The 129,998-nt window shown below is 41.9% G+C and overlaps 3 protein-coding genes and 1 long non-coding RNA gene across 5 annotated transcripts; 3 read left to right on the forward strand and 1 right to left on the reverse strand.

Moving 5' to 3' along the window:
* Nucleotides 1–31,953: 31,953 nt before the first annotated feature.
* On the reverse strand, nucleotides 31,954–41,960 carry LOC128853518 (uncharacterized). 2 transcript variants are annotated; one of them, XR_008452097.1, is made up of 6 exons: nucleotides 41,815–41,960; nucleotides 37,926–38,003; nucleotides 36,680–36,791; nucleotides 34,402–34,497; nucleotides 33,800–33,925; nucleotides 31,954–33,050 (listed from the first exon to the last, which is right to left on the reverse strand). It is a non-coding gene; the product is annotated as an uncharacterized LOC128853518 (long non-coding RNA). The 2 variants fall into 2 exon arrangements; XR_008452096.1 differs by lacking the exon at nucleotides 34,402–34,497.
* Nucleotides 41,961–42,078: 118 nt separating this feature from the next.
* On the forward strand, nucleotides 42,079–48,953 carry CNEP1R1 (CTD nuclear envelope phosphatase 1 regulatory subunit 1). Its single transcript, XM_054079146.1, has 6 exons — nucleotides 42,079–42,164; nucleotides 44,454–44,525; nucleotides 46,698–46,771; nucleotides 47,128–47,237; nucleotides 47,372–47,426; nucleotides 47,678–48,953. Exons 1-6 carry the CDS (start codon nucleotides 42,140–42,142, stop codon nucleotides 47,717–47,719), a joined length of 378 nt encoding a protein of 125 aa, XP_053935121.1. The 5' UTR covers nucleotides 42,079–42,139; the 3' UTR covers nucleotides 47,720–48,953.
* Nucleotides 48,954–50,028: 1,075 nt separating this feature from the next.
* On the forward strand, nucleotides 50,029–72,815 carry HEATR3 (HEAT repeat containing 3). Its single transcript, XM_054078688.1, has 16 exons — nucleotides 50,029–50,189; nucleotides 51,531–51,703; nucleotides 52,511–52,598; nucleotides 53,546–53,658; nucleotides 55,453–55,562; nucleotides 56,347–56,487; nucleotides 57,232–57,515; nucleotides 58,133–58,223; nucleotides 61,221–61,378; nucleotides 62,424–62,506; nucleotides 62,769–62,905; nucleotides 65,303–65,391; nucleotides 66,225–66,368; nucleotides 66,474–66,650; nucleotides 67,390–67,533; nucleotides 72,655–72,815. The coding sequence occupies exons 1-15, from the start codon at nucleotides 50,061–50,063 to the stop codon at nucleotides 67,507–67,509; spliced, it is 2,037 nt and encodes a 678-aa protein (XP_053934663.1). The 5' UTR covers nucleotides 50,029–50,060; the 3' UTR covers nucleotides 67,510–67,533; nucleotides 72,655–72,815.
* A 2,467-nt stretch (nucleotides 72,816–75,282) lies between these two features.
* Nucleotides 75,283–115,978, forward strand: TENT4B (terminal nucleotidyltransferase 4B). The gene is made up of 12 exons (XM_054079079.1): nucleotides 75,283–75,896; nucleotides 96,837–96,960; nucleotides 102,649–102,695; nucleotides 105,550–105,670; nucleotides 107,230–107,337; nucleotides 109,025–109,153; nucleotides 110,344–110,557; nucleotides 111,266–111,392; nucleotides 111,493–111,596; nucleotides 113,398–113,585; nucleotides 114,124–114,288; nucleotides 115,637–115,978. The coding sequence occupies exons 1-12, from the start codon at nucleotides 75,367–75,369 to the stop codon at nucleotides 115,814–115,816; spliced, it is 2,037 nt and encodes a 678-aa protein (XP_053935054.1). The 5' UTR covers nucleotides 75,283–75,366; the 3' UTR covers nucleotides 115,817–115,978.
* Nucleotides 115,979–129,998: the final 14,020 nt, after the last annotated feature.

The raw sequence follows: 129,998 nt of genomic DNA on the forward strand, positions 1-129,998 counted from the left end.
AAAATAGTCCCCAACAACCCACAGCAGTTTGTTTCTCCTCCAGCAATTTGGAGAGGGGCATCTGCCTGCTGCAAGGTGAGACAAGGCGTGTGGGGCAGCGCTCCTCCCAGGCCACTTGTCTCGCTTCTCTGGGTGGGCACACTCACAGGGGGACAGGAGCACCATGCCTTAGAGGACCTGAAGCCAAGACACTGAGTTTTCCTGCAGACCACATCCTTCCAGCTGCTCCAGGCTCTCCACAGCCACAGCTGACCCTAGGCTTTCAGTAGGGTCAGCTGTGTCTGCTGGTTGCTGCCTCAGGTGCTGGCATGCAGGAGGAAAAAGATGGATTATCCCTCTGCATCCCCGCCGGGATGGGCACACAGGTCTGCCTGCAAGTTGCACCGCCCTGCTCTCTTTTCGGGGAGCCATGCACCCCATCCAGAACCATCACCCTGCCATGGTGCTCCTGGCCCAGTCAGGGTGCTGTCAGGGCAGGGAGTTGTTCCCAGGCGCTCTTTGGAGCTCCTCCAGCTCCTGGGAGCTACTAACATCTGGGTGAACAAGAGAGCTCGCCTTTTCAGGGTGTTTTTAGCAGTCACCTGCCCAATGACCACAGGAAAAAGGCAGCCTAGCTGGATGGGAACAGGTCACTGAGACTCGGTGACACTCCACAGCTTGCCAAAGCAGCTGGCAGCAGAGCTAGCTCTGGCATTGACCGCTTCTAAACTCCAGGCCATTGCCCTGCTACGAGCCCACCCTTCTGCTCTGACTGCATGTGTGCAGGCCTGCAGCGTAACCGTACTCACACTCAGGTGCACGTCCCACTGCAGCCCCTCCCGGCTGCGGCTCTGTGCTTGCACAGATGGCCATTCCCATCGTCAAGCGCCAGGGCCACGCTGGGGCAGCTGAACTAAAGAGCTGCAGGAGGAAGAACACAAGAGCTTTGTAGAAATATGTATTTTTACATCAGAGTTCTTTGTATATACAAAAAATCCCACCCTGCTGTGCTAAGAGAAAAAAAAATCTGTGGGCACTTCAGACCAACCTATCCTATTAATGCAAACTGCCAGATTCAACATGTGAGCCAGCCCGAAAAACAAGAGGGTGGGAAGGAGGAACGTATCCATGGTAAGTACTCGGCAGGCCCGTGAGTCACATCGCCCCTAGCTGGGGATCAGAAATAGAAGGGGGTAAGTGACAGAGATGCAAAACAAAGATGTCTGTAGTTTGGAGTGGGTTTTATGAGCAGTTCAAACAGCAGGATGGGTCAAAGTGAAAAAGAAAGCAAAATCTCAAGGTATCAGCAGTCAGTAAAGGGAATTAGTTGTCCAACAATAGGAAAAAAAAGTTAGGATAAAAGGCTGAGATAAATACAACCAACTCATTCTGACAGCTCACTCTGGAGGCGGTCTCCCAGCCAGAGCGCTGGGTGCTCTCCTCAGGGATACGCAGCAGGACATCCACTCCCCACCTGAAGAAGCTGGATGTCTCTCTAACACGGTCAGAATTCGGCACAGACATTTCTGCATAGGAGAAGGCTGCAGAGTCCTGTTTCGCTATGAAACCGTGCTGCAAAATCCTCTCATTATTTTTATTTAGTAGAAACTATGCCCGTGCAGGCCAGAGGACCAGAGCAATACCGGCAGAGATGGGCGCGGGAGCAGAGGTACCAGTCAGGCTCTGGAGTCGAGAGAAGCGTGACCGGGTTTTTGGTGCATATTGTACGGCCCCAGGGCAGTGCTGTGGCACTTGGGCTCCATGTCCACATGATGTACAATTATATCTAAAAACTGTGCATTCGAGCATACCGTTCAGCAGGAGTAAAACAGGGCTCTTGAATCACTCTGACTCAGTTTCACCACTAAGCAAATGGAGCCGATAACTGCTGCGTTTCTCTGGGGAATGCTCCATGACTCAGGCTGTATTTGGGTCATAAGAGACTTCAAAGGTCCTTGGAGCAAAAGCACTGAAGTGCTGCAAAATACGACAGGCACTGGCAGACAGCGACCCAACAGTAAGGCATGCCAGAACTATTAAATTCTTCTAATCTTTCCTCCCCAGCCAATTCTGTCAGCCCTGCAATCACTTTTGCAGCTCTTCCTTGAACTCTTCCCTACTTTCAGTATTTTTTCTGTACACAATAGGATGCCCAGAGTCATCATGCTGTGATTCTGATGAGATCCCAACACCCCCAGGTGGTCTCAGAGGGGTGTGAGCCCCAGCCCCACCGGCACCCTCTGCTCCCAGCACCTGTGGCTGCGCTGATGAGCCGTGTGGCCTTTAGGAGCACAAAACCTCACATCAGAAGAAAAAAAAATCTGAAAATGATGGAAGAGGCACTATTAGAAACCAAGCCATGGAAGGAGCTGGAAAAGAGTTACTTACTACATTTTTTAAGATCAAAGAAACCTGACGTTTCAGAGGACTCTGGTCCATTATTTCTCTTCAAATTACACATGCATCCTCTGAAATATACCCTCACAGCCACAAACGCAAACCATAAGAGGGACAGAGAAAGAAAAATCTTGCTGAACAAGGGAGTTACATACTGTAGGAATGCAGGAGCCTGTGATCTGCGTTATTCCTTTGCTTAAGGCCACCTAGCAACAGCGCATAGGTTAATCCTCCACAGACTGAACAGACAGCATCAGCCAACAGGAAAACAAAACATCTCTGCTAGAAAAAAAATCAGAACAAGAATTACCCATTTGCAAGAGGGTTGTAGGAACAGGCAGCAACAAATAAGAAAGAGGTATACATGATACTTCTGCTAAAGGAATATTTCCCTGTAAATACAGTTATTGTCCACCTCGTTATTAAAAATACAAAAAGAGCTTCACAATGTTTACAGAAAGCCTTTGTGGGAGCTGCAGGAGCCCTGCTCCGCAGGGAGCTGGGGGGATGAGCTGGACTGTGGTCAAGGCTGGTTGCCATCTTAGAGAGCTCCTTTAAATGATAAATAGAGCATCCTCTAAAATGATACATAAACCTCTGGTGCTGTAACCCTTCTTAAAGGGGTTAGCAACACCTGCAAGGACAGGTTCAAACCTCTACGAGCATCTCTTGGACAGTAAGACATACCGTCACTTTCTTAAAGTCATTTTTTGCAGTGGCTCAGCCCCCTCCTTTGCAGCTCTGCTCCTCTGCACCAGGGAATTCTGCTAAAAGGGCCGGGAAATACAGAATTAACTTACTGGGAGATTCTCACTGTGCTGGGGCTGTGCTGCATGCCAGCCCCAACACCCACTGTGTTTGCAGGACCCAGGCTTCGGCAGCACATGGGGTGGCCCTGGCAAAGCTGCCGCCCGGGAGCTGTGCTGTCCCTCCAGCTGTCCCTCCAGCTGTCCCTCCAGCATTGCCCCTGCCTGCGCCACCCCTCCCGCTACCCCAAGGGGTAGCCATCAGGGATGGGATTTTGGAGGAAAAGGTGGTGGGACACCACCACTCCTTGCTGTAGCGCACCGCCTGCCTTCCCTGCAGCCCCAAGCTCAGCGTCACCTGCTGCTCACTGGTGCTGTCTCCGGGGAAGCTTCTGACCCAGCTTTTCCAAGGGGTCTTTGCAGCACTGCACTCCTTGCCGTGCTCGCTGAGGGATGGCAGCCAACGTAGCGACACACATACCTGCACGTCTGGGATGCGATTTATATTAAGGGGTTTATTGTTGCTCCTTTTCTGCTATTTGCCAACAGATGGTAGCAGCACTACTGCTGTCGCACCAGGCCAGGAGCTGCTCGCGGGAGGAGATGACTTCTCCTCTGAAAGATTTCCTACCTGATGAAGTCATGCTTGCCTGGCCCCTTGCGCCTCACTAGCTGTGCTTGCAGAGCCAGCTCGGAGACCAAAGCAAGTGTCTCCCAGCACAGATATTCTCAGTTCAAGGCTGTATGAAGGGATGTGGGCAGCGGATGGGGTGGTGCCTCTGTTCACCAAGGCTGGTAAATCAAAAAGCGTTCAAGCACGCTGGTGACTCCAGGGCTGCGCGGCTTTGACCACAGCAAGCCGCTCCCAAATGGAGAGCAACACTCTGCTTGAAGACAGGCACCAGCAAGGCCCAAATTAATTACTTCATTTATTATTTACAAATTTAATTATTGAGCAAAATCCAAGCATTTTCTGCCACTGGCTGCACTGGCCGCTCGCACCGGATGGGGCCCCGAGCCGCTTGCTGCCTTTGCTGGGCGAGCACCCAAGCCAGCTGGAGCTTTGCCTGAGCGAGGTCTGGCTAAGACGGAGCTAAAGTACAGACCTCAGGATCTGGTCTGCGGAGAAGCTGCTCTGCGGAGGAAAAACAAACAAACAACAACTCTGCTCTAGAGGCTTCCCCTAATTCTGTAAACTGCTTTGAGGCTTGCAAGCAGCTCTGTATAATCAATAACACCATTAACAAAAAGGTGGCTGAATGGCAGCTACCTCTGATTAAAATAGAGCCCTTGGTGTATTGCAGCAAACAGCCATGTAGCCATTTTGCTGATCAGACACAGGTCTTTCCTAGTGTCATATAATTCATGTTAAAATCGCAGCAACAGGGCAGACTTCCTTGCTGTTCAGAAGTCTTTGGAGGCTGCCATTATACTTCACCTTTCTAATGCTTTATGTATTACAGCTTTATTTTCACCTAAGGCTGTGATCCTAAGCTTCCCTCACAGCGTTATCTACAACTCATATTTCAAAGCCTAATTTTCCTGCCCCCAAACGTAGAATAAAACAGCTTGCAAAAAGGGCTGCAAGGAAGCTGCAAGTTCTGCGGTTTTACAGCCCTTCTCCATCGAATCTATATAGGTACTATTCCTCATGGAGCCAAAAACTTCCTGGAGAAGTACTGTAGCTAGAAGATATTTTATGACCTGGCGTAACACTCTGTCCACTCCGGCTGGTGGAGAGATTATGAAATTTTAATTGGTCTGAGAGCAAGATATCACTATAATTGGAGCCCAAGTGCCTGTACGAGCCCGAGAGCTAGGACTTGCTGGAAATCCTCAACAGCTGCCAGCGGCCCCAGTGCCTGAACATGCCTGTGCCCCTGCATGGAAGGAATACACATCCTCCTCTCCGCTTGTGCTGCAGCCACTGGCTCCTTTCCAGAAATAAAACATTTTGCAAAGGAAGGATGCTCAGGCCCATCCACGTTTCCACCTCCACTGCACTGCCGTGAGCAGCAGCACGAGGGACAAGGAGAATATCCCAGCTCATCCCAGCGTGAGCTGCTGTCTGCCCTTGGGAACACACACTCCTCATCACAAAATGACTCTGCTGCAGCGCTGGCAGCAGTCTCCCACTCCGCTGAGCTGCAGTCCCCTTCTCTAGAACCTGTCCAGGCAGACAAGCCTCCTGCCACAGCTGTGTGTGTGCTGCAGCCCCGTGGTGCGCACAGCTCGCCCTGCAGCGCGGCATTTCGAGTCTGTGCACCGGCTGGGGTTGTACCACTGTCTGGTAGGAAATAAACCAAGCCCCAACTTCTACTACATCCAAAAGGCAGGCAGGGGCCGTTGGTTGGAAAAGATGGGCATGCTGGGGGTATGCAAATGGTAGGATTATTTATTATTCACATAGATGCTGAGCCCATAGCGTGTCGCCTGCCTCCATGTAATTGTACAAATCACTCAGCTGAGTCAGTGATCTGACTATAGACCCCACAGCTCAGGGACTCAAATGATCCCAGAAGGACCGTGTTCAAACATTCATGCCCAGATGACACTTGCTCCCATGCATACTTTTTAAATCTTTGCCAGACGTGATGAGAGATCATCTGCGTATGTCACATATAAAATAAGATCTCGGTTTTACCAGGAAGCTCATGTTGAAGAATCTTCAGGAAAATAAGGTACCACTACAAAATAACAGCCTGAATGCTTAGCAGAGATTCTCTTCACCTATGGGTCAAAGCAAAGCTCCCTTGCATAACAGACTTTTTTCCCTAGATAAGTACAAATCCAAGCCAAGTGCTCCCCCTTCCTAATAGCCATTGGCTAACAGAGTGGCATGCAGCTCTCCCTGCTCCAGCCAACCCCACTGTGAAGGGCTTATCGCATCACTGCTGCTCTGGGAAATCTTGATTCCTCACGTTGGTGTTACGAAGGCAGCTGTGGATGAAGTGCTGCCACTTTACAGTGCAGCTTCATTTCTACCTGTAACACTGTAAAACCTCAATGGGTGAATGGCCTCATGTCCAGGCAAGTAACCAACTTCGCCAAGCGATTTCATTTGCAATAGCTTTCATTTACACCCGTCTAAGGGAGAGGAGAGCAGGAAACCCCCAACCCTCTGCGGTTGCTGCACCAAGGACCTGCCTGCATTGCTGTCCGAGCTATTCCTGGGACAGGCGCTGCCATGGGAAGGCTCTGACACTACTGATGGGCTGCACGAATCATTCATTGCCCTAAGAAAAAGAGAGCTTTTAAAAATATGACAATTAACCGAGGAAGCACAAGGACAATTTAAAGCAGTTGTGTTGGGCAGAGGTGTCTTAGGGGATACGTGAGCATGTTTCCTCCTGCAAGCTGCTGTTTTGAAACCTCTGGGCAAGTTTCTGAACCCGACTAAAGGGAATGGCACAACTGGAATTTGCTTCAGCCAGGTTTCCAGCACCAGCATCACAGCACGCTTGGAGACTAAGGATGAATTTTCATTTGACTTGTGGGCCTGATTTCCTTCAGCATCAGAATTGCTGAACAGAAAAAAATAATTTAGAAAAACAGATATTTGAAGAACTATTTGAGATACAGCATTTATTGAGGCAGAGCTGGGAACAGTGTGTGACTCAAAGGACACTCTGTCCTGTTTAGCTCCCCTCCACGCTCTCTCACCTCCTCTTGGTCCAGATCTCCCATCACATCCCAGAAGAGCTTAAACCCGCACCCTCCCCCCCAGACAGGGCCAGGATGCACTCTGCCCAATGCTCCCAGACAGCCTTTAGCCCACCTGTGCGGCAACCACAGAGGGAAAGCAAACAAAATAACCAGTAAGAAAAAGCTTCATATTTTTTGTTGCAGTTTTCATCTGAACAAAGCATTTTACAAGCCATGCTGAATTCAATTAACAAAGCCTTCATTTCTTAATTCATTAAGAAACAGAGTCTGCTTTATGATCTCATAATTGAAATCAAGTTGTAAGATATTGACTATAATCATTTTTTTCTCTTTTGTGAGAAAAATTAATAAAAAGGAATATTAAAAGTCTCAGTCTTTATTGACTGAGAAGGGAAGGAAATCCACTTCTTTGTTATAATAAGCCATCTATATTTCAGCTTAAGCATTTTCCAGTTGTGCCATCCAGCAAGTGTATTTCTGATGCCAGAATGAGGTCCCTGCCCCAGGAGTGCAGTACATCATTTTGGGAAGAAAGAGGCCTGGAAGCTCTGACTGCAGCCAGGGCTCATCCCGCAGCGATGAGGTGGCCCAGGAATGGATCTGCCCAAGCAACCAGGGACTGAATTCAAACAGTACCAAGCCCCCAGTTAGCATAAATAATTGGTTTTCCAACATAAAGGCCCCCACGGTGACTTTCCCATCGAGGAACCATGTTCTACTAAGAAAATTAAAGGTTGAAGGTTCATTACTGGGACAAGTAGAGCACGAACTTTTGCAAAATGCCTCATCGATTAGCATCATCTCTTGACCTAAAAGAGAAACTCTAAGGAGAGCTGATAGAAACTTGATTCCTGCTGGGGTTTATTGCTATTAAGTGTTATTATTATTCATTTTGGCTCATTATTTTCCTTTATTTATGAAAAAAAAAAAAGAGGAGAAAAGAAAAAGAAGTTCAATGGGCTTTCCATCAGCCTGGCTCCAGGAAAGGTTATTCACATTGCAAGGCAAAATAGAGTTGCACACGCAGATGCTATTAATACTTCCTTTCTAATTAAATTCCACAAGAAATTGTGCAGGATATTTCTGTCCCCATACTCATTCTAGTCCCATCATCTTTTGATTAACTATCCTCATGCACTAGCAATTCAGGTGTGACCTCTAACTTTTTTTGAGAGAGATGTGCTGTTTTTAATATTAACAGCTCCACCTTTTCATTGTTCCTTGAACAGGGTTGGGAGGAGAAATATAATTACACACAATGGGGGTATAATTCATACATTAAAAGTGACATTAAAATGATAGGTAGCAAAATATAACAATATAACAGCTTGTCTGTCACACTTTTATGGATTGCTGGCACCCTCCAACCCCATTACAAACACGTCCCATGAGGGAGCACAGCAGGAAGACGTGAGCGAGATTAACGCCAGCAGAGACCTCATGGCGCTTGGTGCCGCAGGGCTCCCTCGGCAGGGATATCCGATTTAGACTCCTGTCGGATCTCTCTTCCCGCAGGCACCCGGTCCACGAGCTGGCTGCCGCAGCCCATGCCACTGATCCCCGTGGGTCCTGTTCTCCCGGTGAGGAACTGCCCTAACATTGCAGATTCCTGAAGCACAGTCCCAGCACTCCCATTAGGAGATAATGTTATGCGGTTTGATGTATCTGGGGCATGGGAGGCCCTCCTACGTAGCACAGAGGAGAGCAGCTCTGCTGCCCGCAAGTCGCCTCCTTCCCAGAAAGATGGGCTGGCCCTGGCAGCGAGGAAGCCAAGCACCCATCCGAGGTGAGGCACGCCAAAAGGGCTGTTTGCGTAGAGCCAGGCTGTGGGTACCGGCTGCCCACGGGGCAGGGGATGCCACTGGCAACACACCTGGCCTGGCAAGTCATTGCCTTCCTGTGGAAGCTGCAGCCCAGTTTCATTTACACTGCCTGTACATGGCTGCAGAGAAACTGGTGCAAACCCCCGTGCATGCAATTTGGGGACTTTTTCCTTCTTAGCTGCAGGGTGCTTAGCTGTCAGCATAACCTAAGCGCACAATTCTGTTTGGAAACTGAGTTAGGGCATCATCTGCTGAATGCACCTACATCCTTCTCCATGTGGCTGCCTGGCAGCCCCAACCAGCCAGACCACTGACCTGCCCAACGCAACCCATTTGGGCTGAAGTGAATTAGAAAGCATCCACACTGGCAAGAGCTGTAACCCCCCCCCGGCAGGGAGGTGCAGCCTCCCCACAAGCACGGTGGGCAGGCAAATTCCAGCTCAAACGGTTTCAATATACACTTTCCTCAGACTGCACAGAGCTTTCAGCTGAGCACAGGCTCTTTGGTCAACGATCACCGTGCTTATCTAGTATGAAAATCAAATTAACATAAGGATATGCTTATATCTTCGCAAAGTCCTTGTCTTCACATTCCTCCAACACAAACAGTAAACATCACTTCTCAGAGCAATTAGCTAATATTTGATTAAAATATTTGTCAGGTCCAGTTTTAAGACGCAAATGGATTAAATACAAGTGTAAAAACATCAGTGCAAAATGCATCTAGCGCCTTTACTGGGGAAGTCTGAAAAGATGTGGCTCCATGTGGGAAGAAAGGGGAAAATCCAGAAAGATACAGACTGAAACGTAAACACAAAAGCCAGTGAATGCCCAGTAGCAAGAGCTTCATTGGACTCACAATATTCTAGTTAAAATAGGCATATCACTCATTTTTGCCTGGATAGTTAGATGGGTATTTTAAGACAGGTCTGTTTTGGAGAGCACCAGCCCTTCCTCCTCCCCGCTTCTTACACCCACAAATCTTGTTTAGACATCAGTTAATGAACAGGAAGGTGAGACCATCAGGGGTCCTGCTGCAGCGAGCAGAATTTCCTCGCCCTGAGTCACCGTGCAAGTTTTACTGCAGGATTTTTGCCATCATTGTATTTGTTTTCAGGAAAAGGACGACGGGAAGCCTCCATGCCCGGGGTGCACAGCTTGCTCTCCGCAAGCCCTTCCCAGCCACTGCCCTGCACCTCAGGCCCACCAATCCAGCCTGTTTCTCAATACACAAGAGCTGGTTTCACCCCACCTCGGGTTTTCTTTCCGTTTTTTCCCCTTTTTCTTTCTTTTTCCTTTTTTTTTTTTTTGTCTTCTTTTTAAACATAGAATATTTTAGCCCATCCTTTATCACTCCTCACTGTATAAACATAAGGAATTAACTGACACCAGAAGCAAGGTTTTGCTACGTTAATTACAGCAGCCCCAGTTCTTTTTGGAGCTTCGTGGAGCAGCACACATCGCGGCAGCCCCTGTGGAAAACAGATCACCGACACCGCACTGCGCTTTCTCAGGCTTCGGCACCAAAAGCAACCCAAAGGAATTAGGTTTTCTTGATGCCTAAAATTAACTTGAAAAAAAACCAGCACTTGCCATGGTGGCTAACCCAGGTAAAAGCATTGGATGCTTTTTGTGGCAGGAATTTAAACTAGTTTGATCTCCAATATCCATATCAAGAAAAGCCATTATTGCCGTGACGCAACAGCCCACCCAAAGGGCAGGATAGAGGGGAGCGCTCCAGCACCCATCCCATGGGAGGTCCTGCTTTCACGCTTGGCTCAGCCTGCGGACCAGGGCCAAGCACCCACCTCAAAATGGGGAACAAATGTCAGTCCTCAAGCGTACTTAGTATTAAATAAAATTGCTTTAGATGTCACCATAACTTTCGGGTCAGCTAGGAAATTGTGGATTAGAGCAGGCACAGATGAGCCGTTTCAGGCAGCACAAACATAGAAACTGAAGAGAATTTTTACTGCCCCACATTGTGATAAATGGACATCATGTTAATTTCTGGGAACCTTCAGAATGGTAAGTGCAAGCCTGAAAAATAAAGCGCTCTTGGAAAATGTAGGACAGCTGGGATGTGAGGTTAAATTTTGTGATTTATAACCAGCTGTAGTTTTATGCAATCTTTGAGATATTATTCATTCTATTTTCTGTGGGCTGGTGGTTACTGCGGCCTGCTTCCTTGTTGGCCAAAAAGGTAAAAGGATGGTAACTCTCATTCTGAACCTTTCTGGAAGTAAGCCGGTTTTTAAACAACAAAAATTTTAAATATTGGGGTATGCATTTATCCCAAAACATTTGTTCTTCTTTTTCCTCACGCAGTCATAGAATCATAGAATCACCACATTGGAAGGGACCCACTGGATCATCGAGTCCAACCATTCCTAACAATCCTTTAAACCATGTCCCCAAGCACTTCATCCACCCGTTCCTTAAACACCTCCAGGGAAGGCGACTCCCCCACCTCCCTGGGCAGCTGTTCCAGTGCCCGATGACTCTTTCCATGAAGAATTTTTTTCTGATATCCAGCTTGACCCTCCCCTGGTGGAGCTTCAGGCCATTCCCCCTTGTCCTGTCCCCTGTCACTTGGGAGAAGAGCCCAGCTCCCTCTTCTCCACAACCTCCTTTCAGGTAGTTTTAGAGAGCGATAAGGTCTCCCCTCAGCCTCCTCTTCTCCAGTCACACCTACAACTACCATTTCAGTTTCAAAGTGCTCCTGTGGTTGGTTATCTGGTCCTAAAGTTTCACCGATATTTCATATGAAAGTTTGTCAACACAACTGAGTTTTAAGTCGGTAACCCACTAAGTCTTGTCAAGGCAAGTAACACATTTAAGATATTCAAAGCTTCTTGTTTGGGTGTTTTTAAAACTGGTAGGTTTGTGCGTTTTCTGGACGAGGGAGGTGGCAGAGACAGGGAGCCCTGTGATATGAGGGCATCGCCAGCAATGAGCTCTGGAGCTCACCTCACAAAATTCACATTTCCCCCTAAAGCTCGGGTGCAGTCCCATGTTGCCGGAGCACCCCACTGCCTGCCAGGAGCCAAGGCTTCACGAGAGGAAGGGGTCCCAAGGTACAGCTGGGAGGTCGCACATGCTCACAGGTGACAGGCAAATGTGACAGATCTCGAAAAGAGTTGATGCATCCTCCTCTGTGTAGACAGCAGAGTTTTCTGTTTTGCCTTTGCAAGCTCTGGTACACCACCTCTCACACAGAGCATAAATGAGTTTGCATTTTGGGGAGGATCACTGCAAATGAGCTGAGCGTCTGGATCTCCCAGGAGCCAATGGCAATCACAGGCACTTGGCTCCTCTGGAAACTGATAGTGGTTTATTTTTCCTCTCCTAAGGGCAAGAAGTTAACAGGGAAAATGAAAGTATAGTCCTCACACCATCCGAAGTGCATATTGAACCTGCTGGACAGGGAGTGGGCACAGAGGACTCCCAGCCCCTACGTCTCTCCAGCCGCCAGGAACCCGCAGAGGAGAAGCTGCAGCCATCACTGCCAGCAGTCCCACCAGAGGACAGGAAGGCATACTGCCCACCCACCCCAGCATCCCTTGGGAACATTGCTGCTGTTAGCAACCCAGCCCAGCCACAGACCCATTGGGCACACCCTGCAGCTTTTCTACCTGTGATAGATCTGCTCTAAAAACACATTTCCTCTTTACAGAACTGTTTAGTGGTTAGGCGTAATTATTCCCTGTGATACTGTTTTCCATAGTTTTAAGAGCCAGTAATTTCACTGCTGTCCATCTATTAGATTTTCATTTCCTTAGAACTCAAGCACTGAGAAAGAAGAGGGTACAGACTCTCTGTGACTGTATATGAAGCATTGGCAATAAAAAATTGCAGCAAGTTTTCATTTTCTGCTTTCCTGAGCTAAGTTTCTGGAGAACTGACATCCATTCATCAAAAGGCATTATTATGAAGTGATACCTATAAGCGTCAATATTGACTTACTGTCTCTCTGAAATTTCTTCTCCTCTATTTCCAACAGAGCTGAACACAAAGCTGGCACCATCTCCGGGGAGCAATTGAAATAAACTTTTAAGCTAGCACCAATGCGCAACGCACGTCCTTCCAGGACTAGCAGGACTTCAAGAAACTCACAGAGAAGTGCTGTGCAAGTGCCACTGTGGAGAGCTGCAAGGCACAGCCCCCTCCAATCCAAAAAGGATGCTGCTGTAGGGGTCATCGGATGACGTGTGGACAGTGGTCACCCAGGGGGTGAGCTATTGCTTTCCCCTACACGTAGATCTCCCAGGAAACAGTAAAACACCCTCTGTAGCACAAAAGCACCCTCTAAATTAAGAAACTGAGGTGAAAAGGGACATAGCATTTCTAGGACCTCCAGCCAAAGGAGGCAACCACACCCCAGAGAGCAAGGCTGGCTCACACACACAGGGATGTGGTTCTCCCCCTTTTTCTATTCAGCAGAGCAACCCCATGCTTCAGCAGAGGAACATAAAGTTGGGAGAGCGGCACACCTAAGCTTGCCACCTGCTTCAGGCCGGCCAGGCTAATTCAGGTGTGTAATACCCTGTGCCTCCTGCCACATCTTTTGCTCGGGCAGCGCAGGCGGGCTGCCATCCCCAGTGGGTAGTGGGCAGGAGCCAGCGCACCCAGGCACTGAGAGCCGGTATTATGGGAATGGCAGTCTGTGAGCGTTGGCAGTCTCCTGCCACAGGAGCAGGAAAAGTTTTGGCCGTCTTTTTCCCTTGTCATTTCTGCCTACCGTTATCCCTCCTTGTGCTGGAATAAGGAGGTCGGCCAGACCCACCCAATTAGAGGAAATTGTAGAAGGTTGACCTTGTACCCTGCCAGATCCTTTCAAGCATGGGCAGTCTTTATCAGTAGCAGCATAGAAAACACAGAAGAGATGTGCTTATAGGTGGGAGAATGAGATTGTTAAGACATTTTTTCCCCTCACTCTCCACAAACTAAGATAGTACCTCTGCCACTTGGGTGAACTTAGGTTATTACCACTCATATCTGGCGGCCCGTGGTTTCTTCCTTCATCTTGACTTCTGCTATTTTCATTCTGTGATGTCTGTACTTTTGCACTATTGGGAGTGGATTGTGTGTGGATCACTAACTTTTGGACAGGTCAGCTATCTCAGCCTGAGCACCACTAGATGGATACTAATAAGAGGAAACGAATACATCAAAGAAAATTCTCTCTTTTTCTCTTCATATCCCTCTCCCAGGCACGCTGCTTTCTTCTTCTCTTGTTGTTGCTGCCCTTTCTCCCTCTGCATTTATGCTCTGATTTCTGCAGATTGTGTTGTATCAAGACAAGGCGAAGATCGACTTTTTAGGTCTGCTGGAACTACTCAAATGAGCCTGCGTGGAGCCACTCTTTCAAAAGGGATGATGTAAAAGAGAAAACGGACGCTACAAATCGTGTGCACAACTTAACAAAACAATTAAGAGCGATGGCTGTTAGGAGATGAGTGATGGCGCTGTGGGGAATGCATCGGTGGTATGTGGAAGCACTTGTTTGAAGAAGATATCTAAACTCTGGAGCGCATGGGAGCCGCCAGTCCAATTAAGTCATTTTATAGCTGGACATGGTTGTAACTAATATTTGGCCTGGCTAAACCTAGATAAGCATACCACAAGTGCTTGTCGCTTCCTTGGCAAAAGATGAGTTGCAGGAGCCCTGTAAGAGCTGAGCAAACACCCCTTTATTTTGCACAGCTTTAGTAGACCTGAGAGTAGAAAGCTGGGGAGTCACTGTAGTTGCTAGGGTAGTTTTTCTAAGGACATTTTCCAAACACAAAAATCAATTCCTCTTTATTTGTAAGTGATGGGAGCTGGTACAGGACATGTCTGACCATTAGATCTGTAACAACTGCATAGTTGCCCTACCTGCCAATAGACCGTATGTAACAACCCAGTGACACTAGTGAGTTGGTCATCAGAAGTGCGGGGGACCAGAGTCTCTCTGGCTGCACTGATCACAGCTGGAGATGTGCATGTGTCTCAGCTGCATTGGCAAAGCTGTCCCTGAGGGCCTAATTTGGCTGGCAAAATCTTTGCTACCAATTGCAATCCCTGAAAAGAAATCGCTCCAGCCTGACTGCCAGGTTGGCTCACAACAGCTGCAGTTCGGAAAAAAAACCCATCCCTTTACCAGTAAAAGGAGCAAATACAATTTGGAGTCAGCAGGATACAATAATCCTGGATTCCCAAAACACTGTTCCTACAGCACCAAGACTTCGAGGACTTTCAGGACAAAAAGCAAGTATCTCACGTGGCAAGAGGACCATGCTGGATGAAAGGTTCTGTTTCTGCTGCACTGGCAGATTACAGGAGACCAGGCACTAAAGTGGAGAAATTTGGTGTTTTGGACCTGTTAATTCAAAGTGGTTGAACCTTGGGAGTTTTGTGGAAGCCTACAGGTATCAGGACTCAGAATGCTTTGCCAAAGCAGTTTGGGTTACCTTCTTTGGAACGAAATATTCCCCACATGGCAAAGGTCTTTTCTTCCTCCTCAGTTAAAGCATCAGCCTTAGCAACAGCAGTGTGGTACAAGGAACAAGGATACATAAACTCCACCCAGTTCAACCCAACGTGCTCACCCTTTCTCAGCCACATTATTAACAGGCCTGGGCACAGCAAGCAGTTGCTGGAGGTGCCATAATCTGCAACGGAGCCCCGAGACACAGCCTGCACCAGTGAGACGTTCCCAAGCTTGTGATTAGACACAGTGGAGAGAAACAAACCAGAAGTGCATGACAAATTAACGGCTTTGCAATTTGTCACTACAGCAATGGTACAAGGTGGGCTATGCGGACCAGGCTGCCTGACACCAGCCTCAAGGCACTCTGGGCAGATAATGTGTGCAACATGTGCTCAAAAGACAAGACTTTCACAAACAGCTTTCAAATCTGTTTTCAAAAACTGTAAGCCCTTACTAAACTAATTATTTAAATTTGTTAAGCATCATTTGTACTATCCTAGCGAACAAGTGAGTGCAGAAACACTGAGGTTTGGTGGCCAGTTGCTTCCTAGACTCCTTTATCCATAGGGTATAGTTTAAAGCTATTTAATCACCATACCAGCCTGTGCTAAGTAAAATGGACTGATCTTTCCATTAGTGCAGCTTGGAGATGGCATCTCACTTGTGGTTTCTGTTTTTCAGATGTGTTAATAACTACAGCCCATATTAAATCCCAGCATTCAGAGCTTCCTCCAGGTTTGGTTATTAACAAGTCAGTGGGAATCTCTGCCATCTCCTGTGAAGACAGCCTGACCCCTGTGCACGGAGGCAGCGGGAGATGCACCCCGGGCTGGTGTGTGCAGCCCTGTGCCCCTGGGGTACTGCAGGTGATGAGAACGGGCTGCCTGGTGGGGCGAGCTTGGGAGCTGCACATCACATTTCAGACACAGCCTTCAACAGGCAGCATGTATATAATTCTATACGCGTGGGTCAAACATACGCATGACCTGCAGCAGCACAGGCCAGTGGAGGCACAGCCGCAGATGGAGGGCACCAGCTGCACTCCCAGGGGCAGCGCTGCCAGCGTGTCCTGTGGCTGTACACCAGTACGTCCCAAAACCTCGTGCCCATGCCGAGGCTGGCCAAGCAGCCACTCTTCAGCTTGTGTGCCCCTTTCAGCAGAATGGCCTGGCAGCCCCAGCCTTTGCTCCATGCTCTTGGCTCACATTTGTGTTTCTAAACACAGGTTTCATGAAGTATTTCAAAGACTAAACACCGGTTACATCTGACACTGCTTGTTTTTAAAACCTCATTCAATACTTGTATGTGGAGCTGTTTTTTCCCTGGTGGTTGTACTGAGAAATTATGTTAGATTTAAAATTTTTCCAATACAAATATTTTCCTGAATGTTTTCTGCTAGCTGTGAAGTACTACATGGGGAAAAAAAGCAACAACAGAAAAATCAAAATCCTCAGGACACCGGGTCAGGAAACATCTTCCCGCATGGCAGGGCGCTCCCATACTTCTGTCAAAGAACTCCCAACCACCTACAACAGATGTCTCAGCCCAGTCATCTTCCTTCAGTCACGATCAAATGTGAAATCATGCTACCATGGGTTGCTGAAGAAGCTTATGCCCAACTTCATCAATGGCACCAGTGGAAATGTTTCTATCTCCAAAATTCTTCTGTGCACATCGACCCCTCCTGCCAACGCAGGGAGGTCAATGCCATTTTCCAAACATCTCTGGTGAGAGAGAGGGAAGGTAGAGATGTGCAACCTGAAATTATTTTTGTGCAGGTGCCAGAGAGACTGGACTTTGGATGAAGAAGCACCGCCGATCTCAGCAGTACCTGCAGGGAGAACAACCAGCCTTGGCTGTCACCATGCTGCCAGGTCAGGCTGCCGGCCACCACAGTCCCTCATTGCCCAGGCAGAGGTGAGCCAAAACTGAGGAAAACTAACCCAGACCACTTTGCCCCAAAGCAGCATAGGAACACCTATACATTCCCACATGCTGCTGGGGCCCCTCTGGGGGAGGGAAGGGACATTAGAAAGTTGGAACATAGTCCCCGCTGCAAGGAGATGTCACTTGGGATTTGCTCACATTCTACGGAGCCTCAGCTCACCATTTCCCCAGCAGTCATTTTTGGAGGAATTGGCTGTCTCAGGCCTGCCCATAACAAGCCCCCCACATCCTGTTGAGACCCCACAGCAGCACAGCCCTCCCGCTAGCCTGTGCTTGGCCACCCCCGCATCTCTGAGCTCACCCCGTTTACTAACATCTCCATTAGCTGGTAATGACTAACATTTAGAAAACATATTTCCTCCCACATGGTTCCAGAGGGGTTTGCAAACTGAGCGACAAGAGCTCGGCAGAGGGACTACTCTGCTCTCTGGGGCGAAGCGCCATGGTAGCTCCAGGGTGCACAGCAGCCCAGGAGAAGCTCCACGCACCAGCACTGCTGTGGGATGGCAGCAATGCCAGCTGGGGCTCAGCACTGGGGACAGGCACAGGGCCAGGACTGCATGCAGAGTTGCCCCCTCTGGCAGGCAAGGTAGCCCCCAAACCAGCCCACCATCTCCTGGGTATCAACAGTCGCTGGTGTCCCCAGGCAGCATCGCATCCTCACGTGGTCGGTGCCTGGTGGGCAAAGGCTGCCCAAGGACCACCAGTGCCGTAGGGAGCTTTGCACCACCAGCACCCACTGCCCCACAACTCCCTTGGGGGCCAGTAAAGCCAGGAGACAACTGTGGAAAACTTCTGCTACTTTCCTAATCTTCTAAATGTCCAGCCATTAAGCATTTATTTCAAATTCCTTGCCATGGAGTCATTACGCATTCAGGTGGAGAGGAAAGTGAGCTCGGCAGGAGGCTGACAGTAATTCTGCATTAGTTAAGCATTAGCTGACAGATGTACAAAGCAAAGCCATTACTCCCTTCAGCCGCTCTGCCCCGACTCCTGTCCCTATTGTGGGGGCTCCTCCAACCAACAGCTCCAGAGCTCGAGGTGGACAAAGGCCTGGTAAGAAGTGGGGAGGGGGGGTAACTAAAGGTGAATGAAAGGGAGGAGAAGGATTTTGTCTGGAACGCAGTCTGGCAAAGTGTTATTGTTACACAGTACTTCAGTGCTTTTCTGCTGAAGCGACGTCAGGGATACCAATCTTTCCAAACACACACCAACCATTTAGAGTGAGCATGCCAGAAGTAATGCTGGCATAGACTTCAGGTTTCTACACATTAACCAAATTTGAATTTATTTGAAATCCAGTCCATTAGTAATGATACTGTGAAACCGCAAGAACTCCCTAGAAAATTTGGCTTCCAAATAGCATTTCCTAAATCACTTACTACATACTAATCACTAAGTACTATAAATAGGAAAAGAAATACATGAAGAGATCACTGGGTAGCCCGCACTGAAACAGCCAGGATCTAGAACTGTATAAGAGATCTTTTCTGCAGAGTAAACTTTAAAAAATATTAAATATATAGAAAATCACTGCAAATTACATTTCCCTACTATTACTGTTGTTGAGTACAAAATTAAAGATAAATGGAGCAAATAAATTATCAGCGGTGTTTCTGTATACCTCCATCATCAGCCTGAGTGACAGAGGCAGAGACCCTCACAGTTAAGAAACATGCTCAGGGCTATTTTGAAGAAATTTCCAGTGTAGTAGGAAAAAAATTAATCAAACTGGTATCTTAGATAAGTCCTTGTCTGACAGGCAGACCAGGTCCTTACTATCACATATTACTTAACATAAATCTATGTCAAGGTACCCAAATAGCATGTTATAAAACACTTAAAGATATCTTAAGACAAAAAAACCCCACAGACCCTCTATTCTTGCTCTTTACCAGATGATGTGTATGCTAAAGGCTTTTGCACAAGCAAGTGCAAAGATGTGGTGCGAATTGGTCCTGCACTCGCTGTAAGTCAGTCTGTGTGTGGTTCCCAGCAAGTACAAAAAATAAGGTTCAGGAAGAATTAAAATTTACCACTTCTTATGATCCTGCACTTGGGGCACAACAACCCTATGCAGTGCTACAGACTAGGAGAAGTCTGGTTAGAAAGCTGCCTGGAGAAGAAGGACCTGGGGGTGTTGGTTGACAGTGACTGAACATGAGCCAGCAGTGTGCCCAGGTGGCCAAGAAGGCATCTTGGCTTGGATCAGAAACGGTGTGACCAGCAGGTCCAAGGAGGTTATTCTCCCTCTGTACTGGGCACTGGTGAGACCGCACCTCGAATACTGTGTTCAGTTCTGGGCCCCTCACCACAAGAAGGATGTTGAGGCTCTGGAGTGTGTCCAGAGAAGAGCAACGAAGCTGGTGAGGGGGCTGGAGAACAAGTCTTATGAGGAGCGGCTGAGAGAGCTGGGGTTGTTTAGCCTGGAGAAGAGGAGGCTGAGGGGAGACCTTATTGGTCTCTGCAACTACCTGAAAGAAGGTTGTGGAGAGGAGGGAGCTGGGCTCTTCTCCCAAGTGACAGGGGACAGGACAAAGGGGAATGGCTTGAAGCTCTGCCAGGGGAGGTTCAGGCTGGACATCAGGAAAAAATTTTTCATGGAAAGGGTCATTTGGCACTGGAACAGGCTGTCCAGGGAGATGGTTGAGCCACCTTCCCTGGAGGTGTTTAAAGGATGGGTGGATGAGGTGCAGAGGGGCACGGTTTAGGGATTGTTAGGAATGGTTGGACTCGATCATCCAGTGGGTCTTTTCCAACCTAGTGATTCTATGATTTTATGATCCTGATGAGACTCAGTTGAATACTCATTTTCAAACATCTGAAAAAGATCTGCTGAAATTTCAGCGCAATGAATTCCACCTGGTACCAGTTCTTGCTATTTCTGCCTCCAATACTGTTGCTGCTGTGCAGCTTCAGTCCTTTCCCTCTCTGTGGATGGTGTCTACAGCGAAGATGCTTCCCTTTCATGCACCTCAGAACTGCTTTTGTCTGCATTTAGTTTCTTCCACAAACGGGCCATACAACAAGAAGGAAGCGAGGATGGCCAGCACAGCACTGCGAACAACTGGCACCCTGACAGCCACATGTGCCTGAGCCCCCGACAGTGCCAGGGCTGCTTTGGGTTGTTTTGCTCAAAGTCCATCAGCTCAAGCCAAACAACACACTTTCTGTGAACTATGCTAACAGCAGAAGAAAAAAGAATGATTAATTTTGAGAACTTAAAGTGTCCTTTTGTATCTCTTCAGTTTTAAGTTCAAAATTTAATTCACTGATGAAAGACTCTGTAAGCCCATTGTTCCCTTTAGGATCTGCACGGAACGCCGCAGAACAACAGATCTCACACCCAGTGGACTTTCTAATGGTCCTGCAGTGTTTCTTGCCCAGCACATACAGCCTGCCTCTCACCTTCTCTCTCCTGTCTTTAACTGTTTGGACATCACCCACCTTGTAATGACTGGATTCAATATTTTATTGCCCTGTACTGTTTTCTGTTAAACCATCCTTTATCGTTTCCCTCCTGCCTGTTAGATACTCTCCCTTAATAAATTATTAAAGCAAGTATTTAGATCACAGAAGCAAAGAAATTAGATTACATTGATCCACGGCAATTTGCTCCCACACCGTTTCTTCATGAAACAACACCCCTGGCATCCTTCATTCATGTCAGACCTCAACAGCGCACTGTCTCCTCCAACATTCTCATCAGTTCAGTGTGTGGCGAAGCCAGGGCAGGCACAGGGCAGGGGATACCCTGCATGGCAGGGATGCCCAGGGGCCAGCACGGGCCACATCCCCACTAGGCACGTCCTTTGCAGGATGAAAGGAGGCCCCCACAGGGAGGGGTTATCAAACTCAAAAAGGGGAATTTCCTCTTTCTTGCATTCCTTTTCTCTTTGGCAGCATTTTTCTTAAAGAAGAGAACAAAGACATTTTTAATCATTTTCAAGACACTTCTGAAATACCCACATGTCCATACAGCCCCGCGTGCTGGCATGGGCGGCTACGGTACCCTTCCAGTGTACCCTTCCAAAACCAGCCAGTGCCTCCAGGGGGCTTGCAGTTCTGCCATCAGGAGGGGCTGAGGTACCACATCCCATAGACAAAGGCTGTGACTGGTGTCCACGGGGGCCCTTCAGCTCCTTCTGCGCAGGACAAGCGCCTGCATGGGCGCAAAGGAGCACGGCTGAGTCCACTGCCATGCTGGCTAATTGCAGATGACACACTACATGGGCAAACCTGCTTAGTTTAAACAACTCGCCTCTGTAAGGAAATTTCGTCTAGATCCAGCTTGGTGTATTCAAAGCAGAATAACTACTTCTGACCAATCAAATCCATTACCATCTTTATTTCAAAGTCTAAGATTAATTCAGCCTGAAAGTACAGACACTAACAGTAACGAGGTAACTCATTTAACGCCTAAGTACAGGTGGTGACTTTGCACACCAGTGGGATGGGGGATTGTTTTCCACAGTGAAAAACTATTTCTCCTCTGAGGGGATGCATTTCCCAGGTCAGACAGACCAGGATGTCGACATGAGGCGCTCTGCCCAGGCCTGCGCATGGTACATGGTATTCATAGGAAGGACCTGCTTTTGCAGGACTGTGGTAACAGGTCTCAGTGCTTTGCAAGGGGAATGCTGGATGCACCAACCTCCCTGTCAGTCCAGGTGCAACCTTCGGCCAGGTCACCTCATAGCCACACCCTGTGGAGAAAGGAGCAGGTATTTTTCTCCCAAGACTTCTCAGTTCCACAGTGAGACATTAAAAAGAATAAGTTGCATTATCAAAACCAGCAAGAATAATCGCATAGCTGTACAAAGTAGCAGCAGCCCATGCACCTCACTCACGCAGAGACCAGCACTATGTGGCTGGCTGTCCTGCACAGCACTCATGCTGCAGAGCCTGCTAATGCTACTTCTGTTAACTTCCCACATCTAAAAATGAAATTAAACCCTTTCCTTCAGAGCCTCATTTGAGGCTTGCAAGCAAAGAGTTTTCAAGCCTGCTTTTTTCACTCCTGGAAGTCAGGAAAGAGACCAATGTGCAAACGGGGTTTTTCCAACTCAGGGAAGTTTGCAAAAAAAAACCTAAAACGGTGCTGCTGCATTTATCAGATCTTTCTGTAGTATATTTGAGGGATTCTCCAAAGGCAAGCCAGCTTGTGTTTCTTATGTGTTATGACCTCACCAATGGTGAGTACAGGGGCACAGTCATTTCCCTGGTTCCACCAGGGAGATGGAGCACAGATGCAGAGAGGAAAACATCTTTGATTTTCCCCTAGAAAAACAACTATAAATCAAAACTCTAGATTTAATCAAGAAAGCGAGGGCTGCTGTTCTTCCTAGCCCTGTGGTATTGTTGAGCCTTCCTGTGCCTCTTGCTGCCAAAGTCCCGTGCAGGCTGTCCAGGGGTGCAGTTCTCACTCTGTGCCCTGCCTGGGGGCTGCGTCTCCATCGTCTGTCCTGGCTCTCACCCCTCGGACCCCCCCCACAGCCCAGCTTGCTGCTTTCAAACATAGAGGATGGGGATTGTGCGACATACCCCTCAGCCTGGGGAAGGCAGTCCTCTGCCACGCAGCACTACTTTTCCTTTCTGTTCTTTCCTCAATCCTCCTCTCCTACCTGGAGGAGGCTCCGAAGAGGCCTTATAGCGACTTCCCAGTACCTGAAAGGGGCAACAGGAAAGCTGGAGAGGGACTGTTCACAAAGGCTTGTGGGGATAGGATGAGGGGCAATGGGGATAAACTGGAGAGAGGCAGATTTAGCCGAGACATAATTTCTGCACGATGAGGGTGGTGAGGCCCTGGCACAGGGGGAAAGCTGTGGCTGCCCCATCCCTGGAGGAGTTCCAGGCCAGGTTGGATGGGGCTTGGAGCCCCTGATCCAGTGGGAGGTGTCCCTGCCCGTGGCAGGGGGTGGAACTGGATGGGCTTTAAGGTTCCTGCCAACTCAAACTATTCCATGATTCTCTTCCAGAACAGCCTTCACAATCCATGGACAAAACCACTGCAGAATACAGCACTCAGACAGTTCACCATCACTGAAATAATCACGAACAACCAGCATATTTTTCTGACAACCATCGTGTCCTCGCCGAGAAAGATTCAGACGCATTATCTAATGTCTCTTCCTGCTCTTCCACCCCTCTTTTCCTCTTCCCGAAGCAAACTCCGACCTACAACGCCACGGCCTTTGTCCCCTTCCCGCCCCGGACACGCTCCCAGCATTCCTGCCGGGCAGGACCGGTCCCAGCCCCGGGACGCGCCCCCGCCGCGCGCTGCCCGGTGCACTGCTGCCCCCTGGCGGCCGCGGGGGGGACCGGCTCTGCCGCCCGCGAAGGAGCCCCAGGCGGGTGCTCCGCTCTGCGATTAAATCGTTCGCCACACTGGAAGGACGGGGTGTCATCCAGAGGGGTCTGGACAGGCTGGAGAAGGGGAGCCGTGCGAACTGCGTTAGGTTCAACAAGGGCAAGGTCCTGCACCTGGGTCGGGGCAATCCCGGTTTCAGTACACGGTGGTGGATGATGTGATGGAGAGCAGCCCTGCAGAGAAGGACTTGGGGTGCTGGGGGGGAGAAGCTCGACATGAGCTGGCAATGTGTGCTCACAGCCCAGAAACCAACCTTGTCCTGGGCCGCATCAAAAGAAGCGTAGCCAGCAGGGCGAAGGAGGGGATTCTGCCCCTCTATTCCTCTCCTGTGAGACCTCATCTGGAGTATCGTTTCCAGTTCTGGAATCCTCAACATAAGAAGGATATGGAGCTGTTGGAAAGGGTTTAGAGGAGGCTACAAAGATGATCCGAGGGCTGGAGTAGCTCCCATACAGGGACAGGCTGAGAGTTGGGGTTGTTCAGCCTGGAGAAGAGAAGGCTCTGACCAGACCTTATAGTGACCTTCCAGTACCTGAAGGGGCTCCAGGAAAGCTGGAGAGGGGCTGTTCATAAAGGTTTGTAGTGATAGGACGAGGGGCAATGGGCATAAACTGGAGAGAGGCAGATTTAGACTGGACATATGGAGGAATTTCTTCACCATGAGGGTGCTGAGGCACTGGCACAGGTTGCCCAGGGAAACTGTGGCTGTCCCAACCCTGGAGGAGTTCAAGGCCAGGTTGGATGGGGCTTGGAGCCCCTGATCCAGTGGGAGGTGTCCCTGCCCATGGCGGGGGGTGGAACTGGATGGGCTTTAAGGTTCCTTCCAACCCAAACTATTCTGTGATTTTATGATTCTAAATCATAGAATGCCCGAAGTTGAAAGGGACCCACAGGCATCATGGAGTCCAACTCCCGTCCCTGCATTGGACAACCCCAACATTCACACCATGGGGCTGACAGAGTTGTCCAAATGCTTCAGGTATTGTGAGGCTTGGTGCCATGACTGCTTCCCTGGGGAGCTGTTCCAATGTTCCACTACCCTCTGGGTGTCAAGCCTTTTCCTAATATCCTTCCCTAAACCTCCCCTGCCACATCTTCCTGCCATTCCCTTGGGTCCAGAGAGGAGATCACTGCCTGCTCCTTCTCCTCTCCTTGTAAGGAAGCTGTAGACCATGATGATATCTTCCCTGAGTCTCCTGTTCTCCAGGCTGAATAGACCAAGTGACTTCAGCCACTCCTCATATGGCTTCTCCTCTAAACCCTTCACCAACCTCATAGCCCTCCTCTGGCCACTCTCCAGTAGCTTTATATCCTTTTTTCTGATAGCACCCAAACTGAACACAGAGGACTTTCCCCTGCCCCCAGGGCTGCATCCATGGGCTCTGGAGAGCCAGCACACCCACACACGTCTCTGGGGCATGCATGGTCTCTGGATTTCATACAGGTTATCTGTCTCCACCAGCAACAGCTGAGGCAACCCAGCATCTCTGGGCTTTCTCAAAGCCCTGAAGTAGAGCCAAGCCCACATGGGTGCTGCTCCAGCCTGGTAGCACCTATAAGAACTTTTAAAATAACCCTCAAGCTTCCCATTTGTCCTAACAAGCCACTCACTTTGAAGTCACAGCTTTCCTAGCCCTCACAGCTTCTTCCCACACAGCTGAAAAACTGGTACTGGAACCCCTGTGAGCAGCTCAGTCAGGAAAGCAGAGTTCAGAGACATATGTTTGTAGGTGAACAACTTTAAAAGTCAAGGAGCAGAGTTTGGTGTAGAAAGGGCTATTTTTCCCTTCCCTCACCTCTGACATCACTGTTTTAGGACTTCAGGTGTGTGGCCTCACTTTGAAGGAAAGGCTCAGGGCTGGAGAGAACAAAGGCCCTGGAGGAACAGTTAAGCAAGGTTGTGAGAAGCAACCCTGACAGGAAAGGCAAGAGCTACAGGTGAAGGCACTAGCTGTGATTGCTAACAATTGGCAGGATTAATTGATACACCACCTTGGCTATTGCCAGGGATGGAAGCCCAGAATCGTTAGATTATCTACTCTGCCCATTCATCCAGATGACTTCTCTAAAGCAATTAACTCCTTGGAGCTCTAAACTGTAGGAAAAGCATCAGAGAAACCAATTTATCAATAATGTTTCAGCGAATCCCTGCGAGTATGGAAGAGAGGGAGGAAAAGAAAGGCTGTCGATTCAGTGGGTAAACCCTTGAAACTTGGGGCATACTACATTCTTGTCACCAAGGGTAAAAAGCTTCCCAGTTACTAGTTTTCTTTCCTCTGCCAATGTACCTGGACACTCACATGACTTCCAAAAATCAGTCTCTCAAAACTTAAGAGCATGAGGCTTGTTTTCACAGCTCTTTTCTGTGGTCTCCAAGAGGCTCTCAATGCATCTCCAAATCCTCCCTAAAATGTGGGCTCAAAACAGGCAATACTAGTATTTTTTTTTCTCTGAAAACAGCACTAGTAACAGTGCTCTCCCTTCCGCTAGTGGAACTGAAAGAAAAATAAGCCATGCAAGGTTCATATTTATTTCTTTCATTGTAGCACAGCACTAAGTCTTCCAGCTGCAGCTCCAAACCTCCATCTCCCATCTGCAACACAACTTGCTTTCTTTGTACCCAGATGTGCAGCAAGAGCCAGCTCTTGCCTTTGGCTGTGCTTGCTGATTGAGTCCACTTAGCCAACTGAGTCAGACAGAAAAAGTCTTTGTTATTTACTGCCTTGCTGCTTCGCTGTTTGAAAGTTTTGCCAGAAAACATGTTGCTATCACTTAGAAGTGCTCAATCTTTAGCACATAGGCAGCGCTTGGCTTGACAAACCAACTCATTCTGCCCACAGCCTGTCTTCTGCATCTCACCTTTCCACGCAGTTAGCAGCAGGAATTTCAGTAAGATTTAACCAAAGAGCCTAAAAGCTTACAGGGATGGATGAAAAGGATTGAAATCTCTCAGCTTCCACAAGAAACAAGTTATCTGCTGTTGCAATTTCAGTGTAGCTTCACAAGAGGCAGCAGATACATTTCCAAGAAGATTCTTCTTCCATTCATCCCATTTGCCTTGTTCGGCACATCTAATTACTTTACAGAAATTACACAATCTAGCACTCTGTCCTCCAAAAGTCATAGAGTAAATGTTACTGAACTGTTCCACAGCTGCTTTGCACTGCACTGTATAGGAAATTACTACTAAGTAAAGCAATGCTGCTGTTAAATAAAGGAAAGCAATACGATTATGCTTCAGTTTGCTCTTCATACTCTAGGAAGCCTCACAAAGTTTTGTGTATGCAGAACAGTGTTCAGGTGTTAGGACATGTCTGAGTTGGAGGTGTACGGTCTACCACAAGATCTATTCAACACTCATGTTTTCTATAGCACCTTCTCCAGTTACAAGATTACATATTTACGTAAAGACACACAGCTACCCTAATTAAGTGTAATAAGAAGCAACACATTATTTTGTTTACAGTCAGGGATTTTTTTTGCTATAGGGACTATAACTAAGGGAGTGCCTTTGGTTGCCACCCAGCATTTAGCACACACTGCATACAGACTCTTGTTTCCCCTGACTTTTCTGATGTTTGTTCCCTTGTACTGAAATCAAAAGAGTCAGAGGATTTGGGGTATCCATTGCCAGCATACCCAATTGGGTACTCAAAATAAAGAAAACAGCACTCAGGTATAGACACTTTCACATGGTTTGCCTAAAGTTACATGGAAAAGCTTTGACAGGCAAGAAACTCCAGCAAAAACATAGTACATTGTGATGTCTCAGATCTCAGGCTTAACACAGCCTTAGAGGATCAGGCTCTGGTGGTGACTTTTATCTATGAGGATCCTTCTAACTTCTGCAACACCCTCTGCCTCTATTAAATAAGGTGGCTTTGAATTTAAACCACTACAGATATAAAGACAAACATCCTGTGCAAATAAGCGAACAATAATCAAAGACAAAAGAAGACAACCATAACAAAGGAATACAGCATAATCATCATACACATTAGGGATGGGATTGAACAGGAGACTCAGATCAGTATCTTCTAAAGGGTTGTTGTAGTGTAGTTTTAGCATTGTCAATGCAGCCTTGATACAAGAACTCAGCACTGCACACAAGTTACATACCTTGAATCAGAACTCAACAGTTCTCAGTTACTGACCCTTGAGTCTAAGACTTATCCAGGAAATAAGGAATTATGATTACAGAGAATGCCAGAATTTGGCAGCAAGCATTTCTGAATGATTAGTTCTCTCTGAAGGAGTATTAAGAAGCTGCTAAGACATCAAAATAGTTTAAGCACTCTCCAGTCAACAGCATACATAATTTCATTTATAACATACCTGAGAATGGAAATTTCCTTCCCTCTACACATTCTACTTACATTCCCCAACGGTGTTACACCCCATTAAACACTATAAAAGGATGATGACGATGAAGCACCAAAGAGGAAAATACCAAATAAAATATGTACTTTTACAAACATCATCAGAAATTTTACAGCACACAAATGAGCACAAAAGAAAGGATAAGGGCTTTAGGCTCACACCATTTATTCAGCCCACAGACCAAGGAAAACCAAGCACCGCATAAATAACATTACCACAAAAGCAAACATCATCTTGCCTGGTAGCCATGCAGCACTCATCTTTAGCAACACTCATTGAAATGCAAAAAGCAAACCAAAACCATCTCAGAGCAGTTGTGTATGCCCAGCCTTAAGTATCCGAGGTAACCGCAGTTTGCAAAAGAATACAGAACAATGAAATGCCTAAAAGCACTGTATCTAAAAACATTAAAGTAGTTAACTATCAAGCTTTCATCATCACCTAGTCAGACACTAAAGCGACAGCACTCCTCACTCAGCGATTAACAAGCCAAACAATATTTGTATTTTTCAGGACATCTGTCACAAACACCTAAGTTTACTGCCACTGTACTATGGTCAGGCACATAACCCCCAGCCTCCCTACTTACACCCTGCATTTGGAGAGATCTAGAAATCACCCTCATAAACCAATCTTTTCTTTCTCAATCTCTCATGTGAGTACCTGAAGGGGAGACAGGCTTCCCTACAGCCCACCCAGGAGTCATTCCATGCCTGGGCACTGCAAGGGATGGGAACAGCTAAGCCCACTGCACCCAGCTTTTACACACAGCCTTTTATCAACGTGCACAAGCAAAATTGCATTAATTGAAGTCTGCTTTTTGCATAAAGAAGCTCTTACCTGCAGCGGGACCCTCCAACTGGGGCACTGCCAGGTGGAGCAGGTGAGCTGCCCACCCCTGGCACAAGGCTCACCTGCCCTTTACAAGCTGTCAGCTGGTGAAGCAACAGGATAAAAGAGAACACAGGCAGAGGGACCAGCGTGCTTTCCTCCCCGGTCTGCAGTGGGTAGAGAACACACCAGGCTCATTTTGCCCATGGAAACAAAAGACAAAGCAAGGGTACTGTTTCCTCCCCTCCGTTGGGCTGCAGCATCTACCAGGCTATTGCTGCCCCTGCAGCACTTTGATGCTCTTGGGCAGGAGGAGAGCAGCTTCAGATGCCCCTTTGCCCTTCATGATTGGTATTCAGCTCTTGGTGAAGGGATGGTAGGGCCATTTCCCCTCAGCAGCCCTGCCCAGTAAGGCACAGTGCAGCTGGGCAGCCCCCCACTCCCCTCAGCACCCCTCCTCTTCTCGCCTCCGCTGCCTCAGGTGCGTGGAACAAGGGAGAGTATCTGAAACACAGCCACCACATTAGTGCACTGCAAAAAAAGTTATACCACCCCCAAATGCACATTTTGAATGAGAAAGTGGCTTTCTCTTGCGTGGTTACTTAAGCTTTGCCAGACCTCTGCAGAATAACTACTGCACAACAATGTTTTTGCTTACTTCAGATACATTTAAGTTCAAAACCAGGTCAGGGCAGCACCGGTGTTTGCCTGAAAAATACTTTAAGCCCAAGTTTTCTGTCAGAAAAATAAATCCAACTAAAGATGTCGGAGCCAAAGATATAAAATACAGTGCCTTTAAAACATATCTCTGCGAGCCCTGAGGATATCTAAATGGACCGCAGTACCGGCAATATGAAAAGCATTCAATAATTCAAGCACTCTGGGCCATATGTCAGCCTTAACTACAGATGAAAGTTATCTTTTTCTGCTTGATCACCAGAGCAGGATTCTGGTCAAAAATCTCATCTGATACATAGTCTTCTTTGTAAAACACAACACAGGCCTCGAGTGACTACTGCTCAATAGAGCAGTTGGGAAAATAACCAGCAGCCTGATCAAAGGCTGTGTTGAGGGTGACTTGGGCCACGCTTCTTTTTTATTCCCATCCTTAGGCGTAATGTGGAGACCAGGAGAGAGACAGCTGGTGAACTACCCCTGGAGCAGAGACCACCAGAAACTCACTGCAAAGCAGACAAGTAGGAACGTTCTGTCTCTCCCCCTTCAGTTTTCACCACCATCAGTCTAACTCTGCACCGGAGTGTTCGCGCTCCCACACCTGAGCAGACACCTTTCCCCCTGGCTGCCCAGCAGCACTGCGCTCACCAAGGGACCCTTACACCACCTGTGCTGGGACACTGCTGCAGTAACAGACAGACCGGCCGCCTCCTCTATGCCGTGCTTCACCTACCAGGCCACTTCTTCTGCATAGGAAGTAGTATCCGCTGTTTTAAAATGCTGTAGGATTTAAATATTTACCTGGTCAATGTTCAGTTTGCCTTTTTTTTTTCCCCCTTTACCTACCTGTATGGTGCTGGACATCATAACTCTATTCTTGCACACTCCCCAGTACTGTGAACATTCATAACCAATTTAAAATAGGGCATAACCCACCCAAACACCTCACTGAAGGTGAGCAAGCATTTTTATTTGTCTGTAATATGTTTTAAAACCACTCCTGGGAGTCTGCAAATAGCAGGTCAATGAAAGAAGTTTCTAAATTACTTTAGGCTGCTCAGAAGTTTCCTCAGGAATATAAATTCAAAATTCACAATTCATTTCGTTGACAATGTTCTACAAGGCTTGGGCTTCCGTGTTTCAGGGGGTGAGGTGTGTTTCAGTTGGTTGGGTTGGGGTTTTTTTTTCTGTATTTAAATAAGTAGAGTGAGTGATTATTTCCTTTGTGCACAGGCATGCTGAGTTTAGAACTTTGGGGTTTTATTTTTCTCCAATTTCACATCAGTGAGGCTATTAACTTAAGCCTAATTCTCCTGAGAAACAGACCCACAGAAATGCCCAGCTCATACTTGCAGGTGTAAATTGGTTTTGCTTTGTTTATCTCCCTTAATTTTCTTTTCACTTGTGAAGTCAGAGGCTCCACCTGACTCCTAAAATGGCAATGTAACACCCCCTTTTTGCTTTCTTCGGCACACCTAATTTCTTCAGAGTACAGGTACGTGCCTCTGTCATTCTTTATTCCCCTAGTATATTTAGTTTTAGCACCTTCCCCACAACGTGGAGGGATTAGATTTATGTGCAGGAGGTGCCACTCCATCTGCAGCTGGAGCTCACTGTGGGCCAGCAGGACCTGAGCAATCCCCGTGCATGCCAGAGCAGCACCCCAACTTCCCATTCCCTGCTTTGGAAAAGATAGATTTTACACTATGACAGATAACTCTTCAGCAAAGTTCACCTCAAAACCTCAACCTCAAGTGTTAAAAAAGAAAAACCCTTAAATGATACCAGTTATTACATTTAATCCCTTTGGGGGAAGTGGGGAATGATTTTGTGATTAAGGACCTACTGTGGGGCTCAAGGGAATTAGTTCAATTCCAGGCTCTGAAACAAGCTTCCATGTTCCACCGGGGAAAGCCTATACAATCTCCTACCTCACACGGACATCAGCAGGATAATTTGTAAGTGCGTGCAGCCCTCAGACATCGTAGCATAAACAGCCAAATGAATGCACAGGTAGAGGTTAGGTGGGCTGCAATAATTTCCAGGGCTAGTTAGCTATCCAAACAGGGCACTACCATTAGCCTATCATTTACCATAGAACTCATACTTGCATTTTTGAAAATAGATATTAGAAGGAGTCTTGAAAAATAATGTTATTTTATTACTTACTCTTGGACTGACAGCTGGTTCCTAATGGTTTTAGCTAATGCATTAAGTGAATGAAAAAAGCTGCAAGATAAAAATAAGTTGGCAGGCCTTGCAGAAAGGCACCACTTAGCTCTGAAGCATAGGACTATTTTCCATGGTTTGCACTGCAGGGAAATTTTGCTCAATTAAGATCTACAGTTGGTATTGTTTCTTGGCAAAATTAAATTTATCAATTGATTTAATTCATAAAATGAACAAATTCAATAATGAAAATTCATTGAACAACAGGAGTTACAAGAAAGCAAATCAAGGAAGCACTGTCAGAAAAAAATAGCACTGCAGTCACTGTGTAACCTTCTAGATGGCAAAATGCTTCACAATACAATCTACAGTGAAAGCATTAGACAACCTGCCTTGCAAAAAGGAAGAACAAAAAGATTTAATTACTCTGGTATACCGATACGTACATGTAGCAGCCAGTTCTTTGCTATTCACTATCAGCAGAAATTTCCCCTACAATTACAAAAAGCAGCTGTCATACACCAATACCAGAAATACATAAAGTAAAAACTACTTCCAGCTTTTAAAGACATTGTAATCATTTAAAAGTTTCACTCTTTTCTGAAAAAGTACTGTGCCTATTATGATTGCAAGTAATACCCACAGTGTATTTAATGTATTACAGAAGTTCCTTTCAGTAGCTTAATGTGTGCTTCATATACTTCTAAACTATTTTTTCTATGAAAGTAATTGCCTCTTTCAGAAGGCATAAAAATATACAAAGTTTCAAGATCAGTGTATCTGGCATTGTCTCTTTATGTTCAGTCTATAAGCAATAATTTAACCTTGACAGTAAGTGTTTTTGCAGAGTGGCTACCATTCATTTTGCATGTATTAAATCCAGGAGAATGGCTGTTAAAACTATTTTCTAAATCCGTTATTTGATCGGCTTGTATGTAACTACAGATTAAGGCGTTTCCTCATATGAATTTGACTGCTTTTCTAACTACAATGCTTTCAATATTTTCCTTAAATTCTTCCACTCTTATAATTTCAAGTTGTAATGGAAGTGAAAAGAGTTGAAAATACAAAAAAACCCAATCCAAATCAAAATCAATATAAACCTGCTTCAAAGTTGTCAGTTATTAGGTAAGCAGGCAACACCAATAATTCCAGTTGAGGCTAAAGTCCGTCTTTTCACCTTCATTGATAAAGTAAAACACAAAACCAACTGACTGACGTCCGATGACTTCAGAGAAGTTCCATCCATCCCATTCAACTTGCACTGAAATCCAAGTCTGACCGGCCTGGCCCATTCAAACTTGCATAGTCAGATTAAGTTCAACCACAGTGAAACTGGTGACAAGGGTCTAAAATAAATAACCTTACTTAGTGACTGTTTAGCAACTTCTAGTTTAAAGTTATGAAGGCACAACACTGACATTCGTGAACATTTGTTTTAATAGAAAAGCCTCCTTAAATTTTTCAGAAGTTGTCACAGGCTGGAGCGTGACAGAAGGTGTGATGCACGTGTGGTTACAGGACTTCCACTACAGCATATGTTGTCAGCAACATCTTCTTAGGCCATTGGTGCTGTACTGGTTTGACATGAATGGCTGTGACAAAATAAAATAAATACTGTAAGACAGTTGTAGTTTCTGTATGTGTCACCCTCTCCACACCTACTTATATGTAAAAAACGCCTCCCCTCTTCTACCAGTGGAAGGCTAATTGCCATCCCAACTTTTCATTTGACAGTGTTATTGAACCTAATGATTTACTATGAAGTTTTAATTGCTCCATATACTGTGACAGGTAATCTAACACCTAACTTCTCACTCCAACACAAAACATAGTCCAATATATCCTATTCCCTTTAGGTATCCTGCACACACAAATCAGGTTTTAGTTGAAATCCCACTACAAAGCTAACAATCCTCCAGCTGAGAGCACCGTTAAAATGTTCCTGTCCTAATCCCTGATGCAGAACCACAATATCCATATTACCACTGATGGGTGTGCGCCTCACCAATTCTTGATCCTGTCCAAAGAATGTTTCATTATGAATTGGCCGCACACTTCTTCCTCACATCTAACCTAAATCATCTTTATTACAAATGAAGTCAACTACTTTTTAGTCTATTTACAATGAACATAGGGAGAAGTTCTCCTTATACCTCCATAGCACTGCATGCCTGATAAGCAGCAAACCCCATCCACATCCATTCCACAACCAGAGAAACACCAGTATAGCAGTATCTAATTATCCCAATATACAAGGTCTGACAAAAAAAAAAAAACCCAAACAAAACAACTGTGCCTATAACTTTTTATTTAACAAACTAAGAAAATAAACTATGATCACCTTCAAAATAGTTCCCTTCTGAGCTGACACACAGCTGCATACAATGCTGCCAGCATTCAAAGCAATTCCACAGATCATTTCCTGAAAGTCTGTTGAGGTTCTCCATTTTTGCTTTCACATCTCCAGCTGACAAAAAAAAACCAGGTTCCTTTGAGCACCAACTTGATCTTCGGGAATCTCTTCACCACAAGCCTCAGTAAATAACTGAAAAGTTTGTCATGGACTTCTTCAGTTTCACAAGAAACTTGATATTAACTTGCTGTTCAGCCTTGCACACCAACACTTTCCAACAGAAGGTAAGAAAACATCTCTATTTGAACATGCATCCACTTGTACTGAGTAAAGTGATTGAGTTAAGTCTTGTTCTCACAGTGACAGGTTGGAACATGTTCTATAACCACACCTCTTTGTCTCTCCCCCTCCTCTTGGTTCCTGAGCTAGAGGCTTAGTCTATTTTTTGTGTCAGACATCATAGAAGAAGTATCCTCCAGGACAAGGCTGGCTGGAATTATTGCCATCATTGTATGGTTGTCATCACTGGGAAGGTTTTAACTTGAAGCGATCCATTAAACCAAACAGCTACAGAGCTTTGTCTCCCTCACCTGGTGCTGGGAAAAGGCCAGGTGTCCCTCCAAGCAGTGGCCATTTTGCAGGCTGATGTCAAGAATGTCCTAGAAGTCCAAATCTTTTAGCAGGTGCTAAATGAAGAGGTGGAAGATTATCCTTTGTATCTGACAGTTCTGTTTGGAAATGTCTGGGTTTGTTTTTTTGTTTTGTTTTGGTTTTTTGTTAGTTTTGGTTTTTATTTGTTAACTGTTTTAAAACAAACACTAAATCCTCCTTTTGTTTGCACAGGACACTCTTAGCTGTGAGGGTCTAAAACCATCAGGCTTAAGAAATGCCAGTCACCTATGTGAAAATAGGTATAGAAACGAGCACTGTAGACAAAGCAGTGACACCACACACCAACTGCAACAAATGTCTTAGCCTTTATCATTCATAGTGCCCTACTTTAAAAGAGGTACAACCACTGAGCTACAAGTACAACCTTGCCGTATGTTTTTAATATAGCATGCGGTACTAATCTTAGCACACGTACACTATAAAGTAAAACTCTCCCTGATATTAATGTTAGCCTGCACACCCAAGTTACAACTCAAACAGACAATTAGTAAAGTTAAAGGCAGATTTTATTTCTGAGTGATTTTGTCATGATAAATGTGTTAGAAGTCATCTGAGGCTGGTTCTAAGCAAGGATTTAATTCATGACTATTATGTAGGTCACTAGTGTTGATACAGCTTGCGCTTAGTACTCAGTTCAAGGAATCAGGTTCAACACTAAGATCAATAGCTGTTGAGTGTGTACATTTGGTTTCTTTTTACACCATCATTTAATAGAAGAAAATAAAGTAATTAAGCAGATGTCACAATATTTTTTGCCAACTTCCACATTTATTTCAATCATTAAAGCAGTATTTAATTTACAAAGCACCATACTCTAACCCTGCACATCCAAAAATATTCATGTTTAAAACCTGAACCGCCCTCGCTGTTTCTGCTGCCCTTCTGGATTTCAATAAGCTTCAGTAACTGAAAAGAATTGCAACCACCTTGGTAACTAAAAAAGAAAGCTTTGTAGAATGGGGAAAGTTCACAACAGGGGAGGAAAAAAAGCCTTTCTACAATAGCCAGGTGTTCACCTCAACCCATACCAACTTCAAACACATGCAAGGACAGAAGTTGAATCTGATTTTAGAATAAGGACATGAAAGATGAGCTTTATATTCTTATGCTTTTATAACGTTAGAATGAATTCACTTTTAGAGAAAGAATAGTATACTCCCCACTCTCCTGTTCTTTCACAAAAAGTTTGCTCTGAAAATAGCATGGCTGAATTCTAGTCTTCCAACTATAGTTTGATCACTGCCAAATATTTGCAAGTTCAGATTTTTCCATATCCCACCCATCTACTTGATTGCATTTCATGTAGTACCCACTACATTTTGTTCTACTTTTACAAGTAAATGTACAGCAGCAAGTCAAGTCAGCCATGAAAACAGAATTAACTACTTTGAAACACAAAACAAATAGTACTGGAAGAGTCCCTGACAGTCTACCATCCAAGTGAGGTTTAACCTGAGGAAGGGGTGATTGGCCCAAGACAACAATTCTGTGTATTTGAGTGGTTAAGACTTCCATATTCAAATTGATCCAGTTCATCTCCAGAAGATGAACAGTGACGTAATGAAAACTAAATCTTTTCCAGGACATAATTGTAATAGAAGTTTGTCTTCTGTTTAAGAGAATGTTACTCTAAGAACTTATTTTTCCAAAGTATTCTGGTTTTGCTTCAAATATTTAGAGGTAAAGACCAGGCAAAAGGTTTTGTGCACTTGCAAGTCCTTTTTATGTAGCCAAATTTCATCTTTTCTTCTGCTGGCAACTGCGAAAGGCATCTTTAAAATTAGAAAGGTACCTGACATGCATTAAAAACTACAAAGATTACTCAGGCAAAAACAGTACCCAAAAGTACTTTTAACATGTCTAGATTAACAGTCCACAAAAACCAACCAAGAGCTGCAGGGTGGCCTTTAAAACAAAATAAAAACACATAAGAGAAATTATGACTGGATTAAGGTCAGGCTTAATTCTCAAGGTTATTTTTTTTCTTAATAACATAGACAGGTCTCTCATGGCTGTCATAGTCCAAAACTTGAATGTGTAAGAAATTTTAGGACTAAGTGTTAAGGGGCCCCAGACACATTAAGCAGGCATGAGCTTCAAACATCATCTATATGTTTGTAGGGTCACATTTCTGAAATGGGTTACAGTAACACCTCTGTAGCAGAATTAGCTGACAAAATTTTGATAGAAACCTACTGTTAATCCTTGCTGATGGCAACAATGATAGTCAAGGCACTTCATTCTTTCTGCATCTGTTGGTGAAACTGCAGGTATAGCTTCTCTCTATGATCATTCCTGGTGCAGTCATCTGCAACCAAGTGAAAAATCACTTAAACCACAGCACAGACTGCAAAACTATACTAGAACACCACTAAGTCATCACTACTTTACCATTTAACAATACTGTCAAAAGTGATAAAAAAAATACTTCTTTGAAGCAAGGGGGTTTTTTTTAATCTTTTTATTCTTCCCTGAGGAAATTTGTTATGGACATGCAAGAAGGCATAAGAAACATGGTTAAACTTGTCTGCAGGCTTCTCAGAATTAATCTACTGAAAACAGCCCATTCACCTACTCCAACCCACAGAGGATTACTTTTGTCCCATTGTCTCCTGCACTTTCTCCATTTTGATACTGGGACACAAATCTCACTTTAAGGGAAAGCAATGAGAGACTGGGAATAGACTGCTTTTTTTTTTAGCTATAGCCAGCCAGTTGGAGTTAACTAGAACATTTTTCAGCTGTGTTACAGAACATCTTCTCTAAATACTTTGTCATCTTGAAAAAAATACCCTTAGTGGACACACACCAATGCAGGCAAGCAAGCTCCTTTCTGGTGACTCCTATCTCCAACATACAGGCACCTTAGAAGTTTTTTTTGATCTGCAAAATACACACACAGTTCTTCCTCACAGGATGCTTCGCATTCCCCAAGTAACTCAAGAGATTTTTGTGGGTAAGCATTCATTCTCTTCAGCTGTGCACAGTATGTTCACACCACTAATTTTAAAACACAAACCACTTCTAGCTCCTAGTTCCCAGTCATATATCACACTCCACAGCCCACACCAAACAAAACACACTCATGAGCTGGAGTCCCGGCAAGCCAGCCCTTCTGTCACAGCCTGCTCTACAGCTTCAGTGCCAGAGGAACCCCCTGACTGCCAGCAAAGACGACACTGTAAACAAATTTTTCAGAATTTTGCTTCAAAGCAAGGTGGTAGCGATGCAGATCATCTACTGTCTGTCATAATCTACACTCGAATTTGATAGGCTTCAAGGCATGTGATTCTTCTATCTATTCTTTTATCTATTTATACAAGCAGATGACTATTAACATTAATATATATTCCTGCTGTAGGATTACAAGTATTTTTCTGTTAAACACAGGATATCCAAAGCCTTAGAATAATTTCTATTTATGCTCCTGAAAGCTTCTTACCTACTCAGATCTCCAAAATCCTTTGAATAATCACCTTGGGAAGAAGGACTCTTCTGACATGATTTGCAAGGATTCATACTAAAAGAGGTAAGAATATGAGGTTAGGTATACATTGCCAGAAGTCTTTTAAATGCTAGAATAATCCGAAGTGTTAAACAATTATAAAATAAGCACATTGAATACATTTTCATTCTACATAATTTTTTTAAAAAACATCATTATATCAAAGTGATACATTATTTCTTTTCCCACTCTCTCATTAATGAACTCTAAGGAGACATGAAAAGGTCACATTTCCTTGTTTGGGTTTGCCTAACCTACAGAATGCTTTATGATACATCATACAGCACCTAAGTCAGTTCCTCCTGACAGTCTTTAATGAAAGCCTACAAAAGTACACTGGCATCGCAACAGTCATTGTAAAAATCTGCAAACACAGTGGAATATTTTAAGCCAAGATTTCTGTTTATACAAGATCCTCCCAAAGCTTTTCCTTCACTCATTTTCCCTTGAGTAAAGAGGTACTGAACAGTTTACAGTAGGAAGTGCCTTTGTTAAGCATCAGCAATCTGCAGGATCTAAAGTAGCTTACATTAACATTTCATTTTTTTTGCTTCCCATAAGATGTGGAACTTGAGTATCACTTACACATTCTAAGTCAAGCATGTTTTTCAACTACAGTAGCTAAGATAAACCCTACTGAAGAGCTATATCCTGAACTCACCATATGAACTTGCCATAACACAAACTTATATACTTGCTTACTTCAGCCTGTACCAGGAGAGGGCTTTCATCAGTACAGCTTTGTTAGGTCAGAAGTCAGTCTGTTTATTATGGCTCCCCCCTCCTCCTCTCCAAAACAGAGCTGAGATATGTTGCATTCTATTTGTACTAATTGCCAGACTTCCCAGAGATCCTATGTTCTAAGACAAGAGACATATTGAAGATGATGCAGAGAAAAAACTATCTACTGCATGTATTAATGCAAAGAAAACCTAAATGTGGCAAACTAAAAAAAGGAATAAAGTTATTTTGTGTATAAGAAGCCTGTCTACTGAAGTGCCATAAGGAATAAGAGGGTGAGTTTTACTACTCCTGTCCTAAGTACTTAAAAAGACATAAAACCCTCACTCAATTCAGTTGCAAAAAGAGAACATAAGACAAATTAGTTTTATAGACTTCTGAAATTCAAATAATTTTTAGCATCTCATAACATCATATTCAATGTATCAGAACAAATTTCAAACTATGATTCTAGGAACTGAAAATGAATCTTCTATTAAATCAGGACACACAAACTGTGTATTTTTGCACTATGCATACATTACACAGAGATGATCCTGTGGATTTTGCTCAGATGTCCAATGCAAGGCTTTCTCTTTTCTACTGAAAATGCTGCTATTTCAGAAAGCTCATCTTCCAGGATAAAGTTTGAAATGTTTGCTACAGGCTTGTTAGAAGAAACCATTAGTGAGGAGAGAAAAAAAGATTACTGATCAGAATTTTGTTGTCTAAACCAAGAAGTCCTGATACGGATCTTCCTGTAAAAAAAAACCCACAGTACTGCTGAAGATAAACCACATTTCTCAAGAGAAAATGAGATGGAATAAAAAAAGGAACAGTTTTTCAATAAGATTTTAAGCCTTCTAAATCTACTCAGAAAAGGAATATGAAGTATTAAACACTATCCTCATATACACTTCAAACCTGGAAGGTAGCTACTACAATAGACTGATTTGTAAAACCAGGATTAGTTCATTCAAAAAGACTGAATGTCTAACAGCCTTAAACATTAACGCAGTATCTCTGAAGTAACATGTTGCCTCAAGGGGAAGGAAATGTTTAGAGGAAAACAAGCACTAGAAGGGATTATGTAGAGACAAACATGCAGGCAAAGGCTGGAAATGCAATCAAACTAAGAAACAAGTGACCCATCCTAATTACCTCTGATAGCAGATGCTGCTAACAGATGCTCTCACATTATGCTCAAAGTACAGCTGTGCAAATCAGAAACAGATACTGAAGATGCTAAACTCAAAGACACATCCCTTGCACCTTGAGAAGTGATAACTTGAGATATCATTCTAGGCTGACAAAGCATGTTTCTTCCAACCACCCCTGCATTATGAAGCAATCCAAATGTACGCAAGGCCCTTGTGCTTAAGCTATTAATTTTAAGGCTTCACAGGTGCCAGCAGAAAGAGATAGTAAGGATTATTAACAGATGCACTAACCCTAAAAAATAGCTTATTAAAGTCATAGCTGTCATGTAATGAGCATTACATTGTCTTGTCTCATTTACCTCAGTTAGTCCCCAATCAACAGAATTGTACAGATGAGAGTAGAAGCTACTTTGAAAAAAAAATTAAGCTGCCCAAGAAGTTTTGCACTACAAACAATAAAGGAACGACAATTTACTGGAAGTATATCAAGAGTTACTCCTCTTGGAATCTTTTTCCTGATGCAGGTTCAGCTTTTAAGTGTCACAAATCATGAAAGCCTGAATAAAAATCAGCTTTAAGATATCAACATCTGTTCAGAAGCAAACTTAACAGCTACAGCAAGATAAAGGATCAGCAGGAGATCTGAACATCAACAAACTGACAGAAATATAAATAGCTCAGTGCAAATTACACCTTTCTGATACTTTCAGGTTGCTATAACTCTCAGCACAGCATTCCATTTTTCAGAGTAGCATCTAACTTCTTAGGGTCTGATTAATGTCAGGTTCTCTCAACTACAAGAGCACAGCTGTAGTAAGGAAGAAAACATCTTCCCAGACCCATCTTTTGATTCAGGGAAATAATCTAGTGCTAATACTTGCTATGTAACTACGATCCAAGGGCTGGAGCACCTCTGCTATGAGGACAGGCTGAGAGAGTTGGGGTTGTCCTGCCTGGAAAAGGGAAGGCTCCAAGGAGACCCTATAGCAACCTTCCAGTACCTGAAGGGGCTACAGGAAAGATGGAGAGGGGCTGTTTACAAACACTTCTAGTGATAGGACGAGGGGCAATGGGTATAAACTGGAGAGGGGCAGATTTATACTAGACATAAGGAGCAATTTCTTCACTGTGAGAACGGTGAGGCCCTGGCCCAGGTTGCCCAGGGAAGCTGTGGCTGTCCCATCCCTGGAGGTGTTCAAGGCCAGGCTAGATGAGGCCTTGGGCAGCCTGATCCAGTGGGAGGTGTCCCTGCCTATGGCAGGGGGTTGGAACCAGATGGGCTTTAAGGTCCCTTGCAACCCGAACTATTCCATGATTCTATAATCTTTATTAAGAGCCAGAAGGAAAACTCCTGAGGTGCTCAGACTTTCCACCTGGCTGAGAGTGTTCCAGCCACCACCAGCAGGACTGCTTCTGTTGGCAGAAACTAACTAGGCAAAAAAAATAATAAGCTGGACCTACAAATGCTGCAAAGAACATATCATCCTGTCATCTACACTCAGTCAACCACTACTAAAGCATGAGAAACATAAGCCCTTGTAGAAAACACCACATTTTGTGATTGCACTTAAAAGAATGAGAGCAAAACTACTACAAATCACTTTTTGACGACTTTTTTCAGTTTAAGAAAGCCTCGGTACAGCAGCACCTCCGTACCCGAGGCGATCTCGTCTCCCTACCGGAGCAGGGCAGCTCTCCGCCGCTCAGAGACCCACCAGCACAGCTCAGCAACGCGGGACCGCGGAGCCGAGGCCCTGCAGAGCTCCCTAACGTAGCGCTTCAACTCGAAAAGCCGTCACTGAGGGAACAAAACCAGTTCGATCACTGCAGTATCGCAGCTGGAAGAGCAGGATAAAGCAGTAAGGGCTATGTAATGCCAGTGGATTACGCCAAGTATATCCCATCACAGCCTGTAACCCCCAACCGGACTACTCTAGGACACTCACTAGTCCAGGTGCTACCGCCCTCACGCAACAGCCTCCGCTGGAGCACAGCCACATTGACAGGAGCCCTGCCCAGCAGCGGTCGATCCTGTCAGAAAGAGAACTACTAACACCAAACCACACCACCACACCCGGCCGGGAGCTCTGAGGCCTGCGTCGCCGCCCCGCCCTTATATAAGCGCGGCCGCACCCTGGCCCCGCCCCAGCGCCTCGCAGCCAATGGGCGCTGCGCTTGCTGCGGGGGGCGTGGCGCGCACGGCCAGTTGCGCGCGGCGTTGTTTCTGCGGGCGGGGCCGCGCGGGGCGGTCGAGGGGCCCGGCCGCCTGCCATGAACTCCCTGGACCAGGCGGAGGGTGAGTGCGGCGGGTACCGACCCGCTGAGCGCCCCGAGCCGGGGGTGAGGCGGGCCCGGGAGGCTCAGGCTCCCTCAGGTCTAGGCGGGGTGGGGGCTGTGGGGCCGTCTCTGTGCGAGGGCGGGAGCCGGGCCCGCGGGGAAGGCCCGTGTGGAGTGGTTAGCTAAGGGGCCGGGAGCTGCCCCGGGGGCTTTGCCTCCCGCGTCCCCTTCCTACCCTCTCCACTGATCCCTCTCCCTTCCCTTGCCCATCCTCCCTTTTCTCCCTTTGCCCTCCCTTTCCCTCCCCTTTCCCTCCCCTGCCCCCTTTCCCTTCCTTTTCCCTCCTTTGCCCCTCTTCCTTCTCTCCATTCCCGTCTCCTCCCTTCCCGCGCCCCTTTTTCTCAACTGTAGTTTATTAAAATCTGCTTTTGCTGCAGTAGCTGCTCCTCCGCTCCGTTTGTTTTCACGTGAAGTGCATTTCCCCCAGCTGCGAGCCCCACCACACGGGCATTGCACTGTGCAGGGCTCTGCTTGCACTTGAAGAACGTGACCTCAAATAGCCCTCTCCTGTCTCAGGCGGTTTGGATTACGAGTTATCTGAAATTACGGTTTACAGAATGTCAAAACCCCGAAAAGAGTTCTTAGTATCTAAAAATAAGATTGGTAGAGGTTTTTAAAACGCATCAGTGTTTCGGAGTTAGCAGGTGTTTTGTAACAGATACCAGAAGTGGACTTTTCGACAAAAAAATTGGTCACTCGGTGCTGAAGGAGCTTTGTTGCACTGTCTGTACAGGCTGTAGGGATCCCAGGCGTGTGCCTGGGCAGTTACAGCTGCCAGGTGCCAAAGGGATAAACTCGGAGAAGGTTCTTAGAAGGTAGATAGGCAAAAATGAGTTAAAACGTGAAGTTCCTGTTTCCTGAAAGGGTTTTGGTTTTTTTTTTCTCAGTTTTTTGTTTTAATGCTGTTTACGTTATGCAAGCCTTTCTTGAGAACTTTGTTATCAATAGCTTGATTTTTACGCCTACAGGATGCTATTTCTGAAATAGCAGGTTTTCATGTGATACCTCTTATTTCCCCTCACACTTCACTGACTGGTTGCAAGGGTTTTTGTGCCAGTCAGGGAACAGTTAATTAGCTTTAATTGCTGGCAGTGGTTTAGCTTTCCCAGAAGGGAGGTGGAGGACAGCCCTAACTACCGGGCTGTTGGCAGTAATTAAGACTAGTTAACTGTTCTGTGGCTGAAGTCAAGATATTGTAATCTTCCCTCATGAATTCACCTGGAAACCACTTAGGTGTAAATTTACGGTTTGGAAAAATGCATTAGTAATAATCATAATAGGTATATTTCTTCTGATCTTATTCTTTGGTTGCTTTATTATGGTAACTAATTTAGTGATAGCTGCAAGTTCAAGGAAAAAATTTCCAGTCATGGAAATGAAAACACTTCAGCTGAAACTTAAGTTTGTGCTAACAGAAACTTAACTCCAGGTAGAATTCTAGCTTTGACTGGACTGTTGTCAAATATTGACTTTGTTGAACAGAAGCTTAAGTCTAACAGATTATGGGTGAAACAGCTCCTTGTAGGCAAACATTAGGTGGCTAAGTTTTTTTTAAAAAATAAATTAGGAGTATGAACTTGAAACACTGCCCAGCATTTAACAGCAATGTCTGTGGAAAGCCTATGGGAGAATTATGCAATAAGAAGAAAGATCTATGTAAAGAAAAAAATAATTGAAATAAGATTGTTGGCTAGTGGTTATTGTGGGTTTTTACAAAGAGTGTGTGTGTGTGCATATATATCGTGGTGCTAAAAGTTTCTACAAAACAAAGTCATGCAAGCCATCGCTGCTACGAATAATCTCTTGAGCAGCTGGCAAATGGTCAACTTTGTTTTTAATTACTGTTATATAGATAATGGAACGTAATGGTTTCCTGATGCTGTTCATTAATACTGCAAAATGTAACGCTTATTTTCTGTGTGGAGGAGCTATTTAAGCTCTGCTAAATATAACTCAGTATCGTTAAAGATGTTTAAAATACTCTGATTTCTCAACTATACTGATTTTTCTTTTCTGTAAGTGGGAATAGTTCTTGCTTTTAGTATATAATGGTCGTTGTACTTTTCAGCTAACCTTGTGTGATGCTACTTTGACTGTGCTTTCATTACATCTAAATTATTGTTTTCTTATTTTTCTCTACCTGTTAAAGAAATGAGTGGGCATAGGGGAAAAGTGATTCCTTTTTATCTTTTACTTTAAAATTTGACTAAATAGATTAAGATCTAATTATGCTTGACATCCTCCCCAGATCTCAAAGCTTTTGAAAGAAGACTTACTGAATACATTGCATGTTTGCAGCCAGCTACAGGACGTTGGAGAAGTAAGTCTGATGTTCCAAGGGATAAATAGGACTCTCTCTTACAAGCTTTCTAGATTTACTAGTGTATGTCTTTGATACATTAGCCAAAAAAAAAAAAAAAGCTGTGCTTAGACTCCCTTTAAAACTTATGTGTCATATGTTCAAACACTCTGCAGAAATACAAGAGAAACTAATACGTTAGCCAGAGTTAGAAAAATGAGGTTAAGATTGAATTGGCTCAAGGCTGAATCATTTTGGAAATAGTTGGGACAGTAAGTTGTATTTGTTTCTGTTTGGTTTGGGGTTTGTTGTTGGAGGGTTTTTTTTGAAGGATCAGACTTTCCAGACAGTCACTATAACATTGAAAGTGAAAACGCTACAGCAGTGTGCCTTAAGGGCAGAATACCTCCTCATCCCTGTTCTAACAGGAAGGTTTGAAGGAAGAGGGGAAGGTTAAAAATACCACAGATAGGCTGCCAACTTTGGGGTCAGTTGTCCATGGTGGCAACAGACTGCTTTTTTGTACTGAGACTGAAGTTTCCATACTCAAAGAATACAGATATTTTTGGAACTTATAAAATAGCATCTTTTCCCCCGAGAGACCGAGGAACAGAAGGAATGACTACTTAGAAAGCAAAAACAACAAAAAAAACCACCCCACCCAAAGCACAACCACCCAAACACCACCCGAGACCCTCTTGTGTCAGAGCAGTTGGGAGGCAAGCAGATACTTGTAAATAGTTGTCCAGCTTGTGCACACCTACTGTAGGAATGCGTTTGGCTTCCAGAATTGCTATTTGCTGTCAAATATAATCAAAGAAAAAAAAAATACTGGAATCTTCTAAGTATATTTAATGTGGCTTGCATAGCTAGTACTGTGTTCACTAGGTAACTTTTTCTTTTCCGAATTGCTTGCTTTCCTACTTTTGTAATTCATGTGAGGGAGGCTTTTAAATGTAATGGGGTATTTAACTCAATGTTAACTTTTCCTCCTGTTATCCTGGAAAAAAAGCATTTGCGTAGAGAAGAAGCTCTATGTTTTTGATAGATCTTTTCCAACTTTCTTCTCAAAATGTAATTTGTTAGTGTTCCCTTTTAATTTTGTTTTTAATTTTGCAATATCAATAAGAAATACACAACTCAGTAGTGAATTAGAGCAGTCTTAAAACCTGAAAGTAGTATTTAATGAAATCTGGGGGTTGTTTTCAGGTTTTTTTTCCCTGTGATCCTAAAGGCTGGTAACTCTGGGTCTTCTCTTTTTTGTGGTGTTCTTTGTTTTTTTTTTTTTTTTTTTCGTCTCCTGATAAAAGACTTTATTTGCATCAGCTTCAGACTCTGCAGAAAACTCAGAACTTCCAAACATCCAGTGAAAGCTGCAAGACTTTATGAGTGTGCAGTAAAATATGAGCTTTCTCTACCTTTATATTTGTTGGGTTTTTTATTTTTTTTCCATCAACCGCTGTTCCCCCAACCCTTTGTAGTCTCCCAAATCAGTCTAATATCTTATATAATTCTCATATGTATCTAGCATTGTATATTTACAGTGAATTGATTACTCTTCCTAAGCCATTCTGGATGTGAGGCAGTTTTTGTTAATCTTCATGTGCTAATGCTAATATGCTTCCCGATTCCTGTTTAAATTTTGTGTCCTTTTTCTCTGTCAGCTTTTCTTGCTTGTAATTGTGGTGCGAAGCATAATGCAGCTTAGATGTGCCAGTGAAACTGCTGGTGCTAAGCCTTGGGCTTTTCTTATGTAGAAGAACTAGTAGATTGAAGGTTTAGTTCTGTTCTGCCGTTTAATAGTGCTGCATTTCTGTTGCCTAGACTGCATAAGCTCAGATAGCATACTGAGCATTTGGTACAACTCCACTCCAGTCTTCCAACTCACATTTTTGCTAGCCATGTTATTTGAGAAACTTTCATTTCTTCAAAGAATCAGGATGTTTTTACCTGACCGAATTTAGATTTTTGGTATCTGCTTGTCCTGTCTAGGAAACCCATCCAGAATCTTTACAGTTTCACATAATAGAAGTTTCTTTGTGTATTTTAATTTCTACCTTCCACTTAGAAGCTTCTCCTCCCTCAGAAGTGGGAGAAAATATAAATGCTTAAGAGCTGCTGCTGAAAAATTAATGCTTTTAGTAGAAGTGAGGTATAATGTTTGACTGCTGTTCTTTTTTTTTTTTTTATCAGTGATTCTGATAGTGGTATCAGTCTGCACAGCAACTGGTGCTTGGAACTGGTTAATTGATCCAGAGACACAAAAGGTAAAGATGATGCTAATTCTAAATGTAATGAATATATTCTGCTTCATCATTTGGTGTTACAGTATCTTGAAAACTGGAAGGCTAAAGGTGGTTCTCCCGTGAAACTGGGAGATCATTTTTAGTTAAGGTGTCTGGAGTTGTTGTGGAATATGTCCTGGGACAATGCCTACCGGAATGCTACACCTTGAATATTTATCTAATAAGGATCGTTTGCAAGAACTTAGGAACCGCTAGGAACAGGTTGTGTTTTGTTTTTGGTTTTTTTTGTTTTTTTTTTTTCACTTAAATGAACTAGGCAGGAACTTTTTGCATGTTTTAAAAAGTGCATAATGGGACTAATCTAATTTCTTTCCTAGGTGTCATTTTTCACATCACTTTGGAATCACCCATTTTTCACAATTAGCTGTATTACCCTAATAGGCTTGTTCTTTGCTGGAATACATAAAAGAGTGGTGGCACCATCAATGTATCCTTCAGTTGTGTTTGTCAGGTTAAAAATGTTGTAGTCACTGCTGTTACTGAATCATATGTTAATATTGCTTTTTCAGTTTTTACTTACTCTCTGTAAATCGGCTGCTTTCCTTGACGCAACCCACACAGCATAGCAGCCCGATGTCGAACTGTTTTGGCAGAATATAATATGTCCTGTGATGATGTAAGTCTTGGTGGTTCTCTGCTTGAACCTTGTTTTAAAAAAAATCCATATAATTCAAAAAGGCACTCTGGGTGTTTTTTAAGAACAACACTAGTATACATCTTAAAAATTCTGTGCGTCTGTGAAACGGAATGGAATACTTAATATTGTTATGTGTGTTGTTTTAAACTTGGCTTGTAAAATTGAAATTGAAATGCAGTTGTTGGGCTCAGCTTCTAAGGTCTAATCTTTGTTTTTTTTCTGTCTTGCAGACTGGAAAATTAATTTTGAAACCTAGGCCTCATGTTCAATAAGGGCTGTCTTCCTTCAGTTTCTTCCACTGCCATGGAAACCAAAAAATGACCTTTTTTACGGTAGTGTGACAGCAAATAAACCAAACGGGACTGTTTGTCACTGCCCGGGAGTGAAAAGTCTTACACAGTTGACAGTGAAAGTGTGCAATATTACTTTCTTGAATATTTATCCAACGTTAACATATTATCAGTGCTTTTGCTACTTCTGATTACCTCTTTTTCAGTATTAGTGTCACTTTTTTACTTCAGCTAGAACAGAACATACAGGTGATGTATGTTAATCAGCTATGAAGTTGAACTTGAAAATCAAACCTCATTTGTGTTATGTCTCTGTAAGCTATTGTAAATAGCAGATCAATGCCAATGTTCAGGAAAAGAAGTAATATTTGCTGTATAGATTTTTTTGTTCTCATGAACAGTGTTGAAAGGAATACTTACCATTCCCATGACGTTTTATTAGCACACTTACTCATTACAGCTGTCCTTGTCTCCTGGTCATTCTTTTTGGAACTGGTTAAGAGGCTTGCAGAGAGACTGTCTGTCTGTGCTGGAGAAAACTGGTCTTACTGTTCAAGAACTTTGCAATATATCAAGGATCACATTTGTCAAGTTGTATGTATAATGCACCAGCCACTTTCATTGTGGTCACACGTAGCTCCGTGTTTGATCTGGTTCACAACACTGCTATTTTAAGATTTTACGATTTTAAAAATTGTCTTAAATATGCTTGTATCTTCCCGATTGTAAGGTTGTACTATATCTGCAGTTCACATGACCGTTTTGAGTGGAGTTTTATGGTGTGGTAGTCTGAACATGAAGCTAGTATTGCAAATGTGTAACTACAGGTTTGGTGAAGAAAACAGAGTGCCACAATAAAGTAACAATTTGTTATTTGGAGTGTTAAGAACAAAGTGTGGATGTTACATGCATAAAGTATAACTTCTGAATAGCTAAAATTGTAAAGAGTTTTAAGAGTTTAAGCTGTTCAAGGTGCCTTTTTAATTGTTTCAAACTCTTTTAATTGACTGCAACTGCAAAGCTGTTGCAACTTCAGTAGCTCCTCCTACAAGGTAGGCTGGCTTTTGAAGGCAGCCTGTGGATGTTCTTGTCAGTTGAGACATTCAAAATTGTCTCCTATAATTTTTCCAGTGAAGTCTCCTGCCCGTCCATTATTTTTAACCACTGTATATTTTGTAGGTAAATGTGTATAAAATAAATCCTTTGTATAAACAGACGTTATCTTCTTTTGTGCTATGCAAATACAGATCTCAAATGAACAGAGGAACATCAGAGACCACAGCTCAAGTCTGTAGCTTTCATACCAGACCAACATTTCCTCTGTTTGGTGTGGTTCTTGCAGTGTAAGATACTGATGCCGTGAAAAGCCAGACTTGATAATCAATGCCAATTTGATTATTAAGTAAGGTATCCTTTATTGCGATGTCAGGCATGCAGGGTGTCACTCCACCTAATGCACGTGCAACTTCTAGCACAGTTCACAAAGGTTCTATACATACAGTCAAAGCATACATATTCATCACTTTTCTGGGAACAGGTGTCTATTATAATCAGTTCCTGGAATTTATTTACGTAAGTTTCCTCCCCTTGGTGCACTCGCTCTGCTCAGGTAGTTGTAGAGAGCAATGAGGTCTCCCCTCAGCCTCCCCTTATCTCTCCTTACATAAAAGGGGCTACGAGGAAGTTGGGGAGGGACTATTCATAAAGGCTTGTGGAGATAAAACAAGAGGGACAATGGGTATAAACTGGAGAGGGGCAGATTTAGACTGGACATAAGGAGGAATTTCTTCACCATGAGAGTGGTGAGGCCCTGGCACAGGCTGCCCAGGGAAGCTGTGGCTGCCCCATCCCTGGAGGTGTTCAAGGCCAGGTTGGATGGGCCTTGGGCAGCCTGATCCAGTGGGAGGTGTCCCTGCCCATAGCGGGGAGTTGGACCGGATGGGCTTTGAGGTCCCCTCCAACCGTAACGATTCTATGATTCTAAATGTAAGTATCCAGGCGCAGGCTAGCTAGAAGCTTTTATTCAAGATAATCCTATAGTTCTAAAATCACAAAAACTATCCATAATATTCAAATATATCATAGGTTAGATAACCTCTTCCTTCAATACCGACACCGGAGCGAGCCCTTCCCTCTCGCACCCTGCAGGCCCCTCCCGCTGTAAGCGCTGCCGCAGCCGATGCTCTCATCCCCCACTCCCCGCGCTGGAGCGTTTGCCGCGGCCCCGCGGCGGCTCCGTCCCATCCCGGAACAGGCCTGGCGCGCAGGTGCGGGATCGATCAGGTGGCCGATCACGTGACCGCACACGTGGGCGCGCCGAGCCATGGGCAAGAGCCGCGCGCGGCGCTTCCGCGGCGCCGCCTTCGCCCCCGCCGGGCCCGGGCCGGGGCCGTGCCGCGAGGAGGGGGGCGGCGGCCCTGAGGGAGAGCCGCCCGCCGAGCTGCTGGACAAGGTGAGCGGGGGGAGCCCTGCCCCGAGCCCTGCCGCACGGCCCGAGAGCCAGCGGGGAGGGAAAACCTGGGAAACGCCGCCTTTCTGCCTTTGGTTTGAGTAGTGCAGGTTGAAACTACTTTAAACCCTACTTTAAACGTTCTGCCCGTGTTACTTTAGCTTCAGGAGTGAAAATGTTTTCCTTTAAGTAAGTAAATCCCCTTTGTTTGCGTCACTGTGAGAAGTAATTGATCGGTATTGCTGCAGCTGGTTTGTATGTTTAATTGTCTCGTAATATAAATGTGTCTTGTATCAAGAGAAAATGTGCAGACAATCTTCAGACATGGATAAATAACCTGAAAGAAGAAACTCGTAAAGTTGCAAGAATTTATTGATATGCTGAATTGTCATTTAAGATGAAGCTGTTTTGGGTCAAGAGAGAACCTGTCTTAGGGCTGCCAGAATTTATTGATGTGCTTAGTTGTCTTGTGAGATGTAGTTCACTTAGATCAAGAGATAACCTGAAGGAAGTCTCCAGACATGGTTGGGTAACCTAAAGAAATAAACATTCTTTGAGGACTTACATGCTTCTGTGTCCAGAACTAGTGCATATACTCACAGCTTTTGTGAGATTGGATGCCTTTTTTAGAAGGGCATCCAATTCAACACTGAATTGTATAATAAAAATATTATTGCCTTGGCTTCAAATACTTTGTCCATTTCAATATTTTACCAGTGAATAAGTGTTTCTCACACTCTGTTCCACTCAGCTGTTCAGCGAATGTTTGTTTTCAATGAACTCCATGACTTTCCAGAACAGGCACTTCTGCTGTTTTATTATTATTATGGTTCGCCATTCTCATGTATATCTCTGTTACAGGCAAGTCAGTGTTGTCTTGTAGATGTAGAGAATGCTTATTCCTTGTCTTTAAGCAGATGGGTTTACTCTAAAGGCTGCCATGTTTTCATATTCTTTGATTCTTCACTTTTTGTTGGTTGTGGCTTATACTCTGTCTGTTATACTTTCTTGATTGTTTTTCTCCCCCCCCACTTTTGTCTATTTTTTTTAAAACACAGTAATCAGAAGTAGATATGCGGTCTCTCCAGTGCCAGCTAGTGTCACATCTGTGTCTGAACTATGGTTCTCCTGTGAACCATCCAGAGTAGTATTTATCGAGTCATGCTGTTAACACTCGTAATCTAAGCAAAGATTTATAAACTTCCATGGAATTTAAAAGCTCTTGATTCCATTCAGGAGCTACAGTGCTGGGCCTGTAACCTGAAAGGCAGATCAGTTTCTTTGCTCAAAACCTTCCAGCTACATTTTCTTTCCCCCTGATCTGCCCTGTTTGTGCCTCCACAGCTGCAGCATCCCAGTGCTGAAGTGAGAGAGTTTGCCTGTGCCAGTATTTCCAAGCTGCTGCAGCAGGAGCATGTGATCCCAGCCTTTCTGCAGAGGGACATTGTCCGTTGTTTGGGACCATTGCTGATGGATCACAGCTTAGCTGTTCGCGAGACAGCTGCAGGTGCTCTCCGGTAAGCAGTTGTTAATATTCAGTTCCAACAGGGTGCTCCTGGCATGGTAAAGAAAATGGTATTTGCTTGTAAAAGCCGTGAACTTGAATGCCATCCTGTCTTGTTTCAACTGCTTTTTGAGTAAGTGTGCCTGCATCAGCCAGAGTCCCTAGAGAGGGGCTTTTCTTACTCCAGTAGGCTGCCAGGAGACTTTCATGTCAAGAGCAGCCTTTAAGTTTGTGACTACTGTCTTATCTACTCCCAGTGGAATGCACTATTTTCCATCCTTGCATTAGAAGGAACACATCATCTCCCATTCCCCTGTAGTGTGAAGAAATATAGAGAAGTTCAATGCTGTTAGCATGGTATTTTGTTTCTGAGTAACAAAATACTCAGAAGCGGTGGGCTGGTTAGAGAAGGCACCTGGCTGGCTTTTTGAGAAACTTGAAAGTATTGAACAGCATCGTTTTGAGTTGGTATTCTGCTATCATGCCTACAGCTTGCTTTATTTGTAGAAAAAAATGTAATGCTAATACTTACTAACATTCATGTTGTATCTTACACCGAGTAATACCTGACAGAAGTCATATTTTAGTGCAGGTAAGTTTTCTAGTTAGGCTAGACGAATTAAGTGAAAATATTTTTTTTTTCCTTACTAACTTCGAAGTTATTCCTTTATGTTAGAAAGGCAGAAGACTGAAGTTACTGATTAAGCAGATTGGTTTAAAAACAGAAGTATCATGACCTTTAGCGAAGAGTAAAAAATATGTTTTTCTAAAACATTCCTGGAAAGTACTGTGTCTGATCCAGAGTATTTTTTTTCCACAGAAATCTAAGTGCTTGTGGAGGATTTGAAGTCTGTGATGACATGGTGACAAAAGACATCATGACACCTCTTGTTGCGCTTCTGAAAGAGGTCTGTTTATTTTTATTCTGATTCTAAAACGGACGTAGCCATTGAATTTTTCGATTTTCAAAGACAGTTCACTTTTTGTAGCTATTGTCAAGATAGTTGAAAGATCTTCTAAAAGGATGTTTCAGCAGGTTTAATAGTACAAAAATTATACTATAGATTTCATACCACGTGCTTCTGCTTCCTGTCCTGCTAACATGGTGAGGTGTGCTACTTAGGATTATTTCTGCATAAATACTCTGGATATTTGGTATCTGGAACGTCAGTCAAGATGAGTGTATTCTTTCAGCCAAGATCCCAATCCAACATTGATGTTGCAATATTATTCTAGTGAACATTTTTTGGTAAATAACTGTGTCTAAATGAAAGCTTGGATTTACATTTGGGGAGTTAACTGCTATTGTAGAGTATTCTGTACTGAATATCTATTCTTTGTTTGGTCCAGGTGTTGCAGTGCAGTTTGGAAATTGCATTTAACTCTGTCACCTGCTGTCTTTGTATGAGCAGCCTTGAGAAACACCATCATTTTCTGGATGTTTCTTCCCCATTTTAAAATATGGGTAATAGTCTTATTGTAAAGCACAGCAAGATATTAGCTCAATTAATCTTTGTGATTAGAAAGAACTATTGAAAATTGCATACAGACTGTTAGCAAGAAACAGGTTTTCAGGTTCCAAAATTGCTAAGTATTTCTTTGTTGAAAAATGCTTCTGAAGACTATTGGATGTAAAACAAGTACCGTAAGAGTCTTTCTACAAGAGAGAAAAATTATCAATGATTTAATTCCATTGTGGCCCAGTTTTCATAAAAGAACAGGAAACTAAGTCAGGTTTCTTGGTAACAAACACTTCACGAGAGATCTTTCCATTCACTCTGCTGCTAATGTTTTAAGTTTTTGCTTTCTCTTGGTTTGTTTATTTCCCAACCCTGGTTCTCTTGTTTGGTTGTAGTGTAGCACTAGACTAGATGCTAACCAGCTCTCTCCAAAGAAATGCGGAGACATGAACAAAAATTATATTGAAGACATAGCCAATGAGGCTGTTAATTTGCTGTGGAATGTATGGTAAGTGCTGTGTAAACACTGAGCTTTTGAAAGAGCTGAATTAAATTGTTCCTGAAGAGCATGGTAATTGAGATGGAAATGACTGTCCTTGCCTGTGATTATGTATTCAGTTGTTGATTCTCATTTCTGATTGTGTTGCTCCTACATGTGCCTTGTTTAATAAATGGCAAGCCCTTGTCTCATCTGAAATATAACTTCCCTTCTACCATAAATTACTTTTTAAGTGAAGGATTCTAACAGTGCACGATGTTGATCATTGCTTTTAGGAGAGTGGCAGTTTGTTTTTTCTCTTTGTTTTCCATCCCAAGTTCTGATGATGTTTCCTGAACGTTTTCTGTCATAGTCTTCTGTGTGCAGTTTGGGTTGTGGGGTCTTGTCTGCATTTCCTGTAAATTTATTGTGATATGGGAGCTGGAGAAAGTTTAATTATATGAGGAGGTTTTGTACTACTTCCTCCTTCTGCAGGTCATTCCAGAAGTTAGTATTAAATGTTTGAACAAACTATCCCTTAGTGACTGAGGCGTTGATACAAATCTAGTTAATTATGTAAGGAATATGCATTGTTCAATTACTAGTTTACACTGGAAACACCAGGTGAAGGAAGAGCAATTGCAACAGGATTAATATAGAAATGGCTATAAACATTGAAGGGATACAAACCTGTTCCAAAAATTCTCCTTGAATTTTGTGTTTATCTTCGTTTTCTAACAGTTCCACGTCATTGTACGCTTTGGTCCAGGCAGAATTTGGGTTTGTGCTGTGCCGTGTTTCGGTGGAGCTGCCCCTACAGCTGTCTGTCTGACGTGGCTGCTGGATTGAGCCCTTACTCGTAAATTGGGTTTTTTAAGGATTTGAATCTAGACCAGTAGAGTAACTGCTTGCTCAGCACCTTGCACAGAGTATGTGACCTTTTGTAACTCAACCATGTTTTGTGTTACATTTTTTTATCACTTTTGTAGGCATAAGAGGTTTGGAACAGAAAATAAAATCATTGTGTGCTATAAAACACTATAAAAGTGTGCTATAAATTCTGTAATTTGAACTTTGTGGCAATGCCTATGAACTGCTGGCTCCATTGCTGAGTTTGGTATTGATGAAATTGGAGTTGACGTTGATGCTGAGACAAAATATTTTCCAAAGTAAATTTTTGAAGACCTTTGTAGCTAGTTAGTCCCCAAGCTTTGTTAGTTTGACTTTGTCTTGTATCAATACATTAGTTTAAAAAGGGGAATAGCTACGAAAGCTTGAAGAAACACAAATCCTGCTGTTAGGTAATTAAAGTAGATTAAATTAACATGAATTAAAAAACATTTAGCATTGATTTAGCCTGCACTTCTGAATTTTAAGAGCAGTCATTTTTTGGAGTAGATAGATATTGATGTGAGAGGCAACAGCCCAGCCCGTTGTTGGTGGGGTTTGTGGATGAAGTCTTCCGTGGCTGCAGAAAGCCCTGGGCTGGCTTGTGGCTCGCAGCTTAAGCTGCTTTTCACACTCTGACTGGTTCTGGCTGCAGAAGGCTGTACTCAGGCTCCCAAATAAACTCTGAATAATGTGTGTGAAGAGGCGAATGGCAGAAGCCAGTGCTCCTCAAAGATGTCCTGGGTATTGCGGCCTCTTTTTCTCTGTTTTATATAGAGTTAATTATAACCTTGATAACAAAGGGTAGCTCTTTGACTAATGTGTAATTATTAGATAGGCTTTTAAAATATATCAGCGAGTACATTTTCTTTGAAATGCTGTTACAGTAATTTTTTCCAGGGAAAAGTGTTTTATTGATCTTTTTTCTTGTATTAGTGAATGCAACAATACTGCAGTATACATATTCAATAAAGAAGGATGTCTGGATGCTGTGTTACATTACTTAAAGAAATTTTCCACAAATGTGGATCTGGCTATTTCAGTAGGTAAGTGGTAAAAAGAGAAGATAGGGATTTAAAGATACTTCTTTTTTCTTTGCTGTATGAATATAATCTTGATGTCGCATCCATTGCATAATGCACCTGCTTTATGCATTATTTAAACTTTACAATGAATATAAGACTTTGAATTCCTTTCTGAACAGCGCGTCATTGAGAAGTTGACATATGTTGTGTTTGTTTTCAGTCCAGAAGAGTATGGCTTACTGGTGGTTACATGGAGGAAAAATTTTGTGGAAAGAAAGCTCAGGACGGAGGCTTTGTTTTTCGTTTTGTTTTCTGGTTTTGTTTTCTGGTTTTGGTAGTGAAGAGTTTATTTTTAGAGCAGAGGATATGGTCCATCTGAAAAAAAAAAAAAACCAAAACCCAAACAACTTCTACAACTTTGATTGTGGTTTTATCAGTAGTATTGTTATTAGAGTATTACAATGTTCTTACAGATGTATGTGCTCACAAGGCATTTTGGTGTTGTCCCTAATCAGTATACAATGGAGAAATTGAATTTTGAGTAGGTGACATTAATGCAGCTAGTTCTGTGTCTGACTTGGTACTCCCCTTGCCTGTTCTATGTACAGGTTTGCTGTAGAATGTCTTTTCGTCTTGAACATAGCTTGTGAGGGACAGTGTCATATCAGCACAACATGACGCTGCAGGAAATGTTTTTTCTTGTGTCTGTTTCATTACTCAGCTTTCAGGAAGAAAACGCTGGCTCATGAGGAGAGTGAAAGCTGCTATTGGGTTTGTTAATTATCTCTATTGTTGTTTGCTGCAGCAAACTGCTTGCAGGCAGTGACAGAAGATAATCCAGATCTTCTTTCTTCATTTAATGCTTCTGCACAAAAAGTATTGGAAATCGTCATGTTGTGCCCAGAGAGCACAATGAAGCATATCCTTCTGAGGACACTGATTGCAGGTACAATGCTGGAGGGCGTTTGTTGCTTTGTGATGGGTAGTGGGCAAGTAAAGGAGGGTGGGAAGGACAGAAGGCATGGTTTTCCTCTGCTGTAGCCAGGACACCCGCTTATCAAAGCCTATATGGATGGTTATGAGGTCATTTCTGCCTTTTGGGATTGTCTTTTGGAATGACCATATATTTGCAACCAATTCTAATACTCCGTTAAGTGCTTGATTCTGAATTCAGTAGCCATGATAACCCATCTTAACTGTTCGTTTGGTTTTCAATGATGAAGTGAGTCGATAATAAGTAGTATGGGAATAATTTTGTTCTTAATAGGTGTAGATTTTTAACTCGGATTCTCTACCTTGCTTTCTTCTTTCTACTTCAAATGCTCAACCACGTTGATTTTTGATACTAGATTGTAATAAATTAGTTTTGAGAATCCTTAGACACTGGTTAATTCATGTGGATTGGTTATCACAAAGAAAAAGCATCACCAAGGTCACTCCACACAAATATTCTTTGTATACGTACATGCTGAGATTTACTTGAGCTTAAGATGTGCAAATGATGAGTATATGAAATGCTAAACAGGAAAATATACAAGTCTGTAAAGATAAGACTTGAGTGTTCATACTGAAATATAAGCAAAGAATATTTTAAGTAGCAGAGGCTGTGTCCTTGCAAAATGTGTGACTATTACAGAGCTGGACATTGAATATTTGAATAATTTTTATATTTCAACTATCTCATGTTTAGGTACTATCTGGAATATCAAGAATACCATTCCACCAGGCAGCCTGGGAAGCATGGTTAATGCAATCCTGAAGATTTTTTCAGAAGCATTAGCAATAGATGCTGGCGAAATGATTATTCGTATGAATGAAACTGAAAAAAACAGATTAAAACTTACTGCAGAGGCAGAAACGGGTAAAAACATGAGTGATGATATAGACAACCGTGTTATGAATGAAGATGATGATATGGAAGAAATGCCAAAAGGAAAAGTCGGGAGAGAAAACGACATTTCAGATCTACTTCCAGTAAGTGTGGCTGGATGGCTCTCGGACAGCTCAGTGCATTTCGCTGAGCAGCTGACCGGTCTTGACTTGGCATTAGCCAAACTACCTACAAGCATTACTAATCCTAACTCCCAAATAGTTTGACTGTTTTAGCTAAAACTTAAAACATGAGCACGGAGAACTTCAGCACAGCTCGTTCAAATCAAGTTGCAGAGTGCAACAGGATAGCGTGTTTCCATTTTTCGCCTCTAATGGAAGGCATAGGTTTAGCTGACTCTTCTCCCTGTAGCTCATGCAGCAAGTTTGGATTTCTGCATAAGGTGAGTGAGTATTTTAATGGTTGTAATCATTCAGTCGTGAGTGGAGATGCTTCAGAGGTTAACAGTTTCATTCACTATTGTGTATGTAAGAAGCATAACAAAGGTACATGTTTCTGTTAGGGCCATCGCTAACATTAGGTAAACTTTTCTGTTACAGCTTTAGTACAGGTGTTTATGACAAGTAAAATCTGTTCTGAAATATGGGACAGAAAAATTAAATGGCTGGATTGCGTTTTTAACTGATAGCTTGGGTACTTTAAATTGCACTGAAATATTGCTCCCCCTAATTAAATTTGGTTCATGTTTTTATTTTTTTAGTCTGATAAGTGGGAACTGGAAGAAGTGACAGCTTTACTGATGGCTCAGCAGACTGCTCTGGAAATTATTGTTAATATGTGCTGCAGTGAAGGTTTGTAGGAATCTCTTCTATGGCAAGTCTTGTGGTGCATTTTGTTTGTGGAATAGGTCAGGTTTAGCTTGCCGTTAGCTTTTAGCTTTGCTCTTAGCTTTTAACGGTGAATGCACACAGACTTCTTGTCCCTGATACCCTCCTCTAGGGGGCAGATTGGATTGTAATTTCTATTGCTAATTTAAGTGGTTTTTTTCTCTTAAGTAGGTGTTGTTGCTTACATATTTTTTGCTTGATGCTACGTGTGCCAGCTCTTAAAAACGAACAAAAAAGCACTTGTGTCAAAGAGATTTTTCCTAAAAAAAGTATCGAAGCACATTCTTTGTGGAGTTAAGAGCGTGGTCTGATACAATATGGGAGTGAATCTTGTTGCAGGACAGGGGCATCTGCTGGATTTAAGCAGATAATTCTTTTAGTTTTAAGTTTTGATACTGCAAACTTTGCAAAAGAAGGAGGGACAGATTTTGCATGCAGCTCTTAGGCTGTTAAGAGTTCTGGCTTTGAGATTTTTTGGAGGAGAAGGAAAGGCTGTTATTCTCCGGGGAGTGAGAAATAGATATTCTGTATCTGCTGTGAACTCTGATACTTGGTTTTGATAGCTTTTCTCTTAATCTTCAGGAAAACAAAAACTGGTTCTCAAATTCTGTTCACATAAACTAAAGAACAACCAAACAAAATAGTCCTTCCCAAAGCACCTCCTGAACCTGAACACTTTAATTGCTACTACAGTTTGTAAGCCTGATGCAAAAGTAATTGTGTAGGAGAACTTCCTGAGCAAATCTTTCAGGTTCTAATAAAATCCACAGTAATACCCAGATATTCCCAATGGTGACTTTTTTTCTCTTACAGCGCAAGGAAATTCTGTGCCTAGTATATGAAGCTCCTTTCATAACTACATTTCTCATCTAATGAGCTTTAATTCATAAGCTCTGCCCTTTAATTGGGAAATCTCTTGTGGATAAGCTGCATATTCTGCCATTCACTCAGTGTAATGTAAGGTCGATTGTATTGTATTTCACTGCAGTACTTTACGCATTCATGGGCAGACAGAAACATGGTCTGTAGAAATTAAGAGGAATCCAGAAGCAGCTATTAATTTAATTTTCAAGGTATTTGAGGACTAAAATAGCATTAGCCATTATGCTGAGTTCATAGAAACACTCGGCTTGCCACAGAACTCTTGAGAAATAACCAGGCTTGCAAGAGAAATGTTTTACTGAAAACTGGCTGGCATTTGGAAGAAGCAGGGTGTTCTCCCCTTTATGTGGATGTGGGAGGAATGCAGGAGACTCCAGCATTGCTGGCCAGTCTGTAGTTCATGTGTTACCAGCACTAGTTAGGATGGGATAGCCATTGGAAATGCTGCTGTATTTCCAAGAACATTACGAGAAACCTGATGTTAGTTACGGGCTAATGTTCTAAATCCGAGCTCCTGCTCTGCCCTGGTCACTCACTGTGAATGTAAAACGACTGTTGTCATTGCTGCTGCTGAATTGCATGGTTGGCTCGTATCGTTAGCATTTAGTTTTCAAAGGAGATTGTTGTTTTCTTTGCTTGGTAAAGATGCAGATGGAATTTTTTTTAGAAGAGGCACGAGACTAACTTGATGGGGGATGTCTGCTTTGTTTTCATGTTTGTTGCTCCTGTGGGTTGGTGAAGTATGGAAGACAGCTGTTTTCTCATGCAAAGGCTATTAACAGCAGCATATTATGGGTGTAGAATTAATTAGCTATTACCATAGGCAAAAGAAGATGCCCGGGTGATCAAATTGCCACAACCTGATGAGTTACTTTCCCTAGGATAAACAGTAGTCATCACCTTCAAATAAATTCTTAAGCTGCTGTGCAGTACAGGTGAAATGCATTCATTTAGACCTTTCTTGTTTTATTTTAAGTGAATGAATTTACCCTTTGTCACAGAAAAAGTGCATGGCTGTTACCATAGTACCTAGATCTTGCGTGAATCTGTGTTTGCAGACAAGATTACTTGGGGGTGAACATGCATTTTTTTCATCACAGTAGTTAAATATCTTGACCTACGTGTACAGGCAGAGCTTTCGCGTGTCAGCGAGGAGGATCAGTCTAACCCGTAGACTTAGGACTTAGGTAAACACCAGTGTCGCACCAGTTAAAATGTAACCAGGTTTAAAACAACTTTAGATAAATCAGTGTAAACCCTGTGGACGTAGATATATCAGTTTAAATATGAATGATGGACTTAGCTTGTGCTTGTCAGGCCAAGTCCATCTTAAGCCTTGGACAGGTTATTCATTTGATGGTAGCAATGCCTGTTGGTAATACTGCCTCAGCCCTTCTCGTCTTGTCTGCCCTTACACATCTTCTAGTAGAGTAAACCACGTAAGTATAAACCTAGTTTAATTTAATTAAAATATTTTGCCTGCATTGGCTGACAGATGATCTGGCTCGCTTTGGCTTGTTTTTCTGTCTTCATTTCCTTTCATCTGACTTTGCTGTGGAGACCCTAAAATCTTCATCCAGCCCAGTCTGTGCCCAGGCAGAGGACATCTGTCTGTGGCTTCAGTATTACCAGAGAAAAAAGCTGCCTTAAACTGACTGCACTTAGTAAATAATTTAAACTGCTGTAGTTGTAGGCATGGATCTACCTCAGAAAGTAAAATGATACGATCAAAGTTAAAATCTTAGTAAATGCTTTATGAAATGTTTCTTCTGTACTTTTTTTTTTTGTTGTTTTTATGTGAAGCATAGTTTATCAGAGAATGGAGTACCTGTGTATGAAGAACCTCTTGTAAGAATACTGTTGCCTGTTCGAATCTAAAATAAATAATTTTTTAAAAGAAATCAATTTAAATAAAAATAGCGTAATATTTAGAACCATGGCTTGATGGCACTTGGTTTGTGTGGACTTTCTTAGAGTCCAGGGGCTCAGACTCCTAAGCCAAGAAGTGGATCCAAGTGTAATTGAGAAGCAGGACACCTATTGTCCGAGTGTTGTTACAAATCTGTCTTCTGTTCTCAGATCCCTCTGATGATGAATGGGAAGAACTCTCCAGCAGTGATGAGAGTGACTTGTTTATGGAGAACTCATACAGTGAGGGGGGTGGGCTGCTAATGTCACCCCTGTGCCTCTCTGATGAGGTTAACTCAGCGTTTCTGAATAACCTCATTCCAAAGAAGGTATGGTCTTTTATTTCCCACACATGGTACAGTCTTTCCCTTGTGCTTGACTTGTATCACAGGTTAGGCAAACAAATTATCTCAGTCTATCCAGAGAAAAGGAATATTTTCTAAAATCTGTTTTGCTTCACTTTTTTTGGCCTAGAACTGGAACCATCATTATATGAGTTGTCTTGACCTGAGTAATGTCTTTACATAAGTGGGAATAAAGGTTCAAGTGTTTCAGAAATGTGTGGTGTTTTTTTGGTTGGTTTTTTGTTGGTTGGTTGGTTTGGTTTAGTTTTTTTTAATTTGGCTTTTCTGAAAGTACAAACATTATTATTCCGTATTTTGGACATGAAAAAGACACTTGCAAAAAGAAACGAAACTTTGAGTAGAAGCAGGACTGCCAGATTCCCATATTAGCTAAGTGATGTAAAAGTAACATGTGAATGGCAACAGTCAGCACTGAAAAAGTGGAAGTTCCTCTTCCCCCTGTTTTATACATAATGTCTCAGGTATGCTGTTTGACGCTGATAAGAATTGAAGTGTTCTTGTTTCAGAGTTGTTTTGCACATACTTATTTGGGGTTGTAAAGATGAAGTTTGTAGTCTGGATCAGTTATTATGTTAGTTCAGCAGCTGTGTCGAATTCTGCCCCAAGACGGCAAGGTGAGAGGTGCAAATAATCAAGGCTTTTTGTACTTAATAGCAAGCCGCCTAAGTTTTGTGGCAAGGTCTTTTAGACTTGCAGCTCTCTGAAAATTCTGTAGCAGAATCTGTAAGAAGAAAGAGCTAAATAAGCAAGAATAGCAGAGATCTAGAAGATCACTTTTTGTTCAGTGCCGTTGAATGCTTAAATATGCTCTGCTAAACCCAGTGTATAATTGCACCATTTGAGTGATTGAGGAAGATTCTGGCATTTTTAGCAGGTGAGACACTTCTACGTAGAAAGCTTTGAAATATGTGGTTTGAAGTATCTGTTTGAAGCTAAAATTTCAGTCTTCCCTCCAAACACTAAAAAATAACCAAGTTTATTGCTAAAATGTTCTTTTTTCACTCCCCAGATTCTTGAAAAAACTGCTTTTCCGAACAATGTTGCTCTAGACATCTGTACACAGAATCCATCTTGGAAACCATTAATTAAAAAGTAGGAATTTCATTGTTTCTCTTGCTATTTTTCATGTCTATTCAGTTGTTTTAGAATTCTTCAAGGGATGGTACATCTTTGGGTTGCTTTTAGGATCTGGACAGTGGCAGATCTGATAATGTGGCTTTGAATAAAGAGATACAAATGTTTGTGTAAACCGCACACCGGATCGCAGCCTTATTTAATTCAAGGTCATGCTTTGTATTTCAACATCTCTTTTCAGAGACATCTCCTAAGTGGATTTTTTTGTGGTTTGTTTCAGACTGAACACAGTGCAGTGTAGAGCTTTAACCTGTCTTCATAGCATTTTGTTAGTGTCAGATGTGGATTCTCTTGGAGGAGCTTCAGCACTTCAGTCCCTTGCACAGCATCTCTCGCAGCTAATCTTTTCAAAAACAGGTGAGATATTTTAGTAAAGAGGGCTTGCTGGTCATAGATACAAGGTAACCATGTACCTTGTTAAATTTTAATGCCATTTAATTACTAATTTTATCCCTTTGGACTTTCAAAATAAGGATAGTGAATTTTGGAAATGCACTGACAAAACGGTGTATCCTGATAAGATGTGTTTATCCCGATCGTATCTTGAGCAGCGTGCTCCTGATGCGAGAATATGCTTTACATCTGTGTGTGCACACAAAGTCACTAGGTTAGTGGATGACTTCTGCCCCTGTGAGACCAGAACCGTTTGCTTCATCGTGTGTGTAATAATGGCAGCTTTTCATAAATCAGACGAACCATGAAGAAGATGGGACATTTTCTTTTTAAATGTGCTGTCTAGTTTAAATAAACATGAGAAAAAAAGGTATCTAGCACAGTGTTTCCTGTCACTTTTTCTAGGAATCTTACAAAATCATGGCAAAGGCGCTTGTTGCAAAAATCTCCAGAATGTACATGCTTATTGCAGAAGGAAAGAGAGCAGCCGCCTTGTCTCCTGGACATGCTTTTATGCATACCATTGCATAGCTTTATTGAAAATACATTTGTAATAAGAAAATATGAGAGGTTTTTACGATTAACTATTAAAGCTGCTTACTGTTACTGTGATTTTTAGATTTTTTTTTTTTAAAAACAACGGAATGCATCCACTGTAGTTCTTCCAAGGCACGTTGTTTCGTAGAGATACTATGATGTTTTCCCCATACATCTGCTAGTAGCAGTATTATTGGATGGTCTAGTGTACATACGCTGTAGTTAGCATTTCCAGCTGCCTCCTGTAGTCTTAAACATCAGATCAGCATAGTTCCAATAACACTGTTGGACCATTTACACTGTGATCTCTCTGTTATTGACACTAGAGAAGTTGAACCAAGATATAAAAAAGGTAAAAAAAAAAAAAAAAAAAAAGGAAGGAAGGAAGGTAATGGTTCCAAGCTGCTGATGTCGTTCCCTGATGGGCTGCTTCTTTCATTCTATTCTGATAATCTGCTTTTTGTTTTAAGGTCAGTGATGATGGTTCTTCAAAAATTAAGAGATATTCTTAGAGGCTCGAAAAGCCTGCCAATTCTCAAAATTGTCAGAAAACATTTTTCTGAAGAGAGATCTGTTGAAGTCTAGCATATGCGTGGCTTCATCATTTCTTGTCTCTTAGAAGCTTGAGAAGCTCAGTTTTCTTGCCTTCCTTCAGGCTTCTTCATTTGTAGCCCTAAATGCAGTGCATGTAGTTGTTATTCGTTCTAGTGACGCTGCATTAATGCTCGAAAATACATCTGCCTGCAAAAACCCACACTTTTTTCTCAATGTCATTAAAAGCATGTGATTGGTCTGTGGGAACATTATTACTGAGAGCGTAGCGCTCAAAAAATGCAGGAAATGAAACTAAATATGGAGATGTGTGCAAAGCAGTTTACGTAAAATATTTATCTTTTGCTCGAATAGCAGGAGTTTTAAGATTTCAGAGTCCGCATGTTATGCTTCTTAATAATCAAAAAGTTCTTAGATTAAACTGGAGGAGTGGCAAGCTAAAGACAGAGGGTGATAATAAAACACTTAAATGGCCCATGTCCATTTTTGTTAACATACTGGGTTTTTTAGTAATTAAAAATGCAATATAATAGAAACTGCCAGATAGAGTTGATAATGTACCATTGTGTGGTTAAAAGGAATTCTGTGGTTTACAGGATGAAAGAGAGGCATAAAGATCTAGTTGTTTATGTGGGAAACGAGGAGGTACACAGGAAATAATTGAAAGCTTCTGCATCTTGAGTAGTCTAGAAAATAAGAACACATTAGAGGAAAATGAAAAGCTTCAAGAAATGCAGAACATGTATTGAAGATGACGGCTGGTATTGATGAATTTGTAGTTAAACAAGAATAATTCAGTGTTTGAATCATACGTTTCTGAAAGGTTATTAAACCACTAGAAAACACTCTCTTTATATGAACTGGAAAGAATCCAGAGTTTTTTTGTGTCTAAAAAGCCTGCTTAGAAGAAAGTACACAGCTTCTCTAGTTTTCTCAGTTCCTGTATTATGGCTTCGATGTGACACCAGTTTTCAAGCCCCTGTTCTTTCAGCAGTGGTTTGTACATGCCTTAGGTCACACAAGTGTCTTAACCAGGGATGTGCCTGGAAATGAGAAGCAATTGTGGTCTAATCTCCAGAAAAAGTTAATACTGAATTCTAACCAATCGCTATGGTTACAGCCTACATAGCCGAGTCACTGAAAATCTAGCTTTTCCTCTTTGTGGTGGTACCTGGAGGAACAGTTAAGGGACTAAGGAATTTTTATTTCTTTGCTTCTAGTATCCTTCACCTTCCTGTTTAACTTTTGTTTCTGGGTTCGATTCTTTGACAGAATTCCCTACAGACACAGAATTCCTGGAAGCCATAACCAGTGCTTTGAGGGCCCTCCTGCAAACAATGGCATCGAAAAACATCTCCCAGGTAAAAGCTTTCAAACTGAAACGCTCTGGTAGGTTCAAATTCATGTGAGATTGTGCTGGAAAGTTTTTCAAACAAAACCATTTAAATGAAGTGCTGAGTTTCAGCAATTGTGAATACTGAAAGAACAGATTTAAATGCATTCACTCTATATTTTTATGGATTTTACAGGAATATTTTATATTTCCTCTCTAACTTGTAAACAGATCAAAGGTATTTCAAAACCAAAATAACAATAAGCCACAGGTTGTATCTTTAGGAGATGGATATAATGACATGTATTTAGTAAATCAGCGCGTAGAAATGCAGATTCTTTATTTCCTGATGTCGTCTAGTTGAAGCTTGTCCTAGAATCTCGGTTGGACATGAATTAGTGAACTTAATGTAGGAATGAGGCATAATAGTTTGATATACAAGGCATAATAGTTTGATATACAAGACATAATAGTAGACGGTCTGCTGGTCCTTTCTCGCTTTAAAATGAAAAAAAAAAAAAGATTTCTGTAAGTTGTAATGAGTTGGAAGTAGCTATTGTGATGGGTAAATTTGTGAAAATCCCTTTGGGCTCAGAACTTTTTCCTTCGGTTTCATTATAGCCTTGGTCATGTTCTGGAAGAAACATCCTAAGAGGTTGAAAGGGAGAGTTTAACCGTTCTCTTGCTGATTAAATTTTCAGATTTGTGTAATTTGAATAATACAGGACTATTTCTCTGTTTTAAATTTGCCTGTGTTCTGTAAAAGGAAATGATATAAATGTCACATTTGAAAATTCCCATGAAAACATAAATATAACTGTCTGCTTTCTTCTTCCTTCTTCCCCACCCCTTGCTAAACAGTGTATGACTCCCGAGCAGCTCTTGGCTTTATGTGAAGCTGGTATTCACAGCCGCAATGCCAGTGTTAGAGTGAATATAGTGGGCATCCTTGGAATTTCTGGCAGCGTCCTGGCAAAAGGACAAGATACAGCCGAAGCACTAGAGGTGAAAATAGCAAACATCGCATTGTAAGCCTAGAATGGTATTGATACTTTCAATTTTCTTAAGCATTACTGGAAAAATCTTTTTTATTTTTTCCTCTTATTTCAGATGATTGGAAAATTTCTTCTCGAGGTTGCTCTGAAGGAATCTTCTCTCGTGGTAGCAGGTGAAGCCTTGGATGCACTTTTTGATGTATTTGCAGATGGTAAAGAAGCAGAAAAGGCAGCGGTACAGATCAAGTTGCTTCCAGCGCTGAAAGAATTTCAGCCAGTGTTCAAAATGAGGGTAGGCATCAAATGTAGCCAGCTCAGGGTCTCAAGGCACAATGTGGGTTACAGCTTAGAGATTTGGGCTGCTAGAACAGATAATTAAGCAGCAATGTATGTCTTTATAAGAGGACCAAATTAAAAAGGAAACCAATAATTGAATTTGTGATATTTCACTTCAGAGGAAAGCAAGTACACTTACCTTGCAGTTTATGGAACCGTCAAGGTAACAACGCAGCATCTGCATTGCAACATTTGCATTACACCATCAGCATTATTGACGTCCAAATCGGTGTATTGTTCTGAAACCCGTATAAAAAAAACCTGCAGGTGCCTCTGGAGAACAGCTAAGTTGATGGCAGAGAAGTCCCTTCTTCAGTTACATTGACATCTTCTGGTTTTAGCTTGCTCTAGTTACAGGTGTACATTTTTGTTCTGTTGTTGGTTAATTAAAATGGGTCATGGATTCTGTATTTTCAAAGATCACAAGGCCGAACTTCTAAACTATAGTGTCTTAAATAAAGAATGACCTTCATTATATTATTTCTTGAGTCAGATGAAGCCCGAAGAGTGACTTCCATAGTCTTAAAGCTAAGCACTGTGCTCACAAAATACGTACATACCTGAACATGTCAGAGTTCTCAAAGGGTGTGGGTTGCATGCCTTGATAGAAGACATATATACAGTTACCATGAACTTTAGGTGATTTAATAGGAGAAACTTCTCCATTAGTAAAGTATGTGTTTTTGTTTTTACAGATACGAAAAGAAGGGAAAGGACAATATAGTACAGATCAACTGTGTGTTCTTGACAATGTGAAGATGAATTTGAGAAGATTCATTGCATATCAGGAGACAGTAGGGAAAACCCCAACTTGAAACATCGAGGAACTTGAAATTAAGGTTTCCCTTATTGAATAATGTTTTCCACAAATATAACCGTTTTGAACTTCTGAAGTTTACTGAGCAAAGCGGTTTTGCTTTCATGTTAATACTGCGTATTTTTATGTTCAGTATTTTGATACTTCTGGGTGGGTGCAATATGAAAGTCACATCAGCATAAAAAAACACAGCATACTTTGAGATTGTTAGTGCCGATAAGAATGGCTTTGGCACTCCTGAGGTCTGTTCACAGCTCCACTGTCATCATTTAGAAATCCTCATATATCCTGGTGGAAAAATTTGATTGCATGAAAAAGTAATTTACAGAATATTGTTGGTTATGTGCCAGATTGAGAAAAAACTTTTAAAAGCTCAAGATATTTTTCAGGCAATCAAGCAGGGGCAGAATGTTCATATTTGCTCTTACTTATTTCTAGAATTGCACAGGCACTTATGATAAGCTTCCCCAGAGAAGCATGTGACAAGTGTGTAGATGACTGTCAGCACTTGGATCTGTTACTTCATGGGATTTATCAAAGAGAAAACTGTTTGAGATTCATTTAGGATAAATTCAGTATGATAGTTTTTTTGCTGTGGAAATCAGTTTAAGAGGTTTTTACGCATGCATGCAACTCCTTGTTTTTCCTTTATTTTGATTGTTATTTCTGGAAATCAAGTCTCATTTAATTTTTTCCTTGTAATTCTACATCAGGATGAATTTGAAATCAGGGAAGTAGTAAACCTAATAAAAAGTACTTTTTTATACTGAAGTATTAACTTTATAATTGCTTAAAATATCTTTTTCAAATATTTGTGATAGAGATTTTTAAGCTGTAAAAATACAGAAACTATTTTCAAAAAATGTTACTGATTCCTGAAGATTGTATGTGAGTTTCTATATAACAAAAGCTTTGGTTTTGTTTATGTGAATGAGATTCTTATACACGTTTTTTTAAGGAAAAAAACCCACAACCAAACACAAAAGCTTTTTTTTAATCCTGATTTTTGAAATGGGACTTTTTCCCCCTCCTTTTCTCTCAACATGCAGCGTTAACGCAAGTATCTTGTGTCAGGCAAAATATTGCCTGTGGTGTTAGGCATGGAACTACACAGACCAAATTTGTTAGATTTTTGTTAGATTTCATTCTCTCAGATTGGAAAGCAGGCTCAGGAACTGACGGGATGACTTGCAAATGTCTGACGTCAAGAAATCCTGATGTATGGTGTTTTGTCAGATTCAAGAGAAAGTGAAAAAGGAGTTTAATTAGCTGTGCTGCCTGGAAGTCCTGTTATTGCTGTTACTGTACCAGAGCTGGCTGAGGTGTGCGATGTGATGCCTGCTGATGAAATGAGTGAGTGAGAGTGTGGGATTGGGATCAGAAAGGCTCCAGGGCCATTGAGCCTGGCCTGGGGAAGTCCAGGAGAAGTGCTGAGAGTGGTTGAATGGTTATCTTCGGATTTGACAGGGGCAAGACAGCGAAGAGGGCTGGTGTGTAACAGCTGAGGAAAGAATAGCTGGGTGGATTATGGCATAAAACTACACAGTGTAGTTGTACTTGCTGAGGATAGTATATTCACCTGATAAAAGGTATTAATATTTGTTTGAAGCACTCTCACACACAAAGTTCTGCTCTCATTGAATTGCAAGATGGTCTGGGTTGGAAAGGACCGCTGGAGATCTCTCAGTCTAGTCCCCTGCTCGGAGCTAGACTTCGGAATCTGATACGTTGTGCTAGGCCTTGAGCATCTCCAAGTCCCGCAGCCCGGACGGTCTTTTCCAGTGCTTGTCTGCCCTTGCTATGAACGCTTTTTTTTCTTTCCCCCTTGTACTGTCTGGGTAGCACTTTCCCTGCTGCAGAATGTGCCCATTGTCCTTTGACTGCACACCACCAAGGAGAGTCTGGCTCCGTCTCCTCTTATAAGCCCCTTCTCTCCAAAGCTGATCTTTAGTAATTCCCTCAGGAGCCTACTCTGTTTCATGGGATTACTCTGTCCTAAGTGTAGGACTTTACATTTTGCATGGAGAGTAGCAGTAAGAATCTGTTTCCTGGGGACTGTTAGAACAATGTTATTTTTTGTTTAGAGTTTTTTTTTCTTTAGGTTAATAATGAGAAGAAGTGTTTCATATTCAAGTATGAATCTGAAAGTTGCAGATAAATATATAGAAGATAGGGCATCCACTAGAAAATCTGCTTTTCTTAATATAATCAATCAAACCCTGTTTTCTTCCTTCAAGTGAAAAGACAAAGACTGTCTTTTAGATCTTAAACTCTTCCATCAGTAGGAATGCATGGATTTTTTTTTTTTCAGACAATGAACTGATTACCATATAGTAAAAATAAAAGTGGTGTGTCATAAGATAGGTGATCATACAGACCATATTGCTTGCAGCAGTGTATGATTTTTAGTAGAAGTATTTGCTTCTGTATTCTGATACACGTGCTGTTTCTGGCTAATAGCTAAAGGAGAAATGAGGACATGTGGAAGTGTCTTGGTTTCTTGTGAGTTTCTGCTAAGACCCTAACATACAAAAACTGGACCAATCCCTTCACCTTTGTTTTTCTGAGGAGCCCAGAGCACTTTTGTCGCCTATTTGGTGAAAGTGTGAACGCTGACCAGCTGGTGGCTCTGTCTCCAGCTCAGCAGGTATGTTTGGGTTGATGGAGAGGTAAGGTATAGCTCGTGGAAGTTGTTCTTGTCCTGTTAACCTCATCGCTAACATCAGTGACACTTCATGGGTGATTTCCTGAGGTCTTGTGTTGTAAGATCTGTGCCAAAGTCTATTGCCCTTATCAGTGGCCTGTAGCAAAATTGAACCCTCATCTTCCTTTGAGGTTTCTGTGATATTTCTGTGATTGTAGTTACCTGATAATAATTAGCCAGCTGCATACTTTGATGTCCATACTTGTATTTTTCTGAATACAAAGATCTTGCTCTGTCACCTGCCTGGCTGTGACATCAGCTTAACTTGCTTTTGGTGTCCAATGAAGGGCTTGTGAACTGAATGAGAGGTCATTTTGTTCATTAATTTAGAGATCACAATCTGTTTGTGAGGGTCGAGATAGAAGATAACAGGAGAAGCATGGAACACTTCTGTCTATGGAAGACAAAGTAAGTTATCAGTGATGTAAAGAAGTGTGGGGAAAGTGAGCCCTAGAACTAAGCTTAAAAAAAAGTACAGAAGAGCTAAGCTGTAGGATTTGGGTCATAAAAGTTTTTCTGACACAGTTAGGGAAAATTAAGGCAGCATCATATTTGATGATGTGGTGCAAATTAAATGTTTCGAAGGCTCTTTTGGCACTGGTTTATTTAAATAGTTTTAGGGTAAGCTTGAGATAAAGATGAGATCCTTGACAGCCTACGAAGGTGAAGCCAACTCTTGAAGCTTTGAGGGTGGCTGAAATTGGACTGATCTAGACAGTGTGCACCACAAGTGAGTGGATGCTAAATAGATGTAAGTGATCATCAGTTCAGATAAGACTGGTATTGAAACAGGTATCTAAAACTGAATTTGTTTGCTTATCCTGGTCCCTAAGGCATCATCTGTAGTTCAATTAAAAAAGGCAGTCCTTTGAAAATATGGATTGCAGCTTTGTCACCCTGTCTGACACATAGCACAACAGAATCTGGCTCCGAGTTGAGATTTTTATACCAAAATACGTGCTGAATTTCAGTGGGTCTGTGGTGTTAAGTAAATAGCGTGAGGAGGCTGTGTGCTCCCCACCCTGGTCAGAAGCAGTAGGATGCTTTTGCTGCTGCTTTGGCCTCTCTGCAGCCCGCAGAATGTTGAATCCCCAACTGTGTAGATAAGGAGTTATTGTGATGTGCTTTTATTTTTACTCTCTATGAAAAGAAACCAGTGGCAAGATTTAAATAAGCATTTGTTGTGAAGTACTTTTCATACGTCATGCCTTGACATTCAGAAGATGGCTGTGCACCACATTATAGTCGAGAGTTTAACTGTTTGGGGTTTGTGGTGTGTGTTGAAGATATTTTTTTGCACAGTATGTTTTTTTGTTTTAAAAGATTGTCATGTTTGAGGAACAAGAATAACTTTAACCAGCGCTACTTGGCATGGTTTTACATTTCTGTTTTGAGAGGAAAATATTAAAAAAATCCAAGCACAGAAAAATTAACAAAATGAGAACTATGTCAGAGAACAAATTAATTTAAAATCTGTTTGTAGTTTAAGTATTATAATTGAAATGCCTGTCTTGTGGAATATTAGCAAAAAACAACCGTCCAAAAAGGCGCTGGAACTTAAGTTCTCTTTCCTTAGTAAGTAATTTTCAGTGAAAGCATTCCCAGAGGATTGCATAGAAACGTCTAGCCTTACATTTACTGTTGCAAATTCAAATTTAGGCAATTGTAATGGTAATTGAAAATAGCGTCGTTGTTCTTTTCTGGCACAGAAGAATTGAGCAAACAATCTAAATATAGTTTGTGCTGGCCACACTGTTAAGATATATAGCGTTAAGATAATTGGCAAAAACTGAGAACTCTGACAATCACAGCGAATTAAGGAACTTTGAAGTTTTTCCACAAGGGCTGAAACAGGCTTTTCTGTTTGAAGAAGCTCTTCCTTGAGTGGTGGGGTTTTTCTGTTCTGATTTCCAAATAAATTCAAGCCATTAACTTTTGTACCTTCTGGGAAAAACAGCATGCATTTGAATCCACTCACTCTAATTTAATTTTGTTTCTGTGTCATATTCATAAGTTCCTTTTTTCTGTGAGAGGCATTTTGTCAGACATAATTCAGTGACTACATAAAAACATAGTGTGAGACGTGCACAAAAAGGATATGGTAAGACGCCTTTTTTTTTTTATCAAATCCGAGTGTCAGAAACTCCTTGCATGACTCTTATAGCAAAGGCTTAAATCAAACTGTTTGTGGACTGAAAAGAGATAACATTGTGATGACCTGTGTGCTGTTGGAACAGTTGTGGCTGCTGCGCGTCCTCAGCACAACAGAGGGTCCCAGGGTTGTGAGGTGCTCACGTAAATTCCTCCACCGCTTTTAAAGATGGATGGGGATTTCAGTATCCCTTCTCCCGGTTTTGTTTCTTTTTTGACAAAAATCCTGGTGTGGATTCTTTTTCTTTCTCCTCTGACGTGATTTTTTTTTTTTTTTTCACTTTTAAGGAAAATTGCATTGGCCTCTTCCCTCCTCCCTGCCCCCCGATGGAGAGTGAGAGGCACTTCCAGAATTTACCTGAAGAATGGCTGATTCGGCTAGAAACTGCATGAAGTTTCTAAATAACCTTTTCTGGAAATATCTATTTTTAGTAAGTAAAAGAGTTAAAGTTCAAAGTCATGATTAAAAAAATCACTGTGGGGGGGATTTACCCCCCTTTCTTGATTATTGCATTTAACTACTCTATTGGTGTGCTCCCTAATCTAAAGCCTTTGGGGTGCTATACCCGCTTTGTGTCCTGGCTTTATTTGCTGGGGACTAAGGTTGCTACTGAGGAATCTTCTAAATTAATAAGCCTCAGCCATACAACAAAACTTGCTAATTTGTTTACATTTATGTACCCTGAGTGTGGAACAAATCATTGAGGTTTGCAGAATTAGTTCTTTTAAAAATAAAACAACAAAACAGAACTGATATTTTTTCTGTTAATCTTAAGGATAATATGAAATCCTTTAATAGACTTAGGCCCTCTGTTGTCTTAAAAAAAAAAAGTTTATTAATTGGAACCTTTTTTTTTTTGGTGTCTTTGATGTAAGAGGAACATCAGCTTGTCATTTTCTAGTTACCTTTTTCTGGTATGTGTGTAATTCTCAGAATAACTGAAGAGTGTGAGGTTTGAAAAATAGGGTTATTCAGGGCAATTTTTCTCCAATTCCAAGCTGTGCTTAAGTCCTACCAGTTTCCACTTGGCTTTCGATGGTAGTTTTTAGGTACAGATTCTAATTTTCAAAGCAATTAAGTGTATCAACTCAAACCCCAGATTTACCCTACAGCTTCTTGCCGTCTTTGGGTTTCTCATGGGTAGTGCTCATCAGACACCCTGTGCCAGCCTGGAGGAGAAAGCATCATGTTCTGGGATGGGGAGGGAAGGAGCCAGAGTCTTTGGTTGTCATCAGGAAGTGGTGCTAAGGCTTCTTCTTGGCAAACTGTCCACCTCATGGAATAACTCAAATTGAAATGTAGTGTTTTTAATTCCAAAACTTTCACCTCAGTCTTCCTAAAGAGAATCCTCTCATACACAGTTCTAAAACTGCGGGAAGCGGCAAGCAAGCCCTCCATGCAATACGCTGGATACTTTCTAGCTGGTGTTATATTAAAGATGTTTTAAGCCTGTAGTATAAAAACACTAAAAATAAAACTGAATCTGACCAGAACTTGTACTACTGAATGTTGCTCCTTTCTGTGTAATGTGTTTTTCCACCTGCAGAAGTGTTGGCTATACCAGTATGGCACCTAGGCTGTCTTTCGCTCTCCTCCTTTGGAGCTGTGTGAAAGGCAGGAACACCCAGAAATATCTGTAACATCCCAGAAACAATGTTAGGGGAATGCACTTGCAGCTGGCAGTGGGCAAGAGGGGTCTGGGGTGCGCGAGGGGGGGTGACAGTGTATAAGAAGGGGGTGATGGTATACGAGAGAAGGTGATGGTGTAGGAAAAGGGGTACAGGTGTTTGAAAAGGGGGCAATGGTATATGGGGGGGAGTGGTGTACGAGAGGGGATAAACCTGTATGCGAAGGAGTGATGGTGTACAAGGGGTGCTGGTGTAGGAGAGGGGGGTGACAGTGTAGGACAGGGCCTACGGGTGTATGATAAGGAGGTGGTGGTGTATGAGAGGGGATAACCCTGTATGGGAAGGGGTGATGGTGTACAAGGGGTACCTTTGTATGAGAAGTGGGTACCGTTGTATGAGAGGGGGTACCTGAGTATGAGAAAGGGATAAACCTATAAGAGAAAGGGTGATGGTGTACAAAGGGAACCAGTGTAGGGGGAGGGGGGGGTGACTGTGCATGAGAGAAGGTGACAGTGCATGAGAAGGGGGTGATGGTGTACGAGAGAAGGTGACGGTGTATGAGAACGGGGTACTATTGGTGTATGAGAGGGGCTATCCCTGTATGAGAAGGGGTGATGGTGTACAAGGGCTACCAGCGTAGGAAAGGGCATAATGGTATATGAGAGGGTGTACCATTGTATGAGAAGGGGATAACACTGTACGAGAAGGGGTGATAGTGTGTGAGAAGGGGCGCTGATGTATGAGAGGATAACCCTGTATGAGAAGGGGTGATGGTGCACAAGGGGTACCGATGTACGAGGAGGGAGTGATGGTGTACGACAGGGGGTACTGGTGTACGAGAGAAGGTGATGGTGTATGAGAGGGGACAACCCTGTATGAGAAGGGGTGATGGGTGTACAGGGTGTATACTCCTCTCCTCCCCTCCATTCTCCCTCTCCCCCTTTCCTCCCTCTCTCCCCTTCTTCCCTCTCCCCCCCTTTCCTCCCTCTCTCCCCTTTCCTCCCTCTCCCCCTTCCTCCTCCTCCTCTCCCCCTTTCTCCCTTTCCTCCTCCTCCTCTCCCCCTTTCTCCCTTTCCTCCTCCTCCTCTCCCCCTTTCCTCCCTCTCCCCCTTCCTCCTCCCCCTTTCCTCCTCCTCCTCTCCCCCTTTCCTCCCTCTCCCCCCCTCTCCCCTCAGCCCGGGCGGGGGCGGGCTGTGCGGGCGGCCCCGCCTCGCGGCGCTCGGGGCGGGCGCTGCGGAGGGACGGCGGCGGGGAGCAGGCGCGCGCGGAGCTGCCCTTCTATAGGAGCCGCCATTAGCGCTGGGACCCGTCGCCGGGGTCTCGGCGTGGGGGGGGGGCGGCGGCGAAGGCGGTCGGGGGGGTCCCCGTTTGATGGATCCCCGGATCGCCTGGTTCCAGCCAGAGCAGCTCGGCCCTTCGAACCGCCTGTGGATGCAGATCTGGGAGACCACGCAGGGGGTCCGCAACCTCTACTTCCAGCAGCAGCGGCGGCAGGAGCGGCAGCAGCAGCAGCAGCAGCGGCAGCAGCGGAGCGGCGCCCCCGCCGGCCCGGCCTCCCCGCCCGGCATGTTCCGCGCCCCCCGCGCCGACCCGCAGCCCGAGTTCCTGCCGCTCGAGAGCGCCGACAGCCCGCACAGCCGCGGCGGCCGCCGGCAGGCCTCGCCGCCCCCGGGCGCCGCCGCCTGGGCCCGGCCCGCTCGGGGGGCGCCGCCCGCCGCCGCCGCCGCCGCCGCCAGCAACAAGAGGAAGCGCGACAACAAGGCCAGCACCTTCGGGCTCAACTACAGCCTCCTGCTGGGCCGCGGCCCCGCCGAGCAGCCCCGCGCCGCGCCCGGCGCCGCCGAGCCGCTCTACACCGGCACCCCCTGGAAGAGGAGGAACTACAGCCAGGGCGTCGTGGGGTGAGCGGCGCGGGCGGCACCGGGGCGGCGGCGGGGGAAAGGGGCCGCTGCGGGGCTGGGCAGGACCGGGGCAGCGGCGGGGTCGGGGTGGAGCTGGGCAGCCGAGCCGGGGCAGCGGCGACGGAAAGGGGCCAGGCGACGGTGGCAGCGGCGGAGCCGGGCCGGGCCGGGGAGGACCGCGGCTGGGGGTGGCAGGGCCGGTGTGGGGCTGGGCAGAGCGGGGGTGGCAGGGCCGGTGTGGACCCGGGCAAGACCGGGGATGGCAGGGCCGGTATGGGGCTGGGCAGAGCGGGGGTAGCAGGGCCAGTGTTGACCCGGGCAGCGGCAGCGGGGCCGGAGCAGGGCCGGGTGGCAGCACCGGTAGCGGCAGAGGGGGAGCGGGGCCGGGCAGCGAGACCGTGCTCAGGGACATGGTTTAGTGGCAGATAGGAACGGTTGGACTCGATGATCCAAGAGGTGTTTTCCAATCCGGTGGCTCTATGGCGGCGGGGCCGGGCGGCAGCGGGCAGTGCCAGGCGTGCGGGGCCGCGGCGGGCGCGGTGCCGGGTGCCCCCGTGCATGCTAATGGGCGGGCGCGCCTCCCCGCAGGCCCCGCCGCTGTCACCGCCGCGCACGTGGGGCGCTGCCTCGGGCCGGCCCTCGCCCACCGTCTCCCTGCGGCTCCGTGCTGTCCCGCGGCCGGGCGGCTCCCGGGGCCGCGTGGGGAACCGACGCATCGGAGCAACCGGAACTAACGCTCTGCCCTTGTTAAAAGCGAGCGCTCAGACCGAGGGAGCGCGGAGGGAGGGCGTTTGCTGAGATTTGACAGGTGTGCGCCCCGGCTGGAACCCGCCCTCGGGAATAAACGTGCACGTATAGAGCGTTATGGACTTCAGTATGGGATTATTAATGGTGTTTGTGGATCTCTGACCGTGCATTGCATGTGCTGATCCGACTATTTTGTCCATAGTGTTTTTGTGTTAGCTTAGGTCTCGTCGGTCGGCGCTGCACGAGCTGGAGGGCAGACAAACGTGTATCTTCTGTCCTGTTTACCTGGAAACTGTTCTGAGCCCTCCCTCCCCCCTTTTCTAAACATAGGGATGGCTTTGGAAATAGATGGTACCCTGGATAAAAGTAATTTGGTAATTTCTGTGGCTTTTTTTTTTTTTTTTTTTAAAGTTCATGTTTTTCAAAATATAACCTTTGCCTTGATCCATAGTATTCCCCTCCTCCCCGTGGTTGGAGCACGTTCATGTGTGTTTGCCTTGTTAAGTACGGATTTCTGGTGTGGTGTATGCAGGTGTAATACCCTTTCCAATCCTGCTCCTTTACAAGACAAGTCTGGCTTCATTCCAGGGTTCGGATGGCAGAGGTGTATGGTGACAGTTGAAGGCCAGGAAGAGCTCATGTTAGGAGTCTGTTATGGTTTGGGTCTGTCAGTTTTTGTGTGCCCAGCTTGTGCCTTCAGCCCTCTCCTGCTGGGAAGTGTTGACTTCTTTGCCTTCTCAAATCACCGATCTGTAACATCTGTAAAAGTGATTGTTGGAAGTTGCTGGTCGCTTTGGAAGACAAACTCTTGCAGTCTCTGCCTTCCTATTTTCTCGCCACCCCCACGTTACCTTTACTGCTGGGGTTATAATAATTCATAAAATGACACTGCAGAAGCGTGCTATTTTAAGTTCTGTAGTCACTATACATCAGAACCTTCCATAGCTTTCATCACAAGACTTAAAAGCAGCGTGTGCAAAACGTAGTAAGTACTGAGTTTTTGTAAGTTAGTTTTTGGACTCTGTTTATCTCCTAGCTTGTCACTTATTTACTCGAAGGTTGAGGAACATTTTTTAGAAATGCCTTTCTCTCTCCCTCTGTTTCTTAAATGCAAAAATCCTTTTACCGTATTGATGATATAGGGAGGGAGAAGTATGAGCTTCGGTAGGAGACTAATAAGAAGAAGAATAATAACAACAACAACAGCATTGAAGCGGTACCTGTTGCTAGAGAAGAATTTCAGTTTAATTGATTTCAGAGTGCAAGTGGAAGCACATTGTGGACTTCTTTTTAATAGTGTCAAGAAGTACTCAAATATGTTGGTCTGCATTTGATTTGACTGTCTAGCGTGTGGCATATATTATACGATACACATAATGCTGAGATTCTGCTTTATCTCTTTGCTCTGTTCAAGTCGGGGTACGGTAGAGTGTCTCCAAGGTGCACCTCTACATTGCTCTTCCTAAATTATGGAGGTGAGTGGTATTTGCTTCCAAAAAGCTATTTGTTCCAAAGGTATTTAGAGGCAGTTGGCTAACAAATCTTCAATGAAAAACTGAAAACAATTTCTAAAAGAAGCTGAAACCTCTTTGGAAAGCATAGAAAATGCTTAGGATTCCTGAAGGTCGCAGTGTGACCAAGCGGCTGCTGGTAAGGCTGCGTGAAGCCTCCCATGTAATTGCCTCTGGTGTGGACCAAGGTGCTGCAGTTGCTCTGACATGCAAGTAGCTTCTCAATAACTGTCTGTTGTAAGGCACCTGTCTCAGGGCTGGAGGTACCAGATGGTAACGATGGGATAGAGAAATAGGTAACGTAGCAAAGAGGTTGTTGTTGAAGTAAATATGTTAAAATAATTATTTCCAACGTGAATTCTCAAATTTGTGTTGACTAGTTCTAACTGTTATTTGGGGGAAAAAAGATACCTGTGTTTCTATTACAGCATTACTTGTGTGTTAACAGGTGCCTTTTTCTTCCCTAATTACTTTGATGCAAATTGTGAAAGAAATGGTAAAGGCTCTCAACGCTTTCCCATATGTACCATTCTGTAATTTTGTTCGGTTAATCACTTCAAATTTTGAGTCTTTCGGATATGGCAGTGTGGCAGGACAGCCCCATTTTCAGTAAGGTTAGGCCTGACTTACTAGCAAATACAGTTGGACGCTGACACGTAGCATTCATATTTCCAGTGCAAGGATGTCACTTGCGTGTGTGGCTGTGCAAAACCAGCTCTGAATACACAACTATATTGATCAGCTGTCTGGTAGAACAGTCCAATAATTTTTATCTAGTTGTACAGCTTACATTAACACGTAACAGTGCTTAACAAGCTGTCTGATGATTTAGGTGAGGTAAACATGTTGAAATAGTAGAGATTTTGGTTAAAAGCTAAATATCTCTTCAGTCAAATCTTTAGTATTTTCTTTTCAGGTTTTTTGTTTGTATCGAGAATCCCATTTTCTTAGTTAATGCTATTTAGACATACAGAGAAATACTCATATAATTAAAAAATAACCCACAGCAGTATTGTTTTTTATTTCAAGATACATTTTCTACAAAGTATGCACAAAATTTGCTAACATTCGCCAATGCTGAAATACTGACAATCAACACGTGGCCAGTTTTCACTCCCACAGAGTTAGTGGTGCTGTTGTATGCACTGTACTCTGGCCCATCTTTAATATTTTCCCTTATTCTTAAGTGGTCAGATTTGCAGTTCTTTTAACAATTAGGTGTTTGCATTACAGGTACCCTACTTGATCTGGCACCCTTAACTTCATGACTTCTGAAACATGACTGAATCAATTGTTTAATGGTGCCCGCAAGTTGTTTTTTTTTCTGGTTGGTTTCAGCTTGCTTATCTTACACCCTCTGGGGACTTTGCCAACAGACAGTAGTGCTGGAAAGAACAGATAATGCAGAAAAAGAATGAAAAGTTTTACAGCAGATGCAGGGCGTTACTGTTAGCTTAACACATAACATACCTTTAAAGAGTGGTATTTTAAAGAGTGGTTTAAAGAGTGGGATTTGCCTTGACCAGGTACTTAGTTGCAAAACTCAAGGGAGTAGAAGGATGTGTCAGTTGGGGTTTTGGGGGAGATGCTGTGTGTGTGTCTGTGTGTGTCCCAAGGGCAACAGTGAGCATTGTTAGTAGCATCAAAATTTAAAAGGAAGAAAAAGTGTTTGGCATAGTGAAATGACTGTTTTTAGCTAGGCTCGATCTAAAGCTGTAAAGGTGACACGAGAAGAACTGCTTAAGCCAGAACTGCTTAAGCGTAACTAAACTCAAAAATAAAGACTTGCATGTAAGTTTGGTTCGCCTTCTCATAGCTTTCTATAATTCTTGTGCTAAAGGAAAGAGTCCAGTTTGTACACAGTTCCCGGGTAGGAGATGTGGATTTGGGGACTCTGTAGAGAGCTGGTTAGTTTTCACGGGAAAGTGCAGCCAAAGTCAAGAACGCAGTTAGTGTGTGAGTTTAAGGAAAATATCTGTCACGTGTAGTCCTGAGGAGTAACAAGGGTTAAATAGAAAAGAGTGCGTTCTGAAATCTTGAATGCATACTGTTTTGGAGTAATGGTGGAAACTTTGTCGTGAAAGGGAGCGAATCCTGTGACCCCATAGGATGTGCATACGTTCCCAGGCTGCTGAATTGGTTGGCACAGAACTGAGCAGGCTTCAGCTCGTTTGATAGAAGTGTTTCCAGCATGTTACCCGGAATGGCAGAGGATACCATGAAATAAAATAACTAAGAGGAAAATAACTTGAAGCCATAAATCTTTGCTACAAAAGTTCTCCTACGACCATTTTCATGTGAAGTTTGTCAGCTTCTCGGGTCTTTTCATCTCTTTTGAAAGAGCATGAGTGCATTAAAGCAGGTGCGAGCTCGTTCTCCGCAGGCTTTGAGCTGACCAGAGGACCTGTAGCTCCAGGAATGCAGCTGTCTGTCTGAGTTAACTTACCCCGTGTCCCTGTAGTGAGTATTGTTAGTAGTGTCAAAATTTAAAAGGAAGAAAAAGTGTTTGGCATAGCGAAATGACTGTTTTTAGCTAGGCTCGATTTAAAGCTGTAAAGGTGACACGAGAAGAACTGCTTAAGCCAGAACTGTGTCTCGTAACTTGCTCAGGCCCTTGCGGGGTATCAGCCGCATGGATCTCCACGTGTGTCGGAGCATGAACAGAATGAGCAGTGTGTAGTGTGAGTAGAACAAGTGTGTGTACCTGCAGCAAAACGTCTGGCCAGGCTGGATGCCTAACTTAGGGAAATCTGATCAAATCCTAATCAATCGTGCTGGTTTTCATCACATACTCTTAAGCGCTTAAATCAAATGCATGGATGGTGCTTTATTTGCTGTTGCATTACTCAGTATATACAAATGCTTCACATAGGTGGAGCAAGCACTGCTGGGCACAGACTTGTGATTTCTGGTGAGCGGTGCTGTCCTCACTGTAACTGCCGGTGTAAGCTCCAAGGTAGAAGTGCAAGGAGGAAACTCGAGCGCAAATGCTTCGCTTGTATCTGATAAGATCCACCGTGGCTTTCTGTCTTGTCCTGAGTCATGCCACGGCACAGTCCTGGCACTACCCTTGTGACAGCTTGTGCAGCTCTTGAAGGCGGTCATCTGGGGTTTATGGAAGTGAAATCAGATATTTCCCCGCAGCCTCCTGTAGTGAGAAAGTCCTTCTTTTGGAGGGGTTGGAGGAGAGAAACAAGTTTTCTAGGGGGATGAAGATGTTGGACTAAAGACAGTTTGAGGAAACATTTAGGAAATATACTGTAAATATTATATAAGGGCATTGTTCATGCTTGCAGAATTTTGGAATGATGCCAACATTTTGGCATGTTTTCTTTAAAGAGTTTAAGGAGGACTTGAGAGGCCTGGTGGCTTCTACATGTGCAAGGAAACAGCATGTGAATATTCCTGTGAACTGTTTTGTTTTCTCCAATTCTTATCTTCTGTTTGGAACTCGGACACCTGTTTACCTTGAGGTGGCTATATAAGGAACAGAAGTTTGGTGGACTTTTCTTTGTAGAGAGAGTTGCCTGTATTAAGTAGTAGGAAGAGTATGTCATTCCCTCTTGCGCGATTACTGATTCCCAATATGTGCTTTCTTTAGCAATTTGCGTTTGAATAAAGAGGGTCTGCTCACTCTGAATCTATTGGTATTTTATTAAATGGTGTTGGGTTGTAGTTCTTCTTTCTAATGATCAGACTGTTAGTATAGGGTCGATTTTGTGAAGCGTAACATCATATTGTTGGTCCTAGGGAACACAAATAGATGAAGACCTGTATCGTGGAGGCATGGTATTGCTTTTTTCTGTCCTTCAAATTTTTTTTAACCATCTGGCTGTTACGCTTTGTTCCTAGGTAATTTCAATAGTCTTATTTAAAATAATTGGAGTATGAGGGCCATTTATTACTTCAGAAATTTGCAAAACTTCAAAATGTGTTTTTTGAGAAGTTGTGTACATAACCTTACAGTTAAAACAGGCAATAATGTAATACTTCATATTTCTTTTTATTGACCTCATAACTTGGTCTTTCAGAATGCATCTCTGAATAATGGGGTATGTGCTCCAAAGTAACACATGTACCAAAATTGAAGAGGTGACTGCTGCTTCAAAGCTTTTTGTTCATGTTACACGTGACATAAAACAGTGGTTCCTGCGCTCTTTGCTGGGTGTTGGAACTGGCAGCAGTAGCAGAGCACTGCCCAGAGCCAGGGTAGGGGTTGTGTTGACAGGTGTGTGTGCTGGGAGTGATACAGCAACGCAAGCAGTGAAAGTCTTGCAGAGTACATAGAGTAGGTAGGTGAATGCTGTCGCTGTTCTTAGCTGGTTCTTACGCTTAGTTTCCATGCTGATTCATTATTTGAACATGCTGGGATTTCTTAAATTATGAACATTGGTCTTCTCAAATTCTCTTTTTGGACGAACAGCCAAAGAGTGCTCAAGATGTCAGTCGCATTTGAATATTGCTTTCTGTCCCTCTGCCTAGAAATTTGGGAGAAAGAAAATATTCCCATAACTAAGAAAAAAGAGAGGAAAACTGGTGAACTGGATGCAGGCTTCAGATGTTTTTCCTGGGCTGCAAATAGCTTTACAGAAAGAGCAGTTTGAACTTTAATCATTTTGTAACTTTAACCTACCGTAGATAACGCAGCAGGAATTTTTTCCAGCAATACTGTGAACTTATGATGTCACAGCAAGAGATAGATGTGAATCCAGACAGCAGAACTCATTTGTAAGTTTGTACAAGAAACCTCTTACAGATCTCTAGAGTCCATTTAAATCTTGTCAATAACATTTTTGTACTGGTGATACTCATGCCTTGTATCATAATCACGCAATTAATATATTAGTATTGCTGCATTCGGTGTAGATCTGTTCCTGATCGTTATCTTTCTGACCCTTAAAGCTGTGTCACCAAATTTGTATGAGCCTGAGCAGCAGAGCCCATGAGCCGGTTGTGTCCCATGGCTGCCTGTGGGCCGGGGAGCTCCAAGAGTAGGAGGCAGCTGCTCCAGGGCAGCAGCAGCGCATCAGCTCAGTGGGAGTATGAACTGGCTGCATGACTGGATGTGAGGGTGTCTTATGTTGGTACATCAGCAACTTCTGTTAATTTTCTTTCTCCCATGGTGACAATTAAGATTATTTGGCAGCCTTCATTCCAGATCAGCCTTTCTGACAGTCCTGTAATATCCTCCATGATGTGAGAATTACATCTGAATTATTCAAAAGCAATGTGCAGCTCGAGAGGCCCAATCTTGCTGCAACTGCTCAAGAAGGCTTTATGGTGTGAATTTCTCCATCACCATACTGCACTGCATACTTGTTGCAATTTATTTTGCGTTGCATTTTACAGGAGTTTTACTGAAAAACAATGGTAGCAGAGGCTTAGGATCAGATTGTCTGTGCATCTCCACTCCTCCATCTCGGCACAACTTACTGGGGGGAAAATAGCCAACACTTTATAAAAAATCTTGTTAGGTAGCATGGAGAAAAGTGTTTTGATTCTACAAGTAATGGGATAGCAAAATGGGAAAATGCAACCATTAAAGTCCTCTAGAAACTTCCAAATCAGGGAAATGGAAGAGATGTGTAAATGACTAGGAACGTTGGCTCATCATCTTCACTCAGTGTGGATTTACTTCCAGCTAGATTTCAGTACACAAATTTCAAGTGTTGTATGCTTTCTTGCAATTACTTTGTTTATGGGCCCAGTAAAATCTGAAAGAACTTGCATTAACCTGCCACAAATACCAGGTATAGATCAGCCCTTCATATAATGTCATACTGTAATTAGGAGTAAGAGCACCGCTGCCGTACAGCGTGCAGGAGTATCTTGCTGTAGTCTGATGACTAAGGTGCTGATCTTACTGTTCTGTGTCACTGTGTGGGCTGGAGGTAGCAAGTCTTTAATCAAAGCTCGTTGACCTTGCCTGACCTCTTGCTGTTGTGATTGATCTAGTTTGAGGAAGTGTGATAAGGTAACTTTCTTCTGTTCTTAAGTTTTTTTCTCACTGTGTTGATTTTTTTAAAGCTATTCACTTCCTTTGCTACTTTAGGAACAGCTGATATTTTCGTATATATTACAAAAAGCAGGGGGGAGTGTTGTTGTGTTTTTGGCATATTTTGTTTGTTTCATTTCAAGGGGATTGTTACAAAAAGTATACTCCTAAAAAGTTTACATTCCTCCCCCTTCTCCCTCAATGAGATTTTGGCTTTAATCTAAAATAACTGTGCGTATTGCTTTTGAAAATTGCATGAAGTTTTTTTTCTGGACTGGCGTCTTGTGCAGTGGCTTAGGTGTTCAGAGGTACTCCTGGTCAGCAAACTTTCCGCAATGGTCTGTTAAAGAATTGAATTAAACATAGTGTGGTGAAGGAACAATCTTGATCTGAATAGTGATGGTGATTGTGAGTCACATAGTCTTGGGTCAATATTGAGCCAGGCTGAAAAAATAAGATCCTGATAGTTTATTTTATTTAATTTTTGCGTTGTTATGTCACAGTCATCTTCAATTGGGTGATTAGACTCACGTGCTTGAGAATGTTCTATTTACTTAGCCTTCTGTTGTGTTTTGGACTCAGTGCCTTAGTCTCATTTGTCCACAGGGATTTTTCCTTGTAGTAGTCATACTTGGCAGGTACTCACAGGAGAACATTTTCATGTTGATTTTTGCCTTGAAGAGCTAGTTCATTATCTTAGGTAAGCAGCTGCTTTACATGTACCTCTGCTTCCAACATCAGATGGAAGAGAAGTTTGCCTCATTGAGCTGTTGTATTTCCTCTTATGGGATAGTTTTTGAGATTAGGCAGAAAGGACAGTAGTGCCTTGCTGTGGCGCTGCCTTGTAATTGTGTTATGGATCAGCTGCGACTGTTTTCTTAGCTAAAATCTATTTAAGCTAGTGATCTTCTAAAGCTGCTCTTGTTTCAACTTGGCCAAATGTCACAGGGCATATACAGGTGGTAAAAGATAAGAGTTTCAGTGGCAGAGTAAGCACCAGTGTTGGCTCCTGGCGTAACAGCACCTTGGAGCAAATGAAGAGAATAACTGTGTAATAACAAACTTCCTCTCTCGTTTCTTGTATAATGTGGTATTTGCCTCTAGGCATTAAGTCACTGAACATTATATGCTGGAATAGTTCATTCAGCCTTTGTTGCTCTGAAGCGTACCTGCTTCAGGCATGCTGAAACCTGCTCTTTCTGGCTGCTGTGGAGTCAGCAGTTTGTAGAGCTCACAGCGACCCTCTTGCACTTCTCTGATAGCTGGTCTTTACTGCTGCATCTTCTGCTCTCTTTGGTGCACTAGACACTTTTGCTTAACCTACACATTATTATTATTAAAATTATTTTGAGAGAGTGGTTTTAGTGAGTCAAGTGAATCTTGGATGGGCTTCTGAGAGCTCTGCGCTGCCCCTTGCTCTCCGTTCGCTACTTTTGTCAGAAGACTGCACACAAATGTTTTAATGCACAACACGTGTTAATGCACAACACGTGGACGGCGTGAGGATGTGCACTGTGCCAAGAATGTCCCATCCTCAAGTGGGTTCCAGCATTCACCTGTGTAATATTAGGCCTGGGTCAGTTGTGAGGATTTAACTCTCAAACCGTTGGAAGTCCCTTTTTCTCACCATGTGCTGATTCCTTTGTCCAAGCAGAACCCAGCAATTGAAGTAGTTGCATGAGACATTTTTTAAGTCATTTTTTCAGCATATTGGTGTCCCTGAATTTTAAGATTTTGGAATCGTGGGAAATAGTTCAGTGAAGCATTTTCTGGGCTTATGTTGGTAGTTTTATGATAGATGCACTAGATGAAGCTTCATGGGAAAGATGATGGTTTGATCCACAGGGTCAGTCAGAGACTGGCTTCTCCTGATGCGTTGATGAACGAGACTGGTCACCTACATTGGAGGAGGAAGTATTTCTTACAGTTCCTGACACCGAAGCTCTAGTGTGTGCCTCTTTATCACTGGGCTAATAGAGGTGACCTCAGGAAACATCTGTCTGTGATCTGCTTAGGCATTGTCCTTTTTTTGACAGTTATTGTTTGTAGCTTTCTAGCCTGCAGTGTTAAGCAGAGCAAAAGGAGGATGGTGAGTCTCCAAAATATTTTGCAAGTTGAGTGCTGCTGCTCCCAGCCCGTGTTACACGTGCGTCCTGCCGTGCAGGAGAGAGTATCTGAGCCCAAGAGAACAAACCAGAGTCACTGCATCATGAGTCCCAAAATTAACCCTGCATTGTTTAATCTGAAAATAGTTCAGTGTGCACACCCTTACCGTAAAGATAACAAATCATCAGAGTGAAAGATTACCTGAAACCTTCCTTGTACTATGCCATGGTATGTGTGATTGTTCAAAACGCGCTCTGCGATGATGTTTGGAAGTGAGAGGGAGAACTCTGGGATTTGTATTTTCCCTGGATATGACCCCAGTGCATCTAAACTTGTATTAATATTGTAGCAGTGTCACCAAAGTGCAGGAATGAGTAGTAAGTGGGTGATAAATTGGTTCTGAACCTGTGCTAAACAGGTAAGTTGGGATCACTGTCCATTCTACTTGAAGAATAGCAGTTTAACATACAAACTTAAAACCTTGTGGGTTTGATAGCAAGTGCTAACTTCAAATCATTTCCTAAGATGTTTTGAATACTTCTAATATAGAAGGTGTGACCAAAGTGTCTTGTGGCTCACTTTTATATCCCTTGAATGTTCCCAAGTGCTGTGGAAATTTCCCTCTTCTCAAAACCAAAAAAAAAATAAACCACCCAAAACTGTAAATGTTACAAAATGTTGGAAGCAATTCAGATTTATTTTCAAAATGTTCTTATGCTGGAACTGAAATGGAATTAACAACCTGCAGCTGGGACTAGTTAGTTGACTTAATATTTTTGCATTAAATTATGTTAAGTTTGATCTAATTTGTTACTGAGGTAGTGGTATGTAAAGTTTTCTTCTGTTCTTCTGTTCTCGATTCTTCTGCCTACTTAGGAGGTGGAAAACAACCTTGCTTCAAGGGTGGATGTGAGGTGGCTTTCTGGAGTTAGTGCACTGTGCTCTTAGATGCGTGTCACTGATTTGCAGGGACAATTGTGCGAGCAGTACCAGCTGCAGGCAGGAACTTAAAATTTCAGCAGTTGTTTAACATGGCTTTGAGGTGAACAGCGTAAGCCTGGGATTGTGCTAGCATCTCACTTCCTTCTTGGGAGCTGTTCGGGGTTTATTTAGTGTGGATGTTTGTAACTTTAAATCAACTTTGATGGAAGGAGACGGGAGTTAATAATTGCTTGGCTGTCCTTCCTTTCACTTAACCTTTCAAGTAAAATAATTTAGCGAGTCATAAACAAGAGGAATATTTGCCAGGTAGAACTGGACTTTTCTCCACCCTCTTCTGTGTCAGAAAACCCTGTTTTGAGCCCTGTGTGAGGCTTGCCTGGCTTTATGTTGGATGACCCGCTGCACATGCAGCCCCTTACGTGGTGACGAAGGTCTGTGGAACGCATTTTCAGCTCCAATCAGAGTCTTCAGATGGAGATTTTTTTCCCAAGCACATATTTTCCATTGGAAGTGCTCAGCAGGCTGCAGGGAGTGTGTTAGTCTCACCTCTGCCCAGGTAATACGCAGTGTAATTTCTTGGCAGGTCACACATTGATTGTTTATGTGATAATATTTACTACACTAGCAAATTAGTAGCAATATACGAGTGAACCGTCCTGATAGCCTAGCTTTATGAAGACAAACAGCCGTATTAGCTGATCTGCTGTATCCCTCTGTTCGGGTTTAGTAGTGACACCACTGGTGGTGTTTGCAAAAGCGATCTAATACGCGTTTTGTTTAACTCCCTTCTCCTGCCGGTGGTGCTGGTACAGAAGGGGGTCAGACTGACTGGCAAGTGTTGCAGGGGATTGCCTGCTCTATCTCCTGTTACAGTCCTAACAGGAACCCAGGCGTCACGGTGTTGGTGGGAAAGTTCACCTAACGTAAATTGAACTGACACTGGTAGTTACTTTTACTTCTTGTTAAGCTCTTGTTTAAAAAACTTCGAAAGTGTTGTTTGGTCTTTTTCAGTGAGAGCTTTATAAGCAAGGGGAATTGGCAGGCTGAGGAATTAGAAATTCCCTGGTATAGGAAATAGCTACCTTTACATTCTGTGTGGTTTTAGCTGTTTGGAAGTTTACCTCAAGTTGTAATTACAGAATGTATGAAGTGCATGCTAAGAGTTGCACATTTTAAAGGCTTTTGAACATATGTAACTATATTTTAAATTATGTGGTTGTGAGCTGTGTAGCTGGTCTTTATATGTAACTGTTCCAGCAGACATACCTTTCTACAAGTGAGCTAAAGAAAAACCTTGTGGTAGTGTTTTATAGGACATGTTGGAATTACTGGTGTGTTTCAAGACAATTAGATCCCACCAGGATTTGAACCCTTTTTGTTATTAGGAAGTGAAGCAGCTATTTCCCGTCTTTGCTCTTCCCACTTTGTTTTTCCTGCACAAAACCTTTCTCTTCTGCTTCATCCTGTTCTTTTGTTAGTACTTTTTCCTTCAGCTCAGTCAAGGCAGTGGTTTCTCTTGCTGTTTTTTTGGGTTTTTTCCACTTCTCTGTTAGCAAAACACGTGCTTTCTACTGGCAACCCATTGCCTGGGAGAAGGGAGGCAGCAGACTCTCATAGCACTTGCTTACCAAGATGAGGAGGGATGATACGTAGATGCTTTCCAGGGAGGAAATATTAATAGGAGGCTATTCCCACACATGTAACTAGATTGTTTTTATATGCAGAATGATTCAAAAAAGAAGAAGTGATGGGGAGTAAGGGTACTTCTCAAAATGGTCTTCCCGGTTGGCATTTGGTATTTTTGCTGCCAAAATAGAGAGCAAGATTGAATATGTTTATGGCTTGGGTTTAAAAGCCAGTGGATCAGCTGCAGAGTTATATTTCAGATTGCTTGTTGGTAGGACTAATTCAAACATCTGATTTATAATTAAAAGTTCAGTCAGACTTTTTTTCCTCTTAAAAGACAAATTTCTATAGGAAAAATTCTAGTTCATCTGAGTGTATTTTAGGGAGACAAAGCACACGGTGCAATTTATAAACAGACAAAAAAAGCTAATTTCTACCTTCACTGGAAAAAATTCTCTTGCATTACTTCTAGACTAAAGAATGTGCTTGTGAGTTTTAATTAGAAATAACTTGAAGCTGTTTAAAGAAAATAATATTCATCCTGATTGAAGCAAAGGATCTATAAAAGAAATAAAAAATCGAAAAGATGGAGATAGCAATTTTAATAATTGGAAAGAACTGCCCACATTGCTTCTTTCTCCAGTGTTTTAATGTGCCTCTGCTACACTTTGGTCATTTCCATAAGGCAGTGCTATTTTAGGGCTTTTTATGATACTGTTAAACCTATAACATAAATGAAAAACTATATTAATTTGAGGGGCTTGAGGGGACAAGTGTTGATTGGAGGAAGAAAGAGGGGACTATGCTATAGGCTTTCAAATATTTGCACAGGATAGAAGTCGTAGCTCTCGTTAACCTCAATGTAGTGGCATCTTTTTTTTACTCCACAGCATTTGAAGAATTGTGCATAATCCAACCACCATAAATTGTTGAAGTGAAAAAACTAACTCAATTCAGAAAAGTGTTTTCAAACTCAGCATCAGAGTGATTCGATTATTAGTCCTGAAAACAGATTCTGGATTGCTGAATCATGTACATATTCCTGAAAATATTGCCCTCCCTCAGTCTTAAAAGGCAATTTTGTGAATTACTCAGTAGACAACTAACACTAGTCAGAAAGACCAAGCTGTTTCTTGGGTAAAAAACGAAAGCTACTCAAATATCGCTTGATTGCTGGTGGTGGTCTTCTGGGTGTAGAGGTGCCAGGTGAAGGTGTTTCTTCCACTGGCTTCTTTTGACCCCTTTGCTCTCTGGGTGGAAGTGGCTGCTGCTGCTGTGTTTGAGGGATCCTCTTCAGGCTCCCCGCTACGCTTAGGAGAAGTTGGCTGCCTTAGCAGAACTGATGAAGGTGGGGGATTTAACTTGGCTAACTTTGCCTTAGGTGGATTAGGGAGGCTGGTGTAATCCTGTTATAACAGACCTTGTTGCTGGGAAGCCAGGGCAGTGGTGGTAACAAACATCTGGGCTATAATGGAAGGGGGCAGAAATAAATCTCATTTGCCTAATGTTCTGTAACTTGAAATTCTCCGTTTGCATCTTAGGAAAGTGTTTATACAGTAGATATCCTGATTTTTAGTGATGTTTAGTAATCACGTGTTAATGGAATACCTGTTTGTCTGTGGAAGACCTGCACGTCTGTTTTTAGGTAAACTGTGAGAAGATGGTCTGTGAAGCTGTGTTTCAGTTGAACTGAACTGAAGAAAAATGTATTGTATCAAAATCCTGCTCTTGAAGCTTTTCTGGTTTTGTCAGGTTACTTATACGGACATCTTCTGGGATGCTTTGTTTTAAAGGTCCCATAGAGTGCATGTGGCTCAAAATATGGTTACTATGATACCTATAATATATTGGTATGGTTCAGTAACCATGTAAAAAGCGATGGCCAAAGTCTCTAAGGCATTTGAAAATTGTTTGCTTTATTATACACAATTTTAGTTTCTTATGAGAACTGATGTATCAGTCACCATGAAACTTAACTGCCTATTAAATCACCTGCAGAAGCAGTTAGGGGTTTTTTTTCAGTAGCTTAACACCTACAAAATATTAAAAGAATTTTTCTACTGCAAAGGCCCAGGTGGTGGGAGAGGAGCTCAGCAGATGCTTCATATTTATAATTCCCTTCACTACTCTAATGTTTGGGTTTGCTTGAGTTTGTGGATGGGAAAACAATTTGTCATCTTTACAGTGTCTGCTGTTGTTCCTTCTTTGTTATTCAGCACATGTAGATGGTAATGGTAGTAGTAATCTAGAAATAATTTCATTAAGCTTGTAGGAGATCAGTGTTGAAATTGAAAGTTAATTTTTGTGAATTAATTGAAAGTAACATCTTGCAGAGTGTCACTGTGGCTTTTAAAATAAATACTAAAAAAAGTACTATAAAAAAAGGAAAAAAACAGACATGAGAGAGAGAGGAAGGACTGGGTGCTCTGTGTCGTTCCTTTGCCTTAGTCACGATTTTGATCCCAACCACTTCAGAACCAAGTAGATTGCAGATGGGGGAAGGAGAAGCTTTGTTTAGTTCATGAAGCTTCACAGAGACCAGAATTTCCTGCCATAATTATTTTATTTTTTTACAGTTTCAAAGGTATTACCATCTTTTTCTTAATAAAACACTGTGGGAAGCTGCAAGCTGAAGTCACTCTCGCTTCTCCTGTGCATTGCCAGCTTTCCTATCAGGAGTGGAGGGATGGATGCAGTTAGGACTGTTAAATATTGATGCTTTCAAGAAGCTAAAAATACCTCAGGTTCCTCCTTCACATTCTTGCTGAAGACAGTTGTAATCCTGAAATTCTACAATATTTCTCTTTTTTGCCTTTCATTATTTTTTTTTTTTTCTCTAGAGGAGACTGAAAATGGTAAGGGCAACTAAACACTGCCCTATGGGAGGCATTCATCCAACGAAAATTTGGATACAAAAGGCTTATTTGGTGCTACAGGGGTACATTGTAAATATCCCATCCAAGTGGGAATATAAAATCAATAAACTCTTAAATCAGAAGTGATTCATCTTACAGCGTGGAGTTTGGGAAGGCAAAAGTCATCTGTGCGTTCATTGCTTACTTCTGCTCACCATCCACAGAGGTTCTTTATAATTTAGATTTTTACCATTTTGAAAACAAAACTTCCTTCAGAAAATCGTGCCAAAGAATAATTTGTAGCGCGAGCACTATACGACTTTTTTTTAAATGCTTAATATCCGTTTTTTTAAGATTATCTTCAGTGATGTTGCAAATAGAATTTTGTGTGCAATGCAAGTTTTAACCCAGTCGTTTCTAACAGTTGGGGTAGAAGCTATGGGTAACACCCTGATGAGAGAAGTTAGAACACGCGTGCCTGCATAATTTCTTCTGTGCAATGGAGAGCAAAGAAGGGCGAGAGGAGAGTGGAAGTGTAACACAATTCCAGAATGACAAAAGCAGGAAATCTTTCAATTAAAACTTACTCCTCTGGTTAGCATAATACCGCCTGTTGGCATGCAAAGGCAACCTTTAGCCAGCTGTCCTGTGATTAAGCAAAACCAGTTGGAATTATCTGTGTCTTACTGGCTGCTCTGCCGAGCCAGACTGTTGTGGTTGTGTTGCATTGGCTTCCTCCAGCGACAAAGTGGACTGGTCACCTAGTCTGTATCAGGATCCTCGTGCGGAGAAGTGAAACTTGTAGTATCTCCAGTTCTGTTTCATAAAGCAACGTGCCTCCTGGTATCACTCTTGGCTCCAGTTCTGAACTTGCAACAAGTGAGTTGTGCTGCTTTATGTGTCGGGTAATTGAAGTGTGCACTGAGGTGTGTGTGCTTGTCCACTGATCCATCTGTGCGCTGTACATCTAAATCAGAAATAACATATTATTTGTAAGCAGTTATCTCTTAGTGGATTGCCAGATTCACCCTCCAGAACAGCAAGATCTTGAATATGTGTAAACTAGTTTGAGAATCCTGAGTTGCATGTTGAGGGCCTACAACCTGTACTACAAAATACAGACGTGATCAAACTAAGAAACGCAGTGTGCTGTGTACTTGCACCTGCACAAAAACCGTGGCTTTTTACCCAAGTGGCTTGAGTCTAGTAGAGTTGTGTTCCTTGTGGCACTGTTCAGGGATGTTACAGTGGGAAGTCTTTCTTGTAATTACAGCTTTTTCAGCCATAATTATTTTTTAATGATACATCGCTATCTCTGTCAGGTAAACATAAGAGACACTATAATTCACTACATTTAGTGGCTTTTCTTCTCTATAATTCTGTTTTGTCTGTGAAATTCAAATGGAATTGGCTTACCAGGCTTGGAAACAGACTGTGGTGCCCCTAGTACTTTATTTTAAAAGATATGCAGAGAAAGTGTAAGAGACAATTTTATTTTTCTTTCCCCCACATTATGATTTCTGGAAATATAAGACAAAGACACAGTGGTTTACTGATATTTACTGCAATAAATACAGTAAACTAATGCTCTTATGCATTGCAGAGAACTCTGCCATGTATCCTGACTAGGTCTTGGCTGTTGGTATGCTTCAGCATGACTATGAAGCCAAATTAAATGTTTCTCCATAGTCAAATCGGGTTTATTTCAGTTTAATTTCCTTCTAAAATCAGGTCTCCTTTTAAGGACTTTTATCTAAAATAACTAATGAATATAATGCATTAAATAATAAAATACTGTTGTGATGCCAAGAATAACTCCTCAGTCTCTTTGATCTTCAGTTCGGCTAAAGATATAAAATTCCACTAGAGACTTTTGTAAACAGATTCCATTAATCCAAACAAATTGTTTTGGAAAACAGCGATTGTAATAGATGTTGATTAAGACAGTGAATAACCTTGAATTTTAATTTTCAGTACAGCTTGAATTAACTCCGCATTAATTGGAGTCACGCCTCTATGTCGTGTTGTACTGCTCTGAAATCTGCTTGTGGCTACTTCTGTTTCTCTTGGCTTTAATTAATCATTCTCTTATTTCTTGAAAGCAGCCATTATTGGGCAGGGAAATACAGTTCCAGGTGTAGTCCTGAGCCTTTACAGCTCCTGCCTGCCTTCTGCATGCTGTGGCTCTGCGCACCACAGGCGGTCCCAGCAGCACAGAGTACTGCAGAGGATGAAACACAGATATCTCTGTAGTGTTTCCAACTGATGTGCTGATGGGAACGGTTTCTAGTTGTCTTTAAGCCTTTTTTCTCTCATTGAAACTGTTGAAATTCCAGTTTGTTTTGGTATCTGCATTGTTCAGTACTGTTCGTTGCATGTGTAATGTCCATTCCTATGTGTTTGCATGCTGCTTAATTTTTTGGCTTGCCATAAAGCTTCACACGACTACCTAAGGATAAGAAGGATCCCACTTAAAGAGGTGCAGACGTATGTTATTTATGCTTATCAAAAGAAATACATCAGGTTCTGACAACACATCATTCTTTTATGTGCTTTTAAAGACAGCACCGATTGATACAGTTATGTCAATTAAGAGTGTCAGTGGAGTTAATAAAGAGAAGTGCCCTGAGAACTGCAATATCTGTATTCTATGTGGCTTTGCCCTTTGTGCACTTTGGGGACCTCATTTCTGATTGCCTTGTTCTTTCTAAGTTCCCTTATGGGGCAGGGGAACAATTAACTCCTGTAAAGCGGAAGCCCAGGGGCAGCTGGGCCCACTAATGACGGGCAGTATGGATTTGTGCTGTGCCATACGTCAATCTCTCCCCAGGGGTAGTCCCCAAGTACTAGCCCAGCACATCTTGTGCTCTTAAGTGCCCTCAGACAACACGGTGCCGCTCCTCATGGCACACAGTGCATGCGTGCATTCAATCTTCTGTTACTAAAGTCATTGCTATGGGGCAAATCTTGGGGCTTGTGGGTGTAACCAGTCTGTTCCTGCTAGTCCAGAGGGACATAGATGGAAGCGGGGCTGTCTTGTATGGTCAGTTGCCCACAAGGTAGCCTGCAAAAAAATTTCAGAGTTTGCCAGACATGCCAGGAAGCCTTGGCCTTACTCCCAGGTCGTCCTGTAAGCTGGTTCACGAATTACAGATGAAAAATTATTTGTGTTTTCTAGAGTTTGATTATCAAGGTTTTGCTTTTTTTTCTTGTTGCTCCAGTTTCTGAATGTTACCTTAAATGTCAAGCACATGAAAACTGAATTAGGAATTGAGTATGTGTAACTGAGAGTGTGGTCAGAGAATGAGCTTCATTGTTGGAGTGCCTGACTTGTCCTTTATTGTGTACTTCTCACCTGAATTCAGTTCTTGCGATAGGAGGATAACTGTAGCATAGTTTAAGTGCCAACACATGAATAACAGTGAAAAATGGAAGGAGATGGCTGAAAGGCCAAAGGTGGGAGGAATCAGTGCCTTGTAGGAGGTGGCAATCGTGATTTGGAATGTGCACATTAATCCAAGGAAAAGCAAGAAAGCAGCGATAAGAGGAGGTGAGGAATTTCCTAGCATTTATTGGTGTGAATATTGCAGTTGTGTTGTTCAGAACATCCTTGCGGTACCCAAGGTGTACATGAACAAGGCTTTATGCCAGTGTGGCAGTAAGCAGGGAGAGAGGAGGGAGGTGGCACCTTGCATTTTTGCAGATCTTTTGGAGGGGTTTATTTTATTTTAGTTTTAGTTTAAGCGTTTGTGAGGTTCCCTCTGTAGGTGTCAAAGAAGAAGAAGAAGCTTCCCCGAAGGTTGATTTGGAACAGCTGAATAGGGTATCTGTCTGGATCTCCCTTTGCAGGACCTTGTCAGAGGAGTTTTTTTCTCTTTGCATTAGCTGTAGAGAGCCTCTGGTGATGGCCACCACAAATCGCTAGGATTTTATGACTATTCCCCTAACTGTGTGAGTGGGGAATTCCAATAAACGACCAGTGAAAACTAATGTAAATATTTTATTCCTCTGCCTCTGACAGAAAGAAGCTTATATTGTTCATAAGGCTGCAATATTGAAGAACATAACGAAGATGATTTGAATTCTGTCCCGACCCTGACTCTGTTAAACACAACTTTCAGTTATTTTGATCTGTTCTGTTGACACCTGTATACGACTTCCAGTTATTAACATTTGATTTATTGAAGTGTGTGTACAGTATTAGATTCCACATCTCATCTAAGGGCTTGCTCGTAATAAATTGCTCTCTTCTGATGGTCCCTCAGAGCTTATAGGAGAGAGGCAGTTGTACTTGGTGACCAGAAGCAATATATTTTCACAAAATAACTCTCTATTGTTGTAATGGTTCTTGCAGGAAACAAATGAAATTAATTTAGCTATTCTGTGCCAGAGTTACTTCTAGCTTTGCTGGAATTAAAGGTTTGCGTCTGTTTTTTTAAATACGTTGTTAGTCAAGATGATGATGTGTTTATGGTATTACAGAGACATAGGAATTTGTGGGACTGTATGAACACATTTTCATTTCAGCTCTAATCATAGGCGATCTAAACATAGCTTACTGACTGTGAGAAGCTCCTGTAATATGGTGAACTGTCAAATATACGGGCTGACTGTCTGTCAATCGCTTATTCTTCTGAGCCGCCTCTGCTGCATGTGTACTACTTATTTTCTTGTTATGTGGAGGAAGTGCATATTTAGTTTAGCATCTTCTCTAAGCAGTAAAAGCAGCAGCTTTTCTAGCTCCAGTACTGGCAGACGTTCTATGAACTTTTTATAAAGCTTGGTTCTGAATGCAGGTTGATGCCTGAAACTCCCTCGCTGGTGCCAAGGGGCTCGCTGGGAAGCGCTGGCTGAAATTTTTGCAAAGTGTGTGCTCGGAGCGTACAGCTGTGTTCGTTGTTGAAGGCTGAACCATTTCTGTATTATGCTGGCATTAAAATATGAAGTGTAGCTTTCAATGTGAATTGAAGGCACTTGGGTTTAGATTTGCCTCCACCCTTCTAGGAAATGCAGTGCAATATTGACCTGTGGCGTAAGAAACTAACGTGAAACCTAGGAGCTTAAAAAGCACGTTTGATTGGAGTAGTTGCTGTTTCATTCTCCTGTGGGGGTTTTCCTGACTTTCTGTTCTTTTTTCCCTTTTTTTCCCTTTTCTTAGTCTTCATGAAGAAATCATTGACTTCTATAAATATATGTCTCCCAGACCTGAAGAAGAGAGAATGCGGATGGAAGTGGTGAACAGGATAGAAAACGTTATAAAAGAGCTCTGGCCTAATGCAGATGTGAGTAGAACATTGTTCTGTTTGTTAATATCTAAAAGCAACGTTTTGTGCCAGTTTACTTTGTGAAGTACTGAATAGTGAAAATACTGTTTATTTTCTATATTTTAAAAAAAATACCCGCAAGCCAAAACAACAGGATTTATTGTCAAATGAGAGAGATGATCTTTATTTGTAGAGTAGTACAGGTCAACATTTGCTATCACACATAGCAACAAAGACAATCTAGACCTACTGTGGCCAAAGAAAGGTGTGGCAATGTTTAGATTCATTAATATTTACTGAGGTTAATGGGAACTTCCCAGGCATGCATGGGTGTAAAGTACTGTGTTAAAATAAAATAAAATAAAATAATTTTGGATCTTATAGTTTCATTGAAAAAATCTGTAGCAGGGCTTCTAGTCGACAGACTTGCGGTCTTGAATAAGTCTGCTAAGGTGGAATGCCACCAATGCTGCGTTATGTAGACTGTGCTATTTTAATGGGCAGTTAAACTAAATTGACATCTTATAAATTTAAAGGAACCATTTTTTTATACAGGAACAAACATCTCTGTAGATCTGTTTATTGAGCTTAAAATCTGTAGTACCACTGAAGTTGAGTTTTTGCTAGTACTTCACTCAGTCAAAACAAGAATTTCACCGATGCAGAACAATGCTTTTTTTCATGAAGGACAAGCCAGAGAAGTTGCTTTTACAACTCAAGATGGTTTTATGGGGACACAGTTGGATTTTTAGTGTAATTGTATCTAGTTTAATTGTATTCATCTACTGACATAGTGCTCATTTCCAGAGTGTAGATTTGTAGCTGTAATCATCTGACTGCAGATAACAGTAGCTGAAAATAAGGACTTTTTAGCTGGAACAGCAAACCAAATTCAGACAGCAGAATCCTTAGTATAAGGAATGCTCTTTGATCCTGCCACAGTAAAAGATAAGATAGAGTTTTGACGCTGGTGACTTAAACCCAGTGTTCATTTCAGATATTAACCTGTTTTTTGGAATGTGTTTGTAGAAACAGGCAGAATATGACAGAATATGAATTCTCTATAAGCTAAAAGTATGTGATGTGTGGGTTTGTATGTAAAATATCCTCACATTTTCAAGGTGATTCACATTATATGCCACTAATACCTCATACGTAATTTGGAAGGAGCACGCTCCCCTCAGTGGTAGCCACCGTAGCACAGTTACAGGGTGTTGATAGAGTCAGTACTACACGTCTGGTAGTTTTCTGTTTGAGCATAGAATCATAGAATAGTTCGGGTTGGAAGGGACCTTAAAGCCTGTCCAGTTCCAACCCCCCTGCCATGAGCAGGGACACCTCCAACTGGATCAGGCTGCCCAAGGCCTCATCTAGCCTGGCCTTGAACACCTCCAGGGATGGGGCAGCCACAGCTTCCCTGGGCAACCTGGGCCAGGGCCTCACCACTCTCATCGTGAAGAAATTCCCCCTTACGTCCAGTCTAAAGCTGCCCCTCTCCAGTTTATACCCATTGTCCCTCGTCCTGTCCCCACAAGCCTTTATGAATAGCCCCTCTCCAGCTTTCCTGGAGCCCCTTCAGGTACTGGAAGGTCACTATAAGGTCTCCTCGGAGCCTTCTCTTCTTTAGGCTGAACAACCCCAACTCTCTCAGCCTGTCCCCATACGGGAGCTGCTCCAGCCCTCGGATCATCTTTGTAGCCTCCTCTGGACGCACTCCAACAGCTCCATATCCTTCTTATGTTGAGGATTCCAGAACTAACACAGTATTTCAGATAAGGTCTCACAAGAGAGGAATAGAGGGGCAGATTTTTTTTTTTTTCCTCGAAAAACCAAAACCCTTTCCAAGGCAACTGTGTGGGAGACTTTAGCCTGTCATACCTTTCCTCTAACCCATTGAAACAGCGCTGTAGACCCTCATTGATAGCAGGAGGAGGGGGCTGACAGTCTCACAGGCAGCAGTGTAGGAAACAGTGCAGGTATGAAACGGTGCTCAGCATGATAAATAAACCCTGCTACAGTCCTCTAGGAGGGGATTTCACCAAAATAACGGGTTGCTTCAGCGTGGAACAGATTCTGCTGTATCCTAGACAAGTTTGTGTGCTGCAGACTCAACAGGTGTGATGGAGTGAAAGGTGTTATTTCTTTGTTACCACTAACTCTTTGAGCGGGGCACAAGACTTTAGTGCTCCCAGAGGTACTCTGTTTGTAGGACAGACTTGATCTGTAAAAGCTGTGTCTTATATATGTAAAACTTACTTTCATTATAAAAAAAATATGTATTTATGTACAACTTTGAGGCCTGGAGAAAATAGTCTTTCTTTAACCTACAGAAGCTGGTTTTAGTAGCCATAATCTAAGAAGGGGAAGCAAATTACAAGCTGAACCACATAGTAACAGCTGACTGCTGCCCTAAGTGTCTGAGAAGCAGCACGCACCAGGCAGTTGAAAGCCGAAGTTCGCTTTAAACTGTGGACAGTTTAAACTGCTGTGACCATCTTTCTTTGCTGTTTTTGAAAACGTTAGAGAGCAGGAGCGTGCTAGTTCCTTGTGTTATAGTCAGTAACTGTTCTTCAAAGCCTAACTCTGCATTTTGTCTGCTGTTATGTCAAGGATGAATTCTCCTGTTGTATGCCCTTCCATTTTCTGGTGGCTAGAAGGGAACCAAACAGTGACAACAGCATGCTAGGTTATAACCTGGAAATTACTGTAGTGATATTTTTCTACACTACTTTACAGATCTGCTTGGAAACTGAACTGCTGAACTCAACTGTGTTTGACTTTGACAGCCTTTTGTTGTAACTTTTTAGTCATTTGTGTTAATCACTAACCCTCTGGAAATCAGTGTTGATTTAACTACTTGTAAGGTTTAAGTTTTGAGTACATGCTCTGAGAAGGTGGAGTGTTATCTGGTCCAATGTCCTCTGCTTTAGCTGTAGTGTAAAGCAATAAGTTAATGTTTAAGCGGTTTATTTTGAGTCATGGATGCAGCAAATCGCAAATCCAGCTAAAGTAAACTCGTAACTTAAATATACACGTTTAGTTTGTAGTTTCTCTAAACACGTAGGTAAGACTTAAGCTATAAAAATCACATAGCAAGAACAGAATAATCAGACTTCATGGATCTGAATGTACAGAGAGTGTAGAATGTGGCTGTGCGCATACATTTTTTTTCCTGTTCCACTTAGGAAAATGCTGAAAAAGCAGATGGAGGGGGACTAAAACTAGGTATCCTAAACTGTTACTTTATTTATAGAAGTTAGCAATTGTGTCATTTGCTCTCTTACTCAAGGGAATGTGCTTAGAAGGAAACATTCCTAGTAAGTGAGAACTGTTCTTGGCATCAGCAAGGCTCTGACCATAAGAAAGGCTTTAATTACACTGAAACTGAACAACCCAAATGAAAGCATTTTAAGGCAAAGTTTTTTTTTGACCAGTTGAATATGAAAATTTGACTATTGAATAAGTAAGTACTTCTAGAGTAGAATTTAGGACACATTTGTCATAATGTCCTCAATGTCACATTTGAGTATTATGTGGCCTCGTAGATCTGAAAAGAGGTAACGTTGCATACCTCACACACTTCAGTTATGAAAATACTGGGAGTGGAAGTAGAAAAATGAACTCTATTTAATTTGACAAGCTTCAGAATATTCTGCTTAGTGATGTAGAAGAAAGGAAAATTTAAACTGGCTACAGATGGATTTTTATTGTTTTGATGATGGATTTTGGTAGTAAGGACTTTCCAAGCTTTTGTGGGTTTCCAAGTTGTGTTGTGCGTAGTGAGGACGTATTTAGACACATACCATAATGAAAGCTCCTTCTGGAACTTTGGAATTTAATATGAACAAGTTTTCAGAAAGGTAGGATAAACAGTAACAACAGCATGCATGAGTAGGATTCCATTGCAGTACTGTGAAATCTTAAATTATGTTATGAATGCAAAGACACATCTCTGCATAGAATAAAAACATAATTGGCAGTGTTGGCACACAGCAAAAAGTAATACTCATGTCTCTCAGGTCCTACTAGTATCTGTATTTGGGTTGCTTTAAATATGTACATGGCTACAGAGCTGCAACAGCTTGAATTCCAATTTGATAATTCATCAAAATCCTTTCAAATTTCCCTTCCCATTTCAACACTCTTCCATCTTTTCAGAATTGATGAGGGAGGGATTGAAGTGTGGGTGTGGGTCTCTTTTATAATAATTCAGTGTTTCTCATACTCCAAATTATTGTACTACAGCAGATGTTGCCTCATTCCTTTCGATAAAGGTCATATATGTTGTATCAGTAAGTTTATGAATATTCATAAACTGTTTATTCAGTAAAGGCTCTCTGCTGTGCAGCTGAACACACTATTTTGTTAGATAATGTGAAAAGCACATTTAGTGTTTTCTAAAACCATCAGTAGTTGCTTTATTTTCTGACATTTTTGGTGGCCAAATAAATCCTGATGTGACTGAACCCAAACAATTCACAGAGGATACTTTTATTGTTATCATCCTGGATTAAAATTAGTAATAGTTACTATTATTATACTCTTAGCTTTATGATGTCTTTATGCTTTTGTCAAGACCTAGTATAATATTGATGCTAGATCTGGGTATCTCTTGCAGGCTTCTCTAGTTTGAGAATCTATGAACTGTAAACATTAAATTTTATGTCAGAATATGCTTTTTGTTGGAGGTGAGGGTAAAGGGTGGAAGAAAATAAGAAGCACTCGTACTGCTTCTTAGTCCACTGAAGTATCAAGGCACTTACTTGCAAACCATTGTCTTTTCCCATCTCCTCCTTTTTCTTATCCTGAAGGAGAAAAACATTAGAAGTGGGTCACTTGATATACAAATAGGTGTCAACAAACTGGTGTATGAGACTTATTAAAGCAGAATACACGAGTCTGTAAGGTGACTCCAAGAAACACATCAGAAAACTATCTGGTTGAAAACTAGTCCAAATGTGTACATATTTTTACTTTCAAGTCTCACCAGTCCCTCTTTGAGACTTAGTGCAGGATTCTGACCTGAGTCCGGCCTCCTGCAAGGCTTGGCTAGCTTAATGAGGACGTGGGTTGGGACAGCTTTCAGTGGAAACCTGATTATTTAAGCCTCCAGTACTAGTGAAAATCCAGCATGATAAACTAAATCTGGGGGTTGTGAAACTTTGAGTCTTTTTTCTTTTGTTGTTTAAGCAGAAATAGAGATGGGCTACTTGTGCTGTAATTCAGAAAAAAAATGCAGTGTATTTTTGTTAATGTATCCAAAACAGCGGAAATACATTAAACTTAACCTTAGAAAATGTGTTTAAAAACTGAAGGGTATACTTTGAGATATGAAAGCGAAAAATAAATTGAAGTGATACTGGCGGTTTTGTGCCCTATTATTTTTAAGCGTTTTAAAATCTTTTTGTTTATGGAGTTTTACCACATTTGGTCACGGTGAAAATCGTTGCGTTACAAAAGGTTTTCTAGCAGAAAAGTCAAAGTTCTTGATGTAGTTCATAGCAATGAAGGTTAGCCATTTACACTACATTGAAGATGTAAATACTTTAACAGAAGAAAGTACTTCTGTTCAGTGTGCCTGTCAGCAATACCAAAATCTGCCAATGGAGGGTAGCAATAACCAGCCTTTGCAAGCAATTTACTAGAACTTGTTTGTCTTCTGAAGCCCGAGAATTTGTTTTCATTTATCCTGTTCTTGTGTTGCAGGTGCAGATATTTGGAAGTTTTAAAACTGGTTTATATTTACCTACAAGGTTAGTAATTTTTCATTATAATTTCTGTACAAGAGAAAAGATAGCCTGTTCAACCTGTACCCCGTAGTGATTTATCTGATCTCCTAACGTCTGTGTTAATTGTATGTATACTTGTTGTATTAAGAAAGTGTTAAGCTATTACTACTCTGCAAACTGTTCAGAAGTATAGTAATCAAGACTATTAATTATAGTACATGTATAGGTTTTGCGTGTATGTATAAAAGATCTGAATTACTATGTTGTCAAAAAAGGCAAAAATTTTGTGATTTGGCTTCATTAAATAACTGAACCAAAATAAGTGGTTGGCCTTAAAAGAAAAGCTGAATTTTATCTCCAGAGATGCTTAAATTGAAACAGTTGAGATTATTTTGTTAATGCAAACATTAGCGCTGAAGGGAAGAGATTATGTACAAAACTGTTTTTTTCTTGCAGTCTTCTTTTGTGAAATCTCTACAATAGTCGACCTTTTCCAAATTTATTACTAGTTTTCATAAAGAAAAGTCATTACTCACTGACACTGGTATCATCTGTGTAGAAATTGTAAGAGTTTTTGACAAATAAATAGAAATGGAATGAAAAGCAGAAGTAGTTGCCGGGGATAAACACATTTAAATAATTTAAGTCTGAGGTTAACACTTGAATTGAGTTCCATGCTTGGGGAACGAGGAATTAATATCTAGTGCTGACTGCAAGTGATGGACGCCCAAGTTGTCATTTCTTCTTTTTTTGTAGGAGAAAATATCTGACAGATACTTTAATACCTGCTTTAGTCTAAGGAATTGCAGGAAAGCTGAATTGCTCTGTTTCTGTTTAGAGAGTCAGCAGTAAGGTGTACAAATAGGTGGTGTTCTCACATTTGGCCTCCTTCTTGGCCTTTTTCTCGTTGATTTTAAAGAGGCTTGATTAAACTTGATTGGATGCTGATAATGCAAGAGATGTATTTCTGTTCACATGACAGATAGCGATAGTTCTTTACCCTGCTTGATTGTTTTGAAACTGATGTAACAAGAATGCTTTGCTGTCATCTGTTTATTTCTTATACTGCCTTTCAGACGTATTTATTTCAGCTGAGTTTTTGGGTCAGAACAAATGCAAATACTTGAAAAAGAGTGCCTGAACCCACAGAAGCACTATCGTAGTACTTGCCAAACTTTCAAAGTAGCAGCATTTGCGTGTTGGTAATTAATTCACTTTTGCCTTCTAGCAAAGTTTCCCTTTAGGTTTTCCCATAGATTTCAGATTCTGCGATTCAGAAAGAGCTACAGTGTGTTTTTATTCTGTTACTCTAGGTTAGAATTTGCCTGTTATCCTTTTACTGAAAGCTAAAAGGGTACTGAAGGTTTGGACAGGCATGTTTAGCTGCAGGATCTCTGTGTTATTTTGCAGGCAATATCTCTACTGAAGGTGACAACAGAGCTGCTTTTTCTCTCTTGATGCGCATCAGGGCAATGTCTCCTGTTCTTCTCTGACAGCATCACTAGTGGGTTTAACACTAATTTTGTTTAGAGATGTGACCAGCAGCACATCTGCACAAGAGATGTGACCAGCAGCATTTCCTGCTCTCTGAGTGGGTTTTGAACATCGTTTAGTGAAACTGGTGGAGTGCTGCCTGTCCTTGTCAGCTAAATGGGATGCAACTGAAGTGCTGCTAAACTTGCCTGCTGCTGATGCTGCTTTTGGCCAGAGATATTTTGTTTAACGTCAATGTCATTTCTTTGAGATTGTTAAAGCAGTGTTGTCTGGGAATCAGCAGACCTGTAGAAACTATGGAGGGGAAAAAGTATTCCTAAAGTTTTTGGTATTTTCTGTTACACATAACTGTTCCGTATAACATAACGTGTTCCGTTCCATTTCACTGAAGTCACCTGCTAGTATAACTGTCAGGTTGCATGCTCACCTCCCTTGGGTTCCCAACCAAGCAGAGGAAATCAAAGAAGAAGTTGGGGAGTGAAGAGGAAAAAGCTCAGGATCTCAGAGGAGCTTTCACTGTTTTCAGTTTGAACACCAGTCACCTTTTAAATTTGAGTTTAGGCGTTCCATTAGGGTGTTGGCTCCCTGTATAGTCAAATGAATATGTATGTGCGTAGGGAGGAAGTGAGGCAGGATGGAGACCTCTCTTCAAGGAGCTAAGTTAATGAGTGAGGCTAATTAGATGGTTGGATGTTATTTAACAGTTTGTTGCTTCATGAAGTCAAAGTTGTCACATTTTCCTCTGTTCTTCCCTGCTCCCTGTTCTTGGCGCTACAGTCCAGCTGCTTACCATGTGGTCAGTGGGGCTCTGATCACCTAGAAAACCAGCTTTGAGTTGCAAAGAAGCAGGAAAATACCCCAGAATGTTTTGAGTTTCTTTTTTTAAAGGCTGGGCAGAGGGGAGTTGGTTTCTGCCAGGTCCATTAATATGCTGAATGCACTGTGGATTAGACAAATACTTGACCTAGAGTAAAGGGGAGTGGACATGGGCACACACCTGGGAGTAGAGGACGGGGAAGAGGACTTTCTCTTTCAGTGCAAGTTGTCAGATATGCCTCACTGATTAATACCGCCCAAAGGTGGTGATTCAGAAGAAGTTAATTTCTTGCTCTGAATCACTCTGCAGGAGGTGATCTGTCTCTGCTGGCACTGGCTTGAGGATATTTGTATATCTGTCCCATCCCCTTTGTAACCTGAACTGTTCTGTATTTCTCCAAGTGTAAGAATTCATCCTCACCACTTTCCTCATAAAATTAAGAATAAATTATATTGTTAAACTGCTTTCTCTTAGCTTTATTCTAGTTATGCGTGGATATCAGTTGTTTGTATTATAAGTGTACTGGTCTTTTAATTTGAATAAATCTGTATTTTCTTTCCATTTCAGTGATATTGACTTAGTTGTGTTTGGAAAATGGGAGACATTACCTCTTTGGACCCTGGAAGAAGCTCTTAGAAAGCACAATGTAGCAGATGAAAACTCAGTAAAAGTTTTAGATAAAGCAACTGTAAGTTTGGGGGAAGGGGGCATTTCCTCTAACCAAGAAAGATTTTAGTTAAAAGGATGAATTTGCATAAGTAGAAACTGTTTTATATAGAAATTGGAAATAGAACCAATAGAACCTTTTTATTTAGTATGGGTTTTATTATTGAAAAAATACTTGATAGTGCTCCAGTAGAAGTATTTCTTCTGCAGGGGGAATGATCAAATTTTTCCATACTGCACAACCTACACCTGCTTTTAAGTGAAGTTATACTGGTCATTGTTGTGAATTAATGTGATTAGACTTGTGAATTTGTGGTCTGAGTTTGTACAGAAGGAAATTATTTATTTTTTCTCACTGCAAGTAAGCAGATATAATAGATTTTCACATAGAAACAGTAAGTGCAGCCTTGTATAAATATACAGTGATATGTCTTGTGCAGGATAGGATTAATTCCATTAAAACGCCTACCTTTTTGGTAATTGTAAGGGTATTAAGAGTGTTAAGAGTTCAAGCAAGTGTCTAATTGATGGCTGTTACTAGTAGAGAGATCATTTGGAAGCCAGTAAAGTGGAGACATGTCAGAGTGCTCTCGATATGTTGTGCTTCCTGTTTGAAGATAATTTTGATGAGAAATCAATGGCCCAAAATGACACAAGTGTGTCTTCCCTTAAGAATATCTATCTATTATGATTTATCTTTATTTCACAGAATCACAAAATTGTTTAGGTTCGAAAAGACTTCTAAGATCATCAAGTCCAACTATAAACCTAACACTGCCAAGTCCACCACTGAACCATGTCCCTAATCACCACATCTACTTGTCTTTTAAATACCTCTGGGGATGGTGACTCCACCACTTCCCTGTGCAGCCTGTTCCAATACTTGACAACCCTTTCAAGTGAAGTAATATTTCCTGATACCCAGTCTAAACCTCCCCTGGCACAGCTTGAGGTCACATCCGCTCGTCCTGCCACTTGTTACGTGGGAGAAGAGACCAATGCCCACCTTGCTACAGCCTCCTTTCAGGGAGTCGTAGAGAGCAAGAAAGTCCCCCCTCAGCCTCCTTTTCTACAGACTAAACAGCCCCAGTTCTCTCAGCGACTCCTCATAATTCCTGTGCTCCAGACCTCTCACCAGCTTCGTTGCCCTTCTCTGGACACAGCCCAGCAGTTCAGATTCCTTCTTGTAGTGAGGGGCCCAAAACTGAACACAAGATTCAAGCATTTGTCTCCCTCTATTGTTTGTTTTTCCCATTAGAACTGTATTTCTGCACCAGGAACTGACTAAAACCAAGTTACAATTAATCACTTTGAAGATGAAGTGTAAGTTCTGTTAAACAGGATAGTAAATTGAAATAGCATTTATGAGTTAGAAGAGCAAAGTTTATATAAACAGATTGGCAAGGAGAGTGAGTTCATAAATAGATGGGACTCCTGTTTTCTCTGTCAACCTCTCTCTACAAATTCATAAAATATTTCCTTTTTACTGGTGCATGTAACTATGAATGAAACCAAATGTGTCTTAGAAATCTGTATTGACTTAATCTGCCTTTTTTTCTTTTTTTTTTTTTTTTTTTGCAGGTACCTATTATTAAACTGACAGATTCCTTCACTGAAGTAAAAGTTGATATAAGCTTTAATGTACAAAATGGGGTTAAAGCTGCCCAGCTCATCAAAGATTTTATCAAGGTTAGGCAACTTAAAATTAGTAATAACAACATATTCCTGCAGAAAGTCGAAATAAACTCTTCTGGATTGAATGTTTTTTCAACAGACAAATGCTAATTAAGTAGAATAAGTTAAATATAGTAAGTTATTGTTGAGGGATTCGTTAATATCTGTATCATAGATTACAGTTATTTTTATTTAATAAATAAGTTCATTTTTGTTAGGATAAATGAGCTTTAGTATTTAAAATTTTGAGGTATTGTTATGCTCTTTTCCTTCCCTTCCCATTCCTTTTTCTGTCCAGTGCATTGTACTCTTACAGTAAACATCTCGTCAAAGCAGTAGAAAATTTTTCTTGGATTTTCATCCAAGAAATGAAGCTGGGGGACTCCCAGCTAGGCTTCCCACATGGCACTTTTCCATATGGCTCTTTCCTAGCAGCCCAAGCCAAGGCCAAGCAGCTGTGCCGCATTGAAGCTTGATTTGAGCATGAGCAGCTGAGCCTGGTGTGGCAGGGGAGGTTGCCCTGGGCCCAGACATAGGGCAGGTAGTGGCTATGCTGCCGTGGAGTGTTGTTTGTTTAACTTGGAGAAAACTCCACATGCACTTGCCGAGTGACTTCATTGGTGTTCTCGAGGATCTCTCTGTAAAACATTTGCAAGGTGTTCCCTTAGCTCTCATTTTTTCCCAGGTAACTTGGAATGTCTAACAGAGGCATTGTGTTCAGTGTTACCCCTGGAAATAAGGCTTATTTCTCTTCACCCAGTTTATTTAGGAAGTCGGAGGCATCTGAAGCCTTAATTAAGGGTTTGTAGTTTCCTGAAAAAATCCCGTCTTTGTATCTTGGTATATACTGATACTCAGTGCTTCAGCGTGTGACTGTAAGTTCATAGTCGTTGAAAAAGGTGGTCTTGGGCTCTTCGATTAATACCTAATACCGTAAGACTCATGCAGAGAAGTTCTTGGAGAACTTTTCCCATTAAATGTTTTGCAATCACAGATACCATGGTCCACATCTTTTCTCTGACACTAAGGAACTTCTTAGCTCTGTGTTGATAAAAGGAGGGATATTATTGAGACCCCCTTGCCCGCTTCCCCATGAGGGGATGTGCAAAGTGCAGGCGTAGTGCAGCTTCCACTGCTGCTCAGAGAGTCCATGTTCTCCACATGTGTAGCATATGCACACCTCTAAGGGAGTCCATGCAGACAAAGCTTTTGAAGGACCAGTTACCCAAAGGTAAGTATTTGGCTTCTTTGAAAATCCTACCTGGATGTAGTAAATTTGAATGACTGTTTTGAATTCTGGGCATCTGAAGTACTTGCGGAACAGAAGTCTCAGTCCACTTTGGGATATCACTTTGGTTGAAGCAGGAAGGTTTTGTTACAGACGTGGATATCTCCATAGTTCTTCCTTTGCTTTCCTTTTCACTTGTATGAGAAAAGCAAGTGCATTTATATATGCAGACAATATCATTCTGATTTTATGAGTAATAACTTTTCTATATTGTTAATATCTACTGCTGGACTTGAAGAGGTAAAATAACTGCCTCGATCACAGGCAAGAGTTCTTGGCTTCTCTATGGTTACTAAAAGTAGGAAGTCCAAATTATCCTTAGCTTTGAAACTTAAGATGGGTTCTATGTGCTTTCTTAGCATCAAATGTATATGTGCGTCACAGTATCCTAATACCTTTGTTTTTCTCTTTCAGAAATATCCCGTATTACCATATCTAGTTTTAGTATTGAAACAGTTCCTATTGCAGAGGGATCTTAATGAAGTATTTACAGGTGGAATTGGTTCTTATAGCCTTTTTTTAATGGCTGTCAGTTTCCTTCAGGTAAGCTTAATGAAATCTATTGATGCTGTTGGTACAAAAACACGTTGCATTAAGAAGGAAATTAATTCATCCTTAAATTTAATCATTTAAGTTACCAGTTCTGTGGTTTTTCACTCCCATTTAAAAATAGACACATCCAGCTGTTCTCTGTTATTCCTCCCATACTGGTACTTCTGTCATTAGAGGTGTTTGGAACATCCACTGGTGTATTAGTACCAGGCACATATGTCATTCATGGTAAAATAACTTGACTATCGTGTAACTTACTTGAACAAGCTACATAGGTTCGTGTTCAATGTGCTTTAACAAATGCAGTGGAATTTTGTTTGTTTGTCTAGGTTTTTAAGCTGGTATCAAATAAATGTGCTTTAGAACTTTCTCTTAGATTTAAGAGAACAAAATGCATGAACTAAATCTATGCTGTTATTGGGGGAAAAAAATACTATAGAAATGTGAAGTAGCCAAGTTCTGGCTTGATAAACCTCACTCTTCTTGTACTGAATGTCATTGTGTAACGGGTTATGTGTGCATGTGTATGGCTGTACTTTTCCAGATTGTAGTTACTTTTAAACCTGAGACTTGAACTGGAGCTGGATGTTTACTGAGTGCAAAAGAATCGAAGGCACCAGGCATCTTTTTGAAAGAAACCAAGATCTCTTCCAACCCCAGTTTTTTCTTACATTGACAAATAGCATTTCCATTTGCCTCTGTGAAATAAGAAGTTTTGTATCTGTTAAGTTATGAACTGGTTTTGGTTTTGTTCCTAATCTCTTAGGCTGCGTATTTAACAGTAGAGAGGATCATTTATATAGCTGTGTGTATTAAAAGCCCGTATCTGTATTGCAAACCCAGGTTTGTGAAGTGCAAGTGTCCTTGTTTTTTTACTACTACTCTGCCATTAGTGCTGCAAGTTCACTTACTGAGCTGAAAGTTCAAATACAAACCCACAAATATTTGCCAGCCTTGGTTTTAAGAGTTAACTAGTTTATAAGAGTTTTATAGCAACTTGTTTTAAAGATGCAAAACTGTTTTATGAAGGAAATGTACATTTATATGTTTGCTTTATGTATTACATTTTATTATTACTCTTTATTGTATTTAGACATGTTTTCTGTGAAAAAGAAAAGGCACTTAAAGGCACTTGAAACTTGAAGTCTTAAGAAAATGATTTTTTTCTCTCTTCTTAATAGCTGCATCCCAGGGAAGATGCCTGTATGCCCAATGCCAACTATGGTGTTCTTTTAATAGAGTTTTTTGAATTATATGGACGTCACTTCAATTATCTGAAGACTGGAATCCGAATAAAGGATGGTGGTTCTTATGTTGCCAAGGATGAAGTGCAAAAAAGCATGCTGGATGGCTACAGACCATCAATGCTCTATATTGAAGATCCATTACAGCCAGGTATCCTCATAAATCAAGATTTAATGTATTACTAAGAAAGAAAGTTAGGGGGATGCCTAATCCAGAGGAGTTAAAGAATAGCGTAGAATGACCACCCAAACAGAAACACCTCATTCATGTCTACATGAACAGGGGCAAAGCTGGTGCCGCAAGGGCCCGAGCCTGGGCTGCATCCACCTGTACGGACATGTGGTCGCTTTCAAGCTTGTGTCACAGTGGCACCTGCCGTGTATGTGTACACCTGTGTGTGTTCTCCCATTTGGTTCTGCACAGTCGCCTAAATATGTAGTGGTTTCCTTACCTTTCTGTTAAAGGTTGATTGTTGACTTGAATGGGTGGTTTCTGGTGAGTCAAGTGCTATTCCTAGAAAAGTTACCATATTTCTGATCTAAAAAGATGTCATCCGGGATGGTGCTGTTACCTGTTTAATATATGCAGTACAGAGTTGTTGGTTTTTTTTTTTTGATCACATGTTCTACTTTTACCGAGAAAATTGCCATTTTGGATTTCTGTACACGTAAATATCTATAGGTCTTCTAAGCTCTTTCAGATATATATGGTTCATTAATCCTCTTCTCTTTCACAAGAAGTAACTGCAGAGAGTTTGGACTTAAGGGCAATTAAAAAAAATATTACTGTTTCCTGTCTGAAGGGAGGTAACCACATTTTCAATCTTACTTATTTACTGAATTATATTCTTATTTTAAGGTAATGATGTTGGGAGGAGTTCTTATGGTGCCATGCAAGTGAAACAGGCTTTTGATTATGCCTATGTTGTTTTGAGCCATGCAGTTTCCCCAATAGCTAAATATTATCCTAACAACGAAACAGAAAGGTAAATTTTATGAGTCTAAATCTCAGACATTAATTGCTTAAATTTTTGTGTGCCTAAAAATTAATTGTGATGACATTTGGGTTTTCTTCCTGGTTTACAGTATATTAGGTAGAATAATTAGAGTAACGCAAGAAGTGGCCACGTACAGAGACTGGATATCAAAGCAGTGGGGGATGCAAAGTAGGACGGAGTCTTCGTGTAATGGTAAGTCTTGGCTAAGCATGGCTGATAGTGGGAAACTTCTTGTGGTTTTTGATCATATAAATTTTATTGTTGCCCTCCATAAGGCAATGTATGCATCTTACTGTGAATTTACTTTTTTGCTCGATAGTGATGGACTTGCGTTCTCATCCAGAAAATTTAGATTTGTACAAGAATAAAGTGGCTTTACCATAACATCTTTATTCTACTGCGGTAGAGCTGGTCGGCAGAGAGGCCTTTAAGCGTGTTGCCTTGCAAAGGAGGCTTTTGAAAAGCTTCCAGCTTAAATGACAAGTGTTGTTACTGTCACGCTTTCTTTGTCCTTTAAATGTGCACAAGGCTTTAAAAAGAATTACTGGGAATGCTAGTAATTCTAAATTCTTATTTAGTTATAAATTAAATTTATAATTTTAATTTAATTCTAAATCCTTATTCTCCATTGTTCTTTTATTTTTCATTTTGAAGTTTAACGTATTGTATGTGTACAGGAGCAATATCAAACCAAGATTGACCATATAACTGGAATAAGTCTTTAAAACGGAGAAATCCTGAAACATTGAACATTGAGTTTTTGTTACTAACAAATGGAAACATCCCAAATCTAGCCAGAGAACTTGCTGAAAATGTCCTTTAAAATAATCTTCAGTTCATCACCCATCTTCTGACTCCACCAGCCATACCTCACCCTTCTGGTTTTGGGGTACTTGCTGGCTCAAAGTTTTCAAATTAAAATGAATTTTAATACTCTCCAGTTAATTTTAGAATGTTCACTACCAGAAGTCTTCTCTTGGTAGGGATTAATCGCAGAAGATGACAAAACTACCCAGTCTTTAGGCTAGGTTGGGCTTTTGTTTATTTGGTTTTAAAGCTTTTGTTAGTGATTTCCCTCACTGTCCTTGTAAATGGGACGTGTGTCTTGGCCATTCTGGATTTATCAGTCTGTGGCGCTGCTGCACCACAGCCAGGCATGGTGCAGCCCTGCCAGCTTCGGGGTAACGCTGAGATGCCCATTGCAACATCTGTATTGAACTCTTTATACAAGTAGAGCTAGTGGGGCAGCAAGTCGATATTACGTAAATCAGAGGCAACTCCGAGGTGGCTTATGAGGGATAGAATAGTAATTAGAAAAATAAAACTAATCCTGTATCAGGAAGGTAATGGTGACAGTTACGGTGGTCATCTCGTAGATTTAGTTTGGATTTAAATTCTGAATTTTTTTTTTTTAATGAAGGTAGCAGTGGACGAGGTAGGAGAGTTCTGTAACTCGTATTTTAAGTGTAGAGTATCACACAGAGCAACCAGACCTATTTGGAATTCTTATCACCCTAGCAGGTCCAGCAGAAGAAAAACGGGAGTTGCTGAGTATTGGGCATTTAGGAAGAGAATTGAAACCTTTGTATATGAGTGCTGTTGAAATGTGTCATGTTACTAAGCAGCACATCTGAGCTCTGTTGCTACCTTCTTCCATGTTTTATCTCTCTGATTTCCATCCTGAGCTGTAGGTAACGCTCGGTGGTTTTCCTGGTGTACGTGAAGGGATTTTATCAGGAAACCACGAGGCCCTCAGCAGGGGGTTGGCTTGCTGCATGCACTATACACCCCCCAACACCTGCACACGTCTACCAATGTGTATTAAAGGGGTGTACGTGTGCAGGTGTCTGCACGTGTCCCGCTGGGTGTAAGCAATACAGGATCAATACAGGAGATGTAAAAAAAAAAAAAGAAGAAGATATTTTAAAAGCAATGTCTATAGCACTTAATGTGTGGTGATAATGTGGTGATGCTTCTTGTTTGTTTTTCACAGGTAATGGAGTAACCTTGATAGTAGATACTCAGCAGCTAGACAAGTGCAACAATAATCTTGCTGAAGAGAATGAAGCACTGGGAAAACCTAGAAATAAGACTTCAGAAACACTTAGTAAACATTCTTCAAATTCTTCATCAGGTCCCTTATCATCATCATCATCTACGCTGTCCAGTTCTAGTGATGTAGTAAGTACTGGAGGTTTTCTTGTTTCGTTTTTATCAGTTTCTTTGATTCCCTGCCCCCCCTGATTCGTATTGCCATAGAACACTTTTGGAAAGCTCTGAAATGCTGGTTAGTTATTTCATCCAGAATCCTCACCTGCATGAGATGTCACCTCTTATGCAGTTTCTGCACAGGTGAGTTGCGGTGTGTTTTAGACCCAACGCACCTAGCGAGTGAATACTTCCTAAAGAGATGCAAAGTTACATAGCCCTATTTTCACTGGGAAAACTTATGTTTATAAAGATAACACTGGTAGTCCTAAACCATGCTATTGAAAAATAAAAGGCAAATCCCCAAATCGGAATTATGTGTCAATAGAATTTTAAATCTTTCTGTTCTACTCGGCAAGAATTCTGCATTGAAAAAAAATTAATATATAAAAAATTGAACACGTTTTAAGCTTTGTCCACTGCGGGCTTTACTTCTAAGCAAAAACTCCTTTGTAGAAAAGCCCCCCTTACTGTTGAGAAAAGCTTACTAATACTTTACATTTTCCCAAAGGATTCTGATGGAACGCCTTGCAAAACCTCTAAACAGCTGAGCTGTCGTCAGTCTACGACAAACAGAGTGGGGTCACAAGAAGTGTCACTGGAATCCTCCCAGTCAAGTGGGAAAACACAGAACAGCCAAACAGCCAATGCATCCAGCAACACGAACAAATCTCAGGTTTGTGAAATGTTTGGAAACAACTGTCTAGATTATTCGAATATTACATCTTACACATCCTGCATGGAAGGGTAGGGTGTTCTGGAAAGGAAACACTGTTTTTCATCTCCGTTTTAACCCACTAAAAAGCTTGGGGTAAAAAAAAAACCCTGAGATTGATCTAAAATCACTTGGTTCTCTGTTTAACTTGCATAGATGAGTTTGCAGTAGTCACTTTCCCAGCCTTAAACCAGATGAAATTGTATTGACTTATCTTTGGGAAATGTAGATTTGCCAGAAGGGTACAGCTGTGTTGCACCCATTTCCTTTCTGCCAAAGGCAGGTCAGTCCAGTCCTTACTGCAGGACTCAAGAGCTGATGCGAATTGCCTTCATGTTGTGAAAAACAGCAGAAATATGTGCTTAAAACTGTGACTGAATGCTCTGTTAGCCGTTGATACTTGCTGACCTGTCGTTCATTAAGGCGCGTGAAAATTCCTTGCTGATACATGAAATTCCCTCTCAATTCCTCCTAAAGACAAATCTCTTTATGATGAGACCTACCAGAGCTTATGCATTTCGGGGATTTCTCGCGTTGAGGAATGTTTCTATGGCAGCTCACTGATCTGGAAATATGATATGCCCATATAAACAGTGGGCGTACTGTGGGTATATGCAGTTTAAATTCTTATACTTTCTCAGAATTTAGGACTTCTATAATGTGTGAAAAAGTCTGGAATCCTCTGGAGTATTATTCCTTAAATAATTATGAAAACTTGCTGCCTCCTCCTTTTTAATGATCTATCCGTAGCCAGTAACAAGGCAGTTTACAAACTAAGCCTTGGATACACCACAAATATGTGTTTGTGTTATTATGTGGAGCTAATTCCGGTGCTGGAATGTGAATACACACAATCTGAGACACTTTGCATCTTTAAAAAGATGTGGTGTAAAATTAGTCCTGGTCTTTAAAGACTTTCGCCTTAATTTTGCCCAGAAGATGAGATTTGAGCAATCTTCATCTGTCTTCTGGGGATTATGGATTTAGGTTTCTGTGAAACACTTTGATGATTGTGAAATGGGAGCAATAGAACAGTTGTAGCCTTCTCTGAATTCAGAATGCTCGGCTTTTCTCTCTTGACCTGCACCGTTTTGGGTCTAGAGATGAACATTTGTTTGCGCTCTCTGACGTGAAACTCCGTGGTGCTGCGATGATGTCTAAGCAGCGCCTGAGGAGCTTCTTTTGCCATATACATTTTTTTAAGTGTAACACTTCGATGAGTTACCATGCTCATTATCCAGAAATAGGGTTGTGTGATTGCCACGCTTTTCTTTGGAGCACTGATTTACCGTCTCCTCTTCTTTTACAGCATGGATCTGCACGGTTATTTCGCTCTTCTAACAAAGGCTTCCAAGGTCCAACAAACTCAAGCCACGGTACCTCAGTCACAAACAAACAACATCAAGGCAGCAAATCACACCATCAGTTTTTCCATGGCAAAAAGAGGAAACACAAGAGAGATGCAGCCCTTTCAGACCTTTGTAGATAGTTGCCTATTTTATGACTGTTCTTCTGTGTGCAATGATCTCATGCTACAGGATAGTTTGATAGTGACTCCTTGGATCTCTTCCGGAGCTTCAGACTGTTCAGACATTGATTAGCAACTGCATTTTTTTTCCCAGCTCGCCACGGAACGGATCACGAAGATTGATCACTGCAAAAAAAAAAAAAAAAAAAAAGAAAAAAAAGAAAAAGAAAAAATAAAAAAAAATTTAAAAAAAATATAAAAAAAAAAAAAAAGAGGAAAAAGGCTGCTCATTTGATAAGTCATATGCTACAACAGGGTCATTTAGGATATAAAAGCTTGAATGTGAAATAAATGTATTTCCCATCAGCTCATGCTGACCAGTAGGGGTAGTACTCAGTGTGTCTGGGGGTGGTAACAAACAAATATAACACAAAAAATAGGGAAAAAAAGCAAAAAATTGTATTTTGAGGGAAACCCAGCCTTTAAAGGTGAAAGTAATTTGTGCATGATTTTTTTTATTATTTTTGCATATACTTACCATTTTATTGTGTATATATAGGTGACCATATAGGAAAACTGACATTTGTAACAGTGGATTTGTTAACACTTTTTACATAACATTACTGTTTAAATTGTAAACATAAATTTTTCTCAGGATTAGTTTGGAAAATAATCTGAATTGTCATCTTAACATCCGTATAAAGAGACATTGCTAGTTACATTGCTCAAAATTTCTTTTCTTGGCATTTAAAAGATTTACTAGAACATTTGATCTGCAAAAGCTGTTCCTCTGAAAGAAAGGTTTATGGTGGCAAATGAAGTTTTTCATTTGTATAAAGTGTATGTGTACTTTGTGTAGACACTGAGCTTGTCATCTCAAAGAAGTAACCTTCACCTTGTTTTCTAGAATGCCATTATTTCAGGCAATGGGGTTTTATAGTTGCATCCTTCTCTTCCTCAGTGGCCTCTCCTGGGCCCTTTTTTTAAAGAAGTGTAAAGACACTTGGGTTTTTTTTGGTTGGTTGGTGGTGGTGATTGTTTTCTTTCTTTCTTTTTTTTTTCTTTGTTTCCAGTTTTAAAAAAAGAAACAACAAATCTCCATTTGTTACAGAAGTTTGCATTCCTGGGCTCCTTTAATCTCATGCCTATTTGTTTGTGCCTTCCCTCCCCCTTCCAGGTCTGGGTTTTTTGTCTTTTATATTTTTGCTAACTCCTGCAGGAGATAATAACTGTTGAAGCTTTAAGTAAATTTTACAATTGAAGTATTTTTTTTTTCTCACTCCCCTCTTAGGCATTTTTATATTTACACTTGATTATTTTTTAAGAAAAACAAACAAACAAAACAACCTCAAGTAATGAAATATATTTTGTATTGCCTTAAAGACCCAAACCTTTCATATCTCATAGTATTTCTTCATCGACCTAGTTATCATTTGATTTAAACTCCGCATTTGTCTGGTACAGTCGAATTACAAGTCTAGGTTGCAGTAACTTTGATGCCGTGAATGCGAATTCGATGTGTAGTGACACTGACAGGCAGAGCTTGGAACAGGAGTTGGGACACTTCAGTGGCAGAAAGTTAAGTGGCATTTACTTTCACATACTTCTTAAAAGAGGAAAGTCCGTACTCGGCATATGTGGCTGTATTTAATGCAGCTGTTCTGGAGATGATGCTTTTATAAAAAGTACTGTTAGCTTTTAGAACCTTTTTTTAATACACAGTTACAGAACTGCAAACCAGCCTGACCTTCGATGGGCACTGAGGAGTGCAATGATTTTTAAAGTAAAACTGCTAAAATAAGACCAGAACTGATGTCATCACTTAAATTAATAAGCATTTTCAATGTGTTAAAGTGTTTTACTTCAAAAAGGAAATTAGATATATTCCAAAAATATGGGCTCATAACATTTACTCAAACACTAAGCTTAAGCGATGTTAATTTGACAATGTTTTTTTAAAATTTTAGATCGCTATATTAATTTGATCAGATAATTTTATCACAAGATGTTGAGCTTTTGTTCATAGAAACTAGTAAGGGTTGTACCATGTTACGCATAATCACACTATTTATTTTGTTTTAGATTATTGTGAATGTGTAGACTTATGTTCACCGCTTAGGGAACAATTATTTATAAATTATATTAATCCAGTATTGTTAGCTGCTATTAGCAAAACTGTTCCAAAACTTAATACTTGCAAAGATCTGTATCGCATTTACCACACTGAAGTGTTTTTAAAAGAATCACCCTCATTGTTGAAAGCAAATGTACTCTTAGGGTGCAGATATTAGTGTTCCAATAAGCATGTGATAATTTTAAGGTGGTGGTAGCGGGAAGATAATCTTGATTCCATTGGGAATCTTAGGTTTGCCTCAATTTATGGTTTTCATAAATTTAATGGGAAATAGCTTTTCCTGGACTGCTCAAGTTTCTTTTTGGTAAACAGTATCTTTCTAAAAGAAAAAAAAAAAAAAAAAAGCATGAAGGAAAAATTGAGGTATTTTACAGTGCCTCAAATGACCAGCATTGTATTCATAAAATACTGTATATCTTGCAAATCTTTATTTAAACAGAACAGTTGAACTGTTCGTTTTTCAATCTGAAGTAAAATACTTTCAAGACCTTTTAGTTTGCCTGCTCATTTGTCTTGTACATTTCATCTCTGTATTTGACTGAGTCTAATTCCTTTTTGAGTTTCAATACTTTTGTGAAGATTTTGTGAATATATGAAAAATAAATGTTTACTCTAACTACTGCAGTTTATCACCATTCTTGACACCCTGTTTTTTCCTTCACAGTCCTGTGGGAAGACCGGGCTGCTCAAGGCACTTTGTAGCAGTTCTGTAGTGTCTGGGTGCTTCCCCAGCGGAGCGCTGGGCCCCTCTTCCTGGAGTTCGGAAGCTTATGTTGTTCAAGGGGGGCCTGTTCTGCTGTGTTGCCTTCCAGGAGAGCTGAAGCCGAGTCTGTGTGCCTGACAATAAGTGGAACAATATACACAGAGAGCGTTCTTCATGTATTGTTTTTCTCTAACTTGCCTCTGCGCTGTACGTTGGAAACTTGTGCAAGGATGTGTTTTCTTTGCCTTCCAAACTTGGGTCAGGGTAGCGTTCCAGATGCAGAGCAGCTGCTCAGGGTTAAATCGAGTTACCTTCAGGCAGAAACGGTGCTGAGCATAGTTCCCGAGGCACGGCTGGTATTGCTAAAGTATGTTCTTAACTTTGGTTTTCATCCTTCCTGGCATAAGTCAGCAGGGAGATGTGCATGTATTGTTGTCTACCAAAGACCACCTGAAATACATGAATAAGCTGAAATGTTCCTGTACCTCCGTGTGTGATGTTGGATTGATTTGCTAAGGGTTTTTTTACCTTTTTTTTTAAAGAATGGTTCAATGATGTTTATAGGTAAAAGCTGTGTTTTTATTACCTTTTTCAAATTGTCAATCTTCTACCACGTGGCAGAAAAGCTGGAATGTAAGTAAATCTCCCTGTTTGTGAGACATGATGTGCTGCTGTTATAGACCTCCGTGTCTGGTGCAACTTCCTCCGATTTCATGGCTCAGTTCTTTAAAATGTTTATAATAAACTTGTTTTCATAGAATTTAATCTTTAGGAAATGATCAGCAGTCCAATGGCTGGTGGCAACTTTTTTTTTTTTAGTGTGCTTTCAAACTGGGCCTTTTCCACTTTGTGGCTGGAGTCATATTGAGTGCATCCTAAATGTAACGTGAGCATCCAATTAGAAAATAGTCACATCTTGAAAATGCATTGTAAATAAATGCGGCCAGCCATTCGACTTCTTGGGGAATGTTTAAAACTCAGAGTAGATGTTAAAACTGAATCTGAATCTCCTGAAGAGTAAAAGATTACAAAGTATGTACTCACTCAAGAAAGGAGTATATTGATCTATTTAGGGGCTTCAGAAAAACCAACATTTAATTATTCCAGCTAGTGGTAAAGTGCAAAAAGTAGCGATGATTCATTCTGCCAACTCCTAGAGTTTTGTTCTTTTGATTAACAATGCAAAATGCTTTTTAAGAATCAAATTTACCCCTCTTTGTCTTGAAAGGGCAGAATTTGAGAGTTTTATTTTCTAAGTTGTAGTGTTTCTATAAGTTTTCTGCAAAAATGTTTTCTAGGTGCAGTGACCTAAATGTGCATGTGTCATGAGTGTATTTCTGTGAGTCATTTACCAGCAGTTCTGACAGATACACATTCGTGGTTTCATCTATAAACTGAAAAGGCTTTGCAGTTCTCATTTGCAGTGCTTAATTATATCACAGTTGTAGATTTTTCCAGTGCTGAAGTTGCTGGGCTCTTCCCCATAACAATTTGCTCTGAGCCTAATTAGCTAGTCCTCAAGGGTTGGTTATTAGGATGTTTGACATTATCCCAGAGAAATCCAACACCAAGAATCCTGTGTGAGTTACTTAATGAACAATGTCCCAAGTAACATGGGAATTAAAATTTAAATGGCCTTATTGGGTCTTTGAAAGCCCGAAGTGTGTGTTGAGTATCTACTTGAAAAGGAAATGGGAATGAAGTGGGCATTACTTGTGTGTTTTAGCATAGCAGTGCTAGATCAAGTTGATCTACATTCCAGTTTACTCTAAAATTTAGATCAGTTAATTTTTAACAGCTTTGATTTTAATTCTTAATATATTTAGTAATTTCCCCACCATGACCATTTTATCCATTCGTGGACTCCAGAAACTTCTAACAGAAGCGTGGTGCCTTGGTCAAACACCTTGAACTGCATGGTCAATAGGCTTCTCTCCTGGCAGTAGCTGGCTTAAAAATTGCCTGTTCCCATTTGCTCCTTCCTATAGCAGTGCAGTCAGGGCTGAACTTGGATATGTATGAAACTGGGGAAAAAAATGAATGTGAACCTTTAGTTTCCTGTAAATTAATTGGTAAAAGCTGGTCTGATCCTGGAAATCACTTACGTACACAAATAAGTAGGGGAAGACAAATAAGAAATCTTGGAGATCCTCCACAGAGTTCCATTATTCTGCCTTCCAAGATGTGTGAACAATGTGGTCCTGCAGGTCTCCTGGTGAGTTGGTTTGCTCGGGCGTTACTGTTTGTCGGATGCTGGATGAACTGAGCAGTGAATCTGCTCACCGTTAGAGTGTGTGGAAGGTTTCTACATTCTGCAACAGGTTTAAATACCTGCAAAGGTGTTTATTGGCCGTTAGACTGATACTGGTATGTCTTGGGCCTCCTCTCTCTTGATAAAAGTCCTTCAAAAGATGTCTTCTTAATCCTTGATGCCTCTTGATATTTTAAACTTGCTGAACTGACTCTCCAAATCCTATTTTAACTCTGAGTCCACCCTTTGCTTTTTGTGGCACAGATTTGGTGGCGAATGTGGGATTTATCACATCCTGTCCCAACAGGCCATGGTGAAGCAGGAAGAGGATGGAGACTGATAGTGCTTTAAAAAGAATATTTTCTGCTGCAGCAGCTGCTTTTTAAAGAAAATTAAAAAACCACGAACCTCATGAACAGAGCAGGCTGAAGTAGGAAAATATTCGTCTAGCTCTCATACATCCACCTATGAAGTTAAGTTTCTGTGCAAATCAACCTAATGTTCCAATGCTAGGCTGGTTCTTTTAGTCCTTATGTATAATGAAGTCCTAATTCTCCATAGAACAAAACACCAGAAGAAGAAAATGTTTGGCTGTATGCACGAGCTTGTAAAGAATGCATTTGTGCGGTGGTGGAAGAAGTCTGAGGAACCATGGGTGCAGATTTGGTGAGTGCGTTGCTTGTTTAAAATTTTAAACAATGCTCTTGTACAGGTAGGTAAAACTCCTTTTGCTTATGTATGAAGCAATGTTTGACTCTTGAGCTGAAAGTTCATTAAGCAATCAGATTCTTCTGAGTAGCTATTGGAGAAAGTAATCTGTGCTCTCAGTTGCGTTTTCCCAGGTCTAAAGTTCATTTGCTGTACCAGATTTGGTGACAGTGAAATCTGAAAGTAAACCTCATTCAAAATGCTTGTTCATGCTGCCTGGCAATGTTAACACAACTGTGTCTGTCCTGAACTTCAGAATCCTGTCTTAAAAAAGGCAAAACCAATCCACCTGGCTGGTCTGTGTACAACCAATTGTTGCACCAGGAGTATGAAGAAATACTTTTCTTACAACTGTGATGTGGTTTAGGTGAAATACGCGTTAATGGTTGATGTTTGCATTTACCTCCTTCTGTGGCCTGTCTCCAAACAAGACTGTTGTTCATTCTTCCAATAAGTAGGGGACTGATTAAGGTTGGATTGTTTCTTTTTCCCTTGTCACTGTACTGGATCTTGAATCAAACTCTTTTGTGGTTGCCTGGTAATCAGTAACTACAAAAAGACTTCTCAGTCAGAAAAATCAATGGCTAACCCAACAGCAGGTAGAAATCTTTCATATTGTCTTCATATTGTCACACTTGTTTGCTTTTTCTTTCCAAAATTTTAGACAGTGCAAAGGAGGAATAACTTATAATATTCTCTTTCCTATAAGATTTTTATTCATCCCAAAGCATGTCTTGCTAAATCTATGTTAAGGTATCGGCTGCTATTCATCAAGGTAACATAATACAGCAATCTCATTGCTGAAAGCTTGAAGTACCTCAGAGCTGGAGTGTGTGCCATCTAATGAATTGCTTTTGGGCAGCATCTAAGCAACATACTCCAACAACAGAAAGTGGTTTGAAGGCTTCTGTTTCATAATGTTGTGTGTATGCAGAAACTAGCACCTTCGGGTAATAGTAACTTACCTGGTACTGCTGAGCCATTGCCTGCACTTATACATCTGAAATTCCACAGAATCCCACTATTCTAAGGGTATGCCTAGAAAATCAGAATTTTGTTGCCTGAAACAAAAACTAAACAATATCAGTAGGGCCAAAAGCCAAGGGAATAAGAGCAGTACCTGCTACTAGAAAGAGGAGTCAGTGCAGTAGGTTGTCCTGGCACCTCTGGCTGTGCAGACCGGGGAGCCTTTGCCTCCTCCAGCAAAATGGCCAGAGACCACCACGACCAGCTCGTGCTGACCCAGACCCGCTTTCCTACCCAGAGCGCTTTTCTATAAATACATTTAACAACTGAGTACTTATAAATTCTTCAGAACAAAGTCACATGGTCTATCAAAACCAGAACAAACTTCTCAGAGAGTATAGGCAAATACAGAAGCTGGAACTCTGGAAGCTGCGGCATCAACATAAAAGCGAAGGGATCCGACTTCTGTAATTACAGAGGGCACTGGTCTGGTAACTTTACTATGCATGGATTAGCCTGATTTAAAACCAAACAAATTAAACAAAATGACCCCTAAAGCTTTCTATGGCATTATCACACTTTATTTCTATTGAATAAAGTAATATTTTAGATTACAGTGGTGATTTTAGAGGAGTATCTTTTAAGTAAAAGCAATAGAAAACAATAATTAGTCATGAAATAATGCTAGTTTTATAGTTTCTGTATTATATACATATTTTTATAGTTATCAACACTTGGGCATAAAAATCTGACCACAAAAAGCAGTAGCTGTGAACTGTAATTACTGTATTTGTACATTTGGCCAAGTCAGAATGTTCTGGTGCTGCTTAGTGAGGGAAAGCTACAATTAACAATTGTGATGAGCTAGTGCAATACTGAAAGGTTATAAGTTAGAACTGATGTTTAAGTTTCTGATGTCATTATTAGAAAGTTATTTATTTTCATTTCTCGGGTTGTGTCCTCATCAATTTTCATGCGCTTTTTTGACCTTTGTGCCTCATCTGGCCCATACAGGGAATCACAGAGGTCCTGTATCCTGCTGACTGCTGGCATCGGTTAAGCCAGCATTAATTTTATGAGCTGGATGGATCACTGTTAAAGAAGAGCAAGTATCAGTTTCTTATACAATTGTGTTAGAAGCCAGCTAAGATTCTCCCCTGTTCAATAATATATCCACATGGAAAAACGTTATCATCACAATCCCAGTACAGCCCACCATCATGTGTGTGCGTTAAAGCACCAGACAATCCTTATCCTGAAACTAATCACTTCCCAGTTGATTTCAGTTCATAATGTGTTGTACAGGAAGGGTGAGGATGCAGCATAAATGCAATTTTAACATTAGTGTATCAATAAAAGTCCTTAGATTTTATTGCAAAGGAGAGAAACCTTTGCTGTTGCAGATTTGAAGTTACTTATTTGCCTTACTCTAAGAACTACTCCTAAAAGCCTGGTTCTGATGAATTTAAGGGGAGTTTTACTATTGATGTCAGTGAGATCAAATTAATCCTGTTTTTCCTCTGGTTTTTCAAGCTCTTGATTTCAGAGCTTCAAATGCTTTTTTTTTTTAAGCAAAAGCAAACACACACACATCAGTAGAGTGATTAGAACTATGCAGACATCTTGCTCAGTTCTAGACCACTTAGTGACCAATTAAACACAGTTGACATGCCAGAAACCATGCCAATCAACAGAGTAACAGTGCAGAGGTTGTGGCTTCCTGGAGGAGAGTGGGCGTGAGTGCTGTTAGAGGCCATTCCTCCAGCACTTGGTGAATGGGAAGGACTTCCAGTAGCATGGACTCCACCAGGGATGGAGTCCCAGGGACTGGACCATATTTGCTTTCACAAGCTACATTAACCGACTGCCCACTCTTTGATTTACTGTGTCAAGACAGACTCTTAAAGCCTTCTTGCCCCATATTTAATAGTATGATGTTGTCTGGTGGTACGAGGATGGGTTTTGGCATTGGTCTTGTGAGCAAGTAAATGACAGCATCCATCACTGCTGCAGCAGAACTCTGTGATTTCAGCATAGCAAGAAGCTAAAGCATTTCCCATCGTAGTCCCTCTCTGCTTTGGGACAGTTATTATACCAGTCTGTTTGCAAACATAATACCTATTGCTTGGAGGAAAACACAGACCATTTCTCAGCATAAAGGAACATAAAGGGAGGGCTATGTATTGTCTCTTTTAAAATCACCATTGCAACCTAAAACTAATCTTCAAGAAGTCATCTACTTCCTTAAGATCAGTAAGTTAATATGAAGGAATAGATCCTAAGGTAATATAAATAATTTTTCCTCCATTGGCTTCAATGTAATAGAGTTATGTTGATTTAAGCAGATGAAGTTTGTCCACACCCTTTTAAAACTGCTTTGTAACAGACTTTTTTTTTTTACATCTTTTTTAGTAAATCCATATATCCTAGTAGATTGTCAAAGAACTTTCTGTTCTAGAATTGTTTTCCAATTGACGTAAAAGCATTTTTTTTCCCAAATAATATACACGGTCCATTTGTTCCTTACTGATTTTTCCAAAGTACTCTTCTTTTCTTCCAATATGCCCTCCTGGCTACTAACACAAAGATATTGGAAGAGCAAATTGAAAACAGTTAGCTAAATAGTTTCATCATTCACTGTGAAAATAAAATGACCTGTTATTTTCTGTGTTCTTTAAATCAATAACATCATCTATTTTGTTAGAAAATCCACCTGCAGTGTTATGGTATCTAACAGAGAAATGGCCCTTCTTTCATTTATTTTCTTTCCTTGTGTAACTTGCCAATTAAGGAAAAGAAAGAGTGACCCTTCAATAAGACCATCAAGACAATTTTATAGGAAGTCACAGACCAGATCTTCTGTCACTCAGCACTGTTGAGAGTAATTCAATTTCTAGACGAAAGTGTTCCATTTTAATAAAGGTCAACTTGAGTACACAGATTTTAAAGCAGGGCTCATCTACAGCCCTTAGTGCAGTCCAGATCACACCTGCAAGTACAGGTAAGAGGCTTCAGCAATCAGCCAGGCACAGATTTTTCAAGGCACAATGCATATTCTTGCTTTGGAGAAAGAACTTGGGGCATGAGCAGAAGATATGGAGATATTGTTCTGATTCTTTATCCAAGAAGTGAAACAAAACCTCCTAGTCCAGCCTCTGACGTTGCAGTCTGTGAGACTTGAATTCCTAAGTCCTTCATTTCCTCTAGAAAACAGCATATAGGCTCCAAAGTCACATACTTTTTTTGACTGTTGGTACTTTTCCTAATTTCTCGTATCATCTTGCAGTGCTGTAAGCTTACGTGGGGGCTGAAGTTTCATTTGAAGAACATGCAGTTGTAGAATTGTCCCTCTGACTTTCGCAATATCTGAAGAGCTAGAAAAATTGATCATGGTTCCAAATCAGTCAAATTCTTGGACAACTTTAAAGGAAGTAACAATAAGGATGAGACACCTGAGTAGCTTTTCATTTTCTTAAGGAAACATGTATGGCATTTATTGCTTTATTTACAGAACAGCCGCAAATGATTCCCCAAAGTTTGTTGAATTGATCTGGGGGCCTAGAAATGCAAACTACAGAACAGCAGTGAAACTCTGCCTTCTCTTTAGTGTGGCTGATGTGGTAAGATAGTTCTGCATTTAATAGTGTAAACTTAATGGTCTTCAGCAATTGATTCTAATACTGTCCTGTAATTGAGGGTGATAGCAACGTAGTAGCTCCAAATAATTTCTCATTAGATTCTACCTAAGTACCTACTGTCCAGGACATTGGAATTATTCTATTATTAGCTGCCTTTGAACTCATAAATTTACAGGAAACAGCAAATAATTTACTGAAGTTATTTGTCTCATTCCCTAAATTGTTTGGTGGCCAAAGACAGCAGACTGTGACTATGCATGCTGGTAAATAGATGCCAAATCCCATCCAAAACAAACAACTTGTTCTAATAAATATTTCATACTTTCGTGTTCATTAGAGATAAGATTTCATTCCCAGCTTTCTGAATAAGGACCATGAAACTAGTGGAGAAAAGCAGAAGTTAACGTTATCTTTCTTGGTCCCTGTTTCTGGATGTTTGAGGAACTGCAGAAAGGCAGCGTGGTAAAGCACGCTTTTCTAACCGCTATCTGCTGTGCTATGGCAGGATTTCAAAGGAGTGTTTAAAGGGAGTGAATACATTTAGAAGTCTACCAGCTATTTTTAAAAGTACTACTTAATGTACTAAGCTACTTAGGATTATTTATGTCTAGCCCACACAATATTCTACTGAATATTAATTTTATTTTTTTCCTAAGGATTTAAAATAATATTTTCTGAGGTTCTCACTGTATTTCTGTTTTGCTTTCATCACATATTTATTTGGTCAGCAACCATCCTCTGAATGCTACCTGACTTATTTCTGGGAGCCACCGAAAATCTGAAACACTGAAACATTTTGCAAATAAAATGATTTAGAAGTAACTTGCTGGGATGAAATGCTGTCATTCCCTTTATTACTGTGAACAGTACAAGCACGCATATACCAAAGGCAGGTTCACTACACAATGATTTACCAAGAGGAAAATGTAACCTCCGACATGACAATTATGCTGGAAGATTACTATGCTTTTCTGTTTCTGCTTCTTTCAAAACTAGTCATCTTTCCCTCTTTCATAATGATTCACAGAACTGGGTACTATAGTGATTTACACTGAAGCACACATCTGAATTGTACAAATCAGACGTCGCTAATGCTCTGTAACTCAGTTTGTAGATGGCACTGCAAGTAGATTGAATTTGAATTTTATTATATTAGATTTTATCAGCTAATGTGTTGCATTTTATTTTAACTAAAAATCTAAAATTATTTATGATAGACTATAGTTATGTAGTCGTTGGAAAGATTAGATTTGTGTGTTTAATGCTCTGCATTTATACATTCAATAAGTATGTATCATTGTAGAGCTCCTGGACTTTTTTCTAAGAGCGAGCTTAGGAATAATGACGCTTGCTTCTCCTTGATGAACACTTTCACAGAAGCAAATAAAGCCCTAGGGATTGCTGTATTCTAATTTGAACAACATAATTTCAGATGGACTTTTGATTAAGGGCTACATTTTCACAAAATCAAATATTTGCAGATATCCCGTACCTACTGCAAATTTATTTTAGATCAATCTGAAGATAAACCATTACAATGACAGGTTAGGTGCTATCACTTTTTCTCACCCTTGTGCTCGGGTGTGCAGGGCTCCCAGCAATGGCAGGTGCTCTCCAGTAAGGGGTGGTAGCATCTGCACTGTGACAGTCAGCCCTGGCTATGCCTCAGCTGCACCGCACTGGTGAGAGAAATTAGCAGCAGTAAAAGGAAAGCGGAAGTCTATACGTAGCATATGCAGGAGCCAACTATCTGGATGTTAATTTTCATATTCTTGTTTCCTTTCACATCTATTTTGCTAGAAATGTGTTCCAGTAGTTACCAGAAGAGTAATCCTGACAGTGAACATACAGCACTTAGAGTGTTTTGGAACTGTTGCCATGAATAAAACCTGAAGTGTTGATCACATTGACTCTTGGAGGAATTTTAGATTTTACTCTGGGATAGCAAATATTTGTGGGTATACAGAAATGATGTTAAACAATCTGTGTAGTTGGAAAGGCCACAAAATTTTGATGAAGTCTTAAATGGAGTCCATCTGTTCTGAAATGTCTCTATTTATGATTTCAACAGAATGATGTATTTTTCATTTCCTGCTGTTTTTAAATCTTGTTATCTAATCCAGCTTTTAGTGAGGACAAGAGATTCTTTTTTAACAATTATCTTACTGGAAGATTTTTCTCCTCTTCCCTAACAAATGGTCTGAATATTCTACGCACTGCTTCCAACTGAATGCTCCAGTAATTCCCTAGTGCTTTTCAGATACAAAATGTCCAAAACAGGAACGGGAAGACCTAGGTAAGATTAAGTAACTTGCTGAAGACTGACATAAAAGTGTCACAGGGCAGGGAAGAGAGGAGCAGAGTCCAGCTCACTTGCTGCACAGTCCTCTTTCTCAGGTACGTAACCACTTCTTCTCTGGCCGTGTTCCTTATACTTGTCTGAAGTTGCTGAGACTGGATTTAAATTCCTTTCCAAGATTCCCAGTCCTAACAGCCCCAAAGCTTCCTGAAGGTTGGGCGGTCTCAGAAAATACATTTCCCGTTTGCCCACCAATATCCAAACCGGAGCTTTGAGAGTCAAATGAAGCTGTGGTGCTTCTGGTGCTCCCTCTGTCTATAGAGTATAGAAAGTACCAGCTGACAAGCAGTGCACAAATAAAAATTGCTGTGTTTAGTTACTAACATATTATTGCAGGAATGGTACAACTGGGGATGGGCAATGCCTGCTTGTAGCTGCAGGCAGATGGGCACATGCCTGCCTGCCACAGGCTGCGTGCAGTCACTTGTGACTGACACCTCCTCAGACAAACTTAATCCAAACTCCATGGAAATCAGCGTTTCTTTCTAGTGCCTGTATGAACTTTGGATGTCACTTATGCGTGATGGAGCCAGGCTTGGTCTGAATTAGTTGCCAGATGTTCAAGGCTTGGTACGCCAAGGAGTCAGTGCCAGCCTGGTGAAACTCATCTAAAACGCAGTGAGAGGAATAAAGCAGTGGGTGAATGAGGGGACGGAAAACCAGTGGGATGCCCTCAGGGATGGCTTGTGAGGGACAAGTCCCTCAACCCCTGATGCAGCAGGGCTGCGAGGAGGTTGTGTCTCACCACCCCGTACTAGCAGCACCCAGGTTTTAAAAAGCTGGCTGTAAATCTGTATTTTTTAGGGTCCTGGGCAGCAGTTTGTTTCAACACCTCTGCAGCATGGATGCTGTCCCCGTGTGACTTGGGTGGGGGCACACGGACACTCCCCACTCTCCAAGGGACTCCTGCTGCCCCCTTGGCAGGAGGAGAATCAGAATCATAGAGTAGTTTGGGTTGGAAGAGACCTTCAAGCCCATCCAGTTCCAACCCCCCTGCCATGGGCAGGGACACCTCCCACTGGCTCAGGCTGCCCAAGGCCCATCCAACCTGGCCTTGAACACCTCCAGGGATGGGGCAGCCACAACTTCCCTGGACAACCTGTGCCAGGGCCTCATCACTCTAATCATGAAGAAATCCCTCCTTATGTCCAGTCTAAATCTGCCCCTCTCCAGTTTATACCCATTGCCCCTCATCCTATCCCCACAAGCCTTTGTGAACAGCCCCTCTCCAGCTTTCCTGGAGCCCCTTCAGGTACTGGAAGGTCACTATAAGGTCTCCTCAGAGCCTTCTCTTCTTTAGGCTGAACAACCCCAACTCTCTCAGTCTGTCCCCATATGGGAGCTGCTCCAGCCCTCGGATCATCTTTGTAGCCTCCTCTGGATGCACTCCAACAGCTCCAAATCCTTCTTATGTTGAGGATTCCAGAACTGGACACGATACTCC

This window comes from Cuculus canorus, chromosome 13 (genome assembly GCF_017976375.1).
Source record: "Cuculus canorus isolate bCucCan1 chromosome 13, bCucCan1.pri, whole genome shotgun sequence".
Lineage (NCBI taxonomy): Eukaryota > Metazoa > Chordata > Aves > Cuculiformes > Cuculidae > Cuculus > Cuculus canorus.

Bases quoted from the DNA above. Each gene is read 5' to 3' on its own strand.
- CNEP1R1 (XM_054079146.1), top strand. From the start codon at position 42,140: ATGAACTCCCTGGACCAGGCGGAGG. The intron at 44,526-46,697 runs GTAAGTCTGATG...TTTTTTTATCAG, and splicing joins AGCTACAGGACGTTGGAGAA to TGATTCTGATAGTGGTATCA. The intron at 47,427-47,677 runs GTAAGTCTTGGT...TCTGTCTTGCAG, and splicing joins ATAATATGTCCTGTGATGAT to ACTGGAAAATTAATTTTGAA.
- HEATR3 (XM_054078688.1), top strand. From the start codon at position 50,061: ATGGGCAAGAGCCGCGCGCGGCGCTTCCGCGGCGCCGCCTTCGCCCCC. The intron at 62,906-65,302 runs GTGAGATATTTT...ATTCTTTGACAG, and splicing joins GCTAATCTTTTCAAAAACAG to AATTCCCTACAGACACAGAA. The intron at 65,392-66,224 runs GTAAAAGCTTTC...CTTGCTAAACAG, and splicing joins CATCGAAAAACATCTCCCAG to TGTATGACTCCCGAGCAGCT.
- TENT4B (XM_054079079.1), top strand. From the start codon at position 75,367: ATGGATCCCCGGATCGCCTGGTTCCAGCCAGAGCAGCTCGGCCCTTCG. The intron at 96,961-102,648 runs GTGAGTAGAACA...CTTGTGTTGCAG, and splicing joins AGCTCTGGCCTAATGCAGAT to GTGCAGATATTTGGAAGTTT. The intron at 113,586-114,123 runs GTAAGTACTGGA...ATTTTCCCAAAG, and splicing joins TGTCCAGTTCTAGTGATGTA to GATTCTGATGGAACGCCTTG.